Below are 124,675 nucleotides of genomic sequence, written 5' to 3'. Positions count from 1 at the left end.
TGTTTATTGAGGTAACATTGGTTTATAACATTGTATGAGAATCAGGGGTACAGCATTAGACTTCAGCATCTGTATACACTACAGCGTGTGCACCACAGAAAGTGTAGTTTCCATCCATCACCATATAATTGACCCCCTTCACCCATTTTGACCTCCTCCTGATCACTGTGGCAGCATCCAAACTTCATAAACAGTATGTAACTATATAATAACTCACACTAACCTCTGTGTTCTCCTTTCATAAAAGTTGGTTTTGAGGCTTCTCTTATTGGTCATTGCACAGCATGAAACTGTTGGGGAGGAAGACATTTCCTCTACCCACTCTAGGTCCTTCTGGCTGGGCTATGAATTAAATTCACATGAGACAGAATAACAGGAGAAAATTAAACAAAGCTTTATGTATACACGGGAGAGACTCAGGAAAACTGAGCAACTCACCAAAATGGTGGAAGCTCTCACCTTAAATACCACCCTCAGCTAAAGGCAAAGGAGGATATTGGGGGTGGGGGAGTCAGTTATGGGAGGTTACCAGAAAAGCACAGTAAGCAAGGATAAGGTTATATGCAGATGTAAGTCCTTGCCTTCTGCATTGATAAGAGTTTCTAGAGATAAGGTCATCTCCCCTTCTTCCTGGTACAGAGAGGGAGACACCTTTACAGAGGGAGATTTCCTTTACAAATGTAAATGTCTTTTACAAAGGGTAACTTCTACTTTTCAGAGTTTCTCTCATATCTGCAGTTTTTAAAAGTAACCAGCCCAAAATAATGCCCATGCCAAAGAGACATACCTTGGGGTGGCCAATTCCAGTCACCCACAAAATCAACCTACTCAAAAAAATTTTTAGGGGTGAATTTTCCAAGTGTAGAGGAAAAATATCTTCTATTACCTGACAGGTAAAAGGAAGCTTCTGGATTAGAGGAAATTTGTGCATTTCTTTTTCAGGAGCTGTTATGTTTAGCAAAGGCTTTGTCTTAAAAAAGAAAAGTACCATGATTAATAGTTTCAGAAGAGCTATTCAGCTATTGTTTGTTGGTATAATAGGATCTTCTCAAGTTGAAGTGCCTAAATATGATTTTAGGAGTTCATAGTACTCAGTTGAACCAACTAAATTGAGAAACTTCAGGTGAGGGGGAGGTGGTGATGAGTTGGTGTGAATTTAACCTAAAAGGACTTACACTGACCTTTTCTGAGACACTGTTGGCCATTCCAGGTACTTTCCCTTTGTTAGAAGGGTTTGTGTCCCACGATGAATTCACTGGAAATCCCAGCAACAAAAATTTTGATTAAAATCCTACTTTGTGCATCCCAGAGCCTCCTCACAAAGTTGAGAACCTTCTGGAGAATTCGTCTGACCTCGAAGGGCAATTTTTCTCCTGACTCGGTATTGCAGTTTGCTTGGAACCAGAATTAGCCCATTGGCTGTGAATTAGCCCCTTGTCTTTCACTGACTAAGGACAAGGCCAGAAGCAGAATTTCTAGGCTTCCAGACCATCATTCTCACGAGCCAGGAGATTACCATGCTGGGTTAGGGAATCAGAAAGAATTTGAAGTAGTTTGAGATTTCTGAACTGTAATGTGACCATAATTGCATGATGGGAAAATAATACCCATGCTTAAAGTGATCTAGGTCATGATGTGGCCATTTTGACAGCCTATTTCATTTTTATTCTGGTTCTCTCTCTCCTTGAGTGAGCTCTAGTGGTAGGTGTAAGGAATTTGTCCGTTTCATCTGTGTTGTTGAATTTATTAGTGCAGAGTCATTCATAATATTCCTTTACCCTGTCAATATCTTAGTACCAATAGTGCCATCCTCTTTTTCATTCCTCATTTTGGTAATGTGTGTCTTCTCTTTCTCTGAATCAATTTGGTTAGTGGTTTATAAATGTGATTCTTCAGCTCAAAGAACTATTATCATGCCAGGTTCATTTTTGCCCACTGCCCGGAAAGCCAAACACCAAGGTGACAAGACTGCAGCAGAGAGAGGGTTTACTCACAGGGCAGCCATGTGAGGAAGTGAGGGCATGAGCCTCAAATCCCCTTCTATGAACATAGAGACTGTGGGATATTTATGGGGTAGGAGGCAAGGTGGTCTGAAATGTGGAGAGAAGTGATTGGAGGTGAGGTAACTGATGATCTGCACAAGCGTGGACAGACTCCATGCCTCTTCATAGGACCCATGCTCACAAAATGGCAGCATGAGCCTGATCTGAGGGTGGAGTTTTTAGCCTCTTGATGTCAAAAGGTCGCCTATCAGACATCTGCATGGGCCCAGGTGATGAGTCGGTGGTCTCAACCCAGATGGAGTGGACAAAGGGTTTCTAATTCCTGGAAAATAACTCAAAACACCCATTACCATGGTGACCCAGGCTCCAGGGAGATGTGATCCATAGGAATCTAGTGGGAGTCAGACAGCATATTGCCTAAACAGCACAGTTAACAATGGGTGGGTTAAACAACTAAAAGCTATAATCAGTAACTGCAAAAAGGAAAAAACCCTTTAGTTCTCAGTTACTTAATCATCAATGGTTAACTCTTAGCCAGTTTCAGAACCAGGTTTTGATTTCATTGAGTTTTCTCCTTTTTTTCCTCTCTGTTTTCTGTTTAGTTTATTTCTGCTCTATATTATTTTCCTTTCCCCTGCATAATTTGGATACCTGCTCTTTTTCTAGTTTCTCAAGGTGAAAGCTTAGGTCATTGATTTTGAGACTTTTGAATGACTTTCTGTGCCTTTGTTCATGAAGGATACTGGTCTGTGTTACCTTAGACTGTCATCGGTTTGGGTACCAGGGTGATGCTGGCCTCATAGAGTGAGTTGGGAAGAGTTCCTTTCTCTTCTATTTTCTGGAAGACTTCTATAGGTCATTGATTTTAGACCTTGTAACTTTTTCTGATATGAGTGTTTTATATATGTTTCCCCTTAAGCACTGTTTTAGCTGCATCCCACAAATTTTGATATGTCATGTTTTCATTTTCATTCCAGTCAAAATACTTTCTAATTTCCCTTTTATTAGTTTCCAAATATTTGGGAATGTTTCAGATATCTTTGCATTACTGATTTCTAATATAATTCCAACATTCAAAAAACATATTTTGTAGTATTTGAATTTTTTTATTAAGATGTTTACTAACAGGGGCTTGCAATTTGTTGAGTTTTTTGAAATTATCAAGTTGTAAAGTTTTATCACAAATTAAAAATGAGGTTCTTAATGAGCCAGCCATGATGGCCTAGTGGTTAAAGTTTGGCGCACTCCACTTTGGCAGCCACGTTTGGTTCCCAGGCAGGGAACCACACCACTCATCTGTCAGTAGCCATGCTCTGGCTGCGGCTCACATAGAAGAAATAGAAGGACTTACAACTGGAATATACAACTCTGTACCAGGGCTTTGGGGAGAAAAAAAAAACAAAGAGGAAGATTGGCAACAGATATTAGCTCAGGGCCAATTTTTCCCAGGAAAAATAAAATGAGATTCTTAAAAACCTAAGTTGACTATATATGAAACAATTGAAAAACATTTAGTATTGAGAAAAACTAGACTTTAAAAAAAAACACATCTGTTATTACAAAAAGAGACATCTTTACATAGCACAATAATAGTCCCATGCTACATAGATACTGCAGATGGTTCCAGTTATCTGGTCAAGAGGAAAAAGCAAGCCCTTAAGGTCTTCCATTCCGATCTTCTGTTCGTTTCTCAGTGCTGGAATGTTATCTTCATATCTTCGTGTTGGATGACTACAGACGGTGGTGGAGACCGGAAGCCTGCATCTACGCACCCGCCCTGCTCAGCCCTGGGTGGGGGGTTCTCAGCTGGGGGGCAGCTGCTTTTGTCTCCTGGCCATCTTGTGGTCTAGGGATTTCTTGGCCTCTGTGTTGGTCGTTGAAGGTGCGGCGGTGCTGACGTTGAGGTGGCTGCTTACAGTAGGTCTCCTGTCCCTGATCTTCCTGATCTGTGCGGCCATCCTCTCTGGCTGTCTTTGGTGAGGAAGGCCCCTGTGGCACTGTGGTCTATACCCCAATACAGCTTCTGTCTACTGGTCTGCCTTGTTCTCTGTCACCCTGGTTTTAGTCCCACCACTTCTCTGTGCACAGGAGGGCTGGAACACTGTGGTTGTCACCCACAGGGTCTCCACATGTTGTGAAGTGGGGACCAGGGCCTGCATGCAGCTGGGCCAGCACTGTGGGGCCTGGCCTTTGGGAGCGCTCTCTGATCCCGCGTTCTTGCCCCTCTCACTATTCTGGTGGATCTGCTGGGGGGTGTGGAGGCCCCTGCGATGTGAACAGCGGCTGTTCTGGCCCCAGGCTGCTGCACATTTAGTGTCTGCACTGCAGCTCCACCAGGCCTGTCACATTTGCTCCTCTGCCCCCTTCTCCTGCAGCAGCATCAGACTGCACAGTCTCCCCATCTCCTGCACTGCGAAGGTCCTGGCTGGCCTTCCTCCTCTGTGGTGGTGTACAGAGTTCATTGACCTCTCTGCCTTCCAGGGACACTGGGATCTGGGGCCTATGTGAAAGAATGTGTCTGGCCTCGGAGCCAGAAATGGCCACTTTGACCCTGACCCCAAGGCACAAGTTACTAAGACAATGTCCTGCGTCATGTTCCTTGTCTGGGCTGGCCACCCCAACAGGCACCTGGCAGGACTATAGAAACATCCCATCCATGGCAACAGAAAGATAAAAACAACCCATCCATGGAAACAAGAAGAAATAACTCAAAGTGTCTAAATGTCTGAAACCGTGAGTCAGAACCCAAAAAACATTAGAATAAAAGGGAGTCACAAGCATAGAACAATTGGGAGTCTCCCTGAGGAGAGGACGCTTTGCCTCAGAGATGGATAATCAGCGCTCCCTCCTGCCATGCAAACTATTGGGACTTCCCTGGCTGATTGTGGTGTGGATGTTGTAAGTACCGATTTGTTGTTCTTTGTTTCCTTGCTCCTTGTTCTGTTCCCCTTTATCAGTAAACTCTGATTGCTTAAACAACCAAGTACCCTTGGCCATACCTGTCATTCCTTGCCCTTTGCAGCTGCGGACAACAATTTTGGCATCATGAACAGGATCTGCACGTATGGCCTTCTTATTTAAGAGATCAGAGACAACTGAAGCTCCTATTGAGATCCCGGGATGGGAGTACCCTCAGTTTTCTGCGTTGGCCCAGGAATGGAGTCATAGATCAAGACGGTGTGAGGCATGGGGTAATAAGCTCCCTATGTGGAAGCCTATTCATGTAATGAATGCATTGCAGACAGGAAAAAGAAAAGATGACACTGCCTTCTTGGCTAGAAGAGGGTGGTGCCTGTTAACATGCCTTCCATAGGGCCATAGAAGATCAGGACCACATATTGAAAGAGAAAGCATTACTAGAGAAAGAGCTGTCTGATTGCCAGTCTCAGCTAGCCATGGTGCAATGTCTGACTTATGTGTTAGGGGATCAAGCTAGGACCTATCAACATGTTGCCAAAAAGGTGGCTGTGCGTGTGGCAAAGTATAAATACTGCCATCGCCGGGGGCAGGTGAACGTAAAAATGTTCCAATGGCAACTGCATTGGCTGGCCCTGATTGGGATCCTGATACCCAGGATGGTGGCATCTGGGATGATGATGAGAATCCCTCCTCGGATGAGGAGGCTTTGCTGGCTCAGCCCATCCCTGCCAGACCCCTACGACGATGATGCCTGGAACAGCAGGGAGATCGGGAAGTGTGATGGGACATGGTGGAAGACTTTACTCAGCAAGAAATTTCAGATATCCTTGCATAGGCTGCCCAACGCCCCAGCGAGCCTCTATTGTCCTGGTTAGTTAGGTTATATAATATGGGGACGATGGAACACAACTGGACTCAGGAGAAGCTTATAAATTTGTCTATTTCCACTGAGCCTACCGTGCATAGTGCTTTTATTTTTTTTTTTAAAGATTGGCACCTGAGCTAACTTCTGTTGCCAATCTTCCTGTTTTTTGTTAAAGATTGGCACCTGGGCTAACAACTGTTGCCAATCTTCCCTTTTCTTGTTGTTAAAGATTGGCACCTGGGCTAACAACTGTTGCCAGTCTTTTTTTTTTTTTTTTTCTGTTTTATCTTCCCAAACCCTGCAGTACATAGTTGTATATCTTAGTTGCAGGTCCTTCCAGTTGTGGGATGTGGGACACCACCTCAACATGGCCTGATGAGTGGTGCCATGTCTGCACCCAGGATCCAAACCCTGGGCCACCGCAGCGGAGCTCGTGAACTTAACCACTCAGCCACGGAGCCGGCCCCACGTAGTGCTTTTAGAGATTGGAGAGTAACCCCTCACAATGTTCAGGATGGCCATACAGGTGAGGACATGACTCTGCTGTCCCTTGCTGTCCGAGGGGCCCAGGACAAATATCCCACTGATGATATGTGGCCAAATGCTGATCAGCCTTGGTACACTTTGAGGGATTGTTGTCAACGAATCAGGGAAGAGGCGATGAAGCGAGCTGTTTTTTTGGGAATGGAGGATGCATTGGTGAATATGCCTCCCAGTGTCCAGATACGCAATCGTATCATCAAAACAGCCCCATATGCTTAGAAACAAGTTATGACTTTGCTGTTCAATGAAACTGATAGCCCCATTTCAGACGTGTTAGAGAAAATCTCACAGTTAGGAGATTTGGGGTATTGGAATACCTCCGAGGAAGCCAGTAGCCACCATGAGGATTTGCAAAAAGGAAAGGAAAGAATTTCTAGGAAGGATATGTTTTCATCCCTTCTACAGGCAGGGTTCCTAAAAGCAGATCAATGGGGCAAAAACTAGGGATTTGTTTTAGGAAAAGGGTTTGCGTGTATGAAAAGCCTCAGGAGGAGTTCCACCGGAGGAAAAGGAGGTACCCCCACGTGAAGAAAAGACAACCCCCTCAGCTCCTCCAGTAACAGTAACTGACCCTTGTTTTAGCTGATTTATTAGCTTGACATGAAACCTTGCCAAACCCCTGCACAGGAGGTGAGGGCTGCTATTAAGACAGATGCCCATCCTCATGTAGTCCTAACAATTTTTTGGAAAAATGGTTCAACAAGAGTGACCCGAGCATTGGTGGATACGGGGGCAGATGCTACCCTGATTTATGGCAATCCTACAAAATTTGCAGGTCAAAAAATTCTTATTACAGGTTTAAGAAGAAAAGAAATTTCTGCAGCAGCCTCACATTTGACCACGCAGATAGGACAGCTACCAAAGCGAACCTGTCTGGTGATGACAGGTCCAATCCCAGAATGTATAATGGGCATTGACATTTTAAAGGGGCTAACACTGCAGCTGACAGATGGACGATATCAATTTGGAATATGCTCTTTGACGTATTCCACTCGGTCTGTTATTATTGGCTGTATTAAGCATGAGGTGGAATTGCCCCCTGCTACCTCAGGTGTACAAATGAAACAGCATAGAATTCCAGGAGGGCAACAGGAAATTTCAGATACTGTCCAGGAACATCTTGGTGCCAAAGTGTTAATATCCATAACCACAGAGTGGAATGATCCTATCTGGCCTGTTAAAAAGAGTGATGGCTCTTGGCGCACGCCAGGAGACTATCGAGGACTCAGCAAGGTGACTCCTCCCTTAACAGCTGCTGTGCCTGATGTGGTCACCTTAACAGAACAAATACAGAGACATCCTGGTGTTTGGTATGCTGTGACTGATTTGGCAAATGCTCTCTTCTCTATACACTTTGTTAAGACAGTTCAGTCCCAATTTGCTCTCACCTGGTTGGGGAGACCATATACCTGTACCAGACTGCCACAAGGATATATACATAGTCCCACTATCTGTCATAGAGAGGTGGCGGAAATGTTATCTCATGCTTTTGTGGGTTCCAGTATGCGGCTAATATGTTATACTGATGACATTTTAATTCAGGGATTAAATAAGGAAGAAGTGGCTAAAGCTTTACAGATAATACTAGAAACTTTGCATGAGGAAGGATGGAAAACAAATCCTGCCAAAGTTCAAGAACCAGCACAAACTGTTACTTTCCTAGGAATAATTTGGAATAAGGGGCAACAAGAAATCTTGCCTAAAGCAAAACAAAAGATCCTAAGTTTTGCCCCTCCTGGAAATAAGAAAGAGGCCCCAAAATTTATTGGTCTGTTTGTTTTTTAATGACAGCATATCCCACATTTAAGTCAAATTTTAGCCCCTCTATACTGGGTCACCTGAAAGAAATACCAGTTTCAGCGTGGCCAACAAGAGAAAGATGCTTTTGAAAATGCTGAACAAGCCATACAAACGGCTCTAGATTTATGGCCAGTACAAGAGGGAACTATGAGCTGCAAGCCCATGTGGCAAATGGATATGCAAATTGGAGTATCTGGAAAGCAGGATGGGAAAAAGGTACCTTCAGGATTTTGGACTGGATTGTTGCCTAAAGCTGCAACAGTTATGTACCTTTTGAACAGCAACTGCTGTCAGTTATTGGGCACTCTTGGAAAGTGAAGCACTGAGTGTAGGATATGAGGTTATATTAAGGCCTCAAATACCTATTCTGACCTGGGTTCAAGGAGCTCCTGTGTCCCATCAAACGGCATGTCCAAAAAGCTGGTAGAATTAAATGGAAATGGTACATCCAGGAAGGATGAAACCAGGACCCAAGGGACAAGCATTGTTATATGAACAAGTATTTGATCCCACACTTCCAGGTTCCTTGGAGGATGGCAGAGAAAGTCCTCAGAACGGGAATCCCCTGTTTGGTGGGGCAGCCTTTTCAAACTTTGACAGAACGACAGCACACTTGGTGGCTCGGCACCGGTAGTAGCCGGAGCTCATTGTTGAAAAGCAGTTGCTTATAATTCAATCTCTCAAAAGACGTTAGAAACCCAGGAAAAGGGAATGAGTAGCCAATATTCAGAGCTGTATGCAGTTTACCAGGCCATCCAGCAAGAGCTAGGAGGACAACATTATTTATATACCAACTCATGGTCTGTAGAGAATGGGCTGGCATCTGGATGCCAAGATGGGCTGAACATGACTGGATGCTTGGTAACCGAGAAATTTGGGGAAAGCCATTATGGCAACACATCTGGCTGTGGAGTTCCTCAGTGACTATTACTGTATTCCATGTTGATGCTCATGTGTTGCCTACCTCTACAGAACACCTATATTATCAGCCCGCGGATCGTCTGGCTAAGACCGCATCAGTGGTTACAACAGCTGCTTCTTTGGAACTAGCCCAACGGGTCCACCAGAAAAGTGGTCACTTGGGAGCCAAAACTGCTTCCAGGTGGGCACAGCAGTGTGAGTGACCTGTAACACGGGATCAGCTCCAGAGTGCCTCAAATCAATGCCCTACTTGCCAAATTTTGAATAAGCGAGCAATTCCCCATCCCACAATGGGACAAATCAAGTGTGGGCCTTATCCTGCACAAATATGGCAAATAGATTATATTGGACCTTTGCCCTCACATCATGGAAAAATTTATGTTTATATTGTAGTAGATACATTGTCTGGGTTTTTGGTGGCCCAGCCACATAGGGGGGCTACCCAACAGACAACTATTAAAACTTTGGGAATTATACAACTCTATTTTGGCACTCCTCAGCAGATCCAAAGTGATAATGGTACCCACTTTACAGGTAAGTTAGTTCAGTGTTTTGCTAAAGCACACCCTATTGAGTGGATATGTCATATACCGTATTATCCACAAGCTACTGGTCTTACTGAAAGAATGAATGGTCTCTTAAAAACCCAACTGAAGCACCTAGGGCCCCTAACTAAATGGATGGACAATTTGGAGGAGGCCACCAAAGTTTTTTTTTTTTTTTTTAAGGATGATTAGCCCTGAGCTAACTACTGCCAGTCCTCCTCTTTTTGCTGAGGAAGACTGGCCCTGAGCTAACATCCGTGCCCATCTTCCTCTACTTTCTATGTGAGACACCTACCACAGCATGGCTTGCCAAGTGGTGCCATGTCCACACTCGGGATCCAAACCGGCAAACCCCGGGCCGCTGAGAAGCGGAACATGCGAACTTAACTGCTGTGCCACTGGGCTGGTGCCCCAAAGTTCTCAATAACCACCCCTTAGGAAACACCACTCCCCAACAAAGAATTTGGAAACTAAGGACTCCGTAACAAAGGGTATAAAGAAAACTGTTCTTCCAGATACCCCTCTACAGTATGGGAAAATATCTCCCTCAGTATCAAGCTACTGAGGCAGCTGCAGGCATAGATTTAACCAGTACTACTGAACGCATAATTTCCCCGGGACAACAATTTATAATCCCTACAGGGATTGGTTTAATATTCCTCCCAATACTTTTGGTTCATTAGCTACTCTGGATGGGCCTTGAAGGGAACACAGGTTCTGGGGGGAGTAATCAACCCAGACTACCAGGGGAAAATCAAATGTATATTCTATAATTCTGCTTTAGCACCTTTCAAGGTAACTAACTGTGACCATACTGGTCAGTTGCTGCTCTTACCATTACTGCACCACCCAACTGCTGAAAGTACAGGACCCACGATGTCACTGCAAGGGAGGCTCAGGGCGTTGGCTCCACAAATTCCAGATGGAAACGAGGAATGAAAGTATGGGTTCGCAAGTCTCCCCATGCAGAGCCATGAGCTGTGGAGGTGGTAGCACAAAGTCACCTCCGCCACCGTGGCCCTAATGTACCCTAATGATGCCACCATGTATTATGTTCCTAAAACTTTTCTTTCTCTCTGTGAATAGAAATGGCTGTTCATTTGGTGGAAGAGCTGGGCTATAACAACTGCTGAAGATTGCTCCATGATGGTAGAAGCCCCGCCAAATGTAACAGAGGGGCAGCAGTGGACGTTGCATTGTTGGACCAACAACCGTCGGACCTGTGTCATGGACTCTAAATGGACATTCAGTTTTTGATCTAAAACATATTGGACGAACCCCTTATAAGAATTTAACTGATAGAACTATGCAAAATAATTATAATTTTAGTATACAATTATTGTCAGGCATTCTCCAGAGCAGAGGCATATATACTTGTACAAAATATCAGAAGGTACCCCTGATAGCATTTATTTAAATGTTAGTGTATTTGTTAGTGTTATTCCTGATCCTCCCAGTGCATTAGGGACTGAAAATTTATGGTTACATTCAACTAACAAAGTATTGAATAAGCCTGCTTTTTGTTTAAGTGATAGTGATGCCCCAATAGACTTTTACAGGTGAATTTATTTGGCTTTGAAGGAACTTTCACTGATTTTAAGAACATAACTGGAACTACTTACCTCACCTGGCAACCAATCAGTGCTACAAAGGCTTTAGAACACTTATATATACCATTAACGGGTACCCTCGCTATGGATTGTCTATGTTTTAACTGCTCCTACATACCTACCTATTGTAACCATTCACAAAGAATAGAAAACTTTACCCCTTGCCTTCCCCCTTGGCTGGTATTGGTTATGCGGGGGATATCGCTCGTCCCTACATTCCATATCCGGCCCCTAAGGCTTGTAATGTAGGACAAATTGCACCTTTAATTGCAGAACACCCAACTGTGAAACTACGCACCACTCATGATTTAAGTGCTAGTTGTAATTCTAATGTAAATCTATTGCCTATGGCCACAGCAGCTGCCTTGGCTGCTTTGCTATTACCGTACCTCATTGAGTTGTTGAATTACACAAAACTTTACAATACTTAGCATGTACCCTGACCTTGGTAATCAATGACACCACCCATGCCCAGTCAGCCATTTCTTTAGAATCACAGGAGTAATGAAAAAATGCTTTGGCTCACCCAGCTGCTTTAAATTACTTATTTTTGTTGCTTGAGTTACCTTGTACCAAAATTTCTGGCATATATTGTTTTAATGTTATTGATCATACTTTATACTTAGATAACATTATTAAGGATTTACAAAACCAAATGCATAATATCAATTATCCCCCTGGCCTATCCTCATGGCTCCCACAGGGTGGGGCAGTTATTTTAAGGATGCCCTTTACCTCATTATACTGGTTTGTCTCCTGTTCCTTGGATGTTGCTTGTGTACGTTTTTAAAACAGGGGCTTTCAGTTCACCTAGTGTCCTATGGATAGGAGGGGATGTCAGGGCCCATAATGTACAGAGTTCATTGACCTCCCCGCCTTCCAGGGACACTGGGATCTGGGGCCTACATGAAAGAGGGTGACTGGGCTCAGAGCCAGAAATGGCCACTTTGACCCTGACCCCAAGGCACAAGTTAGTAAGAAAATGTCCTGCATCATGCTCCTTGTCTGGGCTGGCCACCCCAAGAGACATCTGACCAGACTATAGAAACATCCCATCCATGGGAACTGAAATATAAAAACAACCGATCCATGGGAACAAGAAAAAACAACTCAAAGTATCTAAATGGCTGAAACCCTGAGTCAGAACCCAGAAAACTTTAGAATAAATGGGAGTCACAGGCATAGAACGATTGGGAGTCTCACGGAGGAGAGGACACTCTGCCTCAGACCCGGACAGTCGGCATCCCAGCTGCCATGCAAACTATTGGGACTTCCCAGCTGATTGTGGTGTGGATGTTGTAAGGACTGATTTGATGTTCCCTGCTTCCCCACTCCTCATTCTGTTCCCCTTTATCAATGAACTCTGATTGCTTAAACAACCAAGTAGCCTTGGCTGTACCTGTCCTGCCCTTTGAGGCTGCGGAAAACAGGTGGTCTGGGTACCAGTGCATCTTCCCTGCTCCTGCCTGTGGATGAAACCATATGCACTTCTTACCCTGAACCATTTTACTGTTCCCAAGCCTGTGTCACAATTACCCTCTTGTGCCTGCACTCCACCCATAGTGCTGGGCTTGGTGTCGGCAGCACAGGGGGCGGGGGCAGCTGAGGGTCTTGTTCTCGCTGCTCAGGGTGTGGTGACAGTGGCTGGGCCAGCTCACCCCTCAAGGGTGCAGTGACTGAGACTGGAGCTGGAGGCGGGGCTGCTCAGGGCTCTCTGGGCTCCACTCTTCCTCCCACTACTGAGCAAACTCTTCTTTGGCTTATTTGGGGTTTACTGAGACTTGTCTCTGGTTGGTGGGGAATGTGGTCTCTTTCGGCAAATGTCCCCTGTGCACGTGAGAAGAGTGTGTCCTTTGCTGTGTTGGGGGGCGTGTTCTGTAACGTCAGTTTGGGCAGAGTGGTGACAGTGCCATCCAGGGCTTCCGCATCCGTCCTCGTCTCTGTCTAGCTGCTCCATCAGTAATGGAGCGAGTGTTGAAATCTCAGACTGTGGGCCATCTGTTTCTCCTTTCAGTTCTGTGGGTTTTCTTTGTATATTTGAAGCTCTGGGTCTAGAGGCTACGACTCTCCTGATACACAGCTGTCAAGAACTATGATGCCTTCCTGGTGAATGGCCCCTTTGTTATTAGGAAATGACCCTCTTCCCCTGGGAAAGTCTTTGCTTTGAAAGGAGCACTGTTGGTCCTGGCCTGCGCTCTCCCCATTGGACCCCACGTGAGTGCACTGCTCCCTGGGAGCTCCCTGTGGGCCAGGTGCTGTCTGGCGGGGCCTCCCTCCCACCCCCAACCAGAGGCCATCGGGGGTCATCAGAGAACGGAGAGACCCTGAGTTCTTGCTAGTCAGCCCACCCAGCTGCAGGTTTGAGCCCACAATGGTGCTGTTAGAGAAGCCTGAGATGAGTGGCAGAGTGGGAGGCCCCAGCATCTCCACCTGTTCCCCATGTGCTGGAGCAATGTCCTTGCTGCCCACTCCGTGTGCCTGTGCATCCCCCCACCCCTGCTGTCCCACCTCATCCAGAGCAGAGTTCCCTCTACCCTTGCTTGGAGCATGCCTGGTGGGGTGGTCCGTCCATGCCAGCCTCCCCTCTCTCAGACCAAGGCCCGTCTGTGCTCAGCATGTGCTGCTGCCAGCAGAAAGCAGACAGAACAGAATGCACACTGCACTGCCCCTGCAGCTGCCCTCCTTTCCTGCGATGGAGCCTCAGCCTGCCGGGTCTCTCTCCTCTTTCCTGTTCCCTGTCTCTGGGCTTCCTGTACTTAGCACAGAGTTAGGTCTTGCTTTTTTCTCCCTCTGACAATCCGCCTTTATTAGGTAATCACATGGAATTTGTAAGGATGCTGATGTGACTATGGGCGTGGTTGGGTTTAGATCCACCAGGTTGATGTTTGTTTGCTATTTATCCCATTTGTTTGTCCCCATTTCCCTCTTTTTCTACCTTCTTTTGGGTTAATTGTTCGTATGATTCCATCTTACCTCCTGTATTAGCTTCATGGCTCAGCCACTTGATTTCATGTTTTGTGGTTGCTTTGAGGATTCCTGCCTCCATCTCCTGTTTGTGCCAGTCTGCCTTCAGGTGACACTGTCCACTTCACGACAGTCCACTTCTGTGTCCCCTTCTTGCCCTTGTGCTAGTGATTGTTGTATTTTACTTTTATGTGAGTTATGCACCCCACAATAAATCATTATTTTTGTTTTAACATTCAACTGTGTTTCTAAAATATGGTGAAAAGTCTTTGATATTTGCCCACATATGTAGCAGTTGTGACATCTTCATTCCTCGTGTAGTCCCAGTTGTCCATCTAGTATTGTTTCCCTTTTTAAAAAATTTTTTGCTGAGGAAGATTCACCCTGAACTAACATTTGCTGCCAATCCTCCTCTTTTTGTATGTGAGCTACCACTGAAGCCTGGCCACTGACAGACAAGTGGTGTAGGTGCACTCCTGAGAATTGAAACCAGGTCCCCACAATGGAGCATGCCCAAATTACCCACTAGACCAACTGGAGCTGCCCCTGTCATCTTCCCTCTGCCTAGCTGAATTCCTTTAACACCTCTTGTCGTAGTGATCTTCTAATGATTAATTCTCTCAGTGTTTGAATGTCTGAAAAAATCTTTCTTTTGCCTTTTTCTTTCAGTTTTGTTGTGGGATAATGGACATAAAAATAAAATACTTACTTCAAGTGTATAATTTGACAAGGGTTAGCATTTGTTAACATGTTGATAACCCATGAGGCCATCATCTCTATCAAGATAATGAACATGTCCGTAACCCTGAGTTCCCTCATACTCCTTTGTGAGCCCACCCTCCTGACCCCCTTCTGCCCCTCCTTTCCTTGTTTTCTAAAATTTTATGTCAATGGGATCACTGAGCTCAGTTTTTGTTGTGGTTTGGGTTCTTCCACTGTGACTGAGATTCATCCGTGTGGCTGCACATGTCGACATGGTTCCTTTCATTGCTGAGTATCCCTTTTTTGTGGTAAGATACACACAACAAGAAATTTACCATTGTAACCATTTTTATGGATATAACTCAGTAGCACTAAGTACATGCATGTGTTGTATAACCAGCACCACTGTTTCCAGAACTTTTTATCATCCTCATGTCTTGTCTTCTGCGGTATATAATCTGTCATTAATACCATCTAGTGTATTTTTCATTTCAGACACTATCTTTTTTATCATTAGCAGTTTGACTTAGGTCTTTTTAATATCAAACATGTTCCTCTTATCATGCTAATTTTTCCTCTACCTTCCTGAGCATGTGGATATATAACAGTTATTTTAATGTCCTTGTCTACTGATTCTATCATCTATGCCATTTCTGGGTCTGTTTTTATTGATTTCTTTTTCTCTTCATAGGGTCACATTTTCTGGATTTTTTTTATATACCTGGTAAGTTTAGATTGGACACCAGACATTATGAATTTCACATTCTCGGGTGTTAGGTTTCCTTGGTATTCCTTTAGCTATATGTAGGCTTTTTTGGGGATGCTATAAATACACCTGGGAACAGTGTGACCCTTTGAGGCTTGCTTTTCAGCTTGCTTAGGTAGGTTCCGAACAGCCTGGATTGTAGCCCTCACTGGGCCCCACTTCTGAGGACCCTGTGCAGTGTCTGTGAGGGAGAGGTCTTTCCAGCGTGGTGGCTGTGAGTTCAGGAGTCCCCCACACATGTGTGCCGAGCCGGCCACAGCTGTGGGCTCTGTGGGACCCCCCGCTGGTCTGCACAGAGCTCTTCCCTGCAGCTCTCTCCCCACCTCTCTCTCGGCACCATGGTTTCCAGCTGCCTTTGTCTACCTGAACCCTGAATCCTCTCTTCACAACTCAGGGGGATCCCTGGGCTTCGGGTCTCCCTCCCTCTGCTGCAGCCGGGAAACTCCCCAGCAGGTTTCTGGGGCAGGAACATGCTGACTTTGTTTCTCTGCTCTGAGCCATCACTGTCTCTGCTGCCTGTTGGCCAGTGACCAAAAAGTGTTATTTCATGTAATTTGTCTGGTTTCCTAAGCCATTGCTTAAAACAGGGTGGGAAATCCCTCCTTTGGTGGAAGAAAGATTACTTGACTGCTTATTTTATATTAGTTTTTATATTACTTACTGATTGCTTGGAAGACGAGTTCATAATGGTGCTATCATGGTTCAAGTGTGTCTCCATCCATGTTGGATGGCAGGTGTTCAGATATGAAATAATCATGGCAGGTCAAGGGATGTGATGTCTGAGAAAACCTGCAGACACCAAAATGTTTTACAAGTACTAATTCATGATATCAGGTCTCCTTTGCATGTCATAGAGTGTCGATTGTCTTCAGACGAGGGTCTCACGTTTATGTTCTGGGTCCCAGAGTGAGTGCATCTCTACCCATGTGGGGTGGGTGGGGGTCCAGATCGGCGATGGCTGCTGGGAATGGTACTGCCTTGAACATGGAATTCACTCAATGGTCAGATGCCAAGAGACGAAATGATCAGTGGTGGGGATGACTCGTTTAACACGTCCTTCAATAAGACTGGGGCTGGCAAGCGTGTGCCCAGAGCAGTGTTTGTGGACCTGGAGCCCACCGTGTCGGTAGGTACATGGACACTCGGGGTGGCTGTCCTGGGAGGGTGGGAGAGCCTTGCTAAAGCCCCCCATGGGCTCCTTGGATCCCCCTGCAGAAGGGACAGACATACAAGTGTATGCCCGTGGTCACGTTAGGTCACACACTGGAAGGTTAGTGCCTGACATGTCCATGGGACTCAGGCTCCTAATTGAGAAGAACCTGCAGTGAGGTTGGCCGGCACTGAGATGGGCTGGGGGTGGAGTCACTCGTGGCCTCCTCGGCCCCGGCCAGGTGGTTGTGTAGACCCTGTCTGCAAGGCACCCGGGCACTGGTCCCTCCTTAGTGCTGTGTGCTCCCTCAGGCTGGGGCACGAGTCTTGACCTGCATCTTAGACATAGAAAGGTCAGTATAGAACATTCGTTGGGTTCCCCCAGATTAGAAGTCTGAGGTAGTTTCCCAGGAGAGCTGCAAAGAGAACACCTTTCAGTGGCCACCAGGGGATGACAGAATGTCACCCTGAAGCCTGTGAGACCTGGGCCACATAGGGTGCCCTGATGGGACTGCCCAGAAACAGTCATGCTGTAGACTGTCTAGCCTGTAAGGGATTTTTAAATCCCACTCTTGGCTGTAGCTACGGGGATGGAAGAAACACACACGTGAAGAGTTGCCTGTGTGTGAGTGTGAGAGCTCTCCTCCCTTCTTGGGGAACTGGTCACACTGGCATTTGTCCCATGAGTTGACTCCTCTCTCCTAGAGCCATTGGGTGCAGTTGTAGTCTGTGTATTACACAGAGACGTTTCCTGTGAGACACCAATGCTGCTGACCTACAAGGAACAGCGTGTGCTTGGTAGAAGGGGACGATCCCAATCTGTCCACCCTGGTGAGTTAACAACAGGCCTTAAAGACTCATGGCCCCTGTGTCCTCTTTGTAGATGAAGTGTGCACAGGGACCCACAGGCAGCCCTTCCACCCGGAGCAGCTGATCACCGGGAAGGAAGACGCAGCCAATAATTACACCAGAGGCCACTGAAGCATCTGCAAGGAGATCGTCGACCTGGTCCTGGACCAGAAACTGGTGAGAAGCGCACTGAGAAGGCCACTTCTGGATGTTGTCCTGTACGGGAGGGTAGGTCTTGGAATGTGACGAGGAGGACATTGTGGCAAAACTGAGGCCTTAATCACGAGTCCACAGTCTTACCCTCCAGGGTGGCTGTGGTGCATGCATACATCTTTACCGTCTGTCTGCTTTGCCTCTAAGTGCCATGCATGTTCACTGTGGAGGGTGTGAACCGTATGTTCTTGCAGAGGAAGAGAAGTGACCGGGGCTGTGGAGGTTGCTCTGTGCCTTCTTCCCGCCTTGACTTCCATCCTCTGCTTTCTCTCAGGCGGGTCTGTGTGCGGGGCTGCAGGGCTTCCTCATCTTCCACAGCTCCGGGGGCGGCCCCGGCTCTGGGTTTGCATCTCTGCTCACAGAGCGCCTCTCAGTGGACCATGGCAAGAGGTCCAAGCTCGAACTTGCCATTTCCCCAGCGCCCCAGGTTTCCATGGCCATGGTGCAGCCCTCCAACTCCATCCTGACCACCCACACAACCCTGGAACATGCTGAATGTGCCTTCATGGTGCACACTGAAGCCATCTATGATGTTTCTTGGCACAACCTGGATATCGAGCTGCCCAAGTACACCAACCTCAGTCATCTCATTGGACAGTCTGTGTCCTCCATCACGGCCTCCCTGCAACAGCAATGAAGAAGCCCACCATTCATTGAGCACTAACTGTGCGTGGCACATTCTGGATACTAGAGACACAGCAGCCAACAGAGACACTGTCCCTCATGGTGGAGACAAAGAGACAGGCGGTCAGAGGCCTGTGCTAACATGAGAGCTGGTGTAGACAGGACCGTGGGCTGATGGAATTAGCCACGTGGTGGGTGGAGGATCCTGTTGTGGGCCCCATGATGGGGACCCGGATCCAAGGAATTAGAGGGTCTCTTCTTAGACACTAAACCCACACATCTGAAGCCAGGCCTGCGAGCCCACAGGAGGGGCACAAACCACAGATTTACGAGGTGGAGGAAGAAAGATGGGGGCATCTGTGAAACAAGGGAGGGTCCCTCTTTCCAGCACAGACCGCAGGTTGTGGGTCCGGGTTCCCTTTGGGGTCTGCCCAGGTCATGATCCCAATGGCCACACTTCTCACAGAATGTCCTGCACTGGGGCTGGGGTGTCTGCAGTGGTGAGGGTCACCATGGAAGGTGACACAGAGGATGACAGGCCTGCACAGGGAGCGGGGGATGGAGAGGTGAAGTCAGCTGGCTGACACACCAGCTGCCTTTTGACCCCTGGGAGCCCCAGTCCTCAGGAAGGAACAGCCCTCTGGGCTTGACCTCCTCCCCCAGAACTGAAAGTCTCCCGTGACCCCACTGCCTCAGTTTCCCCAGGTCCCCTCTTCCTCTGACCAGATTAACTAAGAGAATCTGGAACCTTCTCCCCCAACCCCACTCTGTCATCTGGGGACTTCAAGAATCCCAACTAAAGACTCTGGGCCGCGTGTCCCGTGTTAACTGCCCACAGGTCTGGCCGTGTGAGGGAGGGGAGGGGACGCGGCCCTCATGGCCCCGTCATCCCGAGTCTGCAGGAGTTCTGAACAGCAGCTTAATTCCAGTGAGTCCGCCCCACCTGGAGGACAGAGCCGTCCTCCTCATGCCAAGTCCATCGGGGACGCTGTCTCCAGCCCCATGTGCTTCCTCCCGGGGATGCCTGGAGGCGGGAGACGGACCTGTGCAGAGCCCTCGTGGTCTCCCACTGCCCTCGGCTCCCTTCTCCGCACCCAAGCCCTGCACCCGACCATGGCCTCTGCGAGGGCAGCCCAGGCCCTTGTCCTCCTGGACCCATGGCCCAGCCAGAAGGCCCGGGGCCTGGGGACGAGTGCTCAGAGCAGGTGGCATGGGGCAGAGGGTAGCTCTGGATGTGACCTTGTCCCTCTGGGGCAGGGAGGGAAGGTGCTGGCCTGTCCCCACGGTGGCATGAAGCCCCCACTGTGGGACCACTGGCCCGGCCTAGTCGCAGCAGCAGGCTCTGCACCTGCCCCAGGAGGTGAGGTGCTGGAGCTCCTGGTGCCGGCCCTCCACTCAGCTCTGATGCCGCCAGCAGTGAGGCAGGGAGGCAGGGACACCCGGCAGCCAGGGGCGCTCATTGGGCCCCTGGTGTGGACCTCAGGTGGCCAGCACCCAGGGAGGTCTGCCCCGCCTCTGACTCCTCTCCCCACAGGCCCATGGGTCCCTCCCCTGGGACATTGGTAGGAAACACAGTAGACTGGGAGGATGCACACCGACTCTGGGGGCTTTTGTTTTCTTCTTTCTGCTTCTCTGCTCTTCCCAACGTTTCTGTAAGGAGCACACGTCGCAGACTGAAAATGACAGCAGCAGCCTCCTTTTATTCACCAGCTCTTCTCTAGTGTGTGAGGGATCGTGGCACATGTCACACACTCAGACAGACCAGAAAGATGTCAGGTGAGCAGGAAAAGACCCTTCATGTTCCTGCGGCCCCACCCAGATGGGAGCACGGCCACAGCTGCCTGAGGGACCTTCAGGAAGCGTCTGTGCACAGGCCTCAGTCCCCTCTGTACATAGGCCTCCTACCCGGCCTCGGTCTCTCACATGGGGACACAGCACCTACTTACTGTAAAGTGATGTCGTGAGAGAACACATCACTCTAGGGCCCGGGTACATCCAGGTTCACGGCAGCATGAGTCCAGCAGCCAAGAGGTGGACGCAGCCCAGTGTCCGCTGATGGATGAAAGGATAAACAGATGTGCTGTATGCACATGCTGGAGTACCACTCAGCCCCGAGAAAAAATGAGGTACTGTCACGGGCTACAACATGGACGAACCATAAGGACACTATGCTGAGTGAAATCACAGTCACAAAGGGACAAATACTGTATGGTTCCTCTTCTGTGAGGCACCTAGAGTAGTGAGACTCACACACAGAAAGTAGAATGGAAGGTCCAGGGGCTGGGGAGGGGTCACGGGGTTAGTGTCTAATGAGGACAGAGCTTCGCTCTGGGATGATGAGCACATTCTGGAGATGGACGGTGCTGACAGCTGCACAACAAGGTGAATGTACCTAATGCCACTGAACCGCACTCTTACAAATGCTTAAAAGGGTACCTATTACATTATGTATCTCTTAGTACATAAAACCAGAGTAAGTGCCTTCAATGGAAGCTGTTATGGTCACTCAAGCTCCTGGGACATCATAACATCAGTTAACAGTGGGAGGGCACATGCCAGGCACCCTGATGCGTGCTGTACACAGAAAGCATTAACAATCCCATGACAAGGCATCATTATGACCCCATGTGATGGGAGGAGACTGAGGCACATAGAGATAAGTGATCTGCTCTCTGTCACACAGAGTGGTGGAGCAGGGCTCATTGATGGGTGCTCGTAGCCCCCAGCCCGCACTGGGATCACTCAGGTGAGGATGGGGGAGGGAGGCGGTGGCCCCCTCAAGAGAGACAAGGGAGGGGTTCCCTGCAGCAGAGGCCTCGGGGGCTCTCCCTGTCCCATGCCATCTTCCTGCACCCTGAATGGGGTTGGTGAGCTGCTGGGGATGACTGGGGTCACCCAAGGGTGTGGGCACTTCCACTGGGGACCCACACTTCCCAACCACTGTTTCCCAACCTGGGTCCCCGTCACCCTCGGCTTTGCTGGGCCAGCAGGCCATGGATAGTCAGTCGGCGTGGAGTCCCCACCCTTAGCCCCCAGGGTTCAAAGCAAGTGGCTTTGGGGGTGGGGGCCGGGGTCTGCCCGGAGGAGGCTCACAGGGCCCTGGCGACGGGTGGTCTAGGGCCAGCTCTACATGAGGGATCCTAGAGGATGCTGCCCACCCTGAATTAATGGAGGAGCCTCTGGCCTTCTCTCAGAAATGACTAGAAGCCCTTGGCCCCCACTAGGGATGCAATGCCACAAGTGGGGGTCGGGGAAGGTAAGGCCTCAGGATGGGAGACCCCCCTCCAGCACTGCTGTCCCCCTCAGCGGGTGGAGTGGTGTGCACTTGGAAAGTCTCCAGGCCCTCAGAGAGCCAGTCCCCACCCACTCCCCGCCAGCCGACAAGGGTGCCCCCTGGACCCGGTTTCTCTCTGCGCTGCTCCCCGTTAAATTCCCTGGGGAGGAAAAAAAAAAACAAGCAAACAGATTCTCCCGGAGGAGAAACCCTGATCTAATGAGCATTTCAGCTTCTCACTGAGAAATCCTTTGTCCCGTTCTTCTGGGCCAGCGCTGATGGAGGGAGAGAAGGCGCCCAGTGTTTGGGCAGGGGGATTCGGGGAGAGCAGTGAGCAGGGGAGGGAACAGCCCACCTTGGTGGAGGCCCCTCTGCACAGCTTGTTGACTTCCTCTCAGACCAGCAAGGGGGGCATTTAACCCATCTGGGTCAGACCCCATGGTGGGGAGACAGATTGTGCCTCTGCTGATGCCCTGGACCCCGCCCTATTACTCGGTTCTCTGACCCTGGGACCCTGACTGCTGGTCTGCATCACCTGCAGGCCCACGTAGTGCATGGCCTCTACTGTGAAGGTGCTGGGTCAGGCCAGGCCCTCAGGTGCCTGCATGGCCCAACCAGCCCTCTGCTGCCCCCCTGCGGCCGTGCAGAGGAGGCTGTGCATTAGTGCCCAGGGCCTCAGACCCCAGACTCCCTTTCCTGCTCTCCAAACCAGCCAAACAGGGCATGTCACCACCAGCCCTTAGCCCCAGGCCCACCTACACCCCATTTCCAAGCCCATGTCCACCTGTGTCCTCTGGGACCAAGTAGAGCCATGACCAACTTGGTATTTCCTCCTGGCTGGCCAGGGTCCCTGCTGGACATCATCTACTGCCCCATCAGTCATTAAAGGTTTCGCCTCCACTGGTACCGTCACCGTCGGCTTCGGGCAGATCAGGGTGGGCTCATTGTTGGCACCAGGGCACCTGCTGGGTAGGGGACCAAGGCCGGGTCCTGGTATGTGTGGGCCAGTCGATGTCCTGCTGTTACAGAGCTCTAAGCACATGGTGCTCACATGGGTCTCCCTGAATAAAGTGGCCCCTCGGGGGAGGTGTGTGGTGAGGGTTGAATCCTACAACAGGTCATTTGGGGACCAGTGATGACAGCCCCGCTCTGGGTGGAGTCTCCCCCCAGTGTGCTTGGCTCCCTCGCTGAGTGGTTCTGTTCCGCCTCCTCTGCTGCACACTCAGCCAGCAGCCGTCACAGGCCCCGAGCATCCTGCCAAACTTCCACAAGCAAACAATTCCCCAACGTTCATTTAGCTAGATGATTCATTTTATGTCATTTTCCAATTCCTATTAACTGTGTTTCAAATGCCCTGCTTCTTTATGTTTCTGTTTAAACCTCTACAAGAAGCACTAGATCAGTGATCATCGGATGTCCGAGGCCATCATGGGTTCTCCTTTCCCTGGGTCTGACGTTCCTGGGGGGCAGGAACTGTCTTGATCCCGACCGTGGCTGCCCAGCGCTGTGCTTGGTACAAAGCAGGTCAGCGCTCAGGTGGGTGTGCAGAGTGGGCCAGAGCAGCATTGTACTAATGGAGTCCTGGGACCCCTGGTGGCTGACTCAGGCCACCCCCCTGCCTTGTGACCTTGTGTCCCCGCCTGGGACCTCTCCAAGGCCTGGTCCCCATGGCCAGGCTCTGCCCCAGGCTGGCCCGTGACAGTCTTCCCTGATGGCAAGCAGTGAGCAGATCAAGGCCCGGAGGAGACGTGTGTGTGAGAATCAAGCAGCTGACACGTCTTCCCTCTCGCTCTGGGCTGGGGCTGGACTCACACTTTCCCTGTGCTCATTTCTCACCACACTCCTGGGGGCAGGTTTCTCATCCTCTCCATTTAGGGAGGAGGGAACCCCTTAGAAAGGTGGGGTGAGTGCGATTTGTGTATTATGTGCACACACATGTCAGGGGGAGCTTGGCAACTGCTGTTTCCTGTGAAGGCCTGTCCTCGATTAAATGACATCCTTCTGTTTTAGTGTCAAGAATGTTCCTTGATATGATCATAGTGCACATAAAGGGCAGCTCCTTTATGCATTCATGATTGGCAACCTCAGGCCTCCAATGTCATTGAAACCTGATTCGGTCGTGACAGCCATGGGAGAACCCCTGGGCTGAGGGGGTTCCTCCTGACCTCCCAGGACAGAAGGGGGGAGGTGGAGGTTGGAGGTGTCACTGGCTAAGTAGCCGGGACTTCTGTGGCATCAGCACCTCAGGCACCTTGGCCCTGGTGAGCGGTATGCATCCAGGGGAGCATATTGCAGTCGGTGATCCTCCTGTAAACTGAAGGGGAACAAAGATTGGCATCAAGAACAGGTGCACAACTTTATGACAAATCCAGAATGTCTTTGTATTTGTATTTGCTCACTCATGGAAGGTACGTTAAAGTCTGGTGGATTGCACCCAGCAATGTCACTGCAAGTACTGAATTTCCCATGATCCTCGTTTCTCTGCCTGCTGGCCGTGCTGACCTGCATTTGTGTCTGTTGTCTGATAGAGTGTTTAGGGTTGGATTCAGGGTCAACAAAGAGCCCTTTGCAAACACTGTGGATTCTTTTCAGTTGTCTCCTGAGGCGTCTGTCATGTCTGGAATCCACTCCAACCCCGAGGAGGAGCGTCCCTTCAGTGCCTATGAAATGGACTCTTGACAACTTTATAATTTTAAAACTGGGAATCTGCAGGATTCAACTCTTCATGATTCCCAAATGTTTTTTTCACCAACTGATGCTTTAGAAAGAGATAGTTAATTGTCCTCTGTGACTTCTGAGATCATCCCTGGGGGTGGAGCAGTGATGGGTGTGGGTCCACCTTCACATTCAGGGTGTGGATCCGTGTGACCTAAACTGACATTCTCTCCATTTGATGACTTCTCCATGTCTCCTCCCCCTGAGTGATGATGATTCTTTCCTGACACTTGTCAATATGTGTTTTCAAACCTTCAGCGCCTTCTTCTAAAAATTAAAACATGGAAATCCTCGTGAATATTTCAGGATTTCCTGATACCTCGAACGGTAACTAATAGAATTCCTCTAGGTTTCGTTGTCCTAGTTCAGATCCTTTAAGGTGAGTGAACAAGATTCTGTGCTCCCTTCTGGGGGTTACGTTCTGTGTTGACGACGCACAATGCTGTCTTTTAATCACGGGAACAGCTTTAGTGAGATACAGTTCACATACAAGTCACACTTGAAGGCATGCAATTCATGGTTTTCTAGTATATTCACAGAATTGTGCAACATCAGCACAGTCGATTCTGGAAGCTTTCCACCATCCCTCTAAAGAAACACCTTCCTCGTTAGGAGACAGTCCCATTTCCCCAAGCCCCTAGGGCCTAGGCAAACACAAATCCACTTTCTGCTTTTATGGATTGGCCCGTTTTGCACATTTCTTGTGAATGGAATCATATAGCGTGTGACCTTCTGTGTCTGGCTCCTTTCACTCAGCGTAATGGTGTCAGGGTCCGTCCGTGTTGTGGCGTGTGTCAGCCCCTCATTGCTTTGATTGCTGAAGAATATCCATTGTGCAGCTGTAGCACGATGTATTTCTCCTTTCCTCAGGTGATGGACATTTGGGTTGTGTCCACTTTGTGGCTCTTATGACTATGGCTGCTGTGAACATTCCTGCACAAGTTTCTGCGTGGACATCTGCTTTCATCTCTTTTGGGCGCACACCTGGGAGCGGAACTGCTGGGTCAGATGGTCACTCTCTGTGTCCCTGTTTGGATGCCAGGAGGACCTTCTCCAAAGAGCCTGCACCGTTTCCTGTTCCTGCAGCAGCGTGTGAGGGTCCCAGTTCCTCCACATCCTCACCCACACTCACGGTCTGTCTTTGATTCTAGCCACGCTGTGGGTGTGAAATGGCATCTCTCTGTGACCTCGATCGGTATTTCTCTGACGGCTGATGACGTTGGACATCTTCTCATGGGCTCAATGGCCATTTGTGTGTCTTCTTGGAGAAATGTCTGCTCAGCTCATTGGCCCACTTTTAAATTGGATTAATTGTATTTCTATAACTGAGTTGTCACAGTCCTTTATATATTCCAGGTATGTTTCTTATCAGATATCTGAGTTGGTAATTTTTCTCTATATCGTGGGTTATCTCTTCACATTCTTAATGGTGCCCTTCGAATCCCAAAAGTTTTGCATTTTAGTGATGCCTAATTTATGTGTAATAGAGTCTTACTAGATGGAAATGATTCAGACATTAAATCACATGCTCATCAATATTTTGGTTATCTGAGTTAAAAGCCTGCTGTGAAAGGGTCAGGGAGAGATTTGAATTAGTTCATTTCAAGATTCGCTATAGATCCAAAGGAACTCATCAGGGAAGATATCAAATGTCAAATATTTCTTTATTATCCTTTTGGTGTTCATGGGGTCAGTAATCATAGCCCCTCTCTCATTTCTGACAAGAGTAATTTGTGTTTCTTTCTTTCTTTTTTTCTTTCTGAGTTAGCCTGGATAGAGGTTCATCCAATTTTTTAATCTTTCTTAAAAACTAGTTTTGGCTTTGTCGATTTCTCTCTTGATTTCCCATGGTCAGTGTCATTAGTTTCTGCTGTAACTTTTTCATTATTTCCTTCTTCTGTTTGCTTTAGGCTTCTTTTGTTCTACTTTCTGCAGCTTATTGTGTCAGATCTTTATTTTTTCTAACATGTGCATGCAATGCTATAAATTTCCCTCTAGGTACTCCTCTCACTGCATTCCACACATTTTCATAAGCTGTATATTCATTTTCATTCTGCAGAAAATATTTGCATTTTCTCTTGAGACTTCTTTCTTTGATCCATATGCTGTTTAATCTGCAAATATGTGGTGATTTTGCAGCCATCTTTCTGTTTTTGTTTTCTGTTTTAGACTCCTTTTTGGTGTGAGAACATACATTGTCTGATTTCTATTGTTTTAAGTTTGTTGAGGTGTGAGATTTTTTTACCCAGAATGTGATCTATCTGGTGAATGTTCCGTGTGAGCTTTGGAGCCTGGGTGTTCTGCTGTGTTGGGTGTGGTCTTTTATGAATGTCACTGAGCTCCAGTAGATGGGTGGCACCATCCAGTCCGTCCTTCCTGAGGTTCTGCCTGCTGCATCTGTCACTCACTGAAAGAGAAGTGTTTAGTGCTGTCGTGGGGATTTGTCTGGTTCTGTGTACATCCACTATGATAGTGGATTTGTCTATTTCTGCTTCCAGTTTTATCAAATTTTTCCTCACATATTTTGATGTTCTGTTGTTAGAGGCATGCATGTTAAGGACTGTCATGTCTTCTTGAGAAGTGACCCCTTTTACATCATGGAATGCCTCTTTCTCCCTGAGAATTTCCCTTGTTCTGAAATCGGCTTTGTCTGGAATTAACACAGATCCTCTAGCTTTCCTTGGATGTGTGTTATCCTGACTTAATCTTGTCCTGTCCCTTTACTCCTAACCCACCTGTGTCTTTACAACGAAAGTAGGTTTCTTCTGGACAGCATGTAGTTTGTTCTTATTTTTTTAATGTGGTGTGGTGTGATGAAGTCTGTCTCTTACTGGCCTCATTTAGACCATTCCTATTTAGAGTGATTATTGATGTACTTGGATTAATATTCACCACATTTGTAACTGTTTCTATCCGTTGCTTTTGATCTTTCAATTTTGTCTTGTACTTTCTAAATTATTATTTTTTTCTTTTTATGTTATAGCTTTTATTGAACTTTTAAGTAATACATTTCAGCTTTCTCTGTGATGTTTTCATAATTAATGGTTTTTTTCTTTTTTTAATTAAAGTTGTGAAAGTTAACATCCTTGTGAAATTACAGTTGTACATCATTATTAGTCATGTTGTAGGTGCACCACTTCACCCGTAGTGCCCTCCCCCCACTCCCCTTTCCCCTGGCAACCACTGATCAGTTCTCTTTGTCCATATGTTAACTACCACCTATGAGTGGAGTCATACAGAGTTCGTCTTTCTCTGTCTGGCTTATTTCACTCAACATAATACTCTCAAGGTCTATCCATGTTGCTGTGAATGGGACGACTTTGTCATTTTTTTATGGCTGAGTAGTATTCCATTGTATATATATGTACCGCATCTTCTTTATCCAATCATCAGTTGCTGGGCACTTAGGTTGGTTCCATGTCTTGGCTATTGTGAATAATGCTGCGATGAACATAGGGGTGCATGGAACTTTTGGAATTGCTGATTTCAGGTTCTCAGGATAGATACCCAGTAGTGGGATGGCTAGGTCATAAGGTATTTCTATTCTTAACTTTTTGAGGAATCTCCATACTGTTTTCCATAGTAGCTGCACCAGTTTGCATTCCCACCAACAGTGTATGAGGGTTCCCTTTTCTCCACAGCCTCTCCAACATTTGTCACTCTTGGTTTTGGATATTTTTGACATTCTAACAGGTGTAAGGTGATATCTTAGTGTAGTTTTGATTTGCATATCCCTGATGATTAGTGACGATGAGCATCTTTTCATGTGTCTATTGGCCATCCGTATGTCTTCTTTGGAGAAATGTCTGTTCATGTCCCCTGTCCATTTTGTAATTGGGTTCTTTGATTTTTTATTGTTGAGTTGTGTGAGTTCTTTGTATATTATGGAGATTAACCCTTTGTCGGATAAATAACTTGTGAATATTTTTTCCCAATTAGTGGGCTGTTTTTTTGTTTCAATCCTGTTTTCCCTTGCCTTGAAGAAGCTCTTTAGTCTGATGAAGTCCCATTTGTTTATTCTTTCTATTGTTTCCCTCATGTGAGGGGTTATGGTGTCTGAAAAGATTCTTTTGAAGCTGATGTCAAAGAGTGTGCTGCCGATATTCTCTTCTAGAAGACTTATTGTTTCAGGCCTAATCTTTAGGTCTTTGATCAATTTTGAGTTTATTTTAGTAATGGTGAAAAAGAATGGTCAATTTTCATTCTTTTACATGTGGCTGTCCAGTTTTCCCAGCATCATTTGTTGAAGCGACTTTCTTTCCTCCATTGTAGGCCCTCAGCTCCTTTGTCAAAGATTAGCTGTCCATAGATGTTTATTTTTATTTCCAGGCTTTCAATTCTGTTCCATTGATCTGTGCATCTGTTTTTGTACCAGTACCATGCTGTTTTGATTACTGGAGCTTTGTAGTATGTTTTGAAGTCAGGGATTGTGATGCCTCCAGCTTTGTTCTTCTTTCTCAGGATTGCTTTAGCAATTCGGGGTCTTTTATTGCCCCATATGAATTTTAGGATTCTTTGTTCAATTTCTGTAAAGAATGACATTGGAATTCTGATTGGGAGAGCGTTGAATCTGTAGATTGCTTTAGGTAGAATGGACATTTTAACTATGTTTATTCTTCCAATCCATGTGCATGGAATGTCTTGCCATCTCTTTGTGTCATCATCGATTTCTTTCAAGAAGGTCTTGTAGTTTTCATTGTATAGATCTTTCACTTCCTTAGTTAAATTTATCCCAAGGTATTTTATTCTTTTGTTGCGATCGTGAATGGGATTGAGTTCTTGAGATCTTTTTCTGCTGGTTCATTGTTAGCATATAGAAATGCTACTGATTTATGTATGTTGATTTTATACCCTGAAACTTTGCTGTAGTTGTTGATTGTTTCTAATAGTTTTTCTATGGATTCTTTGGGGTTTTCTATATATAAGATCATGTCATCTGCAAACAGCGAGAGTTTTACTTCTTCATTGAGTATTTGGATTCCTTTTATTTCTTTTTCCTGCCAAATTGCTCTGGCCAAAGCCTCCAGTACTATGTTGAATAAGAGTGGTGAAAGTGGGCACACTTGTCTTGTTCCTGTTCTGAGAGGGATGGGTTTCAGCTTTTGTCCGTTGAGTATGATGTTGGCTGTGGGTTTGTCATATATGGCCTTTATTATGTTGAGGTACTTTCCTTCTATACTCATTTTATTTAGGGTTTTTATCATAAATGGATGTTGGATCTTGTTGAATGCTTTCTCTGCATCTATTGAGATGATCATGTGGTTTTTGTTTCTCATTTTGTTAATGTAGTGAATCACGTTGATTGACTTGCAGATGTTGAACCATCCCTGTGTCCCTGGTATAAATCCCACTTGATCATCATGTATAATCTTTTTGATATATTGCTGTATTCGGTTTGCCAAAATTTTGTTGAGGATTTTTGCATCTATGTTCATCAGTGATATTGGCCTGTAGTTTTCCTTCTTTGTGTTGTCCATGTCAGGTTTGGGGATTAGGGTGATATTGGGTTCATAGAATGTATTAGGGAGTGCTCCATCTTCCTCAATTTTCTGGAATAGTTTGAGAAGGATAGGTGTTAAATCTTCTTTGAATGTTTGGTAGAATTCTGCAGAGAAGCCGTCTGGTCCTGGACTCTTATTTTTGGGGAGGTTTTTGATTACTGTTTCTATTTCTTTACTTGTAATTGGTCTGTTCAGATTCTCTATTTCTTCCTGATTCAGTTTGGGTAGGTTGTATGAGTCTAGGAATTTATCCATTTCTTCTAGGTTGTTCAATTTGTTGGCATATAGTTTTTTATAGTATTCTCTTATGATCCTTTGTATTTCTTCGGTATCTGTTGTGATTTCTCCTCTCTCATTTCTAATTTTATTTATTTGAGACTTCTCTCTTTTTTTTTTAGTGAGTCTGGCTAAGACTTTGTCAATTTTCTTAATTTTTTCGAAGAACCAACTCTTTGTTTCATTGATCCTTTCTACTGTCTTTTTTGTTTCAATATCATTTATTTCTGCTCTAATTTTTATTATTTCCCTCCTTCTACTGACGTTGGGCTTTGTTTGTTCTTCTTTTTCTAATCCCGTTAGGTGTCGTTTGAGGTTGTTTATGTAAGGTTTTTCTTGCTTATTGAGGTAAGCCTGTATTGCAATGAATTTCCCTCTTAGGACTGCCTTTGCTGCATCCCAAATAATTTGATATGGTGTGTTTTCATTTTCATTTGTCTCCAGATAATATTTGATTTCTTCTTTAATTTCTTCAATAATCCATTGTTTGTTCAGTAGCATGTTGTTTAGTCTCCACATTTTTGGCCCTTTCCCAGCTTTATTCTTGTAGTTGATTTCTAGTTTCATAGCATTGTGATCAGAAAAGATGCTCGATATTATTTCAACTCTCTTGAACTTATTGATGCTTGCTGTTTCCCAAGATATGGTCTATCCTTGAGAATGTTCCATGTGCGCTTGAGAAGAATGTGTAACCTGCTATTTTGGGATGAAGTGTCCTATATATATCTATTAGGTCCATCTGATCTAATTTTTCATTTAATTCTATAATTTCCTTGTTGATTTTCTGTCTGGATGATCTGTCCATTGGTGTTAATGGGGTGTTGAGGTCCCCTACTATTATTGTATTGCTGTTGATGTCTCCTTTAAGTTTTGTTAATAGTTTCTTTACAAATTTTGTTGCTCCTGTGTTAGGTGCATATATATTTATAAGTGTTATGTCACCTTGGTGGAGCATCCCTTTTATCATTATATACTGCCCCTCTTTGTCTTTATCCGTTTTGCTTTGAAGTCTACTTTGTCTGATGTAAGTATGGCAACACCTGCTTTCTTTTGTTCATTATTAGCTTGGAACATCGTCTTCCATCCCTTCACTTTGAGTCTGTGTTTGTCTGTGGGGCTGAGGTGTGTTTCCTGGAGGCAGCATATTGTTGGATCTTGTTGTTTGATCCATCCTGCCACTCTGTGCCTTTTGATTGGAGAGTTCAATCCATTCACGTTTAGAGTGATTATTGAAACGTGGGGGCCTACTGTTGCCATTTGATCACTTGTTTTCCGGTTCTTTTGCATTTTGTCCTGATGGAGAGCTGTTACTTTGTGTTATTGTCCTTCTGCTTATCTCCTTTGTTCTGGATTTTGTAATCCTTTTCCTTTTTTTGATTTTTCAGGAATGAGGTTCTTCCTGAGCATTTCTTGAAGAGGAGGTTTTGTGGCGATGAACTCCCTTAACTTTTGTTTATCTGGGAAAGTTTTTATTTCTCCATCGTATTTGAAGGATATTTTCGCTGGGTAGAGTATTCTTGGCTGCAGGTTTTTGTCCTTCAGAGTTTTGAATATTTCACTCCAATCTCTTCTAGCCTGTAAGGTCTCTCCTGAGAAATCTGCTGATAGCCTTATGGGGTTTCCTTTGTAAGTTATTTTTTTCTGCCTGGCTTACCTTAGTATTTTCTCTTTGTCATTGACTTTTGCTAGTTTCACTACTATATGCCTGGGGGTTGGTCTCCTTGCGTTAATAAAGTTTGGAGATCTATTGGCTTCTGTCACATGGAGATCCATCTCTCTTCCCAAGTTTGGAAAGTTCTCAGGTATTATTTCTTTGAACAGGCCTTCTGCCCTCTTCTCCTTCTCTTCTCCCTCTGGTATACCTATAATCCTTATGTTGCATCTCCTAATTGAGTCAGATAATTCTCAGAGAGTTTCTTCATTTCTTTTTAGTCTTAGTTCTCTCTCCTCCTCTGTCTGCAGCATTTCTATATTCCTATCCTCCAAATTGCTAATTCTGTCCTCCATATTATAGACCCTACTCTTCAGAGAGTCCAGATTTTTCTTAATCTCCTCCATTGTGTTCTTCATCTCCAGTATTTCTAATTGGTTCTTCTTTATAGTGTCAAGCTCTTTTGTGACATAGCTCCCAAACTCATTGTGTTGTCTATCTGAATTCTCTTTTAACTCGTCGAGTTTTTTAATAATGGTAGTTTTGAAATCATCGTCATTTAGGTTATAGATTTCATTGTCTTTGGGATTGTTTTCTGGGTGCTTATCATTTTCCTTCCTTCTGTTCTGGAGATTTAATATATTTTTTCATACTGCTTTATGGCGTGGATTTGTGCCTCCGCATAGAGATAGAGTTTAGTCGCTGCTTCCACTTGTGACTGGTGTTGGGGGGGGCAGTTGTTTAGACTGCACCAACCAGGAACCCTGTCAGCTGTTACTGACTGGACCTCGACCCCTCCTCGTAGTCACAGTGGTCTTGTGGGGTCACTCATCGGTTGTGGGGGCAATTGCAAGGGGGCCTCAGGCTGCTGGCACCTACTGTTGCAGCCCACTTAGATGCGCTCCCTCCTTGTGGTCTGCAGTGGTGTTGTGGGCTGTCCCAGCAGCCAGGAGCAGGATCACCTATAATCACTGCTTTGTCCCTAACAGAGCCCACAAGATCACACTTGTCCACTATAGGCCCCAGCAGAGCTATGGGTATCTTCTGCAGTCTGTCGTTAGCTCACCTAGCTGTGCTGCTTTTGCCCCAGGGCCTTCCTGCCTTGTGATTGCCAGTCGGGACCTCTCCACTAGTGCTGTGCAGAGGCTTTCGCTGAGGCTGCTGTAGGAACCTGGAGTTCACCCCTGGGCTATGTAGCCATTTCACTGGAGCTCCACTCTGCCCCACTCCACTCTCATGGGATCTCTGGGAGCCCCTTGCCTCGTATGGGACATGGCCAGAGTCTGTGGGCCTGGCAGTGGCTTGTAAGCTGCTGCCTTGTGGGGAATTCTGCTCTAGGGAGCTTCCTGGTGTTCTGAATGCTGGGTGGGGCCTCCCTGCCAATGGCGAGCAGAGGCCCTCCCTGCTGGGGGGGTGCGGGACCCTGGAGCGTCCCCCTGGGCTGCAGAGCCGGGTGTTGGAGCTCCACCCAGTCCCCAAGCACGTCCACAGGAAGTCCGGGCACCCCCTGCACCAACCCGTGTGCTGGAGACTGTGGGCCCAGCAGCAGCTGGTGGTCTGGTGCAGTGCCAGGGAATCCACCCACTGGGAGCTTCCCTTTGTTCTGGATTCTGGGCGGAGCCTTCCTGCTAACGGTGAGCAGAGGCTTTCCCTGCCGGGGAGGTGCGGGACCCCAGAGCCTCCCCCTGGGCCACAGAGCCAGGCGCTGGAGCTCCAACTGTGTCCCCAAGCACGTCTACGGGAAGTCCGGGTGCCCCCTGCACCAACCCATGCACCAGAGACTGTGGGCCCAGCAGCAGCTTGCAGTCTGGTGCCGTGCCACTGGGAGCTTCCCTTTATTCTGGATTCTGGGCGGGGCCTCCCTGCTAATGGTGAGCCGATGCCTTCCCTGCCAGTGGGTGCGGGACCCTGGGGATTCCCCCAGGGCTTAGGTGTGATCACAGGGGGCTTGAGTAGGGCTGTTGTCACCTGTTTCCACCGTCGCTCCATTGGTGAATGCACATTCCCGCCCTTGGTGTGTGGCGATGCTATGGGGGAGTCCACTGGAAGAGAGCCTCCTCCAGGAACTAGGCTGTCTGGGGGTCAGGGGTCGGAGAGTTTTCACCTATTTCCACCTCCTCCCGGGGGGAAGTCTGTCCGCCTTCCGATGTATAGTAGCATGAAACTCTTAGGCGTCTTGAGATGCTATCTGGATATCCTTTGTTAATTGGTGAATGTCCAATTAATTGTAGATTCGGCAGGGGAGAGACGAAGAAGACCACTCACTCCGCCATCTTGGTCCTGCCTATTAGCATGCTCTTATTGCAATTGTCCTCTTAATTGGGTTGGTACCCAGTGTAGCTGGTTGCTAGGCTCAGGGGCGTACAGTTGTGATAGGCCTGAGGCCAACAAGGCTGATGTCCGTTCTATTAGGAGTGCAGCTGAGTGGGGCTAGCCCTTGGCATGGAGGCACTCAGTTGTTTCAGGCTTTGGAAGGTGGAGCTGATCCTTTTTATGGCTATTTGTGAAACACAAGTCTTCTGCCTCTGATAAGCCTCACCCCCCTCTGGACCACATACACTGTCAGCACAGTCCTGGTCCGTGCACACTTCTCAACCCCCTGGAGTGTACCCCACTGCCACACTGCAGAGGCCCCCACCTCTGCCCAAATGCCCCCCACAGTTCACCTGGTCCTCACACAAGCCCTGCCCCACAGAGGCAGACACCTTTGCCTGCCTGTAGAGGATCAAGGCACTCAGTCAATGCAGGCTGAAAAGTAGCCTGAGGGCTTGCTGCTGGGTGGGGCCAGTCCCTAGGGCGGGTTTCCTGCCCTTGCTGAACTGGATTAAATCTGTGCTCTAGTGGGTGTGGCAGACCCCTGGGCTAACAGCCCAAGGGACGCACCTCAATGGCCCCCACCTGTGTCCATATCAGCACGCCTGGACCAGCTCAGAACAACGGCCCCCACCAATGTCTCAGTCTCCGGAGAGGATCTTCCTCTCACCAAGATGCCCCCAGAGCCCACCAGGTGAGTCTCGTTTCACCAAAGGACAGTCAGCCTTCTCTCTGGTGATTTTAGGTTACTGCAATGAGTGAGTTTGTGCGTGGGCCCTTTAAGACCCGGATCTTTTTGGCTTTTGGCCGATAGCTTTTCTGGGGTGTCCTTGCTGCAGTTAATAGCCAGCAAAGCCAGACAGTAAGACTCCCCTCTCAGTTGGGCTGAGTCCGAAGTATGGTTATAGCAGTATTGCCCCTGCTCCGGACCTCACTCCTCCAGCGAGGGCTGCGTACCTTAGGTTGGCTCCTGCCTGGCCAGCTGAGAAGCTCCGCTGCTCCCAAAGGTGGCTTTTTTTCCTCTCTGGCCAGAGTTACTGCCTCTTCTGCTTTCATCAGGACTGTCCCTTATTGTAGGGGTTCTTTTTATCCAGTTTTCAGTTTTCAATCCAGGGTGATGCTTCCTAAAATTGTTGTAACCTGGTTGTGTTTGTGGGAGGAGGCGAGTTCAACGTCTGCTCACAGTGCCATCTTGACGAGAACCTTACCATGCTGTTTTGATTACTATAGCTTTGCAGTATACTTTGAAATCAGAGAGTTTGGTACCTCCATCTTTGTTCTTTTTTCTCAGGATTCCCTTGGATGTTAGGGCTTTTTGTTGTTCCATATACATTTTAGGATTCTTTGTTCTATTTCTGTGAAAAATGTCATTGCATCTTTGATAGGGATTGCATTGAATCTGTAGATTGATTTAGGAAGTATGGACATTTTAACTATGTTAATTCTTCCAATCTGAGTGCACAGATTATCTTTCCATTTTTTGTGTCTTCTTTAATTTCTTTCAACAATGTTTTATAGTTTTTAGTGTACAGGTCTTTTCCCCTCTTTGGTTAAATTTATGCCTAGATATTTTATTCTTTTTGTTGCTATGGTAAATGGGATTGTATTCTTTATTCTTTTTCTACCACTTTGTTGTTAGTGTATAGAAACACAACAGATATTTGTATGTTGATTTTGTATCCAGGAACTTGACTGTAGTCATTTATTATTTCTAAAAGGTTTTTGGTGGATTCTTTAGGGTTTTCTGTATGTAAAATCTTATCATCTCCTAACAGTGACAGTTTTACTTCTTCCTTTCCAATTTGGATCCCTTTTCTTTCTTTTCCTTGCCGGATAGCTCTGGCTAGGACTTCCAATCCTATGTTAAATGAGAGTGGTTAAAGTGGCATCTTTGTCTGGTTCCTGTTGTTAGAGGGATAGCTTTCAGTTTTTCTCCTTGAGAATATTAGCGGTGAGTTTGTCATATACGGCCTTATTATGCTGAGGTACTTTCCTTCTATACCCATTTTATTCAGGTTCTTTACCATAAATGGATGCTGTATCTTGTCAAACACTTTCTCTGCATCTATTGAAATGATCATGTGATTTTTATTCCTCATTTTGTTAATGTGATGCATCACCTTGATTAATTTGTGGATGTTGAGCCATCCCTGTGTCCCTGGAGTAAATCCCACTTGATCATGCTGTATGATGTTGTTAATGTATTGTTGTATTTGATTTGTTAGTACTTTTGAGGATTTTTGCATCGATGTTCATCAGTGATATTGCCCTGTAATTTTCTTTTTTTGTCTTGCCCCTCTCTGGTTTTGATATCAGGGTAATGTTGGCTTCATAGAATGAGTTAGGAAGCTTCTGGTCCTTGTCAACTTTTTGGAAGAGTTTGAGAAAGATAGGCATTAAGTCTTCTTTGAATGTTTGGTAGAATTCACCAGGGAAGCCGTCTGTCCTGGACTTTTGTTTCTTGGGAGATTTTTGATTACTGCTTCAATATCCTTACTGGTGATTTGTCTATTCAAATTGTCTATTTCTTCTTGATTCAATTTTGGAAGGTTGTATAATTCTAAATATTTATCCATTTCTTATAGGTAATCCAATTTGTTGGCATATAGCTTTCCACAGTATTCTCTTATAATCTTTTGTATGTCTGAAGTGTCTGTTGTAATTCTCTTCTTTCATATCTGATTTTATTTATTTGAGCCTTCTCTCTTTTTTCCTTGGTAAGTCTGCCTAAAGGCTTGTCAATTTTTTTTTATCTTTTCAAAGAACCAGCTCTTCGTTTCATTGATCTTTTTCTATTTTTTTAATTCTTTATTTCATTTATTTCTGCTCTGGTTTTTATTTTATTTCCTTCCTTCTACTGATTTTGGGCTTTGTCTGCCCTTCTTTTTCCACTTCCTTTAGGTGGACTGTTACAGTATTTATTTGGGATTATTCTTGTTTGTAGAGGTAGGCATGTACTGCTACAAACTTCCCTCTTAGAACTGCTTTTGATGTATCCCATAAATTTTGGTATGTTTTGTTTTCATTATCATTTGTCTCCAAGTATTTTTTGATTTCTCCCTTAATTTCTCCTTGACCCAATTGTTTTTCAATAGCATTTAGTTTAATCAACACATATTTGCAGCTTTTCTGATTTTCTCCCTGTAATTGATTTCTAGTTTCATACTGTTTTGGTCAGAAAAAAATGCGTGGCATTATTTCAGTCTTCTTAAATTTATTGAATGTGATCTATCCTGGAGAATGTTCCTTGTGCATTCTGTGAGTTTTGGGATGGAATGTTTGTATATATCTACCAAGTCCAATTGGTCTAATGTGCCATTTAAGGCCAATGCTTCCTTATTGATCTTCTGTTTAGATGATTTACCCATTGATGTATGCCGAGTGTTAAATTCCCCTACCATATTGTGGTGTTATCTATTTCTCCTCTTATGTCTGTTAATAATTGCTTTATATATTTAGGTGCTCCTATGTTGGGTGCATAGATATTTACAAGTGTTGTATCCTCTTGTTGGATTGTTCCCTTTATCATTATGCAGTGTCTTTCTTTGTGTCTTGTTACAGTTTTTGTTTTAGAGTCTATTTTATCTGATATGTATTGCTACACCAGGTTTCTTTTCGTTGTCATTTGCATGGAGTATCTTTTTCCAACTCTTCACTTTCAGTTTGTGAGTCTCTTCAGGTCTGAAGTGTGTCTCTTGTATTCAGCATGTATATGGGTCTTTTTTCCTTTTCCAATCAACCACCCTATGCCTTTTGATTGGAGCATTTAGTCCATTGACATTTAAAGTAGCTATTGATAAGAATGTATTTGTTGCCATTTTTACTTTCTTCTGGGTGTTTTAGTAGCTCTTCTCTGTTCCTTTCTTCTTCGCTTGTTCTTTTCCCTTGAAGTTTGATGGCTTTCTTTAGTATCATGTTGGGGTTCCTTTCTCTTAATTCTTTGTGCCTTATCATAGGTTTCTGATTTGTGATTACCATGAGGTTCATATATAAAAGCCTATGTATACAGCAATCTATATTAAGTTGATGGTCTCTTTAGTTTGACCTCTTGCTTAAAAGCTCTACTCTTTTACTCCTGTCCACTCACATTTTATGTTTTTTATATCAGACCTAACCTCTTTTTTTGTCCATGTGTATCTGTTACCCTCTTATAATGGAAGTAGATAATTTTAGTACTTTTGTCTTTTGACCTTCATATTAGCTTCATAGGTAGTTGATCTGCTACCTTTAGTTTTATTACTTTTTCTGATGATTTTCTTATTCTTGTTTGTGATCTTTTCTTTTCCACTTAAATAAGTCCCTTTAGTATTTCTTGTCAAGCTGGTTTCTTGGTGATCAACTCATTTAGTTTTTGCTTGTCTGGTAAGTTCTTTCTCTCTCTTTTCATTATGAATGATAACCTTGCAGGCTAGAGTATTCTTGGCTGTAGGTTTTTTCCTTCCAGCACTTTAAATACATTGTGCCACTCCCTTCTAGCCTGTAAGTTTTCTGCTGAGAGGTCAGCTGATAGCCTTGTCTGGTTCTCTTTGTATGTAACTTGTTGCCTTTCTCTTGTGGCTTTTACGATGCTCTCTTTATCTTTAATTGTTGTCATTTTAATTATAATGTGTGTTGGTGTGGGCCTCTTTGGGTTTATCTTGTTTGGTGCTGTCTGTGCTTCTTGTACCTGGATATCTGTTTCCTTCCTTAGGTTAGGAAAGTTTTCAGCTATAATTTCTTCAAGTACATTCCCTGTCCTTTTGTCTCTCTCTTCTCCTGGGGCACTTATAACATGGATGTTAATGTGCTTGATGTTGTCCCAGAGGTCCCTTAGACCATCCTTGTTCTTTTTAATTCTTTTTTCTTTTACCTGTTCAGCTTGAGTGCTTTCCTCTAGTCTTTCATCCAGCTCTCTGGTCCACTCTTCTGTATCCTCTACTCTGCTAGTGAGTCCTTCTAGTGAATTTTGCATTTCCAGTATTGTATTCTTCATTTCTGATTGGTTCTTTTTTATATTTTCCAATTCTTTGTTGAAGTTCTCACTGGGTTCATCTATTCTTCTCCCAAGATCAGTAAGCATCCTTATGACTTTTTGTTTGAATTCTTTGTCAGGTAGATTGTTTATTTCTGTTTCATTTAGTTCTTTTTCTGAGTTTTTGTCCTGTTCCCTTACTTGGAACATATTCCTTCATCTCATTTTGCCTCTTTTTGCTTATATCTGTGTTTTAGATAGGTCAATTATGTCTCCTGGTCTTGGAGAAGTGGCCTTATGTAAGAGATGTCTTATGAGGCCCAGCAGTGTGCTTCCCTCTTGTCACAAGATCCACATGTTCCAGGAGTGTCCCCCATGTGGGCCATGTGTGTCCTTCTGTTATGGCAGGGTTACTCATACTGTAGGTGCCTGGGGAGGCTAGACTGTCCTCCTGGCCACCTGGTTGTAATGCTCAGCTGTGTGTGGCTGCTATGGTCGTTTCAGTCACTCTTTCAGGCATGGGGAGCCCCAGCACATTTGGCTGCATGGTCTAATAGCACTTTCCTGTTGCAGTTTTTCTGTTAAGTGAGTAGACTCCCAGTGTGGTTGCTTGGTAGACTCAGGGGCTTACTATTGCTGTAGTGCCCAGGCCTGCAAGGCTGTGGTCAGCTCTCTCAGGACTGCAGCTGAGTGGGGCTGGCCCCAGCCACAGGAGAACCCAATTGTTTCAGGATTTAGAAGGTCGGGCTGATCTCTTATGTGGCTGTTTGAGAAGCACAAGTCTGCTGCAGGTGACAAGCCCCACTGCCTGCAGGGCCACACACTCTCTCAACACAGTCTTGCCCTGTGTGCACACTCAAACTCACTGAAGTGGACCCTATTGCATCACTGCAAAGACCCCACACACTCCACCAATGCAGGCCCAGCCCTCATGCTCCCTGTCCCACAGAGGAGGACACAGTCATCCAGTTGCAGAGGTTCCATGCACCCCCACCTATGCAGGCCCATAAGTTGCCCAAGGGGTTGCTATTGGGTGGGGCCAGTCCCTAGGGCAGGCTACTTGCCCTGACAGAGCTGGATTAAATCAGTGCCCTTGGAGGTGAGGTAGACCCGTGTGCTAACAGGTCAGGCAAAGAGCTCCAGTGGCATCTGTCAGCATCTGTGTCAGCATACCTGTACTAGGTCACATTAATGGCTGCTGCCAATGTCTTCATTTCTGGAGAAGTCTGACCTCTCATCAAGATGCAGCTAGAGCCTATAAGGTGAGTCTCTTTTCACCAAAGGATTGTGTCCCTTTCTGACGATTTTAGGTTGCTGTCTGAAATGAGTGAATTTGTGTCTGGGCCCTTTAAGAGCAGGCATTTTTTCCCCTTATGTCCAATAGCTTTTCTGAATGTATTCTCCATCATAGTTAATGACCAGCGAAGCTAAGTCTTATGATGCTTGTCTCAGTTGTGCTGAGTCCAAAAGCTGCTTAATGTGATATCACTCTCCCACTCAGATCCCCCACTCCTCCAGGAAAGGCTTCATACCTTAAGGTTGCCCCCAGCCAGTCATGAATCATCACAGCCCAAAGGTGGCTTTTTTTCTCTCCAGAAAGGAATTTCTGCCTCTTCCACCTCAGTCAGCACTGTCCGTGGTTTTGGGATTCTTTTTATCCAGTTTTCATTTCCTTATCAATTTCATTCATTAGGCATAATTGTTCCAAGAGTAGATGTAAATTTGTTGTGTCCATGGGAGGAGGTGAGTTCAGAGTCCACTTATGCCACCATCTTGACACCATCTCTCCCCTTTTCTGACATGAGTGTTTTATAGAGGTTTCCCTGGAAGCACTGTTCTAGCTGCATCCTACAAATTTTGGTATGTCATGTCTCCTTTTCATTCCAGTCAAAATACTTTATAATCTCCCTTGTTATTAGTTTCCAAACATTTGGGGATTTTTCAGATATCTTTTTGTTACTTATTTCTAATTTAATTCCAACATTCAGAAAACATATTTTGTACTATTTGAATTTTTTTATTAAGACTTCTATTAATAGGTGCTTGCAGTTTGTTGAGTTTTTTGAAAACGTCGTTGTAAATTTTTATCACAAATTAAAAATGAGGTTCTTAAACCCAAACTTGACCAGATATGAAACAATTTAAAAATCTTGGGGCCTTCCCTGTGGCCAAGTGGTTAAGTTCACACACTCTGCTTTGGCGGCCCAGGGTTTCGCTGGTTCGGATCCTGGGCGCGGACATGGCACCACTCGTCAGGCCTTGCTTAGGTGGCGTTCCACATGCCACAACTAGAAGGACCCACAACTAAAATATACAACTATGTACTGGGGGGATTTGGGAAGAAAAAGCAGGAAAAAAAAGAAGATTGGCAACAGATATTAGCTCAGGTGCCAATCTTTAAAAAAAAGAATCTTCAGTATTTAGAAAAACTAGACTTTAAAAAAAGAACAAATGCATTTGTCATTACCAAAAAGAGATGTCTTTAGATAAAATAATGAAACTCCCATGGTGGCTGGGACCCGTGGCCAAGTGGTTAAGTTCTTGCACTCTGTTTTGGTGGCCCAGAGTTTTGCTGGTTTGGATCCTGGGCGCAGACATGGTACTGCTCATCAGGCCATGCTGAGGCAACATCCCACATGCCACAACTAGAAGGACCCACAACTGAAATATACAACTATGTACTGGGGGGATTTGGGGAGAAAAAGCAGGAAAAAGAAAAGAAAGTCCCATGCTGTGTAGATAATGGAGGTAGTTGCAGTTATCTGGTCAAGAGCAAAAAGCGAGCCCTTGAAGTCTTCCTCTCCGAACTTTTGCTTGTTTCTTGGTGCTGGAATGTTGTCTTCATCTCTTCGTGTTGGATGGCTACACCAGACGGTGGTGGAGGCGGGACACCTGCGTCTACTCACTTGTCCTGCTCAGCCCCGGGAGGGGGGTTCTTAGCTGGGGGGCAGTTGCTTTCGTCTCCTGGCAATCTTGTGGTCTAGGGATTTCTTGGCCTCTGTGTTGGTCGTTGAAGGTGCGGCGGCGCTGACATTGAGGTGGCTGCTTACAGTAGGTCTCCTGTCCCCGATCTTCCTGATCTGCCTGGCCATCCTCTCTGGCTGTCTTTGGCGAGGAGGGCTCCTGCGGCACTGTGGTCTATACCCCGATACAGCTTCTGTCTACTGGTCTGCCTTGTTCTCCTGCATCTGGGTGTCATTCCTTCCATCACTTCTCCCTGCACGGGACGGCTGGAACACTGTGGTTGTCACCCACAGGGTCTCTGCAAGTAGTGAGGTGGGGACAGTGGCTGCATGTAGTCAGGCCAGCGCTGTGGGGCCTGGCCTTCGGGAGCTCTCTCTGATCCCGCATTCTTCACGCTGTCACTATTCTGGTGGTTCTGCTGGGGGTGTGTGGAGGACCCTGCGACGTGCACAGCAGCTGTGCTGACCCCGGGCTGCTGCACATGTACTGTGTGCACTGCAGCTCTGCCAGGCCTGTCACATTTGCTCCTCTGCCCCCTTCTCCCACAGCAGCATCAGACTGCACGGTCTCCCCATCTCCTGCACTGCAAAGGTCTGTGCTGGGCTTTCTCCTCTGTGGTGGCCTGGGTACCAGTGCATCTTCCCTGCTTCTTCCTGTGGATGAAACCATATCCACTTGTTACATTGAACCATTTTACTGTTCCCAAGCCTGTGTCACAATTACCCTCTTGTGCCAGCACTTCGTCTGTGGTGCTGGGCTTGGTGTCAGCAGCACAGGGGGTGGGGGCAGCTGAGAGTCTTGGCCTCACTGCTCAGGGTGTGGTGACCATGGCTGGGACAGCTCACCCCTCAAGGGTGCAGGGATGGAGACTGGAGCTGGAGGCAGGGCTGCTCAGGGTGTGGTGATGGTGGCTGGGCCAGCTCACCCCTCAAGGGTGCAGTGACTGAGACTGGAGCTGGAGGCTGGGCTGCTCAGGGCTCTCTGGGCTCCGCTCTTCCTCCCACTACTGAGCAAACTCTTCTTTGGATTATTTGGGATTTATTGAGACTTGTCTTTGGTTGGTGGGGAATGTGGTCTCTTGGCAAATGTCCCCTGTGCACGTGCGAAGAGTGTGTCCTCTGCTGTGTTGGGGGGCGTGTTCTGTGACATCAGTTCGGGCAGAGTGGTGACAGTGCTGTCCAGGGCTTCTGCATCCGTCCTCGTCTCTGTCTAGCTGCTGCATCAGTGATCGAGCGAGTGTTGAAATCTCGGACTGCGGGTTGTCTGTTTCTCCTTTCAGTTCTGTGGGTTTTCTTTATATATTTGAAGCTCTGGGTCTAGAGGCCATGACTCTCCTGATACACAGCCATCAAGGACTGTGATGCCTTCCTGGTGAATGGCCCCTTTGTTATTATGAAATGACCCTCTTCCCCTGGGAAATTCCTTGCTTTGAAAGCAGCACTGTTGCTCCTGGCCTGCGCTCTCCCCACTTTACCCCAGTGAAAGAGCTGCTCCCTGGGAGCTCCCTGCAGGCCAGGTGCTGTCTGGCAGGGCCTGCCTCCCAACCCCAACCAGAGGCCTGCGGGGGCATCAGAGAACTGAGAGACCTAGAGTTCCTGCTAGTCTGCCCACCCAGCTGCACATTCCAGCCCACCATGGCGCTCTTGGAGAAGCATGAGATGAGTGGCAGAGTGTGAGACCCCAGCAGCACCACCTGGTCCCCATGTGCTGGAGTAATGTCCTCACTGCCCCTTCTGTGTGCCGTGCGCCCCTCCCACCCCTGCTCTCCCACCTCATCCAGAGCGGAGTTCCCTCTACACCTTCTTGTAGGACGCCTGGTGGGGCGGTCTGTCCATGCCAGCCTCCCCTCTCCCAGACCAAGGCACGCTCAGCACGTGCTGGTGTCAGCAAAAAGCAGACGGTACAGAATGCACACCGCGCTACCCTTGCAGCCGCCCTCCTTTCCTGTGGTGGAGCCTCAGCCTGCCGGGTCCCTCTCCTCTTTCCTTGTCCCTGTCTCTGGGCTTCCTGCACTTAGCACAGAGTTAGGTCTGCTTTTTTCTCCCTCTGACAATCCCTCTTTATTAGGCAATTACATGGAATTTGTAAGGATGCTGATGTGACTATGGGCGTGGTTGGGTTTAGATCCACCAGGTTGATGTTTGTTTGCTATTTATCCCATTTGTTTGTCCCCATTTCCCTCTTTTTCTACCTTCTTTTGGGTTAATTATTTGTATGATTCTATCTTATCTCCTGTATTAGCTTCTTGGCACAGCCACTTGATTTCATGTTCTGTGGTTGCTTTGAGGATTCCTGCCTCCATCTCCTGTTTGTGCCAGTCTGCCTTCAGGTGACACTGTCCACTTCACGACAGTCCACTTCCGTGTCCCCTTCTTGGCTTTCTGCTATTGATTGTCATATTTTACTTTTATGTGAGTTATTAACCCCACAATCATTATTTTTGCTTTAACACTCAACCATGTTTCTAAAATATGGTGAAAGTCTTTGATATTTGCCCCATATGTAGCAGTCGTGGTGTCTGCGTTCCTTGCGCAGTCCCAGCTGTCCATCTAGGATTGTTTCCCTCTGCTGGAGGGGTTCCTTTCACATCTCTTGTAGTCATGCTCTGCTGATGATTAATTCTCTCAGTGTTTCAATGTCTGAAAAAGCTTTATCCTGGCTTTTTTTTAAACAGTTTTATTGAGGTATAATTGACATAAAAATAAAGTATTCATTTAAAGTGCATAATATGACAAGGGTTAACAGTGATTAACATATTGATAACCCATGAAGCCATCACCTCCATCGAGATAATGAACATGTCCATCACCCAAAGTTCCCTCCTGCCCCCACCTTGGCCCTCCCTACCAATCTACTTTTCTGTATTTCCTATAATTGTATGTGAATGGGATCACTGAGTTCAGTTGTTGCTGTGGTTTGGATTCTTTCTCTCACTGTGATTATTTTGGGATTCATCCATGTGGTTGCCCATGCAGACATGGCTCCTTTTTTTGCTGAGAATCACCTTTTTTTGTGATAAAATACACAGCACACGATTTACCACTTCAACCATTTTTATGTGTATAATTCAGTAGCACTGAGTACATGCACGTGTTGTATAACCAGCACCACTCTCTGTTTCCAGAATGTTTTCTTTTTTTTCCTGCTTTTTCTCCCCAAATCCACCCAGTACATAGTTGTATATTTTAGTTGTGGGTCCTTATAGTTGTGGCATGTGGGACGCCACCTCAACGTGGCCTTACAAGCAGTGTCATGTCTGCACCCAGGATCCAAACCAGTGAAACTCTGAGCCACTGAAGCAGAGCCCGTGAATTTAACCACTCAGCCACGGGGCCAGCCCCTTCCGGAACATTTTCATCATCCTCAAATCTTCTCTTCTGTGGTATATAATCTGCTGTTAATACCATCCTGTGTTCATTTCAGACACTATCATTTTGATCATTAGCAGTTTGACTTACGTTTTTTAATATATCACATGTTCCTCTTATCATGCTAACTTTTCCTCTACCTTCCTGAGCATGTGGATATATATCAGTTATTTTAATGTCCTTGTCTACTGATTCTATCATCTGTGCCATTTCTGGGTCTGCTTTTATTGGTTGCTTTTTCTCTTCATAGGGTCATATTTTCTGGATTTTTTTTCGTATATCTGGTCAGTTTAGATTGGATACCAGACATTATGAATCTCACATTCTCAGGTGCTAGATTTTCTTGGTGTTTCTTTAGCTATATGTAGGCTTTTTGGGGGATGCTATCGATATACCTGGGAACAGTGTGACCCTTTGAGGCTTGCTTTTCAGCTTGCTTGGTTGGATTCCAAACAGCCTGGAGTGTAGACCTCACTGGGCCCCACTTCTGAGGGTCCCGTGCAGTGTCTGTGAGGGAGAGGTCATTCCAGCGTGGCGGCCGTGAGCTCAGGAGTCCCCCACACACGTGTGCTGAGCCAGCCGCAGCTGTGGGCTCCATGGAACCCCCCGCTGGTCTGCACAGAGCTCTTCCCTGCAGCTCTCTCCCCACCCCCACGCCCGCAGTCTCGGCACCATGGTTTCCAGCTGCCTTGGCCTCCCCGAACCCTGAATCCTCTCTTCACAACTCGGGGGGATCCCTGGGCTTTGGGTTTCCCTCCCTCTGCTGCAGCCGGGAAACTCCCCAGCAGGCTTCTGGGGCAGGAACACGCTGACTTTGCTTCTCTGCTCAGAGCCATCACTGTCTCTGCTGCCTGTTGGCCAGTGACCGGAAACTATTATTTCATACATTTGTCTGATATTTTAAGCCATTGCTTAAAACAGGGTGGGAAATCCACCCTTAGGTGGAAGCAAAATTGCTTGATTGGATATTTTATATCAGTTTTTATATTACTTGCAGATTGCTTGGAAAACGAGTTCATAATGGCGGTATTCCTGTTCATAGTTCAAGTGTGTCTCTATCCATGTGGATGGCAGGTGTTCAGATATAAAATGATCATGGCAGGTCATGGATGTAATGTCTGAGCAAACTTCCAGACACAAAAATGTTTTACAAATATTAATTTATGACATCAGGTCCCATTTTCATGTCATAGAATGAAAATTTGCTTGAAGATGAGGGTCTTACATTTATGTTCTGGTTCGAAGCACAAGTGTGTCTCTATCCACACGGGGCAAGCAAGGGTCCAGATGCGCAATGCCTGCTGGGAATGGTGCTGCCTTGAACGTGGAATTCACCTGATGATCAGATGTTAAGTGTCAAAGTGATGACTCATTCAACACATTCTTCACCCAGACTGGAGCTGGCAAGCATGTGCCCAGAGCAGTGTTTGTGGACCTGGAGCCCACCGTGTTGGTAGGTACACGGACACTCAGGGTGGCTGTCCTGGGAGGGTGGGAGAGCCTTGTTAAAGGCCCCCATGTGCTCCTTTGGATCCCCCTGCAGAAGGGATGGACCTACAAGTGTATGCTCATGGTCACATTAGGTGACACACTGGAAGGTTAGTGCCTGAAATGTCCGTGGGACTCAGGCTCCTAATTTAGAAAAACCTGCTGTGAGGTTGGCCAGCACTGAGATGGGCTGGGGGTGGAGTCACTCGTGGCCTCCTCGGCCCCGGTCAGGTGGTTGTGTAGACCCTGTCTACAAGGCGCCCGGGCACCGGTCCCTCCTTAGTGCTGTGCACTCCCTCAGGCTGAGGAACGAGTCTTGACCTGCATCTTAGACACAGAAAGCTCAGTATAGAACATTCATTGGGTTCCCCCACATTAGAAGTCTGAGGTAGTTTCCGAGGAGAGCTGCAAAGAGAGCACCTTTCAGTGGGCACCAGGGGATGACAGAATGTCACCCTGAAGCCTGTGAGACCCAGGCCACATAGGGTGGCCTGATGGGACTGCCCAGCAACATGGCGACTGTCTAGCCTGTATGGGAGCTTTATAGAGCTGGTATAGACAGGACTGTGCACTGATGGAATTAACAGCCACATTGGGGTGGAGGATCTGGTAGTGGGCCCCGTGCTAGATGGGCTGATCTGGGAAGCCTCTGTGAAGAGGTGATGCTCGACTGTCCCTTTAACAAGATCCCTGTGGCTGCTGTGAGGACAGTAGGCAGCAACAGGATCAGTGGGCAGGGGAGGCTGCAGCCTGCAGTGGCGGGCATGTGACAGAGAGGGAGCAAATGGGTCAGGAGGTGGAAGCCCCAGTGGGGAGGGCCGGGTTTGGGAGGGAGGCCACCCGTTGGTTTGAGACAGGCCGAGTTTGGGGTGTGGTGGGGACATGACTGCCTCAGGCAAGCCCTCCTTGGTAACCACAGGCCAGCCCTCCCTGTTTCTTGTCCTCTGTGGCTCTGGTCCTGCCCACAGAAGGGCTGCCCCAGGCTCTCTCTGTCCCTGGGATGTGCTGTGTGCTGGGCACGGGCAGGCCTTGGACCTGGACTCCAGGGCTGGCTCTGCCACCTCAGGGCCAACAGTGGACCTGGCCACACCCTGACCCCTCCTCCTCAGCCTCAGTGTCCCTGTCTGTGGGATGGGCCGGCTGGAAGTGTCCACCTGTAGCGTCTCCTCCAGCTTGAAGGTGGCACTCTGTTCTGTGGGGATGTCAGAGCTTCCGGGCAGGGGCCCCATCCTATGACAGGCGTGGCTGGCCCCCCTCCAAGTCCAGTCTGTACTGTGAGTGAGCGCACACCCGGGAGCAAGAATGCCCTCAGGAAGGACTTTCTTCCAGGCCTGTGTCCCCACCTGCCTCCTCCTGACCTGGGCTCTCAGGTGACTGTGTCAGGAATATCCATGGAGGCCTGAAGGGCATGGGAGGGAGGCAGTGGGGCCACCCCTGTCCCACAGGAGCTTGTCCTCTGGCCACAGGGAGACTGGGACACCCACACTAAGCAGGGAGGGGAGCTTGACTGCTCAGTGGTCCAGGGACAAACAGCCATGGGCCCTCTGAGGAGGGGATGCTAGGCAGGAGGACTCTTGACAAAGACAGTGGTGGGATGAAGAGGAGAGGGCATGCTAGGCAGGAAGAATGGCTTGAGCAAAGGGGCGGAGTCTGGAATGAACTTATGTCTCTGGGGAGGAAGACGCTGTGGATGGGGGCTCAGAGCCCAGGCTGGAGCCAGTTGCTCCACCAGCACCCTGTCCTGGAGCAGGCCTTGCACAGCTCTGCCTGAGCCCTCCGCTCTAGGACTCCGGCCATCCCTCGGCTCTTCCGTGTCACCCCTGCACAGCTGCTGCCTGCCATTTGCTGGATTCTGTGTTTTCTGGAATCCCTCATCTGCCCATGGAGCTGCCAGGGACAGTCTTGGGCAGGGGCTGGAAGAGAGGATCCCTCACCCGACACCCTTCCCAGGTCACCGTGAAATAGTGGCACCCACAGGGAAATGAGGAAGGCACCCACCTCCTATAGGGTATTGAATGGTGACCCCCCCAAAAGATATGTCCCCTCAGAACCTGTGAACATGACCTTCTTTGGAAAAAGAGTCTTTACAGATGTAACTACCAAGGATCTCAAGGTGAGAGCATCCTGAAGCACCCAGGTGGCCCTAAATCCAGTGACAAGTGTCCTTATAAGACGAGGAGAGACAGATGCAGAGCAGAGGACACAGAGAAGGCCCTGTGACCCCGGAGGCAGAGCCTCGAGTGGGGCAGCCATATCACAAGGGATGCCTAGGGCCAGCACAAGCTGGAGGAGGCAGGAAGGGCCTAGAGGCCCAGAGGGAACCTGGCCTGCTGACACCGTGATTTCAGACTGCCAGCCCAGGATGGGGCCCAAGCCATGGCTCACCCCACCATCCAGGATCCTTGGTCCCCCTGTCCAATGGTGGTGTCCTGAGCAGCCAGGTCACCTCAGGATACTGGAGTGTCAGCGACAAAGTAAGGCACCAGGGGCCAGGTGGGTGGGGAGTCAAGGTTTGAGCAGATAGGTGAGGGACAGAGGGCCACCCTTGAACTGGGGCAGGAGGCAGAGGTGCCGGCCCTCCTCCCGGGGCCTGAGATCATCGTCCTTCCTGTGAGTGGATTCGCCTGGAACCTCCACACTTATGGATGACATTCCACGTCCTCACCTTCTCTCCGCTGGCCCCATGATGGGGACCCAGATCCAGTGAGTCAGAGGGTCTCTCCTTAGACACTAAAGTCACACATCCGAGGCAAGGCCTGCCAGATTTACGAGGTGGAGGAAGAAAGGTGGGGGCATCACTGAAACACGGGAAGGGTCCTCCTCCTACCAGTACATCCCACAGATCAGAGGTTGGGGTCCAGTCTGCGGTCTGCCCAGGCTGTTCTCCCCATGGCCACACTTCTCAAAGAAGGTCCCGCACTGAGGCTGTGGTGTCTGCAGTGCTGGGGGCCATGGAAGGTGACACAGAGGATGACAGGCCTGCACAGCAAGCAGGGGCTGGAGAGCTGAGGTCAGCTGGCTGACATACCACCTGCCTTTCCACCCCGGGGAGCCCCAGTCCTCAGGAAGGAACAACCCTCTGGGCTTGGCCTCCTCCCCCAGAACTGAAAGTCTCCCATGACCCCACTGCCTCAGTTTCCCTGGGTACCCTCTTCCTCTGACCAGATTAAGAGAATCTGGAACCTTCTCCCCCACCCCAACTCCATCATCTGGGGACTCCAAGAATCTCAACTAAAGACTCCGGGCCGTGTGTCCCATGTTAACTGCCCAGAGGTCCGGCCATGTGAGGGAGGGGAGGGGACACGGCCCTCATTGCCCCGTCATCCCGAGTCTGTAGGAGTTCCTGAATAGAAGCTTAATTCCAGTGAGTCTGCCCCACCTGGAGGACAGAGCCGTCCTCCTCATGCCAAGTCCATCGGGGACGCCGTCTGCGGCCCCATGTGCTTCCTCCCAGGGATGCCTGGAGGCAGGAGAGGGGCCTGTGCAGAGCTCTCGTGGTCTCCCATTGCCCTCGGCTCCCTTCTCCGCCCCCAAGACCTGCACCCGGCCATGGCGCCTGCGAGGACAGCCCAGGCCCTTGTCCTCATGGACCCATGGCCCAGCCAGGAGGCCCGGGGCCTGGGGACAAGTGCTCAGAGCAGGTGGCATGGGGCGGAGGGTGGCTCTGGACGTGACCTCGTCCCTCTGGGGCAGGGAGGGAAGGTGCTGGCCTGTCCCCACGGTGGCATGAAGCCCCCACTGTGGGACCGCCAGCCTCGCCAAGCCGCAGCGGCAGGCTCTGCACCTGCCCAAGGAGGCGAGGTGGCTGAGCTCCTGGTGCAGGCCCACCACTCTGCTCTGATGCCTCAGGCAGGGAGGCGGGGAGGCGGGGCCTCCCAGCCACCGCAGGTGCTCATCTAGGCCCTGGTGTGGACCACAGGTGGCCAGCACCCAGGGAGGTCTGCCCAGCCCCTGCCTCCTCACCCCACAGGCCCATGGGTCCCTCCCCTGGGACATCGGTAGGAAACATAGTAGACTAGGGGGACACACACCCACCCTGAGAGCTTTTATTTTCTTCTTTCTGCTTATCCGCTTTTCCCAACGTTTCTGAAATGAGCACATGTCACAGACTGAAAATGACAGCAGCAGCTTCCTTTTATTCACCAGCTCTTCTCTAGTGTGTGAGGGATCGTGGCACATGTCACACGCTCAGACAGACCTGAAAGACATCAGGTGAGAAGGAGAGCCCTCTGTGTTCTTGCGGCCCCGCCCAGATGGGAGCACGTGCACAGCTGCCTGGTGGACCTTTAAGGAAGCCCTCGATGAGGCATTATTATAACCCCATGTGACAGGGGAGGAGACAGAGGCGCACAGAGGTAAGTGACTTGAACTTGGTCAGACGGAGTGGTGGAGCAGAGCTCACGGGTGGGTGGTGGAGCCCCAGCCTGCACTTGGACTACTTGGGTGGGGCTGGGGAGCAGAGGTGGGGGCACCCCCAGGAGAGACCAGGGAGGGGTCCCCTGCAGCAGAGGCATCGGGGGCTCTTCCTCTCCCATGCCCTCCTCCTTGTCCCCTTCCCGCCTCCCTTGGGGCAGGTGGGTGAGGAGGCTGGCACCACTGGGAGAGCAGCTGCTGGCTGAGTGGAATGCATGGCAGGGGCTCAGGCTGCAGTGGGCCAAGGCGTCCGGGTGAGGGGGTGACGGCGCTGCTGTTGCAACTGTCACTCTCAAAGCCTCCATCCTCTGAGGAAGGTGGGAGACACAGAGGACACACACAGGGGCTAGGCTCAGAAGTAGCAGCAGGAGAAAGGGAGGAAGACCTGGGGTCCTGCTGAGGTAGCCTGGGCCAGCGATGGATGCCCAGGTGGGCATGACCCCTGGGTGAGCATAATATCTAGGTGGGTGTGAGACCACAGAGGTATGATACCCAGGTTGGCATGAGAATCAGCAGGCCCGATGCCTGAGGGGGAATGCCGCCAGGCAGGGGTGATACCTGGGTGAGCATGGTACACAGGCAGGCATGTTAGCAAGTAGCCATGACACATGGGGGGCATGACAGCTGGGGTATGATCCTCAGCAGGTGTGATACTCGGGCAGGCACGTTAGCAGGTGGTGGCTGAACGCATGGACGCAGTGCACTTCTGGGCAGTCGCAGGCTGTGCAGACACTGCAGGAGGCAGTGGCCAGGAGGGCCACGCACAGGGCACATCTGACGCCCCGGGCGAGTGTGTGCAGATCCCGCCCACTGCCTCTCACTGATGGACAGGACCGATCCCCAAACCTAACGGGAACTTGAAGACTGTCCAGTCCAAGCCCTTCACCCTACAGGAAAGTGAGTGAGCCTCAGAGAGGCAAGGTGCAGCACCCAAGGCCACACTGCTGGGCAGTGGGCACCAGGGACCGGGCCACCAGGCTTTATCATGCCAAGTTCTTCCATCTGCCCTACAGTAGAGGAGGTCAGGGGCACATGAAAGAAGCCAGTGGGAACACCCAGGGCCAGCACCTGCCCCAACTCCCCCAGCGGCAACTGGGGGGGGAAGCCCTTGAAGAGAGGGGGCGGTCAACCTCCTGTTGGGCTATCATCCTGCCCCCACTGAACCCCCTGTGGCATGAGCTGATGGCAGCTGAGCAGACGAGGTGCTGGGGTCACACCATTTGACATGCATCCTGCTCACAGGCCAAGGAGGGAAAGCCGCCCTTCTCCAAACCTGCTGGGAGGGTCTCGGCACTTGGCTGTGCACCTGCCATGGATGGAACTGTGCCCCCCAAGTTGATGAGTGGAAGCCATAACCCCAGCGTGACTGTATCTGGAGACAGGGTCTTTAATTAAGGCTAAATGAAGTCATAAGGGTGGGGCCCTAACCCAGCAGGATCGTGGCCTTGTAAAAGGGAGAGAGATCTGTCTCCACCACTGAGGACACAGGGAGATGGTGGCCACCTGAAGCCAGGAAGAGAATCTTTCCAGCAACTGACCTTTCTGACCCTGACCTTGGACTTCCAGCCTCCAGAACTGTGAAAAATAAACAGCTATTGTTGAAGCCCCCAATGCCTGGTGTTCGTTACAGCAGCCCCAGCTGACCAAGAGAGGACCTGACCCCGGGGCTGCATCACCCGGGATCTGGAAGGTTCCAGCATGAATCCCAGGCCTGGCAGGATGTGGATCCACATGTAGTTTCTCTGCCTCTGTCCCTGGGAGAGGGGCAGTCGACGAGAGCCCCTCAGTGGAGAGCTGTTTATGGTACAATTAGCTGAAGGGCCTGGCTAGACCACAAAGCATCAGAAAGAGAGAACCTGGCAGAGGGCCAGACCTCAAAACAGGAAAGAACCGGGTTGCCTTGCGACAGCTGGGCCCAGGGCACCAACCTGAAGTCTCCTGAACAGCAGGGCACTGGAGAAACCTGGGTTTCCTGGCAGGGGATGGGGTCCCGGGAGAGGGTGGGTGTGTGGTGGTGGGCTGTGCCCTTCAGCCAGGAGAAGGAGAGCTGAGCCACAGACCCACAGCACTCTGCGGTCTGAGAAAGTGGTGGGGAGGAGATGAGAGCCCCTGGGCACCCTGGCTGGTCTCTGGGGACTTGGGCACCAGCCCCTCTTCTGGCATCCCCTCTGGGATCTGTGGATCCCTGAGTTCTAGAGGCCGGCAAGGTTAGCCAAGGCTACTCTGGTCACGGGGCGGGGGGGAGGGGGGAGGGAAGGGGGGGCGGTTCAGGGTCAGAGCCGGCGGGGGGGGGGGGGGGGGCGGGTGGGGCAGGAGTCGGGTGCTGAATGCTGGGCCGACCCCCGCAGTGCCGAGGTGGGCAAGGCCACCCCTGCCTCCCTCTCCCAGGAGCCTACCACGAAGAATCTCAGGTCAGCATAAGGGAGACGGGGAGGGAATGGCAGCGGGGCTGCAGGGCACGCTGGGGTCAGGCACTGACCGCTGGTGGGAGGGGCGAGTGGCCACTTCTGGGGGAACACCAGGTGGCCATGGAAGGCGGTGCCAGGGGCGGCCGTTCGCGCTCACGGAAGGTCCACAACACATTCCAGGGGCGCCCGGGACGCGAGGCACAGCCGGGGCCCAGCAGCGGAGCCCCGTCCGGGGCAGCGCAGGATGGCGCTCCCCCCCAGACCCCGCACGGGGACAGGTTCGCTCCAGGCGCCCCCAGACCCCGCCCCGCCCTGCGGACACGCACGCGCCAGGCCCGCCCCTTCCTCCCCGGCCCCGCCCCTCGCTCCCCCTCCTCTGTGGCTCCTGCCAACCTGGCTGCGGCTCCAGCCAGTGACCCCGAGCTGCGGCGCCATGTGAGTCCGCGGCGGGCAGCTGGTCCCGGTTGAGATGGACAAGCTGTTGCGGACATGCCGGGGTCGCCCGGCGGCAGGGGATGCCAGGGGCGGGGCGGGTCCTTGGATGCGGGCGCCTCCATCGGGGACCCCTGCTCCCCACCCACCGCGTCCCCACCCGGGTCCCCGCCGCCCTTGGCCTTGCTAGGGCTGGTAGGCCTCGGACCCTTAGCCGGCATGGGATCCCCACCCTTCGACCCCAGGGTTCAGAGCAAGCAAGCGGCTTCGGGGGTGGGGGCCGGGTTTGCCCGGAGCAGGCTTCCGGCGCCAGGGTGAGGGGTGGTCTGGGACTGTTCTCTCCGCAGGGGGCGCCGGGATCCCAGAGGATGCTGCGCACCCTGAATTAACGGAGGAGCCTCTAGCCTTCTCCCAGAAACAACTGGAACCCCTGGTGCCTCTCTAGGGATGCGATGCCACAGGTGGGGGTTGAGGAAGGTGAGGCCTCAGGCTGGGAGACCCCCCTCCAGCGCTGCCGTCCCCCTCAGTGGGTGGAGTGGTGCGCACTTGGAAAGTCTCCCGGCCCTCAAGGAACCAGTCCCCCACCCACTCCCCACCAGCGAGACGAGGGTGCCCCTTGGGCCCAGCTTCTCTCTACACTGCTCCCCGTTAAATTCCCTGGGGAGGAAAAATTAAAGCAAAAAATCCTCCAGAAGGACAAACCTTGAGTCTAATTAGCGTTCAGGCTTTTCGCTGAGAAATCCTTTGTCACGTGCTTCTGGCCAGCGCTGATGGAGGGAGAGAAGATGCCCAGGGTTTGGGCAGGGGTATTCGGGGAAAGCAGTGAGCAGGGGAGGGGGCAGCCCACCTTGGTGGAGGCCCCTCTGCACAGCTTGTTGGCTTCCTCTCAGATGAACACAAGGTCATTTAACCCATCTGGGTCAGTCCTCCTGGAGGGAAGACAGATTGCGCCTCTCCTGATGCCCTGGACCCCCGCCCTATCGTTGGATCCTCTGACATCTGGGCCCTGATGGCTGGTCTGTGTCACCTGCAGGCCCACCCAGTGCATGCCCTCCTCTGTGACAGCCCTGGGTCAGGCACAACTAGCCCTCTGCTGCCCCCTGTGGCCGTGCAGAGGAGGCTGCGCATCCTGGCCTAGCTGTCCCAGGACTCTGTGCTGTGGCTGAAGATGGACTTAATGGCCAGGTTCTAGGTTGGGCTCAAGGTCATTCCGCAGTCACCCACCTGTGCTGAGGGGCCTGACTCCTGCCCCAGGTGAGATGTCTACCCTGCTGCCGGCCAGGGCCTGACCCCATTCCAGGCCTCAGCACCCACCCAGAAGCCGAGGAGAAATACAGTGTCCCCTCCGGATGGCGGGGCACCCAGGGCTCCAGCCCCATTGGGCCAAGAAGCCTCAGTTTACAATCTGGAGCATGTGACACATGCCCCTATACCTGCTTTTGTCACACTTGTCACACAGGCACTGAGCTGCTTCTGGATTGTGTGATGGGGCCAGCGGGATGCCTCACCGTGGCCTTAAGAACACTTTCTCAGACTCACACACTCACACAGAGGCACACAGGCCTTTGTGCTCCTGCAGGTGGCACCCAAGGCCCCAGTTGGGTGTGGGGAGAAGAGGTCCCCTGATCACAGCAGGTCACACCCGTGGGTGATAGAGGGTGAGCGGTTACCCTGCCTGTGTGCGCTGGTGTGCCCAACGTACACAGTGAACACACAGACCCCTGTGCTCAGACGTCTACACCAGGGACACTGTGGGCGTCCCGCATGCCTCCTGGGGGCTCATCGCTCTCTCTCCGCAACAGTCTGGCCTCTACTCTGCCTTCATGGCTGCTTCGTGTAGGTCTTCCTGGCACCTCCCGGGATGTGACTCTGGGCCCCATGGCCATCATGTCCCTCCTGGTCTCCTCCTACGCCTCCCGTGAGCCCGCCTGTGCTGTGCTGCTGGCCTTCCTGTGGGGCTCCTGCTCTCGGTGAGACCCTCGGGCCTTCCTGCCATGGTGGGGCTGTGGTTCTGCTCTTCCTGAGGCCCCGAGGCAGCTGCCTCCTGGGGCTGCCCCTGCCCTCAGCATTTCCTTCTTTGCATTCCGAGGGCTCTGCCTGTGTGTGTGTTGGGGGGCGGAGGGAGTGCCCTCGGGCCTCAGCCCTCCCCTATTCTGCTGAGAGGCCAGCACACTTGGAGAAGTGCCCAGAGCCTCAGACCCCATCCTCCTTTTCCTGCTCTCCAAACCAGCCAAACAGATGTGTCACCACTGGCCCTTAGCCCCGGTCCCACCCACAACCCGTCTCCCAGCCCACTTCCACCCATGTCCTCTGGGACCAGGCAGAGCTGGGACCAACTCAGTATTTCCTCTTGGCTGGCCAGGGTCCCTGCAGGATGTCATCTCCTGCCCTGTCAGTCATTAAAGGTTTTACCTCCACTGCTACCGTCACCATGGGCTCCGGGCAGATCAGGGTGGGCTCGCTGATGGCACCAGGGCACCTGCTGAGTAGAGGACCAAGGCCGGGTCCTGGTATGTGTGGGCCAGTTGATGTCCTGCTGTTCCAGAGCTCAAAGCACACGATGCTCACATGGGTCTCCATGAATAAAATCGCCGCTGGGGGAGATGTTGGAGGAGGGTCCGATTCTACCACAGGTCATTTGGGGACTGGTGATGACAGCCCTGCTCTGAGTGGAGTCACCCCCCAGTGTGCTTGGCTCCCTCGCTGAGTGGTTCTGTTCCACTGCCTCTGTTGCACACTCAGCCAGCAGCCGTCACAGGCCCCGAGCATCCTGCCAAACTTCCACAAGCAAACGATTCCTCAACGCTCATTTAGCTAGATGGTTTCATTGTATGTTTCTTTCCAATTTCTGTTTCCTATTTTCAAATGTCATACTTCTCTATGTTTCTGTTTAAACCTCTATAAGGAGCACTAGATCACTGATCATCGGATGTTTGAGGCCGTCATGGGTTCTCCTCTCCCTGGGTCTGACGTTCCTGGGGGGGCAGGAGCTGTCTTGCTCCCGACCGTGGCCGCCCAGTGCTGTGCTTGGTACAAAGTAGGTCAGCGCTCAGGTGGGTGTGCAGAGTGGACCCGAGCTGCTTTGTACTAATGAAGCCCTGGGGGCCCTGGTAGCAGATGCAGGCCACCCCTTGCCTTGTGACCTGGTGTCTCCACCGGACCCTCGCCAAGGCCTGGTCCCCATGGCCAGGCTCTGCCCCAGGCTGGCCGGGGACAGTCTTCCCTGATGGCGGGCAGTGCGCAGATCAAGGCCCGGAGGAGACGTGTGTGTGAGAATCAAGCAGCTGACACGTCTTCCCTCTCGCTCTGTGCTGGGGCTGGATTCACACTTTCCCTGTGCTAATTTCTCACCACACCCCTGGGTGCAGGTTTCTCATCCTCTCCATTTAGTGAGGAGGGAACCCCTTAGAAAGGTGGGGTGAGTGCGATTTGTATATTATGTGCACACACATGTCAGAAGGAGCTTGGCAACTGCTGTTTCCTGGGATGGTCTGTCCCTTATTCTGGAAACGACATCCTTCCTTTTTAGAATCAAAAATGCTCCTTGATGTGATCATTGTGCGCATACAGGGCAGCTTATTTATGCATTCATGCTTGGTGACCCTAGGCCCCCAATGGCATTGAACTCTGACTAGGTCAGAACAGCCATTGGAGAGCCCCTGGGCTGGGCTGGGTGGGGGTCCTCCTGACCTGCCAGGACAGAAGGGGGGAGGTGGAGGTTGGAGGTGTCACCTGGCTAATTAGCTGGGACTTCTGTGGCACCAGCACCTCAGGAACCTTGGCCCTGGTGAGCGGTGTGTGCCCAGGGGAGTGTATTGTGGTCGGTGATGGTCATGTGAACTGAAGGGGAACAAAGATTGGCATCAAGAACAGGTGCACAGCTTTTTTTTTTTATTTTATTTTTATTGAGTTAATGATAGGTTACAGTCTTGTGAAATTTCAGTTGTACATTATTATTTGTCAGTCATGTGTAGGTGCACCCCTTCACCCTTTGTGCCCACCCCCCACCCCCCCTTTCCCCATAGCCACTAATCTCTTCTCTTTGTCTACATTTTTAAATTCCTCATATGAGTGGAGTCATACAGAGATTGCCCTTCTCTATCTGGCTTATTTCATTTAACATAATTCCCTCAAGGTCCATCCATGTTGTTGCAAATGGGACGATTTTGTTCTGTTTTGCAGCTGAGTAGTATTCCATTGTATATATATATACCACGTCTTCTTTATCCACTCATCTGTTGATGGGCACTTAGGTTGCTTCCACATCTTGGCTATTGTAAATAATGCTGCAATGAACATTGGGGTGCATGGGGCTTTTGGAATTGCTGACTTCAAGCTCTTTTGATAGATACCCAGTAGTGGGATGGCTGGATCATATGGTAGTTCTTTTTTAATTTTTTGAGAAATCTCCATACTGTTTTCCATGGTGGCTGCACCAGTTTGCATTCCCATCAGCAGTGTACGAGGGTTCCTTTTTCTCCACAACCTCTCCAACATTTGTTACTATTTGTTTTGGTTATTTTTGTCATTCTAATGGGTGTAAGGTGATATCTTAGTGTAGTTTTGATTTGCATTTCCCTGATGATGAGCAATGATGAACATCTTTTCATGTGCCTATTGGCCATCTGTATATCTTCTTTGGAGAAATGTCTGTTCATGTCTCCTGCCCATTTTTTGATCGGGTTGTTTCATTTTTTGTTGTTGAGTTGTGTTAGTTCTTTATATATTATGGCTATTAACCCTTTGTCAGATGTATGACTTGCACATATTTTTTTCCCAGTTGATGGGTTGTGTTTTTGTTTCAATCCTGTTTTTCCTTGCCTTGAAAAAGCTCTTTAGTCCGATGAAGTCCCATTTGCTTATTCTTTCTATTGTTTCCCTTGTCTAAGTAGACATGGTGTCCAAAAAGATCCTTTCAATACTGATCTCAAAGAGTGTACTGCCTACATTTCTTCTAGAAAGCCTTATGGTTTCAGGTCTTACCTTTAGGTGTTTGATCCATTTTGAGTTTATTTTGGTGAATGGTGAAAAAGAATGGTCAATTTTCATTCTTTTGCATGTGGTTTTCCAGTTTTCCCAGAAAGTCCCAGAAAAGACTTTCTTTTCTTCATTGTGTGCCCTCAGCTCCTTTGTCAAAGATTAGCTGTCCATAGAGATGTGGTTTTATTTGTGGGCTTTCAATTTTGTTCCATTGATCTGTGCACCTGCTTTTGTACAAAAACCATGCTGTTTTGATTACTGTAGCTTTGTAGTATGTTTTGAAGTCAGGAATTGTGGTGCCTCCAGCTTTGTTCTTTTTTCTCAGGATTGCTTTAGCAATTTGGGGTCTTTTGTTGCCCCATATGAATTTTAGGATTCTTTGTTCTATTTCTGTAAAGAATGTCATTGGGATTCTGCTGGGGATTGTGTTGAATCTGTAGATTGCTTTAGGTAGAATGGACATTTTGACTATGTTTATTCTTCCAATCCATGTACATGGAATGTCTTTCCATCTCTTTATGCCGTCATCCATTTCTTTCAGAAAAGCCTTGTAGTTTTCCTTGTATAGGTCTTTCACTTCCTTAGTTAAATTCACCCTGAGGTATTTTGTTCTTTTTGTTGCGATTGTGAATGGTATTGTGTTCTTGAGTTCTTTTCTGTGAGTTCATTATTAGAATATAGAAATGCTACTGATTTATGTAAATTGATTTTATACCCTGCAACTTTGCTGTGGTTGTTGATTACTTCTAAAAGTTTTCCAATGGATTCTTTGGGGTTTTCTATAGATAAGTTCATGTCATCTGCAAACAGTGAGAATTTCACTTCTTCCCCCCAATTTGGATTCCTTTTATTCCTTTTTCTTGCCTGATTGCTTTGGCCAGGACCTCCAGTACTATGTTAAATAAGAGTGGTGATAGAGGGCATCCTTGTCTTATTCTTGATTTCAGGGGGATGGTGCTCGGTTTTTGCCCGAGTATGATGTTGGCTGTGGGTTTGTCATATATGGCCTTTATTATGTTGAGGTAGTTTCCTTCTATGCCCATTTTGTTCAGAGTTTTTATCATAAATGGCTGTTGGATCTTGTCAAATGCTTTCTTTGCATCTATTGAGATGATCATGTGGTTTTTATTCCTCAGTTTGTTGATGTGGTGTATCATGTTGATTGATTTGCGGATGTTGAACCATACCCCTGTCCCTGGTATGAATCCCACTTGATCATGATGTATGATCCTTTTGATGAATTGCTGAATTCTGGTTGCCAAAATTTTGTTGAGAATTTTTGCATCTATGTTCATCAGCGATATTGGCCTGTAGTTCGCCTTTTTCGTACTGTCCTTGTCAGGCTTTGGTATCAGCAGGTGCACAGCTTTGTAACAAATCCAAAATGTCTTTGTATTTGTATGTGCCCACTCATGGAAGACACATTAAAACCTGATGGATTTTAATAGACACGTGCCCTGCACCATCACTGCAAAGTACTGAATTTCCCATGATCCTCGTTTCTCTGCCTGCTGGCCATGCTGCCCCACGTTTGTGTCTGTTGTCTGATAGAGCGTTTAGGGTTGGATTCAGGGTCAACAAAGAGCCCTTTACAAACACTGTGGATTCTCTTCAGTTGTCTCCTAAGGCATCTGTCACGTCTGGAATCCACTCCAACCACGAGGAGGAGCGTCCCTTCAGTGCCTGTGAAATGGACTCTTCAAGAGTTTTTAGTTTTCAAACTGGGAATCTGGAAGATTCAGTTCCTAATGATTGCACAATATTTATTTCTTAATATTTTGTTTTTTCACAAACATGCTTTCGAAAGAGATAGTTAATTGTCCTCTTTGACTTCTGAGGTCATCCCTGGGGGTGGAGCAGTGATGGATGTGGGTCTACCTTCACATTCAGAGTGCGGATCCGTGTGACCCAAACTGACATTCTTTCTGTTTGACGACTTCCCCGTGTCCCCTCCCCCTGAGCAAAGAGGATTCTTTCCTGACATTTGTGAATATGTGTTTTTAAAACTTCAGTGCTTTTTTCTAAAAATTAAAACATGGAAATCCTCGTGAATATTTCAGGATTTCCTGATACCTCGAACGGTAACTAATAGAATTCCTCTGGGTTTTTGTTGCCCTAGTTCAGATCCTTCAAGGTGAGCGAACGAGATTCTGTGCTCCCTTCTGGGGGTTACATTCTGTGTTGACGACACACAATGCTGTCTTTTAATCATGGGAACAGCTTTAGTGAGAAATGGTTCACATACAAGTCACACTTGAAGGTGTGAAATTCACTGTTTTTTAATATATTCCGAAAACTGTGCAACATCACCCCAATTGATTCTGGAAGCTTTCCACCATCCCTCTAAAGAAACACCTTCCTCGTTAGGAGACAGTCCCATTTCCCCAAGCCCCTAGGGCCTAGGCAAACACAAATCCACTTTCTGCTTCTATGTATTGCTCCGTTTTGAAGATTTCTTGTGAATGGAATCATACAGCGTGTGACCTTCTGTGTCTGGCTCCTTTCACTCAGCATAGTGGTTTCAGGGTCCATCCGTGTTGTGGCGTGTGTCAGCCCCTCATTGCTTTGATTGCTGAAGAATATCCATTGTGCGGCTGTAGCACGATGTATTTCTCCTTTCCTCAGGGGAGGGACATTTGGGTTGTGTCCACTTTGTGGCTCTTATGACTATGGCTGCTGTGAACATTCCTGCACAAGTTTCTGCATGGACATCTGCTTTCATCTCTTTTGGGCGCACACCTGGGAGCGGAACTGCTGGGTCAGATGGTCACTCTCTGTGTCCCTGTTTGGATGCCAGGAGGACCTTCTCCAAAGAGCCTGCACCGTTTCCCGTTCCTGCAGCAGCGTGTGAGGGTCCCAGTTCCTCCACATCCTCACCCACACTCACGGTCTGTCTTTGATTCTAGCCACGCTGGGGGTGTGAAATGGCATCTCTCTGTGACCTTGATCGGTATTTCTCTGACGGCTGATGACGTTGGACATCTTCTCATGGGCTCAATGGCCATTTGTGTGTCTTCTTGGAGAAATGTCTGCTCAGCTCATTGGCCCACTTTTAAATTGGATTAATTGTATTTCTATAACTGAGTTGTCACAGTCCTTTATATAGTCTGATATGTTTCTTAGATATCTGAGTTGCTAATTTTTCTCTATATTGTGGGTTGTCTCTTCATATTCTAAATGTTGTCCTTTGAATCCCACAACTTTTGCATTTTTCGATGTCTAATTTATGCATGATAGAGTCTTACTAGATGGAAATGATTCAGACATTAACTCACATCCTCATCAATATTTTGGTTAGAAGCCAGCTGTGAAAGGGTCAGGGAGAGATTTGAATTAGTTCATTTCAAGATTCACTATAGATCCAAAGGAACTCATCAGGGAAGATGTCAAATGTCAAATATTTCTTTATTATCCTTTTCATGTTCATGGGATCAGTAATCATAGCCCCTCTCTCATTTCTGACAAGAGTAATTTGTGTTTCTTTCTTTCTTTTTTTCTTTCTGAGTTAGCCTGGATAGAGGTTCATCCAATTTTTTAATCTTTCTTAAAAACTAGTTTTGGCTTTGTCGATTTCTCTCTTGATTTCCCATGGTCAGTGTCATTAGTTTCTGCTGTAACTTTTTCATTATTTCCTTCTTCTGTTTGCTTTAGGCTTCTTTTGTTCTACTTTCTGCAGCTTATTGTGTCAGATCTTTATTTTTTCTAACATGTGCGTGCAATGCTATAAATTTCCCTCTGGGTACTCCTCTCACTGCATTCCACACATTTTGATTAGTTGCATGTTCATTTTGATTTAGTGGAAAAGATTTACAATTTCTCTTAAGATTTCTTTCTTTGATCCATATGCTGTTTAATCTGCAAATATTTTGGGATTTTCCAGCTACCTTTCTGTTTTTGTTTCCTACTTCAAAGTCCTTTTTGATCTGAGAACACACGTTGTCTGATTTCTATTGTTTTAAATTTGTTGAGGTGTTGGATTTTTTTACCTAGAATGTGCTCTATCTGGTGAATGTTCCGTGTGAGCTTTGCAGCCTGGGTGCTCTGCTGTGTTGGATGCCGTCTTTTATGAATCTTACTGAGCTCCAGTAGATGGGTGGCACCATCCAGTCCGACCCTCCTGAGGTTCTACCTGCTGCGTCTGTCACTCACTGAAAGAGCGGTGTTTAGTGCTGTCATGGGAATTTGTCTGGTTCTGTGTCCATACACTGTGATAGTGGATTTGTCTATTTCTGCTTCCAGTTTTATCAGATTTTCCTCACATATTTTGATGTTCTGTTGTTAGAGGCGTGTATGTTAAGGACTGTCATGTCTTCTTGAGAAGTGACCCCTTTCACATCATGGAATGCCTCTTTGTCCTTGAGAATTTCCCTTGTTCTGAAATCAGCTTTGTCTGGAATTAACACAGCTCCTCTAGCTTTCCTTGGATGTGTGTTAGCCTGACTTATCTTGTCCTGTCCTTTTACTCCTAACCCAGCTGTGTCTTTGTAATGAAAGTGAGTTTCTTGTGGACAGCATGTAGTTCGTTCTTATTTTTTCGACGTGGTCTGATAAAGTCTGTCTCTTACTGGCCGCATTTAGACCATTCCTATTTAGAGTGATTATTCATGTAGTTGGATTAATATCTACCATATTTGTAACTGTTTCTATTCATTACTTTTGATCTTTTAATTTTGTCTGGCACTTTTTCAATTATTTTTTGCCCTTTCTGGTTTTAATTGAGCATTTTATAACATTCCACTTTTTATTTTCTTTTAGCATGTCAATTATAGTTCTTTAAAGTTTTTAAATAGTTTCCATAGAGCTTACAATATAAATTTACAAGTAACCTCAGTTCACTTTGCAATGACACTGTTCCTTCATGGTTAGTGCGGGTCCCTTATGACAGAGTCCTCCCAATTCCTCCCTCCCATCCCGTGTAAAATGGCTCCACTTATGCATGAACTATTATCACCAAGTGTATTTTCACAATGACTATTTTGAGCAAAATGAATTTCTTAGATCACTTAAGAATAAGAAAAATGAAAACAAAAACTGAACACTTTTATTTTACCTTCCATTATTCCTTCTCTAAGCTCTACACATCCACTAGCTTAGTTTTCCCGTGGGTTCCAAAAACCCAGCCCTGATCCCATTTCAGGAAGGGGTAAGACACCCCTCCATACTGTTTGGCTGGGTTTTTGCATTTTAACATCATTCTGGAAGTGTGTTCTGATGGTGGAACAACTCCTGCTGCCAAGAGCACTCCCGGGAGCTCACCGGGCTGGAGGGACCGACGGCTATCCTGCAGATGTCCCACGGAGGGATGTGCTGTCTGCTGGACATGGGTCCCCTGCCCCGCTGCCCCAGCCTGTCCCCTCCACCGTCGCCTAGAAGCCCTCAACGTGAGGAGACAGACCTTAGCCCCTTGCTCTGGCACCTTCTGCCTGCAGGTCAGAGTCCGAACCCGCGTCCAAACCCCCCTCGGCCCCCGGGACCCCTGCAGGATTCCCAGTGGCCGCCGCCTCCTCCCGCTCTTCCCTCTCCCCGAACCTCTCGCAGGGACCCTCATGGTTCCACACACTTCACTGTCGCGGGCACTGAGGCTGGGACTGAGTCAGGTGGCAGCTAGAGCGCCGCCGGGGATGAGGGTGGACCTGCTGGCCTCATGGACCAATCGACTGTCGCAGGCAGCGGACACTTTTCCCCCCGCGGCCAGTAGAGACATGCTCCCCGCGGTTGTCGCCCTGGCAGTCACGGTCTCTTGGTTGCTGCGGACCCCGCCGCTGGCCTGCGCTGACCTTGAGCCCGCTCCTGGCCAGGACACAGAAGGGCGCGCGCCACCAGCCAGGTGCAGGGCTGGGCTCCTTGCCAGCGCTTGTTCCCCCCGCCATCCGCGTGGGTCCAGCATCGCCCTCCTTCAGCGGACTGGGGACCATGCCTGACTCCAGAGCTGTGCTTAGTCCCTGCGCTTGGGGGCGGGGCAGCTCTGCAGGAGCATCCCACAGGAGGGCCTGGGGGACCTTGCAGAGCCAGCCACCCTCCTCTCTGGAGCCAGAGTCATGCTCTCTCTCTGTGGGTCCCAGTTCTCTCTCCTGCTCCAGCGTCTCATGTGCGGCTTCCTCCACCAGGAACATCCCTCCCCAGCTTTGCTTGTTGAACTTCAGAATCTGCAGTGTCAGCTCAGAGGGCCCTTCTTCCTGAAGCTTTCCTTGGCCCCTCCTCTGGGCTCTGCCACCACCATGGCATCCTCTCAGCGTACCTATAACCCTGTCATCCCCTCACCCCCAAGGAAGTGAGCTCAAAAGGCACGGGAGAGGGGCTGCTCCTGTCTGTGCCCCAGGACCAAGCAGAGGGAGTGTGGGGAGAAGGGAGGCCCAGGGCAGCTGGGGGTTGGGCCTGAGCCCAGGGCTATGGTGGGGCTGGACCGTGCCCCCAGTGTCCCTTTAACGCTGCTGGCCTGGCCTGGCCTGGGCCCCTGCTTTGCCTCATGTTCAGCTGGGGCTGCAACTGCTGTGCTGACTCCTGCTCCCAGCAGCCAGCAGGAGCTGAGAGCAGGGCCTCCCCAGGGGCCTGGACAGGCTGGGGCTTCTGGATTACAAAACTGAGAAGTAAGTGATGACCAGGAAGTGGCGAGTGGGCGCCCTGCAGAGGCTGCTGCAGCTCAGGGTCCTGGTCTACATGGTGGGTGAGAGAATGGCTCCTGGGTGGGTTGGCTGGAGGGACCCTGACTGGTCCTGCTGGGCTGAGGGTTGGGGGTCTGACTCTTCAGGGGCCGGGCTGGTGGTGGTGGAGGGGGCATGTTGGACAGGGGAGGGGCAGAAGGAAGGATCTCCGTCTGTCTAGAAGCCAGCAGGGACAAGAGCGAGCCATGTGCTTGTGTCCTCCTGTGTGCCCACCAGCTTCCTTTGCTGGGCCTTGTCCCCAGCCACGTGTTGGGCTCTGGGCACAGAGCAGGATGGTCTCTCCCCACCCAGGAGGCCCCAGGAGGGCAGGAGGTAGTCCCTGACCCCTGTGAGAGCTGCAGCCCTGAGGCCCCTGAGAAAGGCCACCAGCTGTGCTGGGTCAGGGGAGCCTTTGAGGAGGAGCTGGTGTGGCCGGGGCAGGGGAGGGCGAGGGCTGGTGAGGGAGGAGGCGGGCATCTCAGTCTGAGCGCATTGCTCTCTGATGCGTGGCCTGAACATCTGGCCTGTGCAGAGTGTTTGGGTGGAAATGAGGCTGGAGAAGAGGTGGGGCCTGGACGCTGTGCTGGGAGCCTATAGGGTGTGTAGGGGCTGAGTGGGCGGGGCCAGCTCTGCTGCTGCTCATCATGTGCGGGGGACATGCCACACTGCCCATCGCCTCCTCCCCAGGTGGGCCCTCCTCGCTAAATAAGGCTACTAGGAGCAGGCCCTGGACCCCCAGGTTTCTGTCATCACCAAACTCAAAGGGGTTTCCGTGACTCAGATCAAGGAGCTGGGGAACCGGCTATGGGACATGGCTGACTTCGTGAAGCCGCCACAAGTGGGTGTGTCTGGGTGCTGCTGCCAGGCGCTGACACCTCTGACCCCACCCCTGCAGCGAGTGTGTGCAAGAGGGGATGTGATGCCAGATGGGGTGCTGGCGCTGTCACAGGGCCGGGCTCAGGAAGGGGCTGAATGAGGAGTGGCACTGGATAGGCTCTCCAGGATGTATACGAGGTTTCCAGGTGGACAGAGGGCTGGGTCAGGAAGCCGGGCCAGAGGGACTGCATTTACAAAGGGGAATCTGGAAGAGTGGAGGGTTTGGTGGCTCAAGGCTTGAGCTTGAGGGGCAGGTTGGGGAATAGGGGCAGGGCCTGGAGCTCCTGAATGCTACCTGCCCTGTGCTGGGCCCTGTGGGCTGGCTCCTCCTCTGCCCACCCCATGCTGCCTTCTGGCCCCTCCTCCCACCACCATATCCTCCACAGCCCTGTTTCCTCTGTTCTGCTGATGCCCACACTGTACCCTGGGGACACCTGCCCCAGCATAGCTGGCACCTGGTGCGCAACTGTCTCATCTAAGGGAGCCCTCCCCCTCTCCCAGGGGGGCCTCTTTTCATCCAGTGAGGCCATGACGTCCCCAGTGCCGAAGCTGGGCATGTCTGAACACCCACCACCCCTCCCTCCCATCCATTCTGTCTGTGACAGTTTCCCTGCTGACCCCGCTGTCCCTGTGGTCCTCCTGTGGCCCCCAGGTGTGCTCCACGCAGAGGACAGGCTGAGCTTTCACAGGTGACACCGTCAGAGCCTGCCAGCCCTTAGTTTCCACGCTTGGAAGCTCCCTTTCCAGAATGGTGGCCACCAAGTCCCTGAGCACTTCCTGTCACCCTGGTGCTGCGTTCCTTCTGCTGCCCCTGAGCCAGGGGCCCTGGACAGTGGCCTCCACCCTCTGCCTGGCACAGCCATGTCTGTGCCACTGCCTGACACTTAAGGGTGCTTCCTCTCCGGGGTCTGGGACTCCCAGAGAGCTCGCCCTCGTCCCCTCCTGGCTGATGCCCAGAACTCCGTGACCCTGTGTAGGCACTAAAGTCCCTGTTTACAGCAGAACAAGCGGGAAGGGACTGACCTGTTGTCGCTTGGCCAGTGTGTGGGCTCCCACTTCCCTAGAGGCCCCTCTGAGGGTCCCGCCCTTTGTGTGCCACACCTAGCACCTCCACCCTGGCATGGACTTACCCTTCCAGAGTCCTTCCACCGTCCCTATTCTGTCATCTGAATTGGACCAGAGGAGCTGGGCCTCAAGGAGTCACTTCTGCTCCCCCGGGGACAGAACTGTCAGGAGGGAAGGAGTCTCGCTCTGCCTTGGGAGACAGTCCTGCACCCCTATCTGGCCGGGGGGCTGCTCACCCTCCCGCTCTGACCACCTCCAGCTTTCCCATGTGCTCCAAACTCAGGGAACCTGAGGACTAAGCAGGGGAGGGGCATGTCCCTGGGGACTGCAGGGCTGGGTCACGCAGGGGAGACACCTCCTGGACGTGGACAGCTCTGCTCTCTCACCACCTCAGCCCCCTCCATCCCACTGTGGACCTGCTGGGCTGATGAGGAATGTCCTGAAGGGGAAATGGGGATGCACAGCCACGGTCACTGTGGGCCCCGTCTTCCAGCACCTCCACTGGGATGGGGGCTCAGGGGGCTGGGCTAGGACCATGCGTGGCTCCCTCATGCAGGCCCAGTGGTGCCTCTGCATCTCTTCTTTCTGCCAGCAGCCCCCTGTCCACTCCATTCCCAGGCCCTATGGGAATTGGAGGCCTGGACTTTGTCTCGTGATTTCAAGGCATAAAAACAGGCCAGTGTGTTATCTTCAATGGGACCCACAGGACCTGTGAGATCTGGGCCTGGTGCCCCATGGAGAATGACACTGTGCCTGTGTAAGTGTCCCCGAAACCCAGGGCAGGGTCCCAGGACCAGCACAGCCTTCCCCTTACCTCCCCCACCTGCAGGAAGCCCCTGCTGGTCCAGGCTGAGAACTTCGCGCTGTTCATCCAAATCACTGTCACCTTCAGCAAGCTCAGCCTCTCCAAGTGAGCACGGTGGGTCCTAGCTGGCCCAGATCCTCCTGGTCCCCTCCTGGCCTCACCCCCCAGCCCCACCTCCTCTCAGGTCCACTGCCTTGGAGACCTGGGATACCACCTATTTCAAGCACTGCAGCTACGACCCACGGTTCTGCCCCTACTGCCCTGTGTTCCGCATCAGGGACCTCGTGGCCATGGCTGGAGGCATCTTTGAGGACCTGGCGTTGCTGGTGAGTCTGTGGGGGGCAGGGTTCTGGGAGGGCTCCAGGAGAGGGCTCCGGGCCAACATGCTGGTGGAGCAGTGATGCGCTGTGTGCAGGGCAGTGTTGTGGCATCCACATCCACTGGGATTGTGACTGGACACCGGGGGCTACGACTGCCGGCCCCACGACTCCTTCCAGCACAGGAGAGGAGCTCCAACTTGAGGTGCGGCCTCACTGCCTGCCTGCTGCTCCTCAGCCAGGTCATTCCCCACCTGTCCTCCTGTGGCAGCCAGGATAGACCACAGCCTGGCCCATCCCTCTGGATGCTCTGCTGTGTGTGTGAGGGGGTCCCAGGGCAGGAGGGGGTCTCTCAGCTCCAGGTCCCCCAGCACAGGCTCCGTCCAGCCTCCCTCCTGAGCCCTTTGGCCTCCACCCCATCTGTCCCCACACCCTGCTGCAGCTGGGACCCCTCACCCCAGCCCCTCCTCCACTCCACCCTGCCTCCAGCACCTCCCTCCATGGTACAGGTGGCTTTCTTTTTACTTTTGCCTTAAGGTTTTATCTGAAAAACTACAAGAATCTGTAGAAAACTTCAAAGATTAGTACCATGAAAACCCATTTAGCCTTCATCTGAGTTCACCAGGTTTGTTTTTATTTATTTTTTCAAGATTTTGCCCTATTTCTGTTCTCTCTCCCTCTCTAGAGAGAGCCAGGTATATTTAGATGGATTTCACAGGAAACCATTGGAAAGTAAGTGCCAGATATCCAGACACTCACCCCTCTCCATGCTGTCCTGAGAATGAGGACCTTCCCCAGGTGACTGCTGTCCTCTTGTCATACTCAGGAAATTTAACATTGGCAGATAAATCTAATATGTAAATTTCCCCAGCTGTGCCAATAATAGTTCTCAACCTTTTATTTTCTGACCGTAGATGCATCAGAGCTCTTGCGTTGCATGAATTGTCATGTCTTTGAAGCTCCTAAGCAGAACCCCCATCCTTCTGCCCCCTCATGTCACCTTGTCACCCTCACACAGATGTGCACACAGCAACCAGGCCTGGAGGTGACGCCCTGTGACGCTGCCCACTCAGCCCTCCTGGCCTGGCTTCGCTAGCCCCCCAGCCCTGTGCAGCCACGTGGGGCTGGACCTGCCCACACCCTGCTCCCCTCACCTCTGCACTCTCCCCGCCCTCTGTCTCTGCCTAGAGCTCCTTCCTGAGCCCTGGGAATCCAGCCTGAGGGTCTCCTGGCACAAAATCTTCCCTGGGTCATGGAGGAGAGTGAGTGCCCCTCTCTGGACCCCATAGCCCTGGACTGGCCCACCTCCCCCACCCCCACTGCCGGTGTCTGTTTTGGGACCCTTCTGTCCCCGTCCCCTCAGCAGGTAGGGAGCTTCTGAGAGGCAGGTCCCAGCTTGCTTGTCCCCTGTGTCCTCAGCAATGACACAGGGCTGAGACCCAGGACTCAGGCTGGAGTGGATGGAGTCAGTGGATGAGTAAGATGAGGGCTGTGAGGGCCAGCCTCTCCAGGAGTGGGCAGAGCAGCCACTGGACTCTCTCCTGCCCCAGGACAGCCTCTCACTGGGGGAAGGCCTCAGGCATGGAGGCCCGGAGCGTGCTCAACTCTATGGGATCCGCTTCGACATCCTCGTCACTGGGCAGGTAGGGGTCATGCCGGGACAGGTGGGGGCAGGCAGGGGTGAGGGGTGAGAGGGAGTGACAGCCACAGGCAGAGAGGCTCAGCCCAGGTCTGTCTCCGGCAGGGAAGTTTGGGCTCATCCCCACAACCCTCACTCTGGGCACTGGAGCGGCTCAGCTGAGTGTGTTGAGTCTGGACATCATGGCTCCCTCTGGCTGCCGACAAGCATGTGCCCCCTGAGTGTCCACCTGAGCCCCCTTGGCTGACATCGAGTCTTGGGGTGAGGGCTGGGGAGGCAGCGGGATGGCAAGTTGGGGGCCAGGCCATGGGTCTGCCCTGCCTCTCCCAGATCACCCCCTTCTGTGACCTGCTGCTGTTGTACGTGGATGGAGAAGCCCATTTCTACTGGAGGACCAAGCATGAGGAGGGGGCTGCGGGCCTGCCTGACCCTGGGCTACACTTTGGAGGATGGTGGCTGGAGCCCTGACCTTCTGTCCTCATCTGCAGGTAAAGGCCCTGAAGGGAACTGACAGCCCTGAGCAGACAGGAGGCTTCCCCACCCCACATCTGGCTGCCCAGGTGCCTTAGAGGGGGCCCAGCACCTGCCCCCACTGCTGCTGCTGGGAGCTGGACACCGTCACCAGGGTGGGCCTGGCACCAACTCGCTGGCCCATTCCTGAGGCCTGTAGCCTTTCTCTGAGGGCTGGGGCTTGAGGATTGGGGGGTTGGGGACTGGAAAGGTTGGGGGTCCAAACTTGGGGATACAGGGATGAAGCCCCAGCAGGCCCAGGGCATGGGTCGGGGAAGAATTCTACCCTTCAGCACCCAGACAGACTGTCCCTCCCCCAGCTCCAGCCTCGGCAGGTGCTGCCTGGGGACCACAGAAGCCAGTTTTGTGTAGAGACTGCAGGGAACAGATGCAGGGCCCCGGCCCAGTGGGGCTCCGGCTGGGGCTGGGGCTGGAGATGCTCTCCCAGGCTCCATCTCCAGTGTTCCCAGCAGCTGCCCGCTCACCAGCTGTCTACCACACTGGCTGTGGTCACCTCCGGCCCTGCCTGGCTCCCAGCCCTCCTCCCCTTGCCAGTACTCCCTCACAGGGAGAGCCCCTGCCCTCTCAGCTGCCCTGCATTGGGGTCTGTGCAGCAGAGTCCAAGGCCAGGGAGAAGGCAGCCTGACAGGAGGAGCTGTGGCAGCTGCTCTGTGCTGGGTTCCCAGGGCAGGGCCCCTCCCAGCTCTGGGCCTCATCCATGGAGTGAGAAGTGTGGTGGGCAGATGATCTGACCCCCTAGGACCCGAGGCAAGGACACAGGACCCTCTTGGGCCCATATTTGCTCAGCTGATGAGCGCCAGCCCCTTCCTGGTAGCTGCCCTTGGACTGTGGAGGGCCAGGATGGGGAGGTGGGTGGAGGGGCTGAGTTGGTGGGCATGGGGGTCCTTTGGGACCTTCTATATGTCTCCTTGGTAGCACTAGCCCAATGCCCTGGAACCTGTTCACCAGGCTTCCTGGGAACCATGGCGTGGGGAGACTGTACATCTGGACACATGTCACTGCTGCCCAAGGTCACAGCTGAGAATGTGTCTGGGCAGCTGCCCACCCAACGTGAGGCAACTGCATGAGGACCACACTCTGACCAAAACCCCAGGTGGAGCCCAGGGGCTGGAGAGAATGACCCTAACAGAGGACACAGAGCGCCCAACAGGCTGGCCTGATTCAGGCTCTGGAATCCTCTGGGGGCCTGACACCTGCCTGCTGGAGAATTTCCCCATGTCCCAGGCTCACCGTCAGGAAGGGAGGGATGGAGCTGCAGGAGCCAAGCCCTCTCTGGGTCCCTAGGAGGGGCAGGGTTTGGTGTACCTACCCCAGGGAGACAAGGGGCTGCCTCCTCATGGGTCCCTGGTGAGCAGGACCATGCTGGCAGCTTGCTGGTGGAGCGATATGGGCCCTGAGGGGAGGCCTGGGGCTCAGGCTGGACAGCATCTGGAACCATCTGGCACCTGGAGCCTCAGCAAAGCCTTGGGATCCCAGCCGCCTCTCACCCCCAGGGCAGTGTCCATAGAGGCGGGGTCAGAAGGGCCGGGGTGAGAAGTCACAACCCTGACGCCTGTTTCTTGGAGTGGGGTCACGTGTCCCTGGTTGTCCTTGGGGCCCAGAGAAAGTGATGTTGAGGCTGCAGAGAGTCAAGGAGTAAAAATGCCAAAGCCGGCAGCTTCCTGTGTGGTCCTCACAGGCAGGAACGGGGAGGGGGAGGCGTCTATGGTAGATGGAGCATGGCCTTGGGGAGACCACGTGGGGTGTAGGGTGGGCCTAGGGACCCCCAAGCATGGGGTCTCACATCCACCAGGTGGGCTGAAGTTACCTGGAGCAGGCCCAGGTGCTTGTGCACCCACCTGTCTGCGTGTGTCCCTCCCTGAACCTTTGTCACAAAGCTCTGAGGGGGCGGCAGGGAGAGAGGCCGCTGGAAGCTGCAGGCAGCCCTGAGCTGGGAAACAGCTGCTGCCTCAGTCTGCATGTGGGTGCACACCCAGGGCACCATGTGGGCCATGTGGGCCTGTGCCTGAGAGATGCGTGTGCCTGGAAAGGGGGCCTCTCCATCTGGGGCAGGCCTCAGGACATGCCCTGCTCACTGGGAGCCCTGGGAAACCAAGGGAACCCCAGAACTCCACCGTCCTTTCTAGGTGGCCTCCTGGGGTCCAGGCTCTGCTCTCTTGATCTTCCCCTGAGGGGACAAGAGAGGAGACTCGGAGGTGCCTGGCCCCATCCTTTCAGGGACCCCTCTGTGCCTGGTGTGTGTAGCTCCCCTCTGAGCTGAGCAGAGGGCACTGACTTGAGGGCAGGACCCTGGGACCCAGGCCTGGCCATCTCCCTGACTCAGGGTTGGCACCTTTCCCATAGAGAACCTCAGCAACTTTGCTGTGGATTGAGGACAATCATCTGGTTCCTGGGTGCAGGTGAGGACAGTACCACAAAGAACACCCCAGTGGACATGGCAACAGGCCACATGGCTGGCCGAGCAGTTCTTATTGTGGATTCCTGGGACTCAAGCTTCTTCTCTGCCCACCCTACTCCACGTGCCCAGGTAGCTGGAGTTGGTCATAAACTGGAAGGCACTGGGCAGAGTCTGCCATACCACTGCTGGCCACGGCCCACTCCCAAAGACTCGAAGCTCAGCACCTGGGCTAAGGTCCTGAGGTCCTGAGGACCCCCTGGCATGGGCAGACCAGCAACCCCAACCTGCCCTGGAAAGAGGAGCTGCCAGCTCCTCCAGCCTCTAGAGGAGGTGGGAGAGGGCAGGCAGACCCCAGTGGTCCTCATGGACTGGCGGGCTGCTCCATGTGTCTGGGCTCCTGGGCCGGTGTTTGGCTAGGGGGCTGCAGGGCTGGCACCATCTCCTCCAGGCTGCTGTGTGGGGCTGTCAACACCTGCCGCTCCCGCTGGTTCTCCTTGCTGTGCCAGATACCGTAGCCAAAATATACCGCAAGTCCTACAAGGGTGGCACAAGGCTGAGGGCCATGTCCCAGCACTGCTTCCCTGCTTGCCCTCCCCCTGCAGCCCCCCCAGGGTCCCAGCCTGGCCCCCACTCACCCATCAGCAGCCAGATGGACAAGTGCAGCCAGGCCAGGTAGCTCAGGTGCAGCATGAGGAAGATGTTGAGGAGGATGCTCAGGGCGGGAGTCAGGGGCGTCATGGGAACCTGAGGGGACAAGGGCTGGGCTGGGCTGGGCTGCAGGGAAGGGCTGCTGGCCCAGGGCCTGATTTCTCAGGAGTCCACAGACCCTTTCTCTGCCTCTGGAGATTCCAGAGACAAGGGCCCACCCGCCATGCAGAGAGAGGGGTGTGGGGTACTGGCCTCCGCCGCCCTGCGGCCCTGGTGCATCCTGCCCCGGCAGAGGAGGAAGGGGTGAAGGGAGCTGGCTGGGCTGAGCGCAGTGGGTGCTGGCTGGAGGAAGTACCTGAAAGGTGTCCTGCCGGCACTGTTGCTGGTGGGCCCCCAGGACGAGGAGACTGAGCAGAAACGTGGCGGAGCTGAGCAGGAGCAGCAGGGTGTAGCCCCAGGGCGGGAGGTGCAGGGCCAAGTCTCCGAAGACCAGCACACAGTCCAGGGTGATGGCCGAGGACACCAGGACACCGAGCGCCCAGGCCACAGCGGCTCCAGGCCTGCACCCACCCAGGAAGCCGAGGTAGGACCTCAGGGCTGGTTGCAGCTACCCGGGCTCAGGGGCTGGGGCCTGCTGTGTGTCCACAGGGCTGCCTGGGCCCTGAGAACTGGATGGCAGGGACTTTCGGAAGCGTAGAATGATAATGCTGGTGGCCACGAAGGTGTAGGTCAGCAGTGCACAGATGCAGCGGAACTGCACTAGTGCCTCAAATTCGACCAGCAGAGCCAGGAAAGCCATGAGGAACCCGAACACCAGGATGCCCACCACGGGCACCTGCATCTGGGAGTACACATGGGCAAACACCTGGAAGAAGAGCCCATCGGCGGCCATGGAATACACCATGTGTGGCAGGGCAAAGAGGGAGCTGAGCAGGACAGTGTTCATGGCTGTGACAGAGGGTGGGAGAGGGTCAGCATGGTGCACAGGCCCACCAGGCACTGTTGCTAGGGACCAGGGCATGGGTGGCCCCTTGGGAACACAGGCATGAATTTCTCTGGGCTCTCAGAGTGAGCCTGAGTGTATGTGGGTACTGGATTGTTCCCCCTCACCACCCAGCAATGGGACATCCCAGTTTAGGTGACAGACCCACTGGAAATCTGATGAGAGCTGAGTCCCTCTGCCTGGAAGGATCTGGAAGCACATGCCCAAACTTGACATTCTGTGTACAACTGGGAGGGGCAGTGAGTAGGTCCCTCCCACAAGCTCAGGTGGAGAGTCTAATCATTAGCACCTTCCTGGGCCCAGGATGCAACTGGGAGCAAAGGCCCAGAGGAGACGTGTTCCCTGGAGGCTTAGGGCAGGGCCCCACTGCTCGGTTCCCTACCCCCTTGCCTGGAAGTGCTCCTTACCACAGATGGCACCAGCCACCACGATGAAGCCTGCCCAGCTATAGCCCCGCTGGTAGAAGGCATCAGCAAGTGCCCCGTTAGGGTCCAGGAGGTGCCAGGGCACCATTAGGGTGAGGACTGTGGAGATGAGGATGTAAGCACCAGTCACCAGGCCAAGCGAGATGACGGTGGCCATGGGCACTGCTCGCTTTGGGTTCTGGGTCTCCGCACTTGAGGCAGCAATGACATCAAAGCCCATGAAGGTGTAGAAGCAGGTGGCAGCCCCAGCCATGACACCGGAGAAGCCAAAGGGTGCAAAACCACCCTCCTCAGCGCTCCAGTTGTGCAGGCGGGCCAGGATGAACCCCAGGATGATGATGAAGAGGATGACGACCAGGCTGATGGCAGAGAAGGTGCGGTTGAGCCAGGAAGAGACACGGGCTCCACAGGTGATGAATGCAGAAGCCAAAAGTGCAATGCCAGCAGCCAAGAAGTCTGGGTACTGGGCCAGGAAGGGCACCTTCCAGATGCCCACATGGGCCTTGGTGAAGCTGCTGATTTGGTGGCTGAAGATAGCATCCAGGTAGCTGCTGTAGGCGCGGGCCACAGCAGCACCAACAATGAGGCAGTCAACAAACATGTTCCACCCAACGAGGAAGGCCCACAGCTCGCCCATGGATATGTAGGTGAACAGGTAGGCAGAGCCCCTGTCGGGCACACGCACTGCAAACTCTGCATAGCATAGGGCTGCCAGCAGGGAGGCCACGGCAGCCACACAGAAGGACACGAGCACTGCAGGGCCAGCCATCTCCTTGGCCACGGTGCCTGTGACCACGTAGAGGCCGAAGCCCACCATACCACCCACACCCAGCAGGATCAGGTGCAGCATGGTCAGGTGGCGCCGTAGCGATGTCTCTGTGGTGGGCTCCTCCAGTGTCTTCAGCCGGTTCAGCTTCTGGCAGAAGCGCACCAGGCTGGCTGTGCTGCACAGCCCCCGAGCCATGGTGGGCAGCTGAGATGAGCCCCAAGCCAGATGCCAGCACCTATGAGAGTCAGAGGGGAGTGACAGGCTGCCCAGCCAGGTCTTGACCAGCCTTCAGTCCTTGCTCTGACCCTGCTCTGGGGACCCAAGCCTGGAACCACTGGCAGCTTCAGGGCTGGATGAGGCAGGCTCAGGGCTTGGCAGCAGTGTGGGCAGGAGGCCACAGGAAAGTGTGGGGATCCCTTTGGGCCATCTCTCAGGGAGGGAAGGGTGTGTTCAGGAAGGGCTCTGAAGGTGGGGGCGGGGAGCCCCAGGGAGCGTGGCTAGGAAAAGTTTTAGTGTTCTGGGTTCTGAGAGCATAAGGGAAACGAGAGGCATCCCAGGAGCTGAGCCGGGCCTCCAGGACGCAGAAAAAGAACGACTCTGTGGCCCTGTGCTGTGCCCAGGTGGTGACTTGGCCTCAGACAGAGGTGTTCATCTCCCAAACCCACTCCCTGCTGGGCTGGAGTAACAGCCCTCCCCATAGGGAGTGGGGCTGCCCTGAGCCCTGTGTCTGAAGGCAAGGCTTGAACCTGCCCCTGTATCTGCACACGTTGCTGGATTCAGCTCTGCTGTGCCCCATCGTCAGGCCCCTGAGCCTTGGCCTCCTTTCTGTCCTGAGTCTGTCCCTGATTCACCTGCTATTGCCACCACTGCTCTTCACTCACCCCCACCCCTGGCTGCCAGATCCAGCGCTGGGCCCTGTCTCACGGTCACACATGCACTCAGCCCACCCTGCCCACACCTCACACGGTCAAGATCAGAGCTCCCCAGGTTCTGCGGAAGCTCTATGATTGTGCCCAGTTCACAGATGAGGAAGACCAGGCCACCAGGTAAGTGACTAGCCCAGGTCACCAGGGTGGCCTTGGGAGGCAGGTGGAGGCTAAGGTCCAGGTCTGGGTGGGGTCTGGAACCCACTCTCCATCCACTGCTGCAGATGCCCTCCTTGATCCCTCATCCCAACACGTGGACTCCACCAGCTGGGCACGATCCAGGCCCCTCGACCCTGGGAGGTGTGGGGGCTGCGGGAGTCAGGCAAGACGCTGGTAAGATGAGGGTGTGAATGTGGCTGAGAGGCCCTGGGCAGTCCCTGACCTCTAGCACAATGGGATGGCAGTAAGCCACCCTCACCCACTGACGAGGGAGCGCCCGGCTGTGGGGAGTGTTCTGTGAATTGGCAGAACTCATGCTGGCTGTTCTGAGCTTCCAGCTACCGACAGTGTCCTGAAAGGAGGCAAGCAGACCCCTGGGGACGACCTCTAGCCCTCCAGCTTGGGGCACCCCTAGGGCCCCTCAGACATCAATGGTAGCCCCTCCCAGCCCAAGAGCACCTGTCAAGTCTGGAGGACCGGGGGGACCCTAACTACAGCTCTCCACTTGTGTATATCCATGAGAGGTGTCGTGGACTGAGCATCTGCTCCATGCCAGTCCCTGCATCATGGGAACACATCATGTGTCTCATCATGTGACCAACACAAACCACCTCAGGCTTATTTACTACTAGAGCTGAGGGGTCTTTGTCCTTCAGTGCTTCCTACTCCTTTGAAAGTGGAAAGGCTGGTATCACAGGTGTGAACTTGTTTACAGAAAAATGAGGACAATCCATCCAACCAAAGCAAAACCAAAACAGTCATCCTCTTCCCCCAGAACTCTCTCCATGTTGTCAGGTTTCTATGTGGTTTGTGGGATAGGACGTTAGGGGCACCTGCAGGCTGTCTGGCTCAGCGGGCTGGTGACAGGGTGGTGGACTCCCAGACAAAATGGTGCCACTTGGAGCACTCTGCCTTAGCCAGCCCCTTGCTCCCTTCTGGTATGTGGCTGACGTTGTCTTGAGGAACTTCTCAGATGGGCTCCCACTTCCTGCAGGGGTGACCCCTCCTGCACCTCGCTCCTGTGGCCTAAACATAACCAAGCAGATGTTCCTTGCTCTGAAACGCCTTCACAGAAACCCAGAAAAGTGCATTTCCAACCAAGAGGCCTGGGCGGTTGTGTAACAGGAGCTCCCCCAAGGCCTGACCAACGGCCACCTGAGAGCTGGTGTGCAGGGTTTCAGAACACTGACTTTTCATCTACCCAGAGAGGGGCTCTCACCACACCCCCTTCACAGGCACCAACATCCAATGGATACTCATGGCCAAGCATGGTCGATGCAGTAAACTAAACTTCCAGGGACATGGCTGGGCCAAGTGCTGGACCCCAGCGAGCAAGGCAGTTACACTGAGCAAGACATGAAGATGCAGTGAAGAGAAAGCACCAAAAATACAAGGAGAAGAAGAGAGAAGGCTTCCCACCTCATCCTACACAGCCAGGAGCACCCTGACACCAAACTCAACAAAGACATCAGAAGGAAACTATAGACCAACATCTTTTATGAATATAGAGACAGAATTGCTCAACTGAGTACCAGCAAATTAAATCCAGAAACATGTAAAAAGGAGCAAGCAGGATTTATCCCAGAAATGTAGGATTGATTTAACATATGAAAATCAGTCAATGTAATGTGCCATACTAATGGAATAAATGAGAAAAATCACATGATCATCTCAACAGACACAAAGAAAAACCATCAACAAGCCTGGACTAGAAGGGACCACCCTCAAACTGACGAAGACCATCCACGAAAATCCCTCGGCTGCTGTGCTCAGTGGTGAGAGACTGAAAGCTTTCCCTTTGCTCAGTAACAACATCAGGAGGTCCTCTCTCCACTTGTATCCAACATTTTACTGGGGGCTCTGGTCATGGCAATTAGGTGAGAACATGAAATAAAAGGAATCCAGATAGGAAAGGAAGAAGTAAAACTATCTGTAGCCACAGATGACATGATCTTATGTAGAGAAAATGCTAAGGGGTCCACACAAAAAATATTAGAACTAATAAACCAATTCAGCAAAGGTACTAGATATAAGCTCAATATACAAAAATCAATTGTATTTCTATACACCAGCAATGAACTATCCAGAAATGAAGTTAAGAAAACAATTCTGCTTACATGGCACCAAAAAGAATAAGTTTATGCATAAATATAGTTAGAATAAATTTACCCAAAGAAATGCAAGACTTCTACACTGAAAACTACTAAACATCATTGAAAAAAATTAAAGACCTAAATGAGTGGAAAGACATCCCACGTTCATGGACTGGAAAATTTAATATTGTCAAGATGGCAATACTCCCCAAATTGGTCTGCAGATTCTGTGTAATCCCTAGCAAAATCCCAACTCCCCGATTTGCAGCAATTATCCAGTTGATCCTGAAATTCGTTTGGAGATGCAAGGGACTCAGAAGAGCCTAAACCATTTTGAAAAAGAGGAAAGTTGGAGGACTGACATGTTCTGACTTCTAAACCAACTACAAAGCTACAGTAATCAAGACAGTGTGTTACAGAAATAAGGAATGGAATGGAATTAAGACTCCAAAAATATGGGCAATTAATTTTTAAAGTTTATGGCCAATTGATTTTTAAAAAATAGACTTCCTGTTAATTTTCAAGAAGAAAGTGAGGTAGAGTTCCCATATACCCCCAGGCCCTACGTGTACACAGCCTTCTCCACTGTCAACATCCCCCACCAGATTGGTACATTTGTTATAACTGATGAACCTGCATTGACACATCATTATCACCTACAGTCCATGGTCTACATTAGGGCTCACTCTTGGTGTTGTACATTCCATGGTTTTGACAAATGTATAATGACGTGTACACACTACTACAGCAAGCCCTAAAAATCCTCTGTGCTTCACCTATTCATCCCTCCTCCCCACTAGCCCCTGGAAACCACTAATCTTCTCACTGTCTCCACAGGTTGGCCTTTCCAGAAGGTCATAGAGTGGGAATCGAATCACACAGTATGTACACTTTTCAGGTTGGCCTTTTTCACTTAGTAATATGCATTTAAGATTGTCTCATGTCTTTTCTTGGCTTGGAAGCTCCTTTCTTTTTAGCACTGAGTCATATCTCTTGTCTGGGTGGATCACAGTTTATCCATTCACCTACTGAAGGACATCCTGGTTGCTTCCAAGTTTTAGCAATTATGAATAAAGCTGCTGTCAACATCCATGTGCAGATATTTGTGTGGACATAAGCTTTCAACTTATTTAAGTAAATATGAAGGAGTGTGATTGCTGAATCACATGGTAAAAGTATGTTAAGTTTTGTAACAAACTGCGAAATTGTCTTCCAAAATGGCTGCGCCATATTGCGTTCCCACCAGCAAGGAATGAGCGTTCCTGTTACTTCACATCCTCAGCAACATTTGGTGTTGTCAGTGTACTGGATTTTTGCCAAACTAACAGGTGTGTACTGGCATCTCATTGTTGCTTTAATTTGAAATTCACTAATGACACAGGAAGTAGAGCATCTTTTCATAGGCTTATTTGCCAACTGAATGTCTTCTTTGGTGGGCTGTCTGTTTAGATCTTTTGCCCATTTTTAATTGGGTTGTTGGTTTCCTTATTGTTGGTTTTTAAGGGTTCTTTGTATATTTTGTATTGTACAAACATTTTCTGCTAGCCTATGCCTTGTCTTTTTATTCTCTTTATGGCCAGTTGATGTTTGACAAGTGCCAAAACAATTCAATGGAGGAAAGAATAGTGTTTTCAACACACCGTGCTACAACAATTGGATATCCACGTTCACAAGTGGGCAGTAAAAATGCTAAGTCATACTCTTACCTCACACCTCACACATACAAAAATTAACTCAAAATGGATGAAATACCTAAATCTAAGAGCTAAAACTATACACACAAACCTTGGAGATATTGTGGGTTCAATTCCAGACCACTGTAATAGAATGAAAGTCACAATAAAGTGAGTCTTATGAATTTTTTGGTTTTCCAGTGCATATAAAAGTTATTTTTACACTATAGTCTATTAAGTGTGCAATGGCATTGTGTCTAAAAAACATACATACATTAATTAAAGAATACCTCATTGCAAAAAAATGCTAGCTATCCTCTGAGCCTTCAGTGAGTTGTAATCTTTATGCTGGTGGAGGGTGTTGCCTCCATGTTGATGGCTGCTGACTTATCACAGTGGCGGTTGCTGAAGGTTGAGTCAATTGTCACAATGTTTTAAAATAAGCCAACAATGAAGGTTGCTGCATCAATGGACTCTTCCTTTTGTAAATGATCCCTCTGTAGCATGCAATACCATCTGATAGCATTTTACCCAGACTAGAACTTCTTTCAAAATTGGAGTCAGGGCTCTCAAACACTGTCACTGCTTTATCAACTAAGTTTATGTAATATTCTAAATCTTTTCTTGTAATTTCAACAATCTTTACCAGGAGTAGATTCCATCTCAAGAAAGTTCTTTCTTTGCTCATCCATAAGAAGCAACTCCTCATCTGTTAAAGTTTGATCATGAGATTGCAGCAATTGCATCTTCAGGCTCCACTTCTAATTCTAGTTCTCTTGCTATTCCCACCACATCTGCAGTTACTTCCTCCACTGAAGTCTTGAACCCCTCAAAGTCATCCATGAGGGTTGGAATCAACTTCTTAGAAACTTCTGTTCATGTTGATATTTTGACCTCTTCTCATGTTCTTAATGGCATCTAGAATGGTGAAACCTTTCCAGAAGGTTTTCAATTTACTTTGCCCAGATCCATCAGAGGAATCACTATCTATGGCAACTATAACCTTATGAAATGTATTTCTTAAATAATATGACTTGAAAGTCAAAATTACTCCTTGATCTACGATCAAAATGACTGCCCAGAACTTGAGGAATGGATGTTGTGTTAAAAGGCATGAAATCAATATCAAACACATTGTATCTCTCCACCAGAGCTCTTGGGTGATGAGGTTCATTGTCAATGAGTAGTATTTTGAAAGAAATCTTTTTTCTGAGCAGCAGGTCTCAACAATAGGCTGAAGATATTCAGTAAACCATGATGGAAACAGATGTGCTGTCATCCAGGCTTTGTTGTTCCATTTATAGAGCACAGCAGAGTCGATTCAGCACCAATCTTAAGGGCCCTAGGATTTTCAGAATGATAAATGAGCAATGGCCTCAATTTAAAGTCATCAGCTGCATTAGCCCCTAACAAGAGAGTCAGCCTGTCCTTTGAAGCTTTGAAGCCAGGCCTTGACTTCTCTGCTCTAGCTATGAAAATCCTAGATGGCATCTTCTTCCAATGTTACTCTCTTTCACCTATATTAAAAAATCTGTTTAGAGTAGCCACCTTCATTAATGATCTCAGCTAGATCTTCTGGATAACTTGTGCAGCTTCTCCATCAGCACTTGCTGCTTCCCCTTGCACTTTCATGTTATGGAGATGGCTTCATTCCTTAAACTTTATGAAACATCTGCTAGCTTCAGCCTTTTCTTCTGCAGCTTCCTCACATCTCAGCCTTCACAGACTTGAAGAGAGTTAGGTCCTGGCTCTGGATTAGGCTTTGGCTTAATGGAATGTCATGGCTGGTTTGATTAGTGGGTGTGTGACAGAAGACAACCCATGCTCTCGTGGGAGACCAGAGACACCGTTTTCACTACACCATCCTTACTGCTTGTGCAATGAAGCTCTTTACTCTCTCTGATTATTTTGGGGAGTGAACATTTTGGATCACGAGGGCCACATCATCCGTGCCCTCCCCAGGGATGCCTCCTGCATCTTTGTTAAAGATTTATTCTCAGCCTGGAAAGTTGCCTCAAGGTCCTTCCTTAAAAAGGCTCATTGGATTGAGTCACTAATGGAATAAATACAGGAATGGAGATCCTACTCATCAATGGCCAGATGATGGCCTTTTGAATTGGAAAAACTTCTATATTTGAAAAATATTTTAGAAAGCTCTTATCACAAGCAGCTGTCTTATGGATATTTGTGGGGAGATCAAATTGAAAAGAAAATTTAAAAAATATAATGACTGGCCTGAGGGAATCATTTAATAAAATGAAAGAACAGAAGTCCAACTTATAACAAAGATTAAAAGGCAAATTTAATGAAACTTCCCCTTCTCCCCCCACCTCTGCTCCCCTATACCCCCAGCTCCCTCTCCCTGACCCCCTAGAAGATCTGGTGGATCTCTGGGCCCCTGGTTTCCACTCCTCCTCTCAAGACTTAGCTCCTCAGCCACTTTCCTCAGATTCTAAAACCCCAACTTCTCCAAACAGCATCCAGCTGTCCATCTTCACTGCCCTCTCTTTAGAAGACTCACAGGGGGCCCTCAGGCCTGACCCCCAAGTTAGGGGCACCAGGTCACTGGTGTAAATGCTGAAAGCCAGGAAGTGAATTCAGTGGAAGCAGCCAGGACAGGCAGGAAGGCTGGTTTGCTGTCCCTTCCAAATCCTCCTGCTTTCCAGGGCTCTGTCACCAGGCTCTGCCGGCATCAGGCAGTCCGTGCAGGGTCCACTGTGGATGTGCCCTGGACCTCCGCTGCAGACAGTTCATGTCCCCTGGACACAGCCCATCTATGAAATTATAAACCTCTCCTGCCTCCATGGTCAGAAGATCCCACTAAATTTAGAGAGGACTCAGAAAGGTCAGTGGCTATTCATAACCCCACCCACGGAGATCATGGCTGGCTGCTAAGCGGGTTCTTCCAGCCCAGGATTACACTGTAGTTATCACACAGGCCAGAAGGTGCCCTGGAGGAAACCCCCTCACAGGGGAAATAGAGGGCCAGACCCTCTCCCAGGCCCTCCTGCAAATGACCAGGAAGTGGCTCTGCTCGAGGCTGACACTCAAGGTTTAATGGGAGCGATTTTAGAGGTGTTTCCTCCAAAAGTTAATTGGTCAAAAATTGAATTATGCACTCAGATTGAGGGGGACATCCAAAAGCTTTTGTGGAACATTTTATACAAACTTTTCAAAGGTGCAGTGCATTACACCCGGAAGCCCCAGAGCACAGGAATCTCCTAATTCCTGCTCTAGAGGAAATTTTTTCCTGATATCAAAAAACAAATTGCAAACAGTGTGGTTGTTTGGTTTGAGCAAGCAGTAAGTGTAATAATGGAGACTGCGACACAGTTCTTTCAAAATAGCAGGAAAGTAAAAGAAAAAATGAGTTAAATGCAACTCATCTCACTTTCCAACTTGAATCCTTACAGAAGAAAACTGAGACTGTGAGAGTCAACTGAAGCCCACTCAGAGGGCTCCCTATTCGCCTCCAGACACTTGCAAGTCTTGCAGGAAACCAGGGCATTGGAGAGATTGTCCTGCTCTTAAGAGGACGGAAATCTAAAAAATATCCCTCTTGGTCACAGCACCCCCAGAAGGCTTATTTTTCTCCTCCTGAGGGGCATTTCCCCCTTAAATGATGGAGTCAGCTGATCCTCAGTCGCTCTCCCGAGCTGCCATTAAACTTAAAATAGAGGATCAGGAACTGGATTTCTTAAGTGACTCTGGTGTGACTTTCTCTACTCTCCCTTCAGAGGGTTTATCTCTACCCATCCCCTCTGATTCTGTTCAAGCTGTTGGAGTCTCTGGGCAGCCTATTTCATGGCCCAGATCCCAGCCCACTCCCACACCTTTAGCCCCTTAACACTCATCCTGCCTCTCCAGTTTCCCACTGCTCGCCAGGAAACATTTTTATTAGAGATTTATTTTGTACATTTTATGCCTCTATAAATTGTAATGAGAAGGTGTTTTGATCTCCCTGTCCTCAGACCAAACTCCAAGTCTCCTACTTTCCTTGCTAGAGACTTATCTGATTTAAATTCTTCTGAAGAGGAAGAATCTTTAAATGACGTGCCCATTAGTCTTTGGGCTACATGTGCAAATGAAGAGGAATTGTTACGGAGTGCAGAACCCACACACATTACTTAAAAAAAGAATCAACCGTTTCCATCATAAACCAATACCCAGTCTCCAGAGATGCAGAGAGAAGAGTTGAAAATATAACAGACCCCCTTCTGCAACAGGCTGGACTAGCTCTTACCTCCTCCCCCTGTAATCCTCCAATCTGGCCAGTGAAAAAAGAAGCTGAGTTTGACTCAGACGGGAACCAAACCCATAGATTTGTACAAGCCCTCAGAGCCATAGAGTCTGTATTCCTCAGCATTCTTGGCCCCCAATCCAGCTGTCATCCTGAGCTCAGTTCCTGCTGGTGCAGCCTGGGTGACAGGAGTTGACCTTGCTCAGCTCTCTTTCCAATCCCACTGCAGCCTCACAAGTTCCTTCTGCATTTACATTTAAAGGGAGGCCATTCACAGGGACTCACCTTCCTAGGGATATTGAGTCTCCCTCAATATTTTCCCAAATCCTTGCAGTGGACTTGAATTCTGTAGCCTTCACTCAAGGCTCCGCTCCTGTTCAGTATGTGGATGACCTTCTACTCTGTAATCAGAGTAAATAGGAAGCCTTTACAGACCCCTCACTCTCCTGAAGGCACGAGCTGCTCGAGGCCATAAAGCCTCCAGATCTAAACCCCAGTGGGTGCAGATGACTGGGACCTACTCTGGACAGGAGCCATGTCAAGGCTTTCAACAGCTCACCCCAAATACCTTGAGTCCACTTTGTCCACCCCTCTCCCCAAAATGAAGAAACAGCTACGTAACCATCTAGGGGCAGCTGGTTACTGCCCGGGTGGATTTCTGATTCTGCAGCCCTTGCTAACCCTCTGTCTGCTCTTCTCCCAGACATCACCCCACAGCCTATTTCCTGGCCTTCAGAGCCATGAAACTCCTGTGAAGCCTTAAAATCAGCTTTGTCCACAGCCCTGGTTCTCTGCTTACCTAATTTTGACAAACGTTTTCATCTATACTGCCATGAAAATAGTGGAATTGCTGCATGCATTCTAGGACAGTCTTTGCCCCTCAGACTTGTCCTATAGCAGCATATTTCTCATGCCAACTAGACCCTGTGGCATCAGGTATGCCCCCATGCTTATGTGCTGTGGCTGCAGCTGCCACCCTGACTGACAAAGCCAGTACTCTAACATTAGGCTCTCCCAGTCATCTCTATGTTCACCAGGCTGTGTCTGCTCTTTTCCAAGTTCACAGGACACAACACCTCTCTACAGGGCCACAGACCACCTATGAGCAGGCTCTTCTAACTAACCCTTCCCTAATCTTACATCTTTGTATCACTCAGAATCCAGCTACCTTACTACCCCTCTCTGATGATGGAGAGCCCCACTCCATCCCACATGATTGCCCTGCATCTATAGAAAGGGTCGCAAAGCCATGAGAGGTTATCTTGGACATCCCTTTAGACAATCCAGACTTACTTCTGTTTTGTGATGGCTCCTGTACATAGAGTTTCTGGGGAAACATAATAACTGGTTATGCCACAGTTTCCCCACATAAAATGCTCGAAGCTAGTTCCTTGCCCACTGTAAAATCACCCAAGCTGCTGGATCATAGCTCTCACTAGAGCCTACACATGAGCACAAGGGAAAACTGCCACTCTGTACACAGACTTCAGATATGCTTTTGGAGTCTGCCATGCTGTGGGCACAGTTTGGAAATCCCCTGGAGTCTTAACTTCTGCAGGAACTCCCATTGCTAACGGACACTTAATTCCTGCCCTATTACAAGCTATTCACCTCCCTTCTCAAAGTGCCATTGTTCCCTGTTCAGCGCACACTCAGGAGACTGATGTAAAATCTTCAGGAAACAACAGGCTGACAGAGCTGCTAAATGTGCAGCTCACCATGGACCCCCTTGTCCCTTCTCCACCCAGTTTTTAAACCTGCCTTTATCCCTGACTCATGTTATTAACTGTCAGGCAAATGCTCTACAATCTGAAAGAGACAACTGGATACAAATGGGTGCCAAACAAGGATCAGATGGATTAGACACTGGGCCAAAGGGACTTCCTGTAGCTCCTTTTCTTTTGACTTTATGGCTTGCACTTATCTTCCTCCAAATGGGACATATTTGAAAATGGGGGATAGTTAAGGAACTAAAACACTGGTATTGCCCTGGCAGCCACAAAATTTCTGACCAAATTATTTCCTAGTGCACTACTTGTCAATCTCACCAAGATTCTGGGGGAAATCATTGTGCCCCAGGAAGTCCTCCTGGGACCGCACTGCCCTGTGCGGCACTCCAGATGGACTTTACAGCCTTGCCCCAGCTGTAGGCTGTCTCACTGTTTGGTCATCGTCTGCATGGTTAGTGGATGTGCTGAGCACTATCTGACTAGACGTGCAGAGGCCACAGCAGTGGGACAGAAATTAACAACTGCAGCTGTTCCTTGTTCTGGCTTCCTTTACGGATTGAAGCAGAGCGAGGAGCTCAGTGTGCAGCAGAGGTAACCACATGCTTGAAGAAAGTCTGGGGCACTCGTTAAAATTGCATACCCCACATCATCCTCAATCATCATCTCAATCATCAGAATGTAAAGATCTAGACATGAAAAGGACTTTAGGAAGGTCTGTCAAGAAACTGGACTTAAATGGCCAGAAGCTCTGCCCTGTCCGTTATAAAGATATGGAATACTCCGAATAGGAGACATGGATTGACTGCTTTTGAAATAGTGTTTAGATGCTTGATGCCTGCTGCCGTCTCTAAATCTTCTATTCTTGGATTAAGTGAATATTATGGGAGCTTAAGTGAACAATTTGATGCTATGACTAGCTATAGACAAAAATTAACTAGTCTACTTGAAGCATATGGTCAACAGGTAAAAGAGGTGTGGCCCCCACCTGCTGACAAGCCTTGTCTTCCTTTGGACCAGGAGATCGGGTGTACATCCAGGTGTACAGTGCTGTCACCTTACTGGGAAGGACCTTATGAAGTCCTACTGATCACCAACACTACCATCAAAATAAAGGAAAAAGTTTGCTGGATCCTTTCAAACCACCCAAAACAGACTGGGAACATCACTCTCAAGACAGCTGGAAGACAGTCCCCACAGGTGACCTTAAACTAAGGTTTCCAGGGTCAATTCCTAGACCTCCGAGTCAGCTGGCCTCATGAAGCAGACAGCTTTTCCCATGATCATGGATCAAGAAACCTCACTTTCACCTATTTTCACCCTGCTTTGAAAACTCCTTAAATATACACACACACAAACAAAAAACTCTTTTCCTATTAATGAGTATATATATTCCTCTTAATTATTTATTAGAAAGCCTACTGGAGAGCGCTGGTCTCTATTTGTCCACTTCCCCTCTCTAAGTTTCCACTCTGGGTTCTTTCCCAGTCTGTGTCTTGCTCTTACTCAGCCTCTCTTTCTCACTAGGTTGAGCATAAACCAATCTCCCCCTTATGCCAGCTTACCAAACCCTGGCCACGCTAACTAGTCAGTCTGACTGTTGGTTATGTCAACAGCTAGAGAGCACAGAAGAACCTGAAGTGGTCTTGGTTCCTGCTGATGTGAACACCTGGTGGACTAAGTATGGAAGATGGATGAACGACAGGGTATGGTGTCCACGACAAGGAAGATATCGCTCTGCCACTTCTCCTGGTGAGTCATGTGGGTCCCAGAAAACCTCTATAGAAGCTCCAGGACTGTCCCTTACCTGGATAAAGACAGTAGGTGAAAATTGCTCTCTTTGCATTGAAAGTAAACATGACGCTGGACCTTCCTGGGTGACATACCAGGACAGTATTGCAATCAGATTTTGTGGTTTGATTCTGCAGGTGGCATTCTGTAACATTTTGAGGAAATTGTAAGTGACTCTAACACTATTCCTTTTGGCACAAACATTTGCCCAATAACCAAATGTTCTGGATGGTCTATGTCCACCCTTTTCCAACTTGGGGTATTGCAGGTACCCACATGGTCAAGCTGCCCAATACCACAAACTATATATGGGTGGATCCAAACTCTGGACTCACCTGGTCAGGTGACAGGACCAGGCTTTATAGCTGCCCAAGTGGGACCGCAGGCCTCTTGTACCAGCTACTCTGCAACCTGTTCTGCTCTCCCAGATCGACAGGAGGGCATGGGAAATGGAGATGTTTGGGCACTAACACTCAGTGGCAAAGGTCATGGAATACTCTAGATGTTGAGAACTACAGGTTAAGTTTTAATCTTATCTGTAATGACATTCACTTTTTAATTTTATGTGGCAACAAAGTATGGGAAGGGTTCCCACACCTGTGGTCAGGATGGTGTAGACTTGGATACCTGGTCCCTCTGTCACCAGATACTCCACCCTACATGCCAGCAAAATAGCAAACTTGGGTTCTTTTGTTCATAAGATTGTGCCACGTAAATGTGCCTGTTGAGAAATCATAGAAAATCCACTTGTGTATCACAGCTTCAAGTTCTTTTCAGCATCAAGAGTCTTATTCTCCAGCTTTGGAAATTATCAGTTGGAAAAGGCAATCTGAAATCTCTCCATGGTGATGGAACAAGAGTTCAACAGCACCAGGCAAACTTTGAAGATACTCCAGGTGGAGATTAACAGCCTAGCTTCAGTGGTCCCCCACAATCGACCTGCTCTGGACACTGCCCTGCAAAGGGGAGTTTGTGCAATCATTGGTGAAAAATCTTACTTTTATGTGAACCAAACAGGGCAAGTAGTATCTATCTTCCATCTATAAAGAGAAGATTCACACTTTCCATCAGATGAATGAAGCTCACCCATTTCATTGGACTGACTCATTCCCAGGATCAGGAACTGGTTTAATGGCATATGAGGAGATGGGCTCCCATCCTTTCCTATCTGCTTGTTCATCCTCATTCTAATCTATGTTCTTTTCTCCCTTTGCAGATTTCTTACCCCTTGGCTACTAGCTCATTTTCTCTCTCCACAGTCACCAGCTCAGCTTTTAACATGTGAAACTTCAGGGAAGCTTCAGAAGAGGGAACTGATGGGGTTCATGCCAGGCCACCCCAAGATGTGCCACTCTGCTATGTGGATTATTTTGAGCTGAAGACAACCAAGGCTCAGAAGACTCTGAAAGAACATTTGACCTTCCTCCAAACTTCCTAAAAGACTTCAAGAGAGAAGGGCCTGTCCCAGGAGGAGCTCTTACCTCGGATAATTCTAGGTGTGGGGGGCAGGAAGGCACCTAGCAAGGGCCCTTTTATCAAAAGATCCCTTTCAGGTCCCATTGTCTGTAGATGGGACAGTGCAAACTTTTGTTTACCAAACATGAACTCTTTTCATCTTCCTGTAAATCCTTCTCCCTCTTGAAGTCTCTGACCTCTGTCTCCCTCTCCTTTGTCCAGAAGGACACATATGCCACATTTTCCTGACTGTCTTTGGAATTCTTCATGCTTATGTGAATTCCCCATGTACATGTGTTAAACTTTGTGATTTTCTCCTGCTAACCTGCCTTATGTCATTTTTTCATGTGTGAAGAAGATTGGCCCTGAGCTAATATCTATGCCGATCTTCCTCTATTTTATGTGGGGCCCTGCCACAGCATGGCTTGATGAGTGGTGCTAGGTCTGTACCTGGAATCAGAACCTACAAACCCCAGGCCGCCAAAGTGGAGTGTGTGAACTTAACCACTACACCACAGCCTGGCCCTGCCCCATGTCATTTTTTAATTCTTTGGCCACCATAAGAATCAGAAAGGAAAAAGGTGGGGAATTCTCCCTCTTTCCCTACACCTTCAATGTGTAAAAAGTACAATATCTTCAATGAGCGACAAGAGGAGCTATGCCAGTAATATACGCTGTGACCTATCAAATTAACACTTGTAAAGCAGAGCCCTGGGGGTATTGGATGGTGAGCCTGGGTTCAACCAGAGACCACAAAGGAATTAAAATAGAGAAGTTTGACACTCACAGGTCCTGGAGAAGGTCCACAGCACACCTCGAGGGGCCACATCAGGAGGTTAAGGCAGAGAGCAGGGCAGGACCTGGGGTGTTTATTGGGGTCCACAGGTGGAATGCTTTGGGGTTCCCAGGCTAAGTCTGGATTGGTCAGTTCAAACCAAAAAGAGGTTTTAGTAAGTTTCCCAGCAGTCTTATCTAAAGGGTACACAGGCATAAGGCCATGGGAGGTTGGGAGAATGCTTCTCACAAGGGGAGTTGTGGGGTCATATCAGGAACTTACATTGACTTGCCACTCTGCCAGTGGTTATCTAGGGCATGCACTCTTGGGAGGAGCTAGTGTCACTTCAAGTCCCCTGCAGGCTGCTTGGCCACATGAAATGGATGCTGAGGCAGCAACGCTATGGAGAAGTTCAGCTAAACTCCCAACAAACTCTTAGAAGAAAACAAAGGAGCAAATGACCACAGGTTAGGCAATGGTTTCTTTCTTTCTTTAATTTATATTTCATTTTTATTGAGATAACATTGGTTTATAACCTTGTAGAGGTTTCAGGTGTACAGCATTATAATTTGAAATTGATATACGCTATAGCGTGCTCACCACCAAAATATATTTTCCATCCATCACCATATATTTGACCCCCTTTACCCATTTCACCCTCCCCTCAATGCTTTATTTAAATATGACATCAAAATTTCAAGCAACCTAAGAAAAATCTAGATAAATTGGACTTCATCAAATTTAAAAACTTGTGTGCTTTGAAGGATACCATCATGAAAGTGAAAAGACGATAATCCACAGAATGGGAGAAAATATTTGCAAATCATATATTTCATAAGGGGATTGTATACAGAATATATACAGAGCTCTTACAACTCAACAATAAAAAGATAAATAGCCTAATTTAAAAGTGGGCAAAGGATCTAAATAGACATTTCTCCAAATGGAACTGTGGGCACTCCAGGACCAGTTTGACTGACCCCATCCCTTATCAAAAGAATGATTAAGAATTGTCTTTCAGAAAATTTGCAAAGTCACATAGCCAGAGCACGCACAGAAGAAGAAATCTTGACCTGAAAAGACTGACAAACCAAATATGCTCCTCCCCATGGAGCCCAAGGACCAGGACATGACAGGAACTTAAAAGTCAGGCTCTTATCAGAAGTGAGGGCCTCCTCATTTAGGAAGATCTAGTGTTCAAATTCCTTCCCCACCTCATCACAAATGTTCAGATCCCTGTCATAAATATTTAGAACCTCATCCTACAAGCTTGAAGCCCACCAATCAAAACCTGTCCTGCCAGCCTGTTCCCCCTAACCTCTTAAATTTTGCCCCAAATCCTGAAGCAAGGAGACAGATCTTAGGGCACACACCCTGTGTCTCCTTGAAGAGTGATCTCATAGGATACAGCTGATTTCTCTTCCAAAGGTTGATACTGTAATTATTTGCCTTGTTTATGTGCATCAGGCAAGAGAACCCCAATTTTGTGTGATAACACAAAGAAGATATACAAATTTACAATAAACACATGGAAATATTGTTGATATCATTAGTCATTAGGGAAATGTACGGTACAATGCATCCCCTAGGATGGCTACAGTCCAAAAGTCAGAGAAAAACAAGTGTTGAAGATGACGTGGACTGAGTGGAACCCTCACACACTGCTGGTGGGAATGTAAAGTTGTGCAGCTGTTTTGGAAAACCATGTGGCAGTTCCTGCATGCCAAACATGAAGTTACTGTATGATCCAGCCATTCTGCCCCCAGGTACATACGCAAGACTGAAAATATGTGTCCACACAAAAGCTTGTACCTGAATTTTCACAGCAGCATTACTCATAACACCCCAAAGTAGAAGCAATCCAAGTGTCCATCAACTCATTATGGACAAATAAAATGTGAAATCTCCATACAAGGAATACTATTTGTCCATAAGAACCAATAAAGGGGTGACACAACATTGATGAAAGTTGAGAACAACGTCCTGTAGGCAGAAAAGAGAATTCCTCTACCATATAGGTCCTTCTGGCTGGTCTACAAATTAAATTGACATGAGACAGAATAACAGAAGGAAATCAAAGCAAGCTTTATAAACATGTATACTTGGGAGAAACCCAGGAAAACTGGGTAACTTGTAAAAATGGCCAAAGCTGCCACCTTAAATAGCATCTTTAGCTAATGACAAAGGAGGAGTATGGGGGTAGTGGTTTGGGACTTCAAAGAAGGGGAAGGAAAAGCATATGGAAATGGAAATCAAATGTTTGGTAGATAGAACTTTGATAAGAATGGGCTCAGCAAGGACCCTCAGAGTCTACCAGAACCCAAAGTTATCTATGGCGTTGGCCTGTCCTGGGGACACACTTTTAATCATAAATTATTTTAGGGAGTTAGGGGGAAGGTCAAAGTTTCTCTCAGAGTCTTTTGTTCTTAAAAATAATCAAGGAAAATAGACATTTTTGGGTGGCCAATTCTGATCCCCCACAATGCTAAGAGAAAGGAGCCAGTTACAAAGACCACATAGTGTTTGGTTTCATTGCTATGCAATGTCCAGAATAGGCAAGTCCATAGAGACAGGGAGTAGATTAGTGGTGGCCAGGGGATGGGGGAGAGGGGGATGGGAAGTGACTGTGACTGCTATTGGGCACAGAGTTCATTTTGGGGTGATGAAAATGTTCTAAAATTAGATAAAGGCGATGGCTGCACAATTCTGTGGCTATACTACAACCCACTGAAGTGTAGGTTTTCAGTTGGTGGGCATTATGTATGTGAATAAAGTTGCTATCAAAGTAAAAGATAAATCACCAAACTGTTTCCGAGAAAGAACTCCAGGGGCAGGAAGGGCTGGGTGCCAGAGAGAGATGGAGCCTGGTCAACAGAGGAGCAGAGTATGAAGTGGGGAGACCAGTGCATCCCCCAAGCTGGCCCCTTGTGCATTACCTGATTGAGGTTGTGGAATGTGAAACTGTTACTCATGTCTAAGGGCTTTAAAACGGAGCTGGGAAGCTGGGAAGGAAATGGTTCCTATACACATCCTCAGGGAGCAGCACATGAGCTTCTGAACTGAGTAACCTGCAAGAAACCTGCAGCCCCGCACAGTGATGGGCTTTTGCCCTCCTCTGCCTAGCCTTAGCAATCAATTATTTGTAACCAAGATTACCTTTCTGCTGCCAACCCCAATTAACATTCTTTGTAATGCAAACCTCCCTTCTGTGCCTTTAAAAGCCCCTGACTTTTACTCCCTAGCTGGACACTATTTGGGTTTCTACCTGAATCTGTGCTCCCTGAATTGAAGTTATCTGATACCCCCCCAAACACCTCTCTATTTCTCACTGTGGCTCTTTATTTTTAGGTGAAAATGCATGGTTTCAGAAAGTGGGACCTGTATTGATCTCACCCCCGTGGACTGGCCTCCCCAGAACGGTGTATAGCACCTACACGAGCCACGGGGGCTCACCATTTCCATGGATCACTGACTCTCCAGATTGTGGGTCCTCTCAGGTTCTGACCTCCCTCCATTTGGTCGAGGTCAGTGCCTTTTTTGGGATCAGGGTGACCACCCAGGAGATGACTGTCTGTGTCCCGTGTTGCGGTCATTGCCACAGGTGGGACTTCCCTCAGCAGGGTTTTTCTTTGGTCGGTGAGCACTCTCACTGAGTTGAGGGATTTCTCTACTGTCATTTCTGTCTGTGAGCTTCTCTTTCACTTGGGACTTTCATTTCCTAAAGTTTCCCAAGAAGTTTCTCCTTCAGGAACTCCAGCTGGTTCTCTGTTTAAGAACTAAAGTCCCTTCTCTTGTAAATTTCTATCTCAATGGACCAAAATTACTAAGGATGATTTAAGATCACAATGGCCAGTAGAGGGAACATTCTGATTAGATAAGATCACTTAACAGGTGCACTTAAAAGCAAAGGTTTCAAAATTCTAGAAGGGCTTCATTGGAAGTTTCGTTGCAAAAAGCCAATGGAAAATTAAAGCTTTAAGATGGACCAAAAATACAAAAGACCACATGACTGTAAATAGAAGTCCACCAGGTTAGTGGCCTTACTGACACCCTCACATCCACTCATGTAGGAGGGCGCCAGTGGGCCCCTCAAGAGTTGATGAGACTCTGAGCATTTTCCTGGTAAACTGCTACGTTATTCCCTTAAACAGCCCAGGGGAAACTAAAATTAGAATTAATAGGGTTATTTAACATTGCCAGAAATATTTACTGTTAGTCCAGGCTGAAAACTAACAAGATATTTAGAAGGATTTTTTTTTTTTTTAGTAGCTCTGTGGTGAAAGAGTGGCTGAGTTAAAAGCTGAAATTCATAGCCAAATAGGTTTTTTAATAGGTTTTTTTCCCCTAAGTTAAAATAAAACCATGTACCCAGAGCGAAGAAGCTGACAAATAGGATATACTGGAGTATATGAGGAAGCCACTTGGTGTAAACCTAATTCAGCCTGACCTTGTTTTTCCAAAAGGGCCTGACGGTGGCCATTGAGCACGCATTGTATATCTGCTTTAGACATTTCCTATGGCAAGAACAAAGGCCCTTGAGATAAAGGTACAACTTCCCTCCCCCTCCCAACCTTGGCATTTCCTTAAGGATTAAGCATCTTTCCTTAGGCTAGGAACTGATTGCTGTGCTCACCTGCTCCAGACAACAGACTTGCTTCCTGCTGCAGCCCACCAAGATAGCAGACCCACTACCTGCTGTGTCCATCAAGCGCTGTGCTGACAGGGCAATCCTGTGACTATTGTGGGAGGGACATTTCAATCCTTTGTGAAAGATCCTGTTTGGGGGGATATAACCACTCTGTACCTCACTCCTTTGGTGCCCTTTCTTCCTTTGGGAAGAAAGGCCCCAGTCCATGGTCCTCAGATTTTAGTGCAGAATAAACTCTCCCAAATTTTCATTTATAGATTGGTTATGGATTATTTTCACTGACAAAGCAAATTAGGGATAACATAATTGGACGGGTAAACCCACCTCTGTTGTCATTTAAGTTACAACCCAGTTTCTGAGGCACTGAGAGCAACTGTCCTCATCTCACAAATCTCTAAAAAACTGAAAATGCAGCTCCACAGGCAGCTCAGGTTCCACCATCCCCACCCGATCCTGATGCCTCCCCATCTGACTCAAAGCCTGGACCCTCGCCAGGAGCATCCTTATTAGACCGTCCCCAATTCCTGAGACTGAAGGGAAAGTTTAAACGCCAATTACCCTGACACTCTTAGGGAAAAAACTTGCATTTTTTCTCTCTGTCCTTTGAAGTTGTAAAATTTTCCCTGTCTGCTAAAGAGGTTCTCTCACCCCAAACTCTAATTCATCGCCTCATTATCTACAGCGAAGATAAATCTGAATCGTTTTCTCCACAAATATTAGCAACAACAAAAACTTTTAAGCAGGTGACCTTAACGTGTTCCATCTGCTAGAGACGTAATAGTTCATAAACCGGTGAATTTTATATTGTACCTGATTTGTGGCCGGAAATTTTCAGATGAAAGCTGTAAGCTCTCTCTGTGTGTTGGCCTATATATATATGTACATTGTATATGTGTGATATTTTTCTACCTCCAGATGGTGTTAACAAAATTGATTTCTAAAAAGAGTTATATTTAATCAACTTAAAGTAAGAGCTTATATAACTTATCTCTAAACTTAATAGAAATTAACCCAAATGTTTTTCAGGTTAACATGATATAAAATATATTATCTTTGATTAATAAAATTTTGCTCAGGTTTGTTGGTGCAACAGAGATAGGCACATCTTCAGAGTTATCAGCACTGGATATAATGGAAACATAGAACTTCTATTTTACCTGGGTTATTAATCAAATAAGCTCATGTTATCACTGTTATAAAATTTGTCAGCAAGAAAAAAATTAAATGATTAACTGCTTTAATGCATCATGAATTTTTCATGAATAACCTAAGTATGATTGTTAAGAATAAGTGAATTATATAGATATTAATGAAATAAGGAATCTTAAGTGCAATAATTATGTTTTCCTGCATGTGTACTTTAAAATAGCTTCCCTAAATCTTTTGGTAACTTGAAACTTTAGAGTTTTGCTAAATGAAAGTAAATGATGGAAAATTCATTGAATATCTAGATAGAATAAAACAGGTCTCCAGATAAGATAAAGCAGGAAAATGTTAATTATTATACCAGGGTTTATCTATTTTGGCTTCTTACAGAAAAACTAAAAGATATTTGGGTCTATTAGGAAACATATCTCGTGCCACTTTAAAAATTTATGCTATGAGAAAATGTATGTTGTCAGTAAAAGAAGGTATAAGGAATGAAGATATTTTTGTTAAGAAAATAAATTTGTCCTAAAGTAAAATTGGCTATGGAAAAGGAGAAAAGACAAATTCTGAATGTAAAAAAAGAAAGTTTGTGGAAGAGAAACTGAAAAAAAAGAGACTTGTATATGGTCAAGCTGGCTAGGATTGGTGTTACTGAACCAGGTTCGTTTTTGCCCACCACCCAGAAAGCCAAACACCGAGAGGATGAGATCGCAGCAGAGAGTTTACTCACAAGGCAGCCACGTGAGGAAGCGAGAGCATGAGCCTCAAATGTGCTTCCCTGAAAAGAGGGGCTCAGGGATATTTATGGGATGGGGGAAGGTGGTCTGGAATGTGGAGACAGGTGATTGGAGGTGAGGAGAGGTGAGGCCACTGATGACCTGTGCATGCGTGGTCAGACTCCATGCCTCTTCATAGGACGCGTGCTCACAAAATGGCAGCATGAGCAGGATCTGAGGGTGGAGTTATTAGCCTCTTGACATCAAAAGGTCGCCTATCAGACATCTGCGTGGGCCTAGTCGATGGGTTGGTGGACTCAATCAGCCTGAAGTGGACAAGAAGTTCTAATTCCTGAAGAACAGCTCCCACACCCCATTACCATGGTGACCCAGGCTCCAGGGAGATGCTATCTATAGGAACCTAGTGGGAGTCAGGTAGCATATCGCCTAAACAGCACAGTTAACAATGGGTGGGTTAAACAGCTAAAAGCTATCATCAGTAATTGCAAAAAGGAAAAAAAACCTTTGCTCTTAGCTACTTAATCATCAATGGCTAACTCTTTGCCAGTTTCATTGGAATGAATTTAAGTAAATAAATTTTAATATCAAAAACAAGCTGGTGCAAAATTAGAATTTGGTTTTCTCTGGGTGTTATAAGGACAAGGTTTCTTTGACTTCTAATCTACTCTTGATAAAGAGATAATAACAAGTTGTTCTTTATTTTTGTGTAATCTGCCTAAAAGGCAGGGATTTCATGTTTCATCAACATAATTTCCTGTGCTTTATGTTTAACACTGAGCCTTTCCTATTACAAAGAGCTAATGTTTTGCAGCTGTGTAAACTTCTATATTTGTCTTTGAAATATTTTTCTCACCTTGTTTAAACAGATAATTAGACATTAAGTTCCATAATGATCTCTGATCATATTTAGGCAAGTATTTTAAGACTCTCTTTGATATTTTTGACAAACTCCCCCAAATCAGATTCTGAGCTGAGGAGGATGTTCTAATTTTTTGTTTTTCCAGATTTAAAGAAATCTTTTCTCCATGCAGCCCGGTGGTGCAGCAAAGTTTGTACACTCTGCTCCAGCGGCACAGGGCTCACTGGTTTGAATCCCGGGTGTGGACCTATGCACTGCTTATCAAGCCATGCTGTGGCAGGCATCCCGCATACAAAAAATAGAGGAAGGTGGCACAGATGTTAGCTCAGGGCCAATCTGCCTCAGCAAAGAGAGGAGGATTGGCAGTGGATGACAGCTCAGGGCTAATCATCCTCAAAAAAACAAAAAAGCAAACACAAAACCTTTTTTCTTAAGTTATCAACAATTTGGTAAGACAACTTTGTGAACAAAGATGAAACACTGACTTTTTCTCCCTCTCTGATCCCTCTAGAATTCAGAAACTCCCAGTGAGTATTCTTATTCTTACTCATGTAAATAATCAGGCCAAGGTTTTAATATAAGCAAATTAGTTTTACTGTGATTATCTTTGGGGAAAAAATTGAGGGTAATTGTAGAGAGAAAAATTCTGTTTGCACATTTGTAGACATTAGATTCTAGTCCTGTTACATTGTCTCTGAGATTTGTTACACACTGTGGACTGGACTCCCCTGGACTAAGGTGTTGCCTTCGGCCTTGCTGACTGTTGGCAGTGCCCTCTTTGGAGAACATGGACTAACTCCACATGGACAGTCACCAGCAGATCAGTGTCTGTTGGTCCACAACCTTCTGCTGATCCCCTGTTGTCTCATGTGAGTGTGACCAGCTACTGCGAGTCTCTACTGTCTTATCCCCAGCCCATCAGCAACAGGTTAAAGACGCTTTCTGGGATCCCAATTTAAAGGATCCTGTTGGTCACAGTCTTGAGCCTGATGATTGGGTGTTCTGGAAGCATCATCAGAGGAGGACAGCCCTTGAGCCCCACTGGAAAGGACCTTACCAGGTGCCCCTGACCACTGACACTGCTACTGAACTAGAAGGCACTGCAGACTATGTGCCCCCTTTCGAGTACACATTTGCGTGTGATTACTATGGGGAACCGTGGGCTTATGAATGTCTAGACAGCTGGCATATGACAAGATAATGCTTTTAGGATAGTTTCCCATTTCAAATTCTCATTATAGAAGGAACTCAACTGCAATCTCACAGGTCTAGGCAAAACCTGGAGACCTCCTTTTTACACCCCATCTACTCTCCATTGATTACCATTGTCAAAGGCTGTGTCGCTTGCATTCATGTTGTCCATAATGACCTGTTAATTAAAAATGCACCCCTAGGGTCGACCTGGTTGTGCAGTGGTTATGTGCACACGTTTCGCTTCAGTGGCCCAGGGTTCGCCAGTTCGGATACCAGGTGCGGACATGGCACTGCTCATCAGGCCATGCTGAGGCAGGCGTCCCACATATAAAGTAGAGGAAGATGGGCGCAGATGTTAGCTCAGGGCCAGTTTTCCTCAGCAAAAGGAGGAGGATTGGCAGCAGATGTTAGCTCAGGGCTAATCTTCTTCTTCAAAAAAACCCCAAAGAACATAAAAACAAAAAATGCAGCCCTAACCATAGCAAAACTGGCAAATTCTACTGCTGACGCCTTAGCTCAACAACAATGATCCCTGGATCCCTCAGCGAACATGATGTTAGGTAATTGAATGGTACTTTATTACATCCTTTAATCTATAAGGTGGCATCTGTGTCATAGCCAACACCTCCTGCTGTACCTGCATCAACTCTTCCAGTGAAGTTGAGCTGGAAAAATTATAAAAATAGCACAAGATGTCTCCTGTCCAGGATCTTTGAATGACATCCTCTGGTTCCCTATTGATGTTTCAGACGGCTTCCTTCAGGTATAGGTTTTCGGGTGAGATCAGGACTTCAATCATTGCTTATCAAACATTCAACCATTGTTCGTGATTATTATTGGAGTTTTGCTATGTGCACTGCTGTTTAAGCTTCTTGTGCTGCTACTCACTCAGATCTGTTCCAGAACTTCTGCAAACACCAAGATGATGGTCAGCCAAGGCACTGGAATGATAGATAAGGCTTATTCACCTGAACCCTCAGGTAACCAGATGAAATCCCCAGGCAAGGAAACTGCCTGAGTCATTTCCTGACGACCTCCTTTTTGCTCAAACGTGGCCTAACCCTTAGGACACTGACCCCTTGGAATAACCAATGGGAAAATAAAATCTCCCCCTTTCGACATGAGACATGACAGGTCCATCCCAGCAATAGAGGACCAAACAAATCTATGGTTGATCAGTGATGCCTTCAGAGAAGGACCTTGATCAAAAGGGGGAAAATGTGAAAGATGAAATAAAGTAGAGTCACTTATGTCTAAAGGCTTTAAAATGGAGCTGGGAAGCCATGAAGGAAATGAAACTTATGCACGTTAATAGGGCAGAACAAGATTTTTTTTTTCCCCTGAGGAAGACGCACCTTGAGCTAACATCTGTGCCAATCATCTTCTATTTTTTTTGTGGGTTGCCACCACAGCATAGCTGCCAACGAGTGGTGTAGGTCTGTGCCCATAACCAAACCCAGGCTGCTGACAGAGCATGCCAAACTTAACCAGGAGGCCACAGGACATGAACTTTTGAACTGAGTAATGCTGCAAGAAACCTGCAGCTCATTAAAACTGAGAATGAAGAGGTTAAAAAAATTTCCTTGGGCTAGAAGAGAAAAAAAACAACTTTGGGATAAGCTTTGCTCACTGCAGCTGTGCATACTCAGCATAATCAACCGTTGTTCAAAACTAGCCAGGCCTTTCTGAGCCTCCTAGTATGTGAGTGAGCTGTCTTTCCCAGGAAGTCAAGGTCCAGACATCAAGATTCAGCCTCACAAGGCCAAATGCAGGCTGAAGATGAAAACTATCCAGAAAGTCCAGACCGTCAAGGGAAAAGAAATTCAGTCTTCAAGGCCAAACGCAGGCTGGTGGGCAGGTGCCAACAAGCAAGGACACATGCTCCCCCTCCCCTACCTAAAACCCCCGGCACATCCTCCTCCACCCCATCTTATTCTCACAATTTGCTCCGGAAAAACGTTTACAGCTGCACATAGGCAAGCTAATCAGTAACTAGCAAAAAGAATATCTTACCAGAAAATTTATGGCCTGTGCCCAAACGATCCCTTCTGTCCCTGATAAAGAAATAACTGAGGTTTTCTTAGATTCCTCAGGAATGTCGCATTCAGAAGATCTGAAACTTTTTGTCTACAGAGAGGCACTGAATGGTCTGGGGTCATCCATCACCTGACATTCCTGAGCCCCCTCCCCAATTCTGTTTGCCTTATATAAGTTATTTCCAAATCAGTTTACCCCCCCCGCCTTTTTTTGAGGAAGATTAGCCCTGAGCTAACATCTGCTGCCAATCCTCCTCTTTTTGCTAAGGAAGACTGGCCCTGAGCTAACATCCACGCCCATCTTCCTCTACTTTATATGTGGGATGCCTCCATAGCATGGCTTGCCAAGCGGTGCATAGGTCCACATCCGGGATCTGAATCCACGAACGCTGGGCCGCCGAAGCAGAACATGTGAACTTAACTGCTGTGCCACTGGGCCAGCCCCTGAGTTGTTATGGACGAAAGTCTTCCACCTTCAGATCAGGTAGGTCATTGCTTAAAAAAATTGTTTCTCTCCCCCACCTTGTCTCTTGACTGACTGGCTCTTGTCTTGCAGAGAGCAGATGGAGCCCTTGATTGGTAACATCATGGGTAATGGACTTTGCCTCCCTCTGGCTAGCCTTAGCAATCAACTATCTTTAGCTAAGATTAGCTTTCTGCCACACATCCTAATTAACATTCTTTGTAATGCAAACCTCCCTTCTGTGACTTTAAAAGCCCCTGACATTTACTCCCTAGCGGGACTCTATTTGGGTTTCTACCTGAATTTGTGCTCCCTGAATTACAATTCTTTTATCCCAGCATAAATGCCTCTCTGCCTCTCATTTTGGCTCTTTGTTTTTAGGTTAACAAGGTGAAGGTGTTACTCTCCCCCACTCCTCTTAATCACTGAGTCTACAAAGCCACAGGCAACCCAGATGCCCCTATGTCCTACCTCCTGGAGTTCCCCTTTCTGTTAGTATCCAAATCAGATTGCTCAAATCAGCTCATTCATTTCAGGTAGTCCAGGCCTCCCCAGTTTCTGAGGGCTTTTTTTGGCGGGGGACAGGGGGAGCTTGGGGGAAAAAGTCTTACATTTCTCCCAAGTCAGTCCTCCTTTCTATCTTTTCCTCCACTTTTGTCTGTCTCCTGCAGCTTCTGTCCTCTCTGTCCCCATGCTGTCCCCTCCCCCAGTCTGCTATTCTCCCCAGGGTCAAATTCAGCCCAAACTCCACCATTCAAAGCCCACCAGCATGCTGCCCCATATTAGCTCTCCACAATCATCCTCACTACACCTCACCATGAACTGGTTTCCCAGCCCTTCCTTCTTGTCCTCCAGCCCTGGCAGTGGCAGTCAACTCTGTCCCCACCTGCTCCAGCCCTGACCAGTGGTGCACCCTCCTCCAACTCCTGTAGCCTCTTAGCCCGAGGCTGACCAGCTCCTTGTACCCACCATGTTGGGCCTCCCTGGGAGAGTCCCATGTCTGGTTCTCCAAACACCACTCCCTGGAAGCCCCAGCTAGTGGCCTGACCCAGACCCCACTCTGAAAGCTGCCAGAGCAAAGGCGGGGGGTGGGGGGAGCTGAAGAGCTGGTCCCACTGGATCCATGGTGGGGGAAGCAGGGGTTGCTGAAACCCAGGCCATTTGACTTGCCACTGAGAACATTACTCCATGCATCTACTGGCCTAGCTGTGTAGGCAGGGTAAGAAATCTACATTTTGCATCTGCGTTTTTTTAATTCAAAATTTTTTTTTATCTTTTACTTTTTGCTGAGGAAGCTTTGCCCTAAGCTTGATACGGACTCTGATATCGGTTTCCCCACATTAAACCCAGCATATATGGGGTTAAAACCAAAACACTCTTTCTCTGCTTACTCCCTGGCTTCCTGGCTCCAGAATCCATTATCCTCCGTGGAGACAGACACCACCAAGGACAAGCATCTGGATTCACTATCTCCTCCCCACAAAGAGATACAGGCTGGTGGGAAAGCTGTTGACCAGCAAGGCTGTATGCTTCCCCCCCCCCCCGCAAAACCCCAAATAAAGACCCTTCCTTTTAGCTTTTTGGGGAGTTTGGGATTTCAGCGTTAGCTGCCCTTCCTCCTTGCTCAGTGTTGTGCAATAATAAAATTCCTGCTTTCTTCCACTACACCCAGTGTCAGAGATTGGCTTGCTGTGCAACAGGTGAGCAAACTCACTTCAGGTTCATTATCAAGCTGACATCTCTAGCCAATCTTGCTCTTTTTTTTTTTTTTGCTTGAGGAAGATTAGCCCTGAGCTAACATCTGCTGCCAATCTTCTACTTTGTAGGTGGGTTACTGCCATAGCACGGCCACTGACAAGTGGTGTAGGTTCACACCTGGAACGCAAACCTAGGCCGCTGAAGTGGAGCACACCAAGCTTAACCACTAGGCCAAGGGGCCAGCCTTGTATATGTGGTTTTTAAAAAATTTTACTTTATATTTATTAATATATTGATATATAATTTATATTTGTAAATTATTATACATAACTTATATTTATGTATTTATATTCTCTGTATTCAACTCCTTTTCGGTGCTGCCTGCTCTACGAAATTCCAGCTCATTCAGGTCGTGCTTAGAATAGCCAGGTGAGGGGCTCTTTCCTCTGTAGGGTAAACACACACTCTCCTGTGGACCAGCAGCAGGAGTGGGGGATTCTGGGGGTGGTAAACTGAGGGCATCAGTCACCCTTCCAGACCTTGGAAATTCTGTTCTTTCACCGAAGTGTGGGGGGTGGGTAATTCTTCGGCCTCCTGCAATGACCCCGTGGGGGTTCTCCTGCCCCCATCTTCCCCCGCTGCCATATGCCCCCCTAGTGGGTGAGTCCCACCCGCACCTGCTGCCTGCTGGCCTCCGCCCACCCAGGAGAGCCAAATCTTTTGTCCTGCCGTCGTCACGCCAGCCCGGCCCAGACCCGCCAGTGTCACCATCTCCACGCAGTCTACGCACTGCGCTGATTCCCACAGCTCTCCCAAGCCCGCCCTGCCCTCGTGCTGCTTGGAAACCTCGCGATACTTTCTTTAAGACCCGCTCCCGCGTCCCAAGTCTCCCAGAAGGCGGAAGTACCCCTCCCTCCCTCCTCGAGCTTCCCAGCCACTTCCTCCCTGGACCCAGCACTGGTCCGCCGCGGGTGCGCTTGCAGGAGTCCGGTGACACGTCTGCCCCTGACAGGCCCAGGCTTGAAGCTTCGTCCCAGCCCAGGACGCCGGCCTCGGCGGTGAGAGGGGCGCTGACAGCCCTCCCCGTTGGCTGCGCTGCGGGCTGTAGAGCCCCTCACAGGCCCGGCCCTGTCCCTCCCGGCCGGTGCTGCTCGCGGGGCGCCCGCCTTTCACGGACGGACGGGGCTCGGGTGCCGAGAGCTGGCAGCACAGCCTCCCCATCAGGGCTCCCTACGCCCCGCGGCCGCCAGCCCCACAGCTTCCCGCCCAAAGGGAAGACCAATCAAAAGAGCCATCTTGGCAGGTCAGGAAAATAGCCAATCGCAATTGGGGACCCAGCCTGGCCCCGCCCCCAGAAGTCGTGCGAGCCACTGGTAGTCATGCAGCTAGTGAGCCAATCAGGACTCACAGGCCTGCAGTTGCGTGCCTGGCCTTGCGCCACGTGGGAGTGCGCCTGCGTGCAGCCAGACGGAGATCACCAAAGTTTGGCGTGCTGTGGGGGAGGAGTGTCCGGTGCAAGCGCGTTGTCCTTGGCCGGCGGCGCCGGGACCGGGCGCTAACAAGGATCGTGTCCAGAGATTGTGGGTCAGGTGTTGGCACCCACTGCCCTCGCCTTTCCAAACTCTTTCTTCGGAAGCAGCACCAAGTGTTGCGCTCGAGCTCTCTCCTGCGTGTCTCTGCTGTGCTGGGAGCTCGCGAGGGCGCTTAAACAATGGACAATATTTACAAGGTCTTGTAATAAGGACAGAAACCGGAATACGCGGAAAAATCTTGCTTCCCCCATTAGATATGGTTTTTCCCCCCTGGTTGTTCATACTTATAGTTTTTTTAAAAACAAAACCAATAAAATAGGAATAGATGTGCTGACATCCCCTCTTTCTTGCACCGAAGGTAGCACCCAGTATGTGTTCTTGCACCTGTGGTTTCATTGTACGGAAAGTCCGGGTCCCTCAGTCTCAGCTCCGACGATCTGCACGGTCGTTTGCCCCGCACGGTGTCCAGAGCGTGGCTGTGGGTCAGTCGGCCTGTTCTGTGTCGCGGAGACTCGGGTGTTTCCAGCCTTGACCCAGAACGCTGCGGTGCGCGTCCGCGTGTGTGCCGCTTCCTGCCGTGTGGGTGTGCAGGGGCTGCCAGGGGTGGAGGGCTGGGAGTCTGCAGACGTGGGCAGATCCCCTTCTGTCGGCGATATGCGAGGATTCCTGTTTTCCCATACAGGGTGGGCTTCTGCCTTTAACTTGTTCCATTTTGTATCCTCAGCTCATAGGTGTCTCCTGGGTAATTCTTGGATCAATATGTTAATAGTTTACATGTCCGTGGAACCCAACCATCACCTCTGTCATCGTGCACTTCTAGAACAAGCAGTGCCCAGAGACAGCCTGATGTGGTGAGAGGCCAGAATGACCCTGGGACCGGACGTCACATGGTCCAGGTCAAGTTTCACTTGTTCCCAGGGAGCTGAGGTTGACGGGTAATCATCTCAGCCTCTGTTTCCCCTCATGACCACCGTGGTAGCTTCCAAACTTTATAAAAAGCATGCAACTATATAATAACTCACAGTAACCTCTGGATCAACCTCTCCTTTTGTAGAAGTTGGTTTTGAGGCTTCTGTTATTGGTCATTGCACAGCATGAAATCAAGCTGCTCACAAAAATGTTTTTTAGAGGTGAAGTATTCCAAGTGTAAAGGAAAAGTATCTTCTGTTGCCTGACAGGTGAAAGGAAGCTTCTGGATTAGAAGAAATGTGTGCATTTCATCATTTTTAGGAACTACTATTTTTAGGAAAGTCTTTGTCTTTAAAAAGAGAAATACCATGATTAATACTTTCAGAAGAGCTATTCAACCATTGTTTGTTGGTATACTAGATCTTCTCAAGTTGAAATGCCTAAATATGATTTTAAGAGTTCATGGTACTTAGTTAAACCAACTAAATTGAGAAACCTCAGGTGAGGGGGAGGTGGTGATGAGTTGGTGTGAATTTAACCTACAAGAATTTACACTGATCTTCTCTGAGATAGCGTTGGCCATTCCAGGTACTTTCCATTTGTGTTAGAAGGGTTTGTGTCTCAAGATGAATGTAATGGAAATCCCAGCCACAGAAGTTTTGATTAAAGTCCTGCTTTCTGCATCCTAGAGCCTCATCACAAAGTTGAGAACCTTCTGGAGAATTTGTTTTGCCTCGAAGGGTAATTTTCCTTCTGGCTCAGTATTGCAGTTTGATTGGAACCAGAATTAGCCCACTGGCTGTGAATTAGCCCCTTGTCTTTCACTGACTAAGGAGGAGGCCAGAAGCAGAATTTCTAGGCTTCCAGACCATCACTCTTAACGAGCTAGGAGATTACAGTGCTGGGTTAGGGAATCAGAAAGAACTCAAAGTAGTCTGAGATTCCTGAACTGTAATGTGCTCATAATTGTATGATGAGAAAATAATACCCATATTTGACATGACCTGGATCCTGATGTGGCCATTTTAACTGCCTATTTAATTTTTATTCTGTTTCTCCTTGAGTAAGTTCCTAATAGGTGTAAGGAATTTGTCCATTTCATCTATGTTATCCAATTTATTGGCACAGAGTTCATAATATCCCTTTATCCTTTCAATATTTTTTTAGTGTCAGTAGTGACATCCTCTTTTTTGTTTCTAATATTGGTAATGTGTGTCTTTTTCTCTGGATCAGTTTGGCTGGGGATTTATCAATGTGATTGTTTTCAGCTCAGAGAACTAGGTTTTGGGAGCTGGCCTGGTGGCATAATGATTAAGTTCACGTGCTCCGCTTCAGTGTTTCAGGATTTGCAGGTTTGGTTTCCGAGTGTGGACCTAGCACCACGCATTGAGCCATGCTGTGGTGGCATCCCACATCAAATAGAAGAAGATTAGAACAGATGTTAGCTTGGGGCCAATCTTCCTCACAGAAAAAAAGAACCAGGTTTTGTTTCATTGACTTTCTTCTTATTTTTTCTGTCTCTCTGTTTTCTGTTTACTTTATTTCTGCTCTTTATTATTTCATTTTTCCCTGCATAATTTGGATATTGGCTCTTTTTCAGTTTCTTTCTCTTTTTTTTTTTTTGGAGGAAGATTAGGCCTGAGCTAACATCTGCCACCAATCCTCCTCTTTTTTGCTGGCCCTGGGCTAACATCCGTACCCATCTTCCTCTACTTTATATGTGGGACGCCTGCCACAGTATGGCCTGATGAGTGGTGCCATGTCCGCACCCAGGATCCGAACTGGTGAACCCCGGGCCGATGAAGCGGAACATGTGCACTTTGCTGTGCCACCGGGCCAGCCCCTCTTTTTTCAGTTTCTTAAGGTAAAAGCTATGTCATTGATTTTGAAACTTTTGACCGACTTCCTGTGTCTGTGTTCATGAGGGTTACTAGTCTGTAGGTTCCTTATACTGTTACTGGTTTTGGTACAAGGATGATGCTGGCCTCATAGAGTGAGTTGGGAAACGTTCATTCTGCTTCCATTTTCTATAAAAGTTTTATAGGTCATTGATTTTAGACCTTTGTAACTTTTTATGATATGAGTGTTTATTATATATATTTGCCTCTAAGCACTGTTTTAACTGCATCCCACAAATTTTGGTATGTCGTGTTTTCATTTTCATTCCAGTGAAAATACTTTTTAACCTCTCTTGTTATTAGTTTCCAACTATTTGGGGGTTTTTCAGATTTCTTTGTGTTACTGATTTCTAATTTAATTCCAGCATTCAGAAAACATATATTATTGGAAGTTTCTTATTAGGACCTTTACTAACAGGTGCTTGCAGTTTAAGTTTTTTAAAAATATCAAGTTGTAAACTTTTATTACAAATTAAAAACGAGGTTCTTAGAAATGTAACTTGACTAGATATTAAACAATTTCAAAACCTCTCAGGATATATTGAGAAAACTTAGGCTTCATAACAAAAAAAAAAGTTTGTCATTTTCCAAGAGGCATCTTTAGGTAAAATAATGAAGATCCCATGCTGCAGAGATAATACAGATGGTTCCAGCTATCTGGTCAGCAGGCAAAAAGCAAGCCCTTGAGGTCTTCTGCTCTGATCTTCTGTTCGTTTCTCGGTGCTGGAATGTCATCTCCATCTCTTCGTGTTGGATGACTACAGACGGTGGTGGAGGCGGGAAGCCTGCATCTACGCACCCGCCCTGCTCAGCCAGGAGGGGGGTTCTCAGCTGGGGGGCAGCTGCTTTCGTCTCCTGGCCATCTTGTGGTCTAGGGATTTCTTGGCCTCTGTGTTGGTGGTTGAAGGTGCGCGGTGCTGACGTTGAGGTGGCTGCTTACAGTAGGTCTCCTGTCCCTGATCTTCCTGATCTGCGTGGCCGTCCTCTCTGGCTGTCTTTGGTGAGGAGGGTCCCTGTGGCACTGTGGTCTATGCCCTGATACAGCTCCTTCTACTGGTCTGCCTTGTTCTCCTGCACCCTGGGTGTCAGTCCCCTCCATCACTTCTCCCTGCACAGGAGGGCTGGAACACTGTGGTTGTCACTCACAGGGTCTCTACATGTAGTGAGGTGGGGACCATGGCCTGTGTGCAGTCGGGAAGTCACTGTGGGGCCTGGTCTTCAGGAGCATTCTCTGATCCACCGTTCTTCCCGCTCACACTATTCTGGTGGTTCTGCTGGGGGGTGTGGAGGCCCCTGTGATGTGAACAGCAGCTATGCTGGCCCCGGGCTGCTGCACATATACTGTGTGCACTGCAGCTCCGCCAGGCCTGTCACATTCGCTGCCTCCGCCCCGTTCTCCATCAGCAGCATCAGACTGCATACTCTCCCCATCTCCTGCACTGGAAGGTCCTCGCTGGCCTTCCTCCTCTGTGGCGGTCTGGGTACCAGTGCATCTTCCCTGTTCCTTCCTGTGGATGAAACCATATCCACTTCTTACACTGAACCATTTTACTGTTCCCAAGCCTGTGTCACAATTACCCTCTTGTGCCTGCACTCTACCCGTGGTGCTGGGCTTGGTGTCAGCGGCACAGGGGGCGGGGGCAGCTGAGGGTCTTGGCCTTGCTGCTCAGGGTGTGGTGACAGTGGCTGGGCCAGCTCACCCCTCAAGGGTGCAGTGACGGAGACTGGAGCTGGAGGCAGGGCTGCTCAGGGTGTGGTGATGGTGGCTGGGCCAGCTCACCCCTCAAGGGTGCAGTGACAGAGACTGGAGCTGGAGGCAGGGACGCTCAGGGTGTGGTGACGGTGGCTGGGCCAGCTCACCCCTCAAGGGTGCAGGGATGGAGACTGGAGCTGGAGGCGGGGCTGCTCAGGGCTCTCTGGGCTCCGCTTTTCCTCCCACTACTGAGCAAACTCTTCTTTGGATTATTTGGGGTTTACTGAGACTTGTCTTTGGTTGGTGGGGAATGTGGTCTCTTGGCAAATGTCCCCTGTGCACGTGAGAAGAATGTGTCCTCTGCTGTGTTGGGGGGCGTGTTCTGTAACATCAGTTCAGGCAGAGTTGTGACAGTGCCGTCCAGGGCTTCTGCATCCGTCCTCGTCTCTGTCTAGCTGCTCAATCAGTGATGGAGCAAATGTTGAAATCTCGGACCGTGGGTCGTCTGTTTGTCCTTTCAGTTCTGTGGGTTTTCTTTGTATATTTGAAGCTCTGTGTCTAGAAGCCATGACTCTCCTGATACACAGCCATCGAGGACTGTGATGTCTTCCTGGTGAACGGCCCCTTTATTATTAGGAAATGACCCTCTTCTCCTGGGAAATTCTTTGCTTTGAAAGGAGCACTGTTGGTCCTGGCCTGCGCTCTCCCCACTGGACCCTACATGTGTGTGCTGCTCCCTGGGAGCTCCCTGCGGGCCAGGTGCTGTCTGGCAGGGCCTGCCTCCCACCCCCAACCAGAGGCCATCGGGGGCATCAGAGAACTGAGAGACCCTGAGTTCCTGCTAGTCTGTCCACCCAGCTGTAGGTGGGAGCCCACCGTGGCGCTCTTGGAGAAGCACGAGATGAGTGGTGGAGTGGGAGGCCCCAGCATCACCACCTGGTCCCTGCATGCTGGAGCAATGTCCTTGCTGCCCCCTTCATGTGCCATGCACCCCTCCCACACCTGCTGTCCCACCTCATCCAGAGCGGAGTTTCCTCTACCGCCACTTGGAGGACACCTGGTGGGGCGGTCTGTCCATGCCAGCCTCCCCTCTCCCAGACAAAGGCACGTCTGCGCTCAGAACGCGCTGCTGTCAGCAGAAAGCAGATGGCACAGCATGCACACCGCGCTGCCCCTGCAGCCGCCCTCCTTTCCTGCGGTGGAGCCTCAGCCTGCCGGGTCTCTCTCCTCTTTCCTGTTCCCTGTCTCTGGGCTTCCTGCACTTAGCACAGAGTCAGGTCTGCTTTTTCCTCCCTCTGACAATCCACCTTTATTAGGTAATTACATGGAATGTGTAAGGACACTGATGTGACTATGGGCGTGGTTGGATTTAGATCCACCAGGTTGACGTTTGTTTGCTATTTATCCCGTTTGTCCCCAGTTCTCTCTTTTCCTACCTTCTTTTGGGTTAATTATTGGTATGATTTCATCTTATCTCCTGTGTTAGCTTCTTGGCTCTGCCAATTCATTTCATGTTTTGTGGTTGCTTTGAGGATTCCTGCCTCCATCTTCTGTTTGTGCCAGTCTGCCTTCAGGTGACACTGTCCACTTCATGACAGTCCACTTCCGTGTCCCCTTCTTGGCCTTCTGCTATTGACTGTCATATTTTACTTTTATATGAGTATTAACCCCACAATAAATCATTATTTTGGCTTTAGTTTTCAATTATATTTTAAAAATACGGTGAAAAGTTTTTGATATTTGCCCACATATGTAGCAATTGTGATGTCTTCATTCCTTTTCTAGTCACCATTGTCCATCTAGTACTGTTTACCTTTTTAAATTTTTTTTTTTTGCTGAGGAAGATTCACCCTGAGCTAACATCTGCTGTCAATTTCCTCTTTTTGTATGTGAGCCACCACCACAGCATGGCCACTGAGAGATGAGCAGTGTAGGTGTGCTCCCAGGAACCAAACCTGGGCCACCAAAGCGGAGCATGCCTAAACTAACCACTCGGCCAACTGGAGCTGCCCCTGTTGTTTCCCTCTGCTGGAGGGGTTCCTTTCACATCTCTTGTCGTCATGCTCTGCTAATGATTAATTCTCTCAGTGTTTGAATGTCTGAAAAATATTTTGCCTTTTTATTTACAGTTTTATTGAGGTATAATTGACGTAAAAATAAAGTACTCATTTAAAGTGTATAATCTTACAAGGGTTAACATTGATTAACACATTGATAACCCATGAAACCATCACCTCCATCAAGATAATGAACATGTCCATCACCCCAAGTTCCCTCGTGCCCCTTTGTGAGCCCACCTGCCCCCCTTGGCCCTCCCACCAATCTACTTTCTATATTTTCTATAGTTTTATGTCAATGGGATCACTGAGTTCATTGGTTGCTGTGGTTTGGATTCTTTCACTCACTGTGATTGTTTTGAGATTCATCCATGTGGTTGCCCATGTCGACATGGCTCCTTTTATTGCTGAGAATCACCTTTCTCTGTGGCAAAATACACATGACACAAAATTTACCACTTTAACCATTTTTATGTGTATAATTCAGTAGCACTAAGTACATACGTGTTGTATAACCAGCACCACTATCTGTTTCCAGAACTTTTTCATCAGCCTCAAATCTTGTCTTCTGTGGTATATAATCTGCTGTTAATACATCCAGTGTGTTTTTCATTTCAGACACTATCTTTTTTATCATTATTTTGATTTATGTCTTTTTAATACCAAACATGTTCCCTTTATCATGCTAATTTTTCCTCTACCTTCCTGAGCATGTGGATATATAACAGTTATTTTAATGTCCTTGTCTACTAATTCTATCATCTATGCCATTTCTGGGTCTGTTTTTATTAGTTGCTTTTTCTCTTCATAGGGTCATATTTTCTGGATTTTTTTTCGTATATCTGGTCAGTTTAGATTGGATACCAGACATTATGAATCTCACATTCTCGGGTGCTAGATTTTCTTGGTATTCCTTTAGCTGTGTGTAGGGTTTTTTGGGGATGCTATCAATACACCTGGGAGCAGTGTGAACCTTTGAGGCTTGCCTTTCAGCTTGCTTAGGTGGGTTCCGAACAGCCTGGAGTGTAGGCCTCACTGGGCCCTGCTTCTGAGGACCTCGTGCAGTGTCTTTGAGGGAGAGGTCTTACCAGCGTGGCGGCTGTGAGCTCAGGAGTCCCCTACACATGTGTGCCGAGCTGGCCGCAGCTGTGGGCTCCGTGGGACCCCCCACTGGTCTGCACAGAGCTCTTCCTGCAGCTCTCTCCCTGCCAGTCTCGGCACCATGGTTTCCAGGTGCCTTGGCCTCCCCGAACCCCGAATCCTCTCTTCACAATCGGGGCATCCCTGGGCTACGGGTCTCCCTTCCTCTGCTGCAGCCGGGAAACTCCCCAGCAGGCTTCTGGGGCAGGAAAACGCTGACTCTGCTGCCTGTTGTCCAGCGGCTAAAAATTGTTATTTCATATTTGTCTGATTTTCTAAGCCATTGTTAAAACAGGTGGTAAATCCGTCCTTAGGTGGAGGCAAAATTGCTTGACTGCTTATTTTATATTAGTTTTTATATTACCTACTGATTGCTTGGAAGATGAGTTCATAATGGCAGTATTCCTGTTCATAGTTCAAGTGTGTCTCTATCCACATTGGATGGTGGGTGTTCAGATATGAAATGATCATGGCAGGTCATGGGATGTAATGACTGAGAAAACCTGCAGACATCAAAATGTCTTGCAAATATTAATTTATGACATCAGGTCCCATTTGCATGTCATAGACAGATGATTGCCGTAAAGATGAGGGTCTCACCTTTATGTTCTGGTTTGAAGCGTGAGTGCATCTCTACCCACGTGGGGCAGGCAAGGGTCCCAATTGGCGATGTCTGCTGGAAATGATACTGCCTCGATCATGGAATTCACCTGATGGTCAGATGCCAAGTGACAAAACCATCGGCGGTGGGGATGACTCGTTCAACACATTCTTCAGCGAGACTAGGGCTGGCAAGCATGTGCCCAGAGCAGTGTTTGTGGATCTGGAGCCCACTGTGTCGGTAGGTACATGGACACTCAGGGTGGCTGTCCTGGGAGGGTGGGAGAGCCTTGCTAAAGCCCCCCATGGGCTCCTTGGATCCCCCTGCAGAAGGGACAGACATACAAGTGTATGCCCATGGTCACGTTAGGTCACACACTGGAAGGTTAGTGCCTGGCATGTCCATGGGACTCAGGCTCCTAATTGAGAAGAACCTGCAGTGAGGTTGGCCGGCACTGAGATGGGCTGGGGGTGGAGTCACTCGTGGCCTCCTCGGCCCCGGCCAGGTGGTTGTGTAGACCCTGTCTGCAAGGCACCCGGGCACTGGTCCCTCCTTAGTGCTGTGTGCTCCCTCAGGCTGGGGCACGAGTCTTTACCTGCATCTTAGACACAGAAAGCTCACTATAGAATATTCATTGGGTTCCCCCAGATTAGAAGTCTGAAGTAGTTTCCAAGGAGAGCTGCAAAGAGAGCGCCTTCCAGTGGCCACCAGGAGATGACAGAATGTCACCTTGAAGCCTGTGAGACCCGGGCCACATAGGGTGCCCTGATGGGACTGCCCAGCAACAGTCATGCTGGGGACTGTCTAGCCTGTAAGGGATCTTTAAATTCCACCCTTGGCTGTAGCTATGGGGATGGAAGAAACACGGTCATGTAGAGTTGCCTGTGTGCGGGTGTGAGAGCTCTCCTCCCTTCTTGGGGAACTGGTCCCGCTGGCATTTGTCCCGCGAGTTGACTGTTCTTTCCTAGAGCCATCGGGTGAGGTTGTGGTCTGTGTATTACACAGAGACGTGTCCTGTGAGACACCGATGCTGCTGACCTACAAGGAACAGCGTGTGCTTGGTAGAAGGGTACAGTCCCGATCTGTCCACCCTGGTGAGTTAACAGCACGCCTAAAGACTCGTGGCCACTGTGTCCTCTTTGTGGAGGAAGTGCACAGGGACCCACAGCAGCCCTTCCACCCGGAGCAGCTGATCACCGGGAAGGAAGACACAGCCAATAATTACCACAGAGGCCATTGCCCCATCGGCAAGGAGATCGTCGACCTGGTCCTGGAAGAGATATATGAACTGGAGAGGAAAGCACTGAGAAGGCTTCCTGTGGACGCTGTCCTGGACGGGAGGGTAGTAGTTGGAATGTGACCAGAAGGACATTTTGGCAAAACCGAGGCCTTAATCACGAGTCCACAGTCTTACCCTCCAGTGTGGCTGTGGTGCATCCACACATCTTGACCGTCTGTCTGCTTTGCCTCTAAGAGCAATGCATGTTCACTGTGGAGGGTGTGAACCATTTGATCTTGCAGAGGAAGAGAAGTGACCGGGGCTGGCTGGAGGTTGCTCTGTGCCTTCTGCCCACATTGGCTCCTGTTCTCTGCTTTCTCTCAGGCGGGTCTGTGTGCGGGGCTGCAGGGCTTCCTCATCTTCCACAGCTCCGGGGTGGCCCCAGCTCTGGGTTTGCATATCTGCTCATGGAGCGCCTCTCGGTGGACTATGGCAAGAGGTCCACGCTCGAACTTGCCATTTTCCCAGCCCCCCAGGTTTCCACGGCCGTGGTGGAGCCCTCCAACTCCATCCTGACCACCCACATGACCCTGGAACATTCTGATTGTGCCTTCATGGTGGACAAGGAAGCCATCCATCTATGAAATATGTCATCACAACCTGGATATCAAGTAGCCCATGAACACCAACCTCAGTCATCTCGGGCAGATGGTGTCCTCCCTCACAGCCTCCCTGCAATTCCACGGGGCCTTGAGCATGGGCTTGATGGAATTCCAGACCAACCTTGTCCTGTACCCCTCCATCCACTTCCCCCTGGCCACCTGCACCCCAGTCATCTCAGCCAAGAGGGCCTAACACGAGCAGCTCTCCATGGCCAAGATCACCAGTGCCTGCTTCTAGCTGGCCAACCAGATGGTCAAGTGTGACCTTTGCCATGGCCTGCTGCATCTTGTACAGGGGGGACGTGGTCCTGAAAGACGTCAACGCAGCCATTGCCACCATTAAGACCAAGCACACCATCCAGTTTGTGTATTGGGGCCCGACTAGAGCTAAGGTAGGACTGGGTGATGGGCAGTGGGCCGACCCATTAGCAAGCAGCAGACCCTGCCATGAAAGATGGCCCCTTTCAGAGAATCCCCTGTTCCCTGCAGCTTGGCTCTTGGCCGTAACTTAGGGACCCAGAGTGATCGTCTATTCAGGGGCATCTTTAACTTCCCTCCTGAGTCATCACACAACAGAGTAGAAAATTTTATGAAGGACTTTTGTTCCTTTTCTTGGATGGTAGAATTAGTGTGGGACATGTAGGTTGGACTGAGAAATGGAGGCATTTTCCTGGCATTTTGGTAATTCGTGCAGATATCTGAAATGGGGGAATTACTGTGAACCAACTGCTATCCCTATCACTTCATTCCATGACTGTGTAGACACCGCATTCACCTTAAATTCCTCTGCAGTGCTGGATTTAAAGAAAAACTATCATGGATCTTTCTGTGAGGAAAATGGCAACATCTTTATTTCCATCTTGGTAAGCCTAGAAATTCTGGCTCAAGTTTGCCTCAGACCACAGTTTTCCCCCTTCCGTTGGACACGGATGGAAACTCTGCTGTCGCTCTCCAGCTTTGTCCATCCTCGGTCACTGAACCCTGGGGATCCTCTCCCTCGGGACTGTGCCTCCCTGAGCCTTGTCACGCCTCCTCTGCCTGCTCAGACCCTCCCTGCTGCTGCTGGGCCCACTGTGGGGGTTCTGCACTGGGCCTTCCTCCTCTGGGCCTCCTCTGGTTCAGGGTCAGCGTGGTGGGTGGCCCAGCCGCCTGGTTCTGTGAATGCGTTTTCTGTGGACACAGCAGAGCTGCTCATGGGAGGATTGTTGTGGCTGCTTTTGCTGCCAAGACAGAACTGAGGGGCTGCAACAGAGACCGCGGGGCCCACCCAGCCTAGACCATGTAGTGTCTCGCCCTCTCCAGACAGTGTTTGCTGACCCGGGCCCCAGCTGACCCCGTGTGCTGCTGCTGAAACCTCTGGTCACGTTGTCCCTTGGTCTGAAACCTGGAATGCCTCCCCTTTGTACCAGGCCTGGAATGTCACCTCCTTCCTCCTACTTGGCACACACATAGGCCACCTCCTGGTGCAGTGGGAGCAGCAGTCCTAGGGCCTCTGACAGTGTCCCTGTCCCCCTGCTCTGCACAGGCTGGCTCATTGGTGGGAAAGCATTGGTAAGATCTTCCCTCGTGACAGAGCCACAGTTGTGTGCTCTGAGTCTGTCGGGGTGGAAGAGGTTTCAGCCACTGAAATTAATCCCCATCCTGTTGACGCCTGTGGCGATAATAGCATATGAAGAATCCAGGGCAGTGTCCCTTTTCAGAAGGAAGACAGTCCTGTCACCTGGGCTCCTGTCACATGTCCCAGTTGTTGGGACACATCCCTTCAGGCAGCTTGGGACCCAGTCAGGGTGGCTGACCCCGGGGCTCCTCTGTCCCTGTTTTCCTTGTCTGGAGTCCAGCACCCTGCTCTACTGGCTTCTTGCCTGGCACCAAGAAGGGCTCAAGGACTGCAGGGTGAACCGAGCCTTCTCCCAGGTAGCCAGAGGGGACCTGTGTCTTCTGTTCCCGTGATGCAGCCACAATTTCTGGGTTTGACAGAAGCTTCACAGAGCACTTTCTTCCCCTTCTCTGGCAGGTGGGCATCAACTCCCAGCCCCCCACCGTCGTCCCAGGGGAGACCTGGCCACAGTGCAGCAGGCCGTGTGCATGCAGAGCAACACCGCCACCATCACCAAGGCCTGGGCCTGCCTGGACCCTAAGTTTGGTCTCATGTATGCACAGTGAGCCTTTCGTGCGCTGGGATGTGGGGAAGGGATGGAGGAAGGAGAGCTCTCTGAGGCCCGGGAGGACCTGGCAGCTCTGGAGAAAGACTACGAAGAGGTGGGTGTGGGCTCCGTGGAAGCCGAGGCCAAAGCAGGGGAAGAGCGCTGAGTGGGAGTGTGGCTGGCAGCCCTCCCTGTGTGTCCTCCCCCCACTGTAGCATTACAGGGCATGCTTCCCTATTAAAGTGGCTGCGTTCAACCTCTGTCTGTCGTGGTGCTCGGCTGGGACACACTCGTCTGCCCACAGGAGCGGGTGGGACCCCAGAGCCGGACAGGCCACATGGAAAGCTGGTTCAGGCTGCACAGGGCTGCGCAGCTGGAGTGGGCGGAGCACCACCTGCATCTGTAAGGAGCCACTGCTACGTGACACAACCCAGGGTGAAATAGTCAGTGTTTCCAATGCAAGGTTTCAAAGCCCAAAGATTTACTAAATTCTAGGAAAACTGAGTTAGATTTTCAATTGAATTTTCATTTTTCAGGCTCCTCCATTGATGGGGCATGTGGACGAAAGTAATAAAAGCTTAGAACTGGAGTAGTGAAATCTGAGGTCTGTGGAAGGAGGGGTGTCCACAAAAATCCCTGAAACTGTCAGACAAAGGCATAAGGTCAGGACATTTTTGGGGAAAAAGGCTTTTTTGGATTCTCCACAGCATTTAGGACCCACAGAAGCTTAGAAGCTGTAGATGACAACACAATTCATCCTCGTCCTCACTGTCCGCAGTCTCAGTAAAAGCGTCATAAGTTTCACTTTAAGCAAAACATGCTGACGTCTCTCTATAAAAGACCTAGTAATACGGGTATTTTCTCTGAGACCCAAACCTGAGGTTGAGGAGGGGGAGGTCATTGGTCTCAGTCACTTGTTTAGTTCAGCTGTAGCATAACTGGGACCAGCACACGGAATGAATTCTAAATCTTTGTGTATTAACAGATTCAGAAGGCAATAGAGAACATCGTGAACGGACCCTCAGCTTTTCACAAAGCTTTATTACCAACTGGAGTGTCAACAAAAATAATCCATAACCAATCTATAAATGAAAATTTGGGTGAGTTTATTGTGAGCTTAAATCTGAGGATTGTAACCCTGGAGAGTCTTTCCACAAAGGAACAGAGCACTCCAAAGAAGTGGGGGTATACAGGGTGGTTATATACCCTCAAAGAGGATGTTTCACATATGATTGAAATGTCCCTTTTACAATAGTCACGAGGCTGCTCTGTCAGCACAGCGATTGATCGAAACAGCAGATAGGCCTGCTGTCTCAGTGAACACCACAGGTTGGCAGGTCTGTTGCCTCGAGCTGGGCTGTCACAGACGAGCGCTGCAATCAGTTCCCAGCCTAAAGAAAGACACTTAATCTTTAAGGAGATGCCAACGTTGGGAGGGGGAGGGAAGTTGCACCTTCATCTCAAAATGTCTAAGCAGATATACAATGCATGCTCAATGGCCACAGTCAGGCCCTTTTGGAAAAACAAAGTCAGGCCGAATTAGGTTTATACCAAATGGCTTCCTCATATACTCCAATATATCCTATTGCTTGCCATTTTTATTCGTCAGGAGGAAGGCACACAGAGCCTCTGCAAGGGACTGGGGAGCCCACAGCAGGGTGGCGGAAGGTGTCTCTGCCCCTCTCAGGGGCCACTCCGAGGGGGGCTCTTCCCTGGTCCCCCCCCACACACACACCCCCGCAGCAGCCTGGCAGCACTGGGCTGATGGGACATCCTCTGGCCGGATGCTTCCTGGCCGCCGAGTTCTGCCAGTGCCTGGCCTCCACCGAGAGCACTGCTGCCTTTGTTTCTCTCTGAGCAGACATGGGACACTGTCATCAGGAACCAAGGCAAGCTCCACAGTCGCCGCACACCTGCTGTGTTTGTGTTCTCTGAGCAGCATTAATGTCGAGTACATTTCTGTCACGTTCCTTTCAGCGGGGACCCTATGGCAGTCCTGAGGCTGAGCACCGCCTGGAGACAGCACCTCCAAGAGGAGTCCTTAGCAGAGTGCAGGAGGCCCTCCGAGGAGCCATGGGAAAGTTCTGGAGGTCAATTTCGAGGAAGGGAATCTCGGCCTGTTGACTCCTGCCCTGGGGAGCGCATGCGGTGGGCCCTCACTGCCAGCAGCACAGGAGGGCTCCCTGCCCCCAGGCACTCTTCTCCTCTCCCGACAGGACAGGTCAGGAAGCACATACAGACAGGTCAGGAAGCACATCAGCAGTCCAGTAGGGAGGCAGGCTTTTGGATTTGATCTGGAAAGCTCTTTCTCCCACGTTTCCCGCCATCCCTCAGCATTCTGCACACACTCACTGCTCAAGCCTCCTGCTCCCAGGCTCCCTCCCCACCCCGTGATGGGCTCCTGCCAAGAGGTGCAGCTGCCTGAGCCTGCCCTGACTGCTAGGTCGCGCACCCTCAGGCGGAAGCTCCACGGACGGAGCCCTCAGTTCAGCTCCTCCTTGCTTTGTCCTTTGCTGAATTTATTCTCTGTGCAGACGGCCAGGAAGATCTGTAGCCACGCCTGGACCAGGGTGTGGGATTACAAGAGCAGCTGCCCCAGGCTGAGGGGGTGACAGCATCAGTGAGACTGAGAGGACCCCACGGGGACAAACATGCCTGGGAACAGGCTCACGTGCTAGGCCCCATCCCTCCCCATTGAGCCTGCCCCAGCCAGGGCTCTCCTCTGCTCTGGCCTGGCAGGGTCTGCCCTGCGGGCTCTCAGCAGGGTACGTGTCCTCCTTGACCGCAGCCTCCATCCTGGTTCTCAGTCAGACAGCCTGCAACAGGGCATTGTGAGTTCTTGGAGAGACATGAGGAAAGTTCTCAGGGTCCTGTTAGGTCACTTCTGTGTCACCATTTGTCACCTTGAGCAAGTGGAGGCACCTGCAATTGAGACTCTGCAGACCCTGGCTCCTCCAGAAGGACATCAGACTGTTTCATGCTAACACTGACAGCTGAATTCTCCCCAGGATTCCTGCAAGGGTGGGACGGCCCTTCTTAAGAGAATTTCTGGAAAGTTCTTCCTCAGGGGTCTTTGCCGCCTGGTGGGTGGGGAGGGTCACAGTGGTGCCACACTGGGAACTCTGAGGGCTCAGGTCTTCCTGGCTTCGCCTCCCTGGGCCTCACGCTCAAGTGCTCGTGCACACTTGATGTGACAAAGGTATTGTAACAAGTTACCCAGAGCCGAGGGGGAGCAGACACGGGCGTGTGGTGGGTGAAGCTGGGCAGCACAGCCCACGAGTGACTCACAAAAGACAGACGCAGAGAGAACCGTTACCCCCATGTCCTTAGGTGCAAATGCCAGTATTCTGGTCCCCACTGCAAGGGTCCCGTCTCCTACGAGAGCCTGGGCCCCACCACCCTGCAGCATCTCCCAACGTGCTGGTGCCCTCCTGAGGCCACAGCCCCGCCCAGGCCCGGCCAGGCAGGAGCAGGGCTTCTGTGGCCTCGGGCCTGCCCCTGGGTGCTGCGGTGCCCCCGAACTCTCCACAAGGGGCCTTTCCTGAGGACTCGGGAGTACAGCCATGCACAGCTCACCCCCAGCAAGTGGCGGGTCTCAGACAGGGCCTGACTGTGAAGCCAGCTTTCCTTCAGCCTGCCACACGTGAGCGTCCTCTCCCACTCAGTGTAAGGACCTGGTCCTTCTGGAAACTCAAGGATGAGAGGAGAGTAGAAAAGAGCAAACAACATTCATCTTTAAATCTGACAAGGCTCATGAACCCTGGGATAGGAAAGCAGTGTAACTTTGAGCCCCAGAAGGCCCTGAGAAACCATCTAGTGATGACAGCAGGCCATCACCCAGCTCTGTGCGGCTCTCGGAGCCCCTCAGGCATCACGTGCCCCTGGGACTAGTAGGGAGACCCATCCAGGCCTCTTCATTTTCTGTGTGGGGATGGGAGGTCAAGAATGGTCTGCAGAGCCTGACAATGCAAAGACCTCCTTTCTTAAGCCCAGCTCAGCCACGCCCTCCCCGGGGGACCCAGCAAGGGACTTTTGGAGCTGGTCACACACCTCATGGAGGGGTTATTATGGTCGGAGGGAATGGAAGGTAGGACTGAGCCAAGGGTGACTGCAGGCTGGGGTGGGGAGCGGGGAGACATGCTCCCAGGCCCAGTTCTGGAGGGCCCCTCTCAGGTGTCACAGACATACCGTGATCACTGAATGTTCAAAACAGTCTGGCTTATTGTCTTCAAGGTCAGGGCTCCTCCCACCCCTAAAGCCAGCTTGTGGCCACTCAGTGTCTGTGACCCTAATGAAGCAAAACCCTAAAACGCACCAGCCTATCGGCCACACGTGACTCAGGAGCCCCTGAAGCTGAGAACCCGGCCATAACCAGTGGGACCCTCCCCGCCATTTCTCTCTGGTGTGGCCCCTGTGATCCCCACTCACCGTCCCCTGCAAGCTCGCCAGCAGAGCTGTTTGACGAGGACAGTTTATAAAAAGCCCAGAGGAGCTGCTGCTCCCATCCCTTCCTGCTGGTCCCCAAAAGCGGCCTTTGTCCTTCATGGTTGGAGTGGCCCCTCATGCGAAAATGGGCCAATGGGGCTGCAGAGGCAAATATTAGTGACTGGCCGTGAGTGTAGACTGAATGCATGTTGCATGAGAGGAAAAGAACAGGGGGCGGGGAGGACAGGGGAGAAATGGGGAGAGCACAGACGCACGACAGGCCTGCCATGGGAGCGCACTGCAGCCAGCATGGCAGCACAGCGGCCACCTGAGATTGTCAAGGCTGCCCGGCAGGGTGGAGGCCAGGGCGAGTGGGAGGCCAGGGCGTCCATCGGTGGGTAGAGAGCCCACCAGAAGGAAGGTCTGCACCCACCAGCCAGGCCTGCTGCCCCCTCTGGCCAGGCACACAGTAGGGGCTTAATCAGTGCTTCCAGAACACATTACAGACATAACAACAGGGACAGATGTGCACCACGGGCATGCACACATGCACTTTAACCCCGGACTGAGCCTGCGCTTCTTGGGAAGGTGTTCTCCCACCTGGATGTGCCCGGTGACCCCTCCCCACATGCGCACACAGCCCTGACGCAGTGTTCTGGAAGTGCTGTGCGAATGTTCTGGAGCAGCACTGTCCAATACAAGGGTGATGTGAGCCACACGTGTAATTTTAAATTTTCTATAGCCACACAAAAAGTAAAAAGATACAGGAAATTAATTTAAATAATCTGTTTTAATTAACCCTGAATACCCAACATATTATCACTTCAACATGGAATCAGTATAAGAATCACGTGAGAGGTGAGATGTTCCCTCTTTGCGCCCATCCCTCAGCACCCGGGCACGTGGTGGGTGCCCACACGCCCAGCACCTGTCACTGCACCAGCCCAGGGCCTATGGCTTCCGCATCATACAGTGAAGCTGCATGCGAGGCCCCATGGCTTCCGCGCACCACGTTCGTCCCCCACGTCCTGGAGGGACGTCTTTTAAAACATATAGTTTCCCTGAACTTCAACAGGGAGCACTCCACTGAATTTCTTTCCTCAGCGACCCACGTCCCCCCATGACAAGCATTCCCCCTCGGTGCTTCCGGGGTCTTCTGCTTCCCCCTTTTCTACAGGAAAATGCAGAAATGAGTGAGCTGGTCAGTGACAGTCCCCACGGGCCACCTCAATGGCCGGGGGTCAGGAACCCAGAGTCAAGCCCCTCAGTGGGCTCCAGCCCACAGCCTGGAGCAGCTGCATACCCCAATTCTGTGGGAAACCTAAGCCCGGGGAGTGCCCACAGCCCTAAACTCTCTCATTCTCCTAGGCCACCACGGTCCCCACAGTTGGAAAAACACTCTGACAACTCTTGATTTTCTCCACCCCAGATCCTGCCATTAATGAGGCGGCTGGAAGGTCTCTGTGCATAGACGCTGCGACAGGGGCCTCAGAGATCTGTCTTGTCTGCTGGCCTCAGCCTCTGGGCCACAGCGCATTCCTGGCACGGCCCCTCATCTGCCGCTCCCCTCCCCCTCCTCCCCATCAAACCCCTCCCCAGGCTGCCCTCTACCCACACCAGGCATCTCCCCAGGGCCCCTGTGTCCTGGTATCCTGGCCTCTGGCCACCCAGCCCAGCAGGACCCAAGGCCTGAGCACTTGAGCAGAAAACGACACTGTGTAGCCCAGCGCTCCACTCCTGTCCCTGTGCTCGGGGCTTCCTCCCCACCTCCCTCAGAGCCCCCACTGACCTCCCAAACCCTTTGTGCCAGTGCTCCCAGCTCCATTCCCGGGGCACCCCTCCTGACTCTCTGCTCTCTCCCTCTTCCCGCACCCCCAGCTCAGGTCCCACTCCCACCAATGGCCTGGATCCACTGGATCCACGCTCTACACTGCCTCCCCACCTGCCCTTCCTCTCTCAGCCCCCTCCCCACCTCCCTCCTACAGGGCTGCAGGTCAAGGACACTGCAGCTGGCTCCCAGGGCCCCCCAGCCTGCTCAACCCTTACTGTTTCAGCAAGGCCAGCTGCACTGGCCTCCTCCCGTCTGTTACTGTCGGTTTGTCTAGCCATCTCCCTCCCTGGACCAAGAGCATGTCCACCTCGCAGTCCCACTGCGCCCCCAGCGCTAGAGTTGGCCTGGCACCCAGAGTCCTCAGTGAGTGAGCGCCAACACCCCTCGAGGGAGGAGGGCTCTGTTTCTGTTTCTCCTTCCTTCTGGAAACTCACCCATCGATTCCTCAGCTCAGCCACTAGTCCACCCACCCCTCCCCTGACCTGGCCCGAGCTCCAGGTGGCACCTGGAACTTCCAGGTGGGCGACATGGGGAGGGGTGGGAAGGAGGGTGAAGCCACACCACGTATGGGATCTCAGCCCTCCCTCACACACCCCTAGAAACGCCTGGAAGGTACT

The 124,675-nt window shown here is 49.4% G+C and overlaps 1 protein-coding gene and 2 pseudogenes across 1 annotated transcript; 2 read left to right on the top strand and 1 right to left on the bottom strand.

Annotated features, from left to right (window-relative positions):
- Nucleotides 1-16,644: 16,644 nt before the first annotated feature.
- LOC106822090 (tubulin alpha-3 chain-like) lies at nt 16,645-118,013 on the top strand (annotated as a pseudogene).
- On the top strand, nt 65,802-71,088 carry LOC106837304 (P2X purinoceptor 6-like; annotated as a pseudogene).
- LOC106837170 (cationic amino acid transporter 4-like) lies at nt 73,841-76,519 on the bottom strand. Its single transcript, XM_014850562.3, is given in 4 exon segments — nt 73,841-74,013; nt 74,115-74,223; nt 74,483-75,075; nt 75,538-76,519. Coding segments are annotated over 4 exon segments (1,857 nt in total).
- Nucleotides 118,014-124,675: the final 6,662 nt, after the last annotated feature.

This window comes from Equus asinus, chromosome 8 (genome assembly GCF_041296235.1).
Source record: "Equus asinus isolate D_3611 breed Donkey chromosome 8, EquAss-T2T_v2, whole genome shotgun sequence".
In the NCBI taxonomy this organism is placed as follows: domain Eukaryota; kingdom Metazoa; phylum Chordata; class Mammalia; order Perissodactyla; family Equidae; genus Equus; species Equus asinus.
The sequence above is the reverse complement of the archived record's forward strand: the minus strand, read 5'-3'. Positions and strand labels throughout refer to the sequence as shown.